The 102,298-nt window shown below is 30.9% G+C and overlaps 3 protein-coding genes across 4 annotated transcripts; 2 read left to right on the top strand and 1 right to left on the bottom strand.

Moving 5' to 3' along the window:
• The first annotated feature begins 24,749 nt into the window (after window positions 1-24,749).
• LOC130452624 (GTP cyclohydrolase 1) lies at window positions 24,750-76,140 on the top strand. The gene is made up of 4 exons (XM_056791973.1): window positions 24,750-25,019; window positions 39,514-39,723; window positions 63,788-64,070; window positions 69,424-76,140. Exons 1-4 carry the CDS (start codon window positions 24,872-24,874, stop codon window positions 69,551-69,553), a joined length of 771 nt encoding a protein of 256 aa, XP_056647951.1. The 5' UTR covers window positions 24,750-24,871; the 3' UTR covers window positions 69,554-76,140.
• A 185-nt stretch (window positions 76,141-76,325) lies between these two features.
• LOC130452623 (uncharacterized) lies at window positions 76,326-94,232 on the bottom strand. Of its 2 annotated transcripts, none has more exons than XR_008910986.1 (3): window positions 89,048-89,161; window positions 84,842-85,010; window positions 76,326-79,094 (listed from the first exon to the last, which is right to left on the bottom strand). XR_008910986.1 is itself a non-coding variant. In XM_056791972.1 (3 exons), the coding sequence occupies exons 1-2, from the start codon at window positions 93,752-93,754 to the stop codon at window positions 84,996-84,998; spliced, it is 810 nt and encodes a 269-aa protein (XP_056647950.1). In that variant the 5' UTR covers window positions 93,755-94,232; the 3' UTR covers window positions 76,326-79,094; window positions 84,842-84,995. The 2 variants fall into 2 exon arrangements, 1 of the variants encoding a protein (XP_056647950.1); XM_056791972.1 differs by lacking the exon at window positions 89,048-89,161 and adding an exon at window positions 92,960-94,232.
• Window positions 81,708-97,818, top strand: LOC130452621 (uncharacterized). Its single transcript, XM_056791971.1, has 4 exons — window positions 81,708-82,759; window positions 83,382-83,621; window positions 84,810-85,158; window positions 95,587-97,818. Exons 1-4 carry the CDS (start codon window positions 82,048-82,050, stop codon window positions 95,942-95,944), a joined length of 1,659 nt encoding a protein of 552 aa, XP_056647949.1. The 5' UTR covers window positions 81,708-82,047; the 3' UTR covers window positions 95,945-97,818.
• The last annotated feature ends 4,480 nt before the right edge of the window (window positions 97,819-102,298 follow it).

Raw genomic sequence — 102,298 nt, 5'->3', positions numbered from 1 at the left:
TTGTAGCAGTAATAATATGGAATACCAGTCGTTTATACCATTTTATAGTTCGCGGTCATTTGATCCGACAAATCTATAAATGCCTTTCCTTTGTTGTAATCTATCATAATGGCTGGTTTACGGATTTCTTTACCCTTAATATTTAAGTTTATCACAGAGTCATCGTGGTTTGTACTTAACATCAGAACATCCCTTATGTCTTTCCATTTTAATACTACACTATCTTTTCTATTAAAACGTAATGTTCCAACCAAGTGCGTGTCTGTTTATCAGTGTCTTTGCTAATGGTACGCTAGTGCATATCGAGCACTCAATTGAATGTATAGAGAAGAGACCTATGTTCTATCTCAAATCATTGAAGTAATATTCAGACTTGTCTCAGAATGGGTAGACCGATTGGCAAATGATTTCATCGAAGCTATTAACACTTATTCTGTAAAAGCTGAAAAATTTTCCAGGGTAATTCTTTACGTGTGGAATTTTACATTTAGTTATCTGGCTCTGAAAATAGGATTAACACAGTATCTTCGTTTCAATTTCCTCTTTTCATCCTCCAAATAAAGGAGAGCACTGGCCAGAGCTCTTCAATTAATCATTTTGTACTACTAATAAGGAATGATAGAGACCTCATTTAATTGTCTGTATGCGCACCTTACACAACTAAATTGTTAAGTCCAAGTGAAATCGTTGATGCCTCCATTGTTGAGTCGATGAAAAGTTGTATGTACGCGCCTAACCCAGGTAACAGTATTTAGAGTATAATACTTAATGTTCCGACATTTTGTTAATCCCCCATAGCTGAAGAATATAAGGAGGAGAAGGACGCGTAAGAACCATTTTTAATGCTTCATTAGTGACTATTAGCTTCGGACTTCAAACGATTTCTTTTTATTCACATTAACCATTATAATTTGAATTACTGAAAATTGGTCGTTGTAGGATCATTACATTTTATAAAACAATCCGTTGCCTGTCTGTTGGTGATAGATAAACTCAAAAAATACTTTGTTGCAAATAGCCAAGTTTAGAAACGTTACTATTCCATTTGAGATATAATAAAGTGGAATGTTTCATTTCTACAGTCACAAAAAGTCTGCAATGGCATATAACTACTATCTTTTAAAAATTGCTTACTATATCCTTTTTGTTTTCTAAAAATGTACACGTACATGTCGCTAATCGGAAAGGTAGTAAGGCAGATAATAACATTAATAATTCTCATCCACTTAAATATGGTGCTACCTTAAGTATTTTTGCAAATTTTCATAATTTTACATCATACAAATTAAATGAAAAATTTAGGGAGTTATCGCAAAATATTAACGTGCGAGAAAATAAAATTTACAAAGGATTACTGTAACGTTTTTAAAACTATATGTGAAGGTAGAGATCTGTTAATGGGTCACCAGATTACTTTTTTTTGATATTCTGCCTACTCTTCATTAAATAATATACTTTTTTTAGTTCAACAAGAGACCAAAGTATCTACTAGTTATTTGTAAAATAATCTGCTCTTACTATTAACAAATGACCAAAATGTATCATTCTAATACATAATAATTTAGTGTGAAAGTGATAAGAGTAGCAAACTAATCAATTGAAACCTTGTTAGTTGACATGGAAAGCTTACAATATTGACAAAACATAATTGATAAGAGTCCTTAATGAAAAATATTGACATTTAAAGAAATTAGATTATACAATGTGTTCTTAATAATCACCTAGAGTCATTAGATTTCGTATTTTCTATCTAATATTTGGCGCTTCCTTTAAAATTTACCCTGATGCTAATGTAGCCTCACCCTTATCTAACGCATTTCACTTATACAACAATAAGGTCTTGGCTACAGTAAGTAGCGGATCATGGTGAACAATTTTAGGTGTCCTGCAATGTTTCCAAAAAAACTTACCTTGTTGAAGTTTTGTCATCTTTGTCAAATTTCTATTGACTTTATCGACTTCCGTGCTAAAATGATGTATTGTTGGAACGGTTGCCACCGAGACCTTGATAATATATACTTTACGATTTCACGTTTATTGTCTTAAAAATATTTGCAACCTTCAAATTTTTGATAATATAATAAGCAGGGAGAAAGATTTAATATTTCCAGTAACTTAGCTATGTTGAGAGATTGTTCACTAAACTAAAGTATGCTTCGGTTTTACAGTTGCATCTAATTCAGCCGAAATGTGAAATGTCATGCAAGAATATGCCAAGATTTTCGGAAGTACCGCTTTCATAATGTCCAATGCCCCATAAAATCTAATACAATTTGACACATTTTTATTATGCCTCTGTATATTTATCTAGAAGCAGAATCTAATTTATAATGATCCTAATAACACATGTACCATGCAATTTTAAAGATAGCGTTTGGAGTTTTCGTGTCTTTCATCTTCAAACTTGCTCTAGTTCGCTGATCCCTATTTCCCAATTTTTATTGTTACCAGAAAGTACTGCACTATTTTAGTTACTTCCACAAATATAAACATAAATATCTTGAGATAATTTTATTAAGCAACTTTTTTTCTTACTTACTACAGCTTTTACTGTCATAATATTTGGTAGTGGCATATGCTTCGTTTTTAATTTCATCTTTGAGTTTAAATGTTTCGAAAATAACCAGACAATTCCATTATGTGGGTGATCGTAAACCATGGAAAGAACCTGCAGAACGCGTCGTTTTTACTGAATTATTACAAAGCGACTGCGGGGTATTGAAGAAGTTTGAAAAGTAATAGAAAATGTATTAATGTAGATTATTTAAATTATATAAATAACATTTTTTGAGTTTCATACATTTTTGAGAGCTCTGTAGCCATGCAACCAACCCCGATTACTGTTTGGATTACAAAGGTGCAATCTTTATGGATGCTAGAAGCTAGAACTGAAAGAAATGATTGACCCAAATAAAAATCTTAGTGTTTGATTTAAAAGTGTGAATATAAGTTTGTACTACACGTATAGTGTATTCCCATTACCCGTCACTTTTTGACGCATACATTTGTGTGCATAGATCGGCCCACTGTAATTTTTGGCTTTAATTATATTTTTAACTAAATTATTCATCGGATCAAAAAAAGAAATATGCTGTTTGAAAGGCAATTTAATATGCTTTAATTTGAGTATACATTTTTCAGCGAGGCTTATCGTTTACATGGATAGCAACCGGTAAACAAACGAAACGTGTTTATGTGGTGATTGTAACGAGAATAACAAATTTATCGAATATTAATATTGCGCTTACCACAGAAATTTACATATGATTTGTTTCTTATAATCTCAATAATGTTCAAGTGTGTTATGTAACGCATACTACACCACAAAAAACCGCCCAAGTTATTGCACTACTCGAAAATTGACTTTGTCAGCAGGCTGTTGCTAGACAATTGACACAAGAGTGTGCCAGCGTTTTGAGGAGACTGGATCCTTTTATAGGCTACTTTGAACAGACAGAAGGCGGTTTATAACCGCTCATGATGACCGCTTGATTGTGTCAACAACATTGAGAAATTGTCACTTTAATGCCGTTCATATGGAACCACATATCAGTGAGGTGCGAGGAGTGACTATGAGTCAGTTGACAGTACGAAGAAGACTACAGGAAATTAACCTGACCCCTAAAACACCTGAGATTGATCCAAAATTTATTCAAGCTCATCGGCAAGCACGCTTGCGTTTTGCACAGGATCATCTGAATTGAGCGTTGGAACAATGGGGATCTGTTCTGTTCTCAGAAGAGACCAGAATATGCTTCCATGGTAGCGACCGGAAAGGGAAAGTGTACCGAAGACCAAGAGAGCGATTTGTAGATTGCTGCTTTAAAGACCAGAGTGTTTATTGAGGTGGTTTCTTAGAAGCGACCGTGTCCACGGAAGAATAGATTTAACGGATGATAGATATATCGAGGAGACTTTATCAATTCATGTGGTACTTAACATCGACTACATTGGAGACGAATTCACCTTTAAGCATGACAATGCAAGGCCGTAGATCCCCATAATCGTGCAAGATTACATTGCAGAAGTCGGTTTTCAGGTTATGGAGTGGCCAGTCTAAATCCGATAGAACAAACTCGATCTCAGAGCTTATTGAAGTAGAAGAGTGACATCTCACAAAAAACAATAGCTAATCGTATGAGAAGTGTTATTAGGGCAGGAGGAGGTCATACCCATTATTAATAAATTAAGTTTTAGATTGTCAATAACTTTATTTATGTTAATAATAAAAAAGGTTAATTTGCTTAATGCATTAATTTCACTATGATAAACATAGGAAGTATAAATAAGTTAATAGGTAATAGGTTAATAGGTAATAACAACATTTTTTATAGATCTGATGAATAATTTTAAAAAAATATAAATAATGTTAAAAGCTTTCAGTGGGCCGATTTCTATGCACGCAAAATATTCTTGCCATTTTTCTTTAACGAAGGAAGCTACAATTGAAATGTAAATTATTAGTATAATAAAAATGAAAAAATGTATGACAAAGGAATTGATAACACTATGTCCAACATTATTGTTGACAAACTTAATTTTTTTTTGTTAATGTAACGTGAACCTTTTTATTAAATCGTTTCGTTACTTTTTGTACTCACTGTATAAACCACCTTGTATTATTTATTAATAATTTTTTTCTAAAATTAAGAGTGATTCCATCTATATTCAAGTAAACAAATATCTAAGAAATAAATTATTTATCAGGTTATTGTTCAGTGAACTAAAATCTGTATCAAAAGCGTACGAAGGAGAGTATATAAAAAGCAAGGATAATTATAAGAAATTGAAAAGGGAGGAGTAAACCAATGTCGTGACGTCAGTAAGAGTAAATAATATATTAAAGTGCACCGTTAAATCTGTAGCAGTAAGGGAGGCGATTTTTCGCTTTTCACAAAAAAAATTCGCCGCGAATTTTTGCGTTTTTAAGTGTTATTTGTCGTTCCGTTTCTTTTTTTGATACGTCAAAATGAAGGAGGTTAACGGAATACACATCGACGAAGATAAAAAGGATATTACTAAAAAAGGTACGTAAATTTGGAAGAAATTACCAATATTGTTTTATTTATGACCTATTTATTAATGAAAGACTTTTGAGAAGGTAAATTTATTATCATAAACAAAAATATTATTTCAAACTTAATTTTGTGATATATCTGATGCAAGCAGAATATCTAAATAAAATCTTATAATTACATGATGCCGAGTTGATTTTGATTTCAATGTATTCAACTGGATTCAGATCATAATTTCTGATAGTTTCTCCGCAAAATATCCGAATTAAAATTGAAGGATTAAGATAAAAAGGCACCATCTATGGTTGTGGAATATGAACTTATTTTTTTATTGAAATAATAATTCCATATAAAACTTTTGTTAAATATTTTTTAACGTATATGAAGTACAAACCTATTTACAATTAATATCTTAATCTTATATAATGCACCCTTTCAGGTCTGGGTTTTTTTGTGGACTTTGTTGCTATTCTTTTTCAACTTTCCCTTCACACATTTTTGTCCTACTTTAATTCTTTATCTCTTCTCAAGTTTCCCTTCCTCATCACCGCCTGCCTCAAATACCTGTTTTACTATACTGATAGAATCATCTCAGTTGTTTCCTATTGTCTGTGTACATCAAAATTTTTATTTCTCCTTGCCTTATTTTCTACTTTCCTTGGAAATTCTACTTCTCTGGTATTTAGCTTTTGTTGTAGTTTATCGTTGTTCACGTTTCTGCGCCATATGGGAGTATCGATTACTTCTTTTCTAAACCTGTGCTTCATTTTCTTTTGTTTCCCGAAGAATGTTTTCTGATGCTATATAGCAGTGTTTTTCTTGCTGCTAATCTAACTATAGTTTCAGCTATTCAGAGAGTTCTTCATAAGAATTAAATTTTATAATAGATAATTCAAATCTATACCTCAGCCAAATTCAATATTAAAAACTTATGAAATTCGAAAAATCTGAAATATTGTATGTATATTTGTCCTATATAAACAACATTACAATTATTATAGGAACCTCATATATAATATTACTTATTTTATCATTAATGCTTTGAAAGGAAAAATAATAAATATAATATACAAAATAAGAGAGTTTTGTTTTACTCCTATGTAACTAGTATGTCTTCTACACATTCTGTTTCTTCAAATTCTCTTCTAATATTTAGCTTCGTTACCTTACCTTGCTTACACTTGTTTATATTTCTATCTGGATTCCTATAGGGTAGGGAGGAAGGATACGCTTTTTAGTCGAATTTTTCAAGGACTATTACGGTAGGCATGACTAGAAGAAAAATGGGGGGCACATCATTTTTCCCATGTTTTGAGACCTCCTGAACACGATTATGATGGTTTTTAGAATGTCTGTAGTTTATATATATAACAAATGAATATTTCGAGGTGTCGCAGTGCAAAAAAAGTGGTTTTTGACCTTTGCTCATCTCTGCAGGTCAAACGAAAAGCGACTGAAAAATGAAATTTCACATGTAGGTTCAATTAGTTGCGAGATGATTTCCTGTCTGAGGTCGAAACTTTCCATCTCCACGCCACTCCATTTTATGATCATTTTTGTTATATTTTCTTATTGTTTGGCCAGAAAAAGTTTAACTAGAGGGTTCGAACTTCGCATGCAAGTAGGGGTGATGTTGAAGAATTGTCTTTCTCAAGTTCAAAGTTTTCTTTTGAGTTCTTCTAGCACAAAACGCCCGAAATCATTTTGATCGTTGTAATTGTTGAACTGGACCGCCTCCTATTTAATGAATAATACGAGTATGATCGTTGCTAGGGTGATTTTTTTTACTTCCAATTTTCGAAATTTCTTGTCATTATGACATTTTTTCTTTGTTGTCAATTGGAATTGAACAAGAGGGTTCCAGACCACCGGGTCTATTGAAATTATGAATTTTCATTCGAGAGAGAGAGAGTTAACTTGTGAAATGAGAAGTTATTGAGGAATAGCAAATTTTCCATATAAAGAAATAAGATTGAGAATTGATATCATTTCCAAGAAATTCATTTTATGGAAAGATTTGTTTGTGTATTAGTTAAATTCTTCATTCGACGAAAAATTCGACTTTCGTGATGGAGGTCTGCTGCTCACGGCTTTTTTAAAACAGACTTAACAAAAATATTACAACCTAACCTAACACCCATTGAATAAAATGGATCCAATCACAACTAAGTAATTTTGTGGAAGATTGCTCATTTTCCTTGGACTTCTGTTTTGAAGACGATGTTATGGTTTCATTTGTATTATTTGTAGGTACAAAATTTGAGGGGTGTGAAAATATTACATACATTGCAAATGTATCTTCTTCAGAAACTCTTAATATATAACTTTTATTAATAGTTTCTTACCCCTTCTTGAAAAAATTATAAGATATCGACGTAATTATTAATAATGTATGTTGAAATATGTAAATATCAAACGTGTCTACCCAATTAATTTGAGAAGGTCGACGCCCACTAAAAGATTTAGATGTTTAAAAACAATCTCCGCGAAATAGATGATGAAATTAATTAATAATTCTATTTTATATAGCCAACAGCAAAGTTATAATTCCATTGAGAGATATAGACTGGACCCAGAAAACAAATTAATTGGAAATAATTGACTGGCGAAATATAACTTTTTTTACTTTCAATCAATTATTGTTTTTTATTGTCTTGATAATTGTCGAAGTGAGATACAGAAAAAAATAACATTTAGTTCCCGAATGAACGATATTAGATACAAAAAACAAAATTATTAGAATACTAGCAACAGTAATATTTTTTCTATTTTCATCAAAAATGGCTCAATCTATTCTGTCAAATGTTTGAGTAATCCTGATGCAAATACAAAAACAATATATTTTTTCTCAAATACGATATATAATGTCTCAAACTGGTTCTCTGATTAAGGATTGTGATTGTTAATGACTTTTTGTAGTTGATCCCAAGCATGCTCTAAGGGTTTCAGATCAATCGGGTCTTTGCTGCTTCGGATGTAAAGAGGCGAATAAACTTGGGTATAGAAAAGTACCTATTTCGGTTCATAATAGCCTCTCTCATAAATAAGTCGCGATATTTGGACATTCTGTTCGGAGGAAACATTTTGTAATGGTGTTAGGAACTTCATTTAAGAAAGGTTCACAAAAACTTTCCAATCGTCCATGGTCAGGTTCTCACTAAAAGTTCGACCTCATCGGTATCCGCATATGTTTCACTATTGAATTAGTACAACTCTTACTTCTTACATTACTACTATCTGTAGTACAATCAAAATTCTTTTTTTCATCAAACTCAGGATTTGTTAAAATAAAACAGTTTACGTCGTAAAAAATGTATTGATACAAATGTTTAAAATGTATATTGTTCATTACAAATTGTTTTACGATAAAAGTTCCGTTAGTTTTTCATTGATTGAATACAATAGTCTACATGTGATGTAAGAACTAATTTAATTACATCATTACTCTGTCAGTAGGTATTTAAAATTCTTTATGTCCAATTACTATTTATAATAATTCTGATTACCTTGTTTTTGTCTAAGTTTAAAGTAAGATAATTTTGTATATATCTGAAAGCGTCAATTCTGCTTGCTTTCAGATATATTTGAATAAATTACTCATTATTAAAATAGTATGGTGCTTTGCAGCGACATCCAGCATAAAATTCTTCGTTGGTCAAATCATATTCGCGAAGTTTATGAACAAACTCTTGTATATAAATCTTATAGGTAAGAAAGGAATTCTAACTCACATGTTGCTGTAGTGACATGTCATCTAGTAAAATTTTGAGACAATATTTTTAGTTTACTCTTTGTAACTGTTCCTGCTGCACGATAAGATTTAATCTATAAATACTTTAAATTAGCTACCCTGATTTATGAATAAAAATTTCCCTAATAACATGAATTTCAAAATAGAATTTGTTTAAGCATTATGGTTATTGGTTACTTCTATAAAGTTTTAAAAAGTTATTAGCAATTTAAATTATTGAAATTAAATGCAGAATTCAAAGAACAGAATTACAAATTTTATTTAACTGATTATTGTGTACAAAATTTATACAGTATGCTTTATTTGAGGCACTTCCATACGTAATTTTGTAGTTTTTTTGTGTATACTTTCTATTTAGATTTTATTTTATCTGTGTCTTCATTAAGTTATTTGTATGATTGTTTCTTAGTTTTTTCCAAGATTTTGTCGACAAATTATGAACAATTTTTTGACAATAAAGCATTTCTCTCTCTCTCTCTCTCTCTTTCTATTTGAATTATTAGAGAGTGAATATACTTTTATTTATAAATATATATACAATGCTTTCATTACTAACGTCATGGAAGGTTAGAAAGTGTCATATTACCTTTACATCCCGTCTTCATTTCCCGCCTTCCCATCCCGCCCTCTAAAATATTATGATCGTTAAAATTTTTCTAATCTATTCTAGATGAATATTTTTTTATATTGAAAAATATAACACATTCACAAATATTATAATGCCTATTTAATAGCAAACAATAAAAACCAACAATGACCCAAAATACATCAAACTACTTATTGAAATGAAGCCCATATTTTGTTGTTTTAGAAAGGCCAACAGTTTCCCATGTTTCTAAATATCAATTTTTTCTTCAATTTATAGCATCGTTCGAATCGTACTGTACATTGCCTACAAAGGGGACGGCTTCTTTTGTCTGTTTGTTCTCTGAAAGAGTACACTTTCGGAACTGGTATTCTTCAGCTTTTTTTCTCGCACCACTTCCTATATAATCCAGTAGCTTTTAAGTAGCAATGCTTACTTTTTTCTAGCACCAACCCTTGTGCTTCTCCGTCAATATTCTGTCGTATTTCCAGAGGGGTACAATCCATCAATTCTTCATCGGAGGACATTTTTCTCAATTTATTATTTGTGAACTTAATATCCATCTGAATTTATATAACATTCAAATATATTGGTGACAGTTGTTTACCATTAAGATTATTCTGAGAAAAATGCCTGGTAATTTTTTGTTAAATGTAATATTTTAGAACGAAACAAAAATTTAATAATTTTGATCGAAATATGATGGTTGTAAATAAAATAGTATACAAACCTCGGTAGAAAGTTTCATCCCTGTCTCAATTCCTTAGCTATCCTTGACAGTAAAGAAATTCTTCCCACCTCGGTGTTTAATATACTATTACGAAATCCAATATCGCATCATATCTTAATCAAAGTCAGCATCTATAGCCACATCCAGTTTCAGTTCCAGACTCTCCACTAAGCTCTACGAGAGTATGGAAGATGTACTTGTGTCCTATCGCCTTCCTTTTCTCCTTCTCGCTGTCGCTTCTTGTCGGTTTTTCAGGTATGAGGCAAAGGATGCCTGGGGACGAGGCCAAAAAATCAACCACACTCTCGCGCTCGCTTACTTTTCTGTTGAATGCTGCATAGTAACGACGCCTATAAAGGTTGTTGTTGATAAATTTCATAAAGTGAACGAAAAAAAAAATTAATATCTGCTATTACTATAGCGAAATTCTTCTCTCAAGAAGAACGCATGCACTGTCCTTCGAAGTCTTTCTGTCAAATGATATATTAGTAATTTTGGTTTCACTAGAGCTTTATTAACTAGATAAACCGTAGATTTCCCAACAACAAGCGCACTATTAATTAATTCCACTGTGTTATCAACACTTTTACATAAATTTTCGTCTGTAAATTATATAAAACAGTTGGATATTAATGTTTTTTCATAAACTGTTGAACATTAAAATTCACAGACTGCACACTGCACCTTGCAAGTTGCAACTATACTAAACTGTTAAGAATACATAACTTGGACTTCCTTACTAAATGGAAAAACCTACAATCGTCTTTTCGGTGAAATTTGTTAGGAATATATTCTTGGAATTTAAATAAAACAAAATTTTTATGGGCTACACTGACAAAAATCTTATGATACAGCTACGTAATCTTTAATTTACAAGGATTTTGGCCTATCCAAACCTTTTTTCTATTGTTCTCAATATAAAAGATTATAAAAGACCGAAAACTTGAATCAGTTCAAGTACATTTGTACGAAATATTTAGATTATTCTGCACTAATGTTCAAATTGATCGAAGTTTTGCATTAGGAATTAGATTTTACTACTCTTCCGTACATAAAAATAGACGTTTAAGTATAACAGTAATAGCTTGTATTAATTTTCCATTTTCTTGAATCATTAATATTATTAATATTACGAGTACATTTAAGTGGAAATAAAACACTATATTTCGGATCGCATTTTATTAGTTGGTATTAAAATAATATTCCGCTTTTATCATAGAATGGACGTTAATTATTGTTGTATTTAGTTAACATAAAGTATATTCAGACGAAATAATGAAATAAGAATTAACCATGAGTTTACTTCTTCTATCGTTGAACAGAGAAAATATAACTAAATTTTTTTTTAATCTGACTCTTATCCATACTTAATACCATATTTTTTTATTAACATTTTAAACGCTTTATTAAATTAACTATCTGCAATTCAATTAGAAACTGAAGTTTCAAATAAATTACTGTGAACTGGTACTGTCCACAGATTAATAACAAAAGATGAAGGATGGTTCATCAATTTGGTTTTACATACCACTTATTTCATACTTATGCTTCGAACTTAGAAATTAATTCGTTGTTTTGGATAGTTTTTTTCATTGGGAACTTCGACTTAGATACTGTAGCAGGTACCGAATTTAAAATGTAAATGTAAAAAAAAACAGTACAGAAGTTGTGTAGAGATTTTTATTAATAAAAGCTGAAAAATATAAAAAAATATCAGGGTATGTTTATCTCTTGATGGATTAGAATGAATCATTGTTGAAACTCACTTAATATTATAGGAGTATATAGCACAGATCATATATAGATTAGTGGTTTGTGGTATATAGGCTCCCCAACAAAAATTTCGAGTAGTTTTATTGATGATGAAGAAACATTTCTAATGCTTTTCCTCTACGTTCCTTTTGTTTGCAAAGTAGTCATAACTGCTGGACTCCACCCAATAAATGGATACTTTATCCTTAAATATATAAGAGTCAAAATAAAAAAATGATTACTTTTTTCAAGGAAGGAGTAGTTGGTGTATGAATAGATAAATACATAACTGCAGTTCAATAAATCTATCTAAGTGTAGTTTGCTTTCATTATTATGAGATGAAATTGGGTCATATTTTTTTAACCGAATCCCCAAAAAAAACAGTGATGCAGTGGAAGAAACATCATATATTTCGTGACCTAATTATGAATTTTAAAACCCAAGCTTTTTCTGCTAGTAACAAAATTTGTTTCAAATTATTACTGCTTTTATTTTCGTTTTTATTGCGTCCTGACTCCATTTCGAATAAATAATATCCAAGGTTTTATTCATCAGAAGAAATGAAATTAAATTTGAAAGGGGCACTACAAAGTTAGAAACAACTTTTTCATCAGGGGATCCGAAGTTACCGAAAAAATTCTTGCAAAAAAATTGTCATATAATCAATTGGTTTAACTGTCGTTTTATTATATAGATGCCTAATGACCGGGTTTAGTACAGATAGACGCCATTCGACACTATGAATATGTCTGTGAGAATAAGGTTTTTTGATTCTTTTTAAATTTTGTTGGCAACAAAAGGTTGTGTCTATAAGGATAATCGATTTAACTAAATTGAAACGAATTTACATAAAAGCACTTTAGATACGTGTCCTGGGCTCCCCTTAAGCCGGGGACATTTATTAATGAAAAGAAAGAAAATATTGGTGCAGAAGAGCAATTGTAAAATATATGAATTTATCATTGAGATAAAAGAACTTATTGAAAATATGCAATATTGAATTATGAAAATAATTTTTCAATTGTTAATTGCTAAATAAACTGAAATAACAAAAAATGAAATATGACTCCTCCATTGAAAGGCCCGTTGAACCCGGCGTTGTGGACTCCTACTCTTTTGTGAAATGTTTGATTGCATTTGGAACATGGATGTGGTTCTATGTCACTTATACCACGTTGTATTTCGGACATTAGGAACTGATTCATTCAAATTGGTGTTTGAAATAATAATGACAACCTTCTTAAATATGCTTAGCTCAAGACCCGTGATGTGACTATAATAATTACAGGCTTGATGGGATTATTGGTGAAAAATTATTGTGAGTATAGTAAGAAAAACCATTGATTATGTTACTACACCAACTAAAGTCTTCTCTTTGATGATTTTTTATTATTTATTTCTTCTTCAATATTTTATCTAATGTTTAATATTTAAATTTAATTAAAAAAATAACCCTGTGATTAATTCATTCAGAATCATCTACATAATTCAAAGTCGATAAACGGTTCTAAGTAATATATTTTACCTTTCTTACCATGACCTTTAGACTAATAGTACATTGTTGATATACCTTTATATGGGATTATGCCATAAAAACCAAATAATTATGCAGATGGAAATTGAGCTCATAAAGATATATCCGCAAATTAACATAAGAAAATAATACAAATATACCTGCATATATGTAATTTAAATATGGTTTGAATTCTAAGAATGAAAATTATAGGCAAATGAACGTCCGGCCCATACTAATAGACAATAAGATAACTAAAACCAGTTGAATTCACCTAAAAGTGATATTAATCCTAATACACATATGATACATATTAAGTGTGAATTGTAAAAATCTCAATATCAAGCATTAAAAGTACGAGTATGTACTAGTGCAAAAAATATAATTTTCACTTTAAGTTAGTATTAGATATGGATATCATAAAAAACCGGCATGAAACTGGAAATTAAATGGATAAACGGCATACGGAAGACACTCAAAAACATAATAAAACAGGATATAATTGTGGACACACATACACATTATAATTTGAATGCAGTGAAATATGTGCTATGATTCGAAAAGGGGATAAGCATTGTAAGAATTATAAGATGCCATCTAGCTATTTGAAAATCAGAATTAACTTAACCTTGATCAGACTTGTCAAAAAATTTGGCTCAGACATCTTATCAGATACTTAGAATCTGAGCTCATAATAGATGATATAATTGGGTTATAACAAATTAGGAAGTAATAGACTACAAATAATTACGAAGATCAACTTTAGTCTTATCTCCCAAATTGTCTTAACTCCTGGTCATTACTAAACATGGACATGGATAAAATCCTTACTAGACTTAGCAGTGCTGAATGGCTAGACTACATAAATGATCTAGTAGTGGTAGCACGGGAAAAGCATGAAGGATAATCTCTGCTCGGATGCAAACGGCCCTAAACACAATCAACAACTGGAGAGATGAAGAAGTTCCATTTACAAGAAGATGGAAGGCAAATATAAGCACACCTCTCCTTAATAGAACTAAATCAATACTTTCAATGAAGCGGTCTAGGTATTACAGGGTCAATGTCAACTTGCCCCCTTAGATGCTCACCTCATAGTGAAGAAAGAGGTGTTTAGCGAGGCCCATAGGCTAATTGAATGGACCAAATGCATAGCATGTGGTTATTGACGACCGCCAAGCATGGGTCAACGAAAATCTTCAACAAGCTCAAAATGTATCTCTCTGGTATACAGATGGTTCGTAGCTAGCACTAAGAGCTTTATTGGGTACTTCTGGACCAAATCCATACCTCTAGCAACGTGACTCACCATTTTTCAGTTAGAGGAGCTAGCAATAATCAAATTTACTCTGGAGTTGTTGGATAGAAACCTCTCTAAAAAGCAATTTGGGAGTGAAAACAAACCCTACGAGCACTAGTTAACAAATACAAAGTAATCCTAATGTGACTATCATGCCACCAAGGTACTCGAGGAAATGAGCAAGCAAACATACTAGCCAAAAAAGAGGGAACAGCTCCATACCTTAGACCAGAGCCCTACGGTGGCCTCAAGAGATGCAACATTAATAACAAACTGAACGAATGATTGATGAATCAGATGAAGTCTTACGGAGAAATATTCCAGGCCTAAGATAATCCCAAAGATTCATCACTAAGCTAAAGAGTCTGAGCCTCGTGAAATACTACCTTAAGACGATGGGTCTGGCAGAGGACGATAACTGCAGATTCTGCGAGCAGGCCATGGAAACAGCAGAGTATCTATTTTGGAAGCAGAACAATAAAAAGTGGAGTCTTGTTTAAAATATCTTTCAAGTATAGGTGCAGAGAGGCTGTAAAACCAAAATGACTCCCCAAAACGATTTACAATCTACGCATAATTAATGAGAAGAGCGCCTCATCAAAGAATATGTGAAGAGAACACGACCAAGAAGAGGCTGTCGCGACAGGCATAATTGGTATGTAATATTAAATCATGATATCTGAGGTCATATTATTTGCTAATACATAAATTAGAACTAGAGACAATTAAAAAATAAATTTGCGTAACACTAGTATAGCAATGCCGAATAAGGTGGATATTTATGCCGTTTAAAGAAGGTTGCATTTTGCAAATCAATTTTAATCGATCAGGGTCAAGGAACCGTCACTTCAGTTTAATATAAGGTTAAATCTAAATTTGTATAAATTTGGTCATGAATAGTGAAACATTTTTTTATTTACATACGAAGAGTTGCAGTTCGTGATAAAAAAAATTAGGTTGCCAAAAATTATGGATTGTTACGGTTACAAGAAAAAAATTAATCACCAAGCACCACTTTACGTCTCTACAGAGGCTTTTACTATACTTTAATACTTTACATTCATTCCCTTTGCATAAAATTCGTGTTTCATTTCTAAAAAATGTCATGAACTTAACCATGTTGAGAAATTGCTTCGGGACTCACTTAAAGTTGCATTTAATCAGTCGAAAATTTTTCAAAGTCCAAGAAATATATCACGACAATCGGTAGTATTTCATTCATCATATCCGCGGAGAGCCAATTTAAATGCTCCACAATTAATATTTTTTTTGTCTTCAAATTAAATACTGTACATCGGTGACACCTATTTGCTAAGTGTTATCGCATCTAAAAAGAAAGCAGGAACAATCCAATCATTTTTGGTATAAATATCTAGTTTTTTGCCACGCTAGCTTTTTCTATATTTGGTAATGATTCATCTTTCGTTTTCAATCTGTTCGTATGAATATTTACAAAATTTCTTGGTTCAAAGTGAGAAACAACAACATATTATCTATGCGTTGCGTTGCGTTGGACTGAATGTAGCGAAGTTCTTCAGTTAAATCACGCCACTATCTATGGCCGGTGATGATTTTATGACACGATCTTTTCTACCTTGGTAGACCAGTGGGTAAATCCGATCAGCTACATTTGTCACGATTTTTTGAACTTTAAAAAATCTTTATAAATGTCTAATATTAATTCTCATGAGCGTAATTGAATGGTTACTGAAATTTGTGGATTTGGGCATGTTAATATAAAATAGCGTATTAGAATTAAACTTTAGTGTACAATTCGTATGAGTTGCTAAATCGTTGATAGCTGCTCTATAACCATTATTAAACATCTAGAATCCGTTTTACAACTGAATAAATACATGAAAGAATTAACGTCTAAAAAAGTAAAAAAAATCATAAGTTTTTATAGATAAGGTTTTAAATTTGAAATTTTCACAGAAAAGATGATTTGAAATCACCTTTCGAAAGACAATTGCAGACTTTCGACCATCATGTATGTTCGGATCCGGCTTTAAACTGAAAAGCACAACACAGTGAAAAAGCCAAAGGTTGCGTATATCCTTTTATGGACATATATTAAAAGATAATACTAATAAATTAACTACTAGATAGATAACCAGCATTTATATCGGAATCAGGTTAAATTCATTTGTTGATTCACTGTGTAAAATAGAAACAAACCTATTTATCAAATTTATTTAACGTATGTTGAATAGAAAACTACAAAAATAACAAGATCTTGAATGTTACATTGAATATTGATGGGAGGATGACATGAAATACAACTATTTTGTTTCATTCTACTAAATATATGTACTCAAAAGTAATTTAAATGTTTGTGGGCACTTCATCGTTTAGTTTTTATTAACGTGTTAACGTTTTGTCATTTATAAGGTACAAATTGTTTTCTTACTGATGCTATTAGTTTTTAAAACTGATATTATATACTAAGTATCTTGATGAATGATAGTATATTAATAATATAAATTAATTCAATGATAATATCCAAAAACTGAGCTGAATATGCACAATTGGTTTTTATTGCACCGAACGGTTCCTGATTATAAAAGTGTAAGATGACACTTGATATCTTTTGATGTTATTGCTTAAACAACAAAAAACTGAACAAGTTTTATTATTTTTTTATATTCTTTACAATATTTCGAATGAAAAAAGTCCTTACAGCTATTATCGTATTAATTGTTAATGAATTTTTAAAAATTCAAAATCCTAATTTTCCTGAATTAAATAATATACCTAAAACATTGAAATGTTATAATTTTTAATTTTTTATCAAATATTTCAACTAACTTAAACGAAATTGCGAAAAATTGCGAAAAAAATATACGAACTTGATTCCACGACGTCAGAAACAGTTACGAAGGATTATATGTAGAAAGTCATTTTTTTTGCATTTAAAGTCATGAAACTGTAAAAAATATTTATTTTTTTTAATTTTCGTATTTTTTTTATAAATCCGCCGTAAAATGGAACATTTTGAGACCAAGATCATTAAAATCCATCCATTTTCCGATTTTCTAGAGCCAAAAAACCAGGTGACCGCGAAAGTGTATAATTACCCAAATTAACCTTCATAGATTTGAAGAATTTTGTTTTTTCATATGTTTTATGTTTGTTCGTTTTGGTTTAAGAACACTCGCTGAATAGTTATATTAGAACCTGAGATATAGATCTTTGAATGTAGAAAAATTGCCAAAAGCCTTCAAAAATCCATAACTCCACATAGAATGTCCGCGCCTAGCTCCTCTCCAACTCAACCGATTTAAGTGTTCAAAAACTCAAAAGAAAGAAGGTGTTTCAGCGAGTGTTCTTAAATCAAAACGAAGTCTCTATCTTGAATAAAACCTGAGATATTGAGGATAGAACGTGTGTATGTGAAAAACTCCCATAAGTAATGTACAGGGGGAAATCGCATTTTAGTATAACTTGAGAATGGTGAAAATTAGATGAAATCCGATGGTTGATGGCTGATCTGTGCATCAATACCTTACATTGAAAAAAAATTAAGCAAATCGGTTGGGTAGAACGCGTGAACGGACTCGGAATGGAAATCATCATTTTTTTAATATATAAGAGGATACGTAGTTCTATTTAATTATCGGATTACAAGAAAAAAAGGAGAATAATGATATATATGTGCATGCAATAATTATACCCAGATTAATTAGCTATAGTACCTTTTTTCTCACTTTTAATTCTGCCAACTTGTTAATTAGTTTGTCATAATTGATAGATTCGTTTAATAACTCTTTTTCTATATAAAGTAATAATAAACTATTTAATTTTTGTTGGCCTAATGTGAATATTCAAATTTTTTTTATTCTGGCCATTACCGAGAATGAATAATTCTCTGAATTATGTTCAAATTAGGAAATGCTGCATATTAAATAATATTTATCATAGTTCTGGAATGTAATATTTCATTTTTTAATTCTGCTAGGTTTAAATCTTGTTCTTAACATTTTAATTCCTCTATTGAAGAATCACTAACATCACTTCCATGAAAAATTGTTTTGAATTTATTGTTAATAGTTAAATATACCTCAAACCTTTTTTAATGCTGTTTATCAAACAATTTCATCCAACAAAACAAATATATTTAAACTTTAAAATGTTCTTTGTTTCTGAATCTTATTTCTGGAATTTCATCATGAAATAGTGTTCGAATTATCTTCTGTTTTTTATCTTCAACTTTTTCTTCTTCTTCTTTTAAATTGTTAAAGTCATATATACAGTTTTGTATTAAATCTACCAATGAATCATGTATTAAATATGCTGTATTTAGGGATTTGTCTTTTTGTTGAAGAGTCTTGTGTGAAGCATCCTACTAAAATCTTTTCCCATATAGTAAGTAACAGTACATACTCAAATGTATCAAGTTTCTTATGTAAATCAGCACTTTCGGACCTTAATAATGGGTTTTTATTTTTGTTTGAGGAAAAATGACGTAAAAAATGTTAGTATCGGAACAAGCAGACCACCTGGTATCACAAATAGGTTTAATACTCAAGTGTTTGCTGTTTTCCTATGTGTAGAACTTTAAAAAATACGTACAATTCCTGAACAATATTGAACAAAGTGATCATTTCCATGCAACTTTCGGCAGCAGCGTTTCAAATTAAATTGAATGAATAATTTGCGCAAGGTATAACATGAGCAGAAAAAATATGTTGTTTTATTCTGGATTGGTATCCTTTATATTTACCTGGCATATTGAACATATTATCTTATTTGTCCTTGATCTATATTATTAAAAAATTCTATGAGAAAATTAGGTACAAATCCCAAAACCTTGTTTTTATACCACTTGGAAGAACATAGCGAATAATGACTGTTAGCTGAGGTGTTGAATGAATGATTAGTGAGTAAAATTTGGCTTTATTTATGATTATAGTATCGGAACCGCAGTTTCCATATTTTTTCATGTATTCTTGCAAAAATGTATCGAACTGGGATGAATATTCCAAAGCAAATATATAATTACCATTATTTTCACTAAAAAACACTTCAATTTCACTACAAAACTCTAAAGAGTATGAAGAAATAAATTTGATTGTGGCTACCACAAGTTTAATTACTTATTTTTTTTTATTTATAATTTTCCAGTTCAGTCTTAATGCGTCTTGTCATTTTAGATCTTGTTATAAAAATTAAAATCGAGTTAATATGGTCACTAGAGTTTTCATTTTCTGACAAATTTTTATGTGCATTTTTCCAATCATTCGTCCCTTTTGTCAATAACGTTGTTTGCTTGGAATGTAATTTACAGACGTAACTGTACAATAAGTTGTTGGTTTCAGTATAAGCCAACCAATCTGGCGTCTGTTAAGTATTCTGGTCATAATGCAATATCGTTTAAAAGTTGGTTTCATCATTACTTTGAGATGATTTTAAATTTATTTTTTTCATTTTCATAAACGGAATTGCTTGGTTTTTCCTGCTGGTCTTTTTGCAGAATTGTTTCGGACACAAATGATGTTTCTAGAGTTTTTGCAAAAATAACGGCGATTATTGTAATTTTTCTTCATTTACAATTAGAAAATTTTTCATCAATGTTTTCATTTGTTTTGCCACGTTATATCGATCTGTTTTTCGTTTTCTTTTTTCCATTTAAATGTTTATAGGTACTCATTTTAAACGCCACGTACTAAATAATGTGTTACTTTTATAAAAATGTACATTATATTTTTTTGGAATTTCAGAAAGTATTTATTATGAATCCAAAACAATCAAGTCTAGGTACGTGATTGCACAACATAAGATGCGATACGTTAAGGAGATACTGATTGTAAATAGCTACATTTAATTTTTCAAACGCGTGCATAGAAAAGGCTCGAAATATACAAGGCTCGATCGTATCTGCACACATTGACACTCGCGAGCGTAGATGCATAAGCACGGGAATTGTCAACTTTATTAATCAACGATTCGGCTTAATTTGGATACGTTTCAGAAATAATTATGAATTACACGTTTTTGTTAAAAAAATTGAAAATCTTACTTTCGGATCCCAAAAATTCAGTGCCTTAGTCATGTGTCTAACTTGCCTAGGCCATAGTTCGCCCCAGCCACCAAGATGTGTAAGTTAATTTCGAGAAATGAAAATCACAACGGACAATATCCGTATTTTAGGGTCTTTACAGTGTCGTTTGAATGCCTTTTTCGCGAAAAAAACTTACACAATAATTGTGGAATGGGCCTGTTCATGGTCATGTTTCAACATCTAGCCCGTCTTGGAGAGTTCGGGTCACAAACGAAAAACGCGTGCCTTCAGTTGCTCCAGGACGTTAACTTAGAACTGTTTGGCTGACAGGTGCATATTCTCGATTAACTATGTCGTGGATAACGAAAGTATGATCAACGTTGTCGTCAGTCGCGACTTGAACATCTTTGCTTCTATTAAACTTCGCGGACTTGTTTACGGATTTCAAATATATACTAGTACAACTAGTACCACTAGTAAGTACCTGACTCATCCAGCTTCTACTGCCGCTATGAATACGCCATAACATATCATTGTAGATTATTTCTGGCAATTTCGTTCATAAGTGACAAATTTTTGCACATAAATTTATTTCTTTATATTCACCTCAACAAACGATTGGTTAGACAGCGTTCAGATGTTATTAGTGACATTCTACCGTGGGTAGAAGTGGTAACGGGATTTTGATATAAACTTGTCTTTATATATCAACTGCAATTTGCGAAAAATATTCGATGATTTTTTTGGTAGATTTTATTAATATTGGAATCACATCACCTAGCTTGGGATATGAGTAATTAATTTTGACCACACAACTAGAATATTTTCTTTAGAAAAATACGTGCCATCGATATCGCATAAGCTTGAAGTTAAACTGCAATAGAGAGCCTCATTACTAGTCGTTAAATTTATGAATACATACTCATTGTACTGTTTTTTCTTTTGTCGAATTAGATTAGATGAAAAAGTGCCTACAAGTCATAAGAACATCACGAATGTGACAACGAATAATAGTAAAATTTTCATTAATAAGAAAACAGAGCACTGCAATGATATGAGCAAGTCCAAAGATGCCAGAATATTGGTGGTTAAAACGAATACTAGAATGAGAGCCCCTATGAAAAAAAAACTTGAAGTACGTCCAATTCTGAGGTGGGAAACATATATTGGATATACGATGATAGATAGAGAAGTAGGATGCTGAAATGCAAAAAAACTGTGGAGAACAAGAACAATGAATTCGTAAGGGAAACTTCGGAAGACATATTAGATATTTAAATAACATTTTGGTTATTACGTTCCATTAGCTATTCTCGATAGTAGAAAAACCAAAAAAGTCTATTTATTACAACACTCAGATTTCCACTATCCCACATTGTTTAAGTAGCAGTAAATAATGTGTTCACTACAAATGTAGGTACAATATACCAATACGTTTGTATTTAAGCAAATATTAAGATTTTAATGATTCTGAAATTGTTATACTTAGTTCAATGTATTTTAATAATATCTACAATATGATAATACATCCATATATTATACAGATAACAATACCATGAAACATTTACTGAGCTACATCTTAGAAACATGAATATTAATTGATTACAATGTAAAAATTTCTACTTGTATGAGTTAAATTAAATTTAATAAAAGTAGACGATAAACCAGTTCGTGGGAAAACCAGTAGCGTCATTTAAAAAAATGTCAATATGGAAATAATTTCATGCACTTCTCAGGTATTTAATAGCTTATAATTAGTGATTGCGGAATCATTCTTGCACACAGGGTTATCCCAGAGCATCGGAAGATTATAATTGTTGTCATATTTTCGGTTTGAAAATCGCATAAGTCTGGGTACTTAAGAATTGATTGCACCATTTTCAATTCTAACTTAAAATGCAATACGTTCAGGAGACACTGATTTTAAATAGCTACATTTGACTTTTTAAACGCGTGCATAGAAATGGCTCGAAAGATGCAAGGTTCGATTATATCTACACTCGCGAGCGTAGATGCATAAGCATGGGAATTGTGAAGATTTTATTGAATTGAATATTTGTTTTTCAACAACAATACACCTACGCAAATGAAAGATAAGCTAGACACTTTGTTCGGAAACTTGGCACCATCATTTACGACCACAAAATTTTGGACAGCACAATCGAATTAACAAAGTCTGAGACGGTTTCGTCTCATGGAAAAGTGGGTAACCTTTTTTGAAATAGCCATGGGATTAATTTCATTGACTATTTTCATAAAAGAAAACCAATAACAGGAGAGTATTAAGTAATAATTGATAAAGTGAAGGGAGAAATTGAAAAAAACGTGCTTCTTCATCAGGACGTACTTTCTCACATTTCGGTGATCGTCAAGACTGAAATATACGAAGAGCATTTTGAGTTGTTTCTTAATCTCAAAGTTTCACTTGCAGAAGAGACATTTTCATCACTCGACGACGTTATTGCATATATAAACGCCTATTTTGAGGAGAAATAAGGCAACTAACATTTGGAGGAGTCAAAATACTATGAAATCGCTAAACATAGTCTAGAGACTTAAAAAGATACTAGGTTTAAATATAATAATGATTATTAAAAAAAATGTATTGTTTAATCGAATTATGTTTTCACTTTTTAGAATTAAAATTCGGGAATCACTTAAACAAATAGAATTTTCAATACAAATTTGATAAAAGTTAGTAAATCGTTAGTTCATTATTCACCAAACTTAACAATAATATGAAGTAAATGTTATGTTCTACCAGTTGCATCGATCTTGTAATATTACGAAAAGTTGGTGGCTATTACAAATAATGTATTTTATGTCATATTTTTTGTGCAAATACACAAAAAGAAAATGGCAAATAATTTCTGCTATTAAATAAAGAGTTTATCTTAAAAATTTTGGCAGTATTATGAATTATGGTAAAGCTTGTGCTCCAAATTTCGTACGTAGACAGTTCACAATTGGAACAGAAATTGTTAGTACCATTGATTTGGGGAGAATCTTGAAACAAAAATATCGCTTAAGTTTAAATTTTTCAACATTTTCCTCAATCACTCTATAAAATCATATTTGATGGACTGGAACAACTTTTTATAAGTACTATTTTCTTCGAAAGGAAAATACTTTTTGTAAATTTACTATTCAATAATTATTTGCTTTCCTGTCCTAAATACAGATGCCTTGTCTTTATTCCTTATGCGCATTAGTTATATAAAATTTCGTCCAACAGAGTGAGTGGCCAATAAAAAAAGGAACCAAGGGAATAAGATTATATAATACAGTAAAGCTATATCTTAGAAAACAATTTTGTATACTACGAACGGAAAGAGGATCTATTAAATGGCCTACGAAATCCTCAATTTAACGCTTCTGGAGTTCTGTTTATGAGATTATGTGAAGAAAAACAACTTATTAAACTACAGCCGCTTCGTTACAAGAAGTAAGACGAATACTACATGAGCACCACTTGTTGTCCCCACCTTATTTGGTCTTTCTCAATATTTTGGATTTTTATTAATTTTACTGTTTTGTCCTTCCATTATTTCGTTAAGCTCATTATTCCCTAGCCACCCACATTCATTCTATTTACTTTAGCTCTAGTATTATTTCAATATTTTTTTTTTAAATATTTTCTTCGTAAGATACATGATTTCCTTTTAGTTTATTTCTATTCATCTTTCTTCCCTTCTCTTATTATCCTAATGTCGCTTCTTCCAGATCTCTTTTATTTCTTGCCATCAATGCTATATCGCTAGCACAATAAACTTCACAATGAAATAACAGTGATTCAAATCTAAATTTTAATAAAATAATTAAATTATAATAATTTGAATATTAGTCCATTTTCACAAACCTCACAAATTAATAAAAATGATAAAATAATAGAGTTTTACAAAATCCATACAATAAAATATGTCAAAAGAAGAACTATCAATTTGTACCACATTTATACAACAAATTAATATTAGAAAAACCGTTATTTTCGCTACCCGACAATTTTTCTGTGCGGTTTTTTCAAGGAAATCCCGTTGCCGGCTGGCGAAAATTTTCAAAGAGTAGCCGAATAACTGACGGTATAAAGTCATCGAATTTACGATTTACTGGCAGTCAGATTCTAGCTCGCGTCCGTGGAAGGTTTGAGAAACTTTTCCCCTACACTTAACACTACACGTGAACGAGTGAAAGTATAATTTGAAAAAAAATATATATATATATCATGGCTACGATAAATGGAGATCAGTGTAATAATACCAAGGCGAAAAAACCAAGACCTTTGTTAGCTAGAACTTGGTCAGATAATTATGAAATAAAGGATGTTGAGATACCCGGATCGCCTCAAACACCCAGAACTTCTACTACTCCAGGTAGGTCAATTTATCTATTATTTTGGTAAGTATAATTCGTTAATATGTATAACTAAACAGAAAATTTTGCTTTATGAAAGTTATTATTATAATATTTTCCAAAAATAATCTATTCAAAATAAAAATACATATTCGCAAAAAGTATAAGAACATACATTCAATTGTTACTTATTAGATTATCACGAGTATTGTTTTTAATGAATTGATAATAGCAAGAAGAAAAAATTATTTATATAATATATATAATTTTTTCAGAAATATTTTACATTTAAAAATATCCTAAGATCTACACTCTTTTACGAGTAGACTTATTTTTAAAGAACATCATGCAGTCAAAAGATAACTTGAAAATATATTTTTGAAGTACTCTGGTCTGTTCTGTTCCTTCGTGATTATAAAATCGGTGTCAACGCGATATTAGGGAGATCCATCAAATTCGTTCTTTCGTTTCTTGCGATGTGGGAAGCTTGTATGTCGTTTTGTATTGGATTCTTCCTATTTGTGAAATGTGTGAAATGAATCATCGCATAAAACGATTGCCCCATACAAAGTTTTCATGAAAAACACCATAATTTTTGTGGTTCGAAATAAAGAATCCCTGTATTATTGGTTTTTCATCATATTGAATTACCCAACATGTCAATTGGCCTCTTTGTCGCTCAGTTGCATGCATCATCTTACATGTTGTAACTACTCTCCTACGAAAATGGTATGTTATTCGTTATGTTACGAGGATAATTTTTCAAGTAAAGAACTATTTTATGATGTAATAGGAGAAAATTTGGTTATAAACGTAAATTGTATTTCATTTTTTCTTTATTAAATTTAGTCGCCACTAATATTCAAACATTCACTATTTTGTGGCTTCAGATTTTGGATGCCATTATTAAAGAACTACCACCGCTAAACGAGTTGGTAATAGTTTCTTTTTCATAATTTTTTAAATGCTTTCTCAGAAGATAGTTTTAGCGACCGAGTGTAATAGTTAAGGCTGTGTACGAATTTCCTCATCAACTTTTTGAGTCTTTATTAAAGGCATTAGACCATCCAAATCAGTATTTATCAAAAAGACTTTATTAAAAAGCTTACACTATTTATGCACAAGTTCCCAATAAACTTCAGCAGGATGAATTTTTTTGCATTTAAAGATCGAATAATTGAATGAACTTCACAGTCAATAATATTACTGATGACATGGTGATAAACCAAATTTCTCCATTCAACAACGACACAAACGTGAAACGTAATGGCGGTGTATTGAGAGACTGGCAACCTTGAATTGACGTCACTCGACAAGATAAGCGGACACGATGCATAATCGGTTCTTAGTTTAAAAATGACCCTCGTATGTCATTTAAGGACATTAATAAACACAAGCATGTATCAACAATTGTGGAATCTAGTGTTCCAACAAAATTTCTCTTATGCTGGTTATACTTATGTATCAGTATCGAATTTATGATTCCATGTAACATAAAATTCATCATTTAGTTTTTGCTAGTCTTCTAAGAAAACGATTGGAGACCATATTTTTGTAATTTACAAACTCCTTGGCAGGCAAGTTTGAATGATAAGGATATACACTCTTTTGATGTACTTCCAAAGTTAGGTATATATTTATTTATCTTATCTTTATTTCCACCTATTTTGATATTTTCGTCTTCACTGTTCCTCAATTTTGCTGTAGTTGGAGGTTAACTGTAATACAAGGTGGTAGGTTATCTCATTCAAGGAGAAATTGGGACTCAAACACTTCTTCCACTACCTCCCAATTCTTCTTAAATTCATTATCGTGTGTTTTAATGAATAATCTAAAATTTCTTATTATTGTCTTTGTGTCTACGATGGTTAACCAAGGTTTGTTCTAATGATATGATTTGTTATAGTCATCATAATCATTTTTGTATTGGCTATTGCTTTCAATAGATAGAATGATGTGCTTGTCTTGCCATTTGATCCATATTTTTGAAAATTTAAATTTAAAATAATACACAGCTCTACAGTAGATTGGTCGAGTGTAACTTTTTCAATGAGAATTAACTATAGTCTATTTTTATGCAAATAATAAAACCAAACCAATACGGTCATTTTAAATATTATTACAGAATAATCTTGATATTTTTATAAATGTACCTGTGCTACATTGTAAATGTTGGTGGCGATAGTTCATCTTTTGAGTCCGAATCTGATTTAGATTTGTGAGAAGTAACTCTAATTATACTGGAGTGTTTTAATATTAAAATTATTATTTATGAATGTAATGATGTTGTAAAGTCAAAGTTAAAGTTATATGGACAAAAACATTCTTAAAATCACTTATGGTAATCAAGTGTACAATATTAAAAGCTAACTTTGAAAAATTTAAAATTTTCACCATTAAAAAATGGTATCTTACTAGGGTTGACTGTTAGAGACTAAAAATGAATAAACAAGCATTCTTTAATATTCTATTTTCCAAAATGTTAGTTTTTTTTTTGTTTATATTAACAAACAAAATACATGAACTGCGTTCGATGCTTTATAAAAAACTTATGAACGATTTTATGCGAAGAAATGCGTTTATTATCACATTTAAAGTCATAAAACAATATGAAATCTCCAGGTGAGATATTTCCCATATTATTTTCATAAATCCGCCGTGAAAACGATTTTCTAGAACCAAAAAACGAGGGAACTGCGAAAGTATAAAATTATCCGTTCAAATGACGTATTGAAAGAAAAGAATGTTTAAAAACTGATATTTATATACGATAATAAACTTATACCCATATAATCAGTATGACACAATTTTCTTAACATACTTAGTGGAATAAAATTTTTTAGAAAAAATTGCACTTTTCACCTTGAGCTGTTTAGAAGTTATAAGTTAGGTTATAGTTAAGTGTACGATCAATATATACATTATATTAATTTTTACTGTATATCAAAAGTGATACGATTATCGATTACGAATGCTTCATTATTTTAATACTCTATCATTCATAAAAATAGACTATACCAAGGTGGTCAAATTTTGCATTTCGTAACAAATTTCTCTTTCATAATGTCAAGCGAAAGTCGAAACGGTGTCTAACAAACCAAAAATAATAGTTTCCGTTATTTGTTTACTTCACACAAGCGCATGTTTGTTGATGAGTGTGACAAGTTAAAGCTTGCAAGTATCAGCTAATTTGTTTATTAATCTTTAACTGTGAATGATTTATTCGATGTTTATGATCATAGTTTAGTCCCAGTTATCCCTGTGAGATGCAAGAACGTGATGTGATTTATACTTTTTGGCATATTTCTTCGTTCTCGTAATTTCCGATTAGTAAGCTTTGAAATGGGTGAAACCTAGTCTAGGCAAAGGTAACTGTACCATCATCGACATACCGTGGACGAGAACATGAAAAAAATTCGCAATAGAAACCGTTCAGGGCGGCCTCGGAAAACCATAATCGCTGAAGGCAAACGTATTAAGAAGCTGGTCTTTTTGGAAGAATGGCAGTAAAGAAATCTCTTTTAAGACGTCAAAATGAAATTAAAAGGTTGCAAATGGCTAAAGAATATAAAATGAATGCATGAAGAGTGAAGAGAGTTTTATGGAGTGATGAGTCAAAGTTTGAGGTTTTTGGGTATAAGAGAATAGTGTTTCTGTGAGGATCAAAGGAAGAACGGATGTTAGATCCATTTGTAATCCTGTCTGTAAAACACTCTGGAGGGTTGGGGATGTTTTGGGATTGTGTTGGACTGGACGACTGGAGACCTGACAAAAATTAGAGGGATTATACAGAAAGAAGGCTATGTAAATATTAAAGGAATGAGTAGGTACATTTTTTATTTTTCTCTTCAATAATTTCTGAAAATCATCCTTATTTTTATGTGAACACCATTGTACTTTTAGTATAATGCAAAACATTTCGTTCAGGACCTTAACTTGAAAATGAAATTTTTGGCCTAAATCTTATTGGTCTTGAAGAATGATCTAAATAAGACATTCTGATAATGAACATGAATCTAGAAGTTGCTCATATATGAACTACTACTTTCCAACAAATTTTTTATTCATTTATGAATGATTTATTTTATAACAAATATTTAGGAAATTTGTAAAATTTCAAATATGTGAAACTGCACTTTTTCTAGTCAAACTTGAGGCCGAGACTGTAACCAAATACTTATTTACGCGACCATCATCTCATAATAGTTAGCAACCGTTTAGCAACAAGATCATATAGAAAATCTTTTTAATTTGATTAATAATCTTAAACACTGAATGAAATTTCAAATCGAGCCAACACTATGATATAATTAGTGTTTTTCATCAAGTTCATTTATCAACAAGTAGAGTGGTAGTAACGCCATCTTCCTTGTTTCTTGAAGTACCATCTATAAGTGAAATTTTATAAATTGGTACAAAATCTCATATTAATATTAATGCGATATCATCAAATATTTCACTAATTTTTCATTGAATCATATATTATCATCAAAAGCCAGGAATTATGTGAAATTTTTAGTCAATAGGTTGATTAAAAGTTTGTGATTAGAAAATTCCATCTAAACAGAGTAACTAACAGAGTAAGATAAATGAAATTTATCAAAAATGAAACGAACCTGTGAATTAACAAAACAATTGACGTCAATAACATAATCTTGAAACTTTTCTTTAGGTATTGAACACTTGTTAGTTGATTCTCATTGTCGTTTTTGCTAAACCTTCACATTGGAGGTTTCGTCAGTTTGAAAAACGACACATTGTTACATTAAGACAGTGTGATCATCCAAAGAAATAAGTTTGATTAAGAGTACAGCTAGAGCAACACATCATGAGTTGATCCAATTTTTTGGAGAAATAAAAATTTAAATTCACTGTAATTAGATAAAACAGTACATGTTGTACATACTTGTACATACATACTTGTAACAACTTGTCACATTCACCATGTATTAAAAGCAAATTTACATATCTAATCTTCGTTATTAAATTTGAACCATTATCGAAAGTATCAACATTTGACTTTTTTATTTCTTTTAGTACTTGTATCAACGGCTTAAAATAAAATTAGATCACACCTGCATATATATTTTAGGATCATTTAAATACTTAATTTTAGTTTTTTGAGACAATCTGTATATGTATTAACTTAATAGATATTTCTGGTTTCTTATATATATAACAAATTCTTAAAAATTTTTTTGGAAGCAAAAATCTTGAGTAAATCATTTCTGTCTTGGAGAATGCATTGAAATCGAGAACTTTTTAAGCAAATTGTGTTATTGTAAAGTGAAAATTTAAATTTATTTTGTTAATAATGGATGTGCCTCAACGTTTAACAAGACATGTGACGAATGAAGAAGCCGCTAGAATAATCGCGCTCATACAAGATGGCCGTAGTCAAAGATACGTCGCCGGGTAATTGGAGTTTAACAAAGCACCATATCCAGAGTTGTTATTCACTACCAAGAAACAGGGCAACTAACCAGAAGACCCGGCAAGGTCGCGGAAGGGTAACTTCGGTAGTAGATGATCGTTATTTGAGGTTAACGGCGTTAAGACAAACAGATCGAAATAGACCGAGAAAAGCAGGTATACGAGCCAGAGTGCCAGCTAGAGGTCCACGTCTTACCAGAGAACATCGAGTAGCAAGATTGGAATTTGCTCGAGAACACGCAAATTGGAATATTCAAGATTGGTCCAATATTTTATTCACGGATGAATAGCTTTGGTGGTGGTTATTTCGAGGGTTGCACGGAGTTAGTACCAGTGAATGATGAAAGACTAAAGCCGACAGGTACATAACCAATATCCTAGAACACCATGTAGTGCCCTATATGCCTCATATCGGTGACAACTCTGTGCTAATGGTCGTCCACACGCTGCTAGAGTGGTTCGGCAGTACTTAGAAGAGGCACCAATAAGAACACTAGATGATCTTCAAAATGTTCTTTTTAACTTCTAGAAAAACATGCCGCAAGGATACGTCCAGAACCTGTTTAGAAGCTTCCCACGTCGAATGGAAGCTGTAATTAGAGCGAGGGGCGGTAACACTAGAAATTCATTGGCGGGTTTTAGTTTAAGCACCGTTCATTTTTTTGTATAGATGTTTTGTACAATTTTCTTGATATTTTCTATGTTTTGGTAAATCAAACTTTTTGTCCTCTGTAGATTAAACTGATATAAAATAAATGTTGCAAAAGGCGTATATATTGGTGTTTTAATTTGTAATAAAAATAAAATTCGAAAAACAGGCAACACATTTAAAATATTTGAAAAATAATGAGTGATGCGATAATTCTTGTGGGATGTATATATATACAAACTTTAATTTCTTATTTCTTAGACTGTTTATATATGTTTATTATTCTAAATGTTCTTGATTTTAAGTTTCTTCTGTTTTAAAATTTGTTTTTTAAAATAATTTTTGAAAGAAAGATGAAAATTGACTTAGTTAAGTCTGTTTCAAAATATGATACACTGACAATTTGCGTATTTCTATTAATCAATATTTCACCTTCAATATCAAAATAAGAATAAAATAAAAATAAAATTTGTTTTAATAAGAAAAATGAATTTTCATACGGTAGGTTGTTTAGTATAAATACGAAAATTGCCAGTGTCAATATTATATTTTGAAAAAGACTGTCGAAAGTAAGTCGAAACGTCAATTTTTACATAAGTTTTCGAAAGCTCGGAAAATATATTAAAGTTAGTCCACTTTAATGTTTCATTGCTACTTTCCCAATACGAAAACGCTTTATATATATATATATATATATATATATATATATATATATATATATATATATATCTACCCTGCTTTTCATAGCAAAGCCGAGTTCACCAAAACACTTAGCATTTAGATGTTAATAGAGAAGTTGAATTTTCAAACGATCCTTATCTATTTTTTTGCAGTTCTCAATTTATTGGCATCCTAAAATCGAAATTTTTTATATATTCTCATACAAAATTTTCTAATACCTCCATAAAATATAATTTGAAAATAAAACAAACTCTCGAAATATCTACAGTCTTTTTCTCTTTGAAGCACGATGACGATTGTCTTGTGAAAGTCTAAAAATGTATCCAAGAAGGGATGAACACAGATGCCCACTTCCTGATTTCCAAAAATTATGTTTTTCAATAGAAAATGTAAGAAAACGTATAATTTTCAAAACCTACTAATAAATTTTTAGAGTTCCTCACCCCCTCCACTTAAACGAAACACTGGTAACAACGATGGCCAAACAATATGTTATATATACTGCGACCGAAAGAATCTATTCTGTCTTCTGTTTTTTCTAAAGCCCCGAGGTATTTACAGCTAATCTATTAATCCCACTCATTTCAGAAAGTCTAGGATATGGGATTGCTCTCGCTGCAAAAAATCTATTTCATATTCTCTCAAGTGTACTACTTTGAGTTCTGTAGTCTCTCAAACTTTGAGCGAATGTGGATTCTGGTTTCATCCTCTGCGTAACAGAATCTGCAGTTGCATCCAATAGACAACACGAGATCAAAAATACAAAAATTAAACTTCATATTTTGGACCGAATATATATCTCACTCTGTATCATATCTGCATATTGATGTTTGTAATATCTGTTTATTTATAGAAAAGGTTGCTTTTACTTTTGGAAATAAGAATTATCCAATATTATATAGATATCCTCAATCTACTAAATATCTATAATTTCCATAGTTCTCACAATGGCTTATTGATAAATGAGTTTCCTAATAATATTGAAATTAAAATAATAAATAATTAAAATAATTAAAATATTGGTCTACTTAGAAAGCTGTGCGTAATCATGAAAATGCTCAATAATAACAGTGTTGTTGATAGTTTATACTTTTGATAAACTGCAGATTGTAACAGTTTCAAAACATCATAATGTATTACATTGAAAATACATCATAATTGTTTCACATACTAATTTGAGTATGGGATCATAAATACGGCGATGATGTGTTGATAACCTCTGTAATCAGTATTACAATTTTCGACTGTTATATTATTATATCTAAATGTAGTAAACATATATACAGGATGTCCCGTGAATTAGAATCTTAAATTAAAGGAATGAAACATTGCCGAGAAAATATTCAACATACAATTTTAAAATTATGTATAGGTCATAGTTTGCGTCGTACACAACATAAATATTAGTTTTTACAAATACTCTTGAGGCAGTGACGTGATACCAAGGGTTTATCATATCATATTTTAGTGATAATTCTTCATACATGTCCTTTATAAAAGGTAGATTGAATGTCTAGTTCTAATACATATTTTTCAAATAATTTAAACACACATGTTTTATTTTATGGAGGTTTGAAATTCATTATTCTGTAAATAAAAAAAATTCTAGTCAAGTAAAGCTACATATAAAATATTAACGGAAACCATACTAACTTATCAATATATATATTAAATTTTTTTACAAGAATACGATTCAAAACCAACGAAAATCTTAATTAATTATTTCCCAGATGATGAATACATAAGTATTCGAAAGCTCGGAAAATATATTAAAGTTAGTCCACTTTGGTGTTTCATTGTCACGTGACTTAAATGCAAAAGCTTCAGTTTTAGAGAAGAGTGAACACGATACAAAAATGGTATATGATATAAGTAAGTTATATGCCGTAAGTTATATACCTGCCTAACGACTTTAAAATTTCGAGAATTAAACGTGTTCCTATCACTGCCACAATTAACGATATCATCAAAAAACGAATACTTAAGTGATGTGGCACTGGTGAGTGGCGACATCAATTCAACACGAATCGATAAACTCCATTTATTGATAAAGTACTTAAGACTAAACTATTCAAAATTTCAAAGAAATGAAGTCATACGAAATAAAGTATTTTCACGTACTTCTTTGTTCTCATAAAGTATAGAGTACAATTACTTGAAATAACGTACAATATTTTATTATAAAGTATGGGTGGCAACCATAAGAACAATACATATTGTCATACGTCGTTTATTGTCAAGGCTGAAATTCACGAATTGCACTTTGAGTTGTCTAGCCTCTAGTACTTGTTAGCTAGACATTTGAGGTTTCTAAGCTAGGAAACCGAAAAATATTAGCAACTAATCAAGGAGCATTATTAATAATAATCACATACAAATAAAATTTACATTACCCCAGTTTCTAAAGACGGTAATTTGATTATGGTAACGCGAGTGGTATGGTGAAACTTGCTAGTGGTAGTAGGTATTCCATATTATTATAGTATTTCAACTATATGTCTTTACGTCTACATTGTCTTCATATTAATTATTTGCATTGGCGTAACTATTCGTCTAGCCGTAGGAGTTATATCTAAAAAAATCTCTTTCTGGGGACGGGCTTGGAAAGTACTGGGCTATCCTTGAAGTTACGTCAACGATTATACGAATATTTTAAAAAAGCATAATATGCCTTCTAGCGGTGAATTAATGGACTGGATTTCCTAGATTATAATTAAACTTGATATAATTATTATTTTGTAATATGTAATTATTGGTGACCGAGGTTACCTATTGGTGATAAAATGGTCTAGCTTCTTTTAGTCATTGACACAAGGTATCTTTTGGAAAATTAATCTCATAAAATCCTGGGAAGTAAAAAATTGAGTGAAATTAGAAATGTTACACCAACAAGTAATCATTTCTTGTTCTTTATTTAATAATCTCGACTGTTTTCTTCTAAAGAAACACACTACTACTTATTGGGAGCTCGTCTTTTTATGTTAAGACCAACAGGAGTTTCATGTTGGAAGACGTTAAACCAGGTCTGCGTGACCGTATTGCGTTAAATTTTTGTCTAATGGATTGGAGAGGAAGGTATATTTGTTGTATGTTTGTATGTATATAGATATTGGGGTATCATATACACAGTGACACAAATAATATATTTTTTAATGTAGATTTGTTACTTTACGAACACTATATTGTAATATTGGAGCCATTATTAACGTTTGAACTGATGGACAACAGCAGCACTTTGAGACAGAATGGCATAACATGTGATTGTGTTCCAAGTAGTTTTTTCTGTAAGTTAAAACACGTCGAACTACAAAGTTCCTCCTAGAAGCTTGCGTTAATACTTTGCAGTCACCAAACCTAAATTTCATTAAACATACTTGGGAATGATTGCACAAATTGCAATTGTTCCAAAAAGTTACTTGAAAGGAGATGCCACAAGCAGACATCTACTACCTTTACCATATTACAGGTGTATATTCAGCAAAATGTGGGTGTAAATATATTATTCTTTTTTCATTCTTGATTGAAGCCTATAACATTATTAAAGAAGAATTATTATATAGAAAGGGATTCGTTGTGTTAATGTAGCGATACATTTGGCGTAAATGAAGAATTTACCAACAACATAAACTAAGAGAAATCATTACTTCAATAAGATACTAAATTTTATGATGAAAATTGCCATAATTTGCTCCATTTGTTGACAAAAAATCATAAATTTATAAATTTCCAATCTCTGATGGTGTTTAAGTAACATGAGTTCGGAGACATCCAGCTTGGTTTGAAAAAATACTATTGCTGTACACTTCTAAATATAGCTTGTATCACAAACTTTTTTGTGGATATGGTTTGTACAGATTTCGATAATAATCTGACCATTACATTGATAGAAATAAAGCAGTGCTGGAGGAAATTTGATTGGTGAAAAAATGATTCAGTTCACTGAAAATAACCAACTGGAGAAAACTATGAGATGTGAATTTGATGAGTTTATCACTGAATGTTAATGGCGAAATGAAACTTTATCACAGTTATCTCAAAGTAATTTTTGTAGCTCAAAATTTAATGAAAAACTATTGATTGAATCCAACATGGTGGTCAATTGAAATTCTTGATTCATTGTAACTAGTCGAGATACTGTCGAAAAATTGAGCACAAAAAACTTTTGGGGAATGGTTCTTCGAAAAAGATCATAACAAATTATTTGTATCTTTTGAATGTTCACACATTCGAGCACAGTTTACTTTTACTTTCCAAAAGAACATTTGCCAAGGACAGTTTACTATGAATCTCCAAAAGAGCATTTTGAGTTTAGTTTTTATATTCAAAGGTGAACTTTCTCAAACTCGTATTGTGACTTTGGGCTTCACTTACAATGCTTGGATGGATGAATAAAAAAGAATCGACTTACACCAGACGTGGTAATCCATTACAGGATGGAATCATAACTGTTAATTAGACACATCAATTATAAGAAAATGACAGTCCATGAGGTGAGGCACACGAATACTCCAAAAAAGAAGAAGACTATATTTTGGATAGGAAGGTGCCATAAATACGAACTTCTTAATTCATTGTAAACTAATCCGCTTTTTAGTCCCGATAGCACCTAATGATTTGTGTCCAATTTTAGCCACTTTTTCAGTTTTTCTTGTACTTATGTTCTTTACTTCCAATATAGGCCCACCTTAATATTAAATATCTGTTCTGGGATAATTGACTAGTGTACACATTATAAAGTGGCCTAATATTATATGAAAAAAACAGACTTGGACGCCTATGGAATATGAAAGTTTGGACTGGCAAACTAGCAATGAATTTTTATCCAGTAACAAATCTAATACTACTTCAAGCACGTAGACACTACAACTATTAGAAGTTTGTTACCGTTTATGAGATAACAACATCTAAGTAACTACCATAATATTACTGCGATTCTTTCAATGATATAATTTCATATACATCGACGGATCCATTTAAATTGTGAGAATGCGTCTTGTGAAATAAATCATATGTACATTAAAATAAACAAACGTATGCAGATATGGCACACTTAATGGGAATAATTCATGCAAAATAACTGGTTCTTTTAAAAATAATATGAACATATAAAGCGTATTACTAAGTTAAAAATTTATATTATTAGCCCGTATATTATAATGTTTATTAATTATGTTTTTATTTTGTTAATGTATATAAATAATTATTTTCAATGTTTACAATGATATATCCTCGCTATATTCAATACGAAAAAAGCAAATGTAGAAGATTTAAAACTCAATTCAAAATGTCCATCTGTAAAGTTCATTTATGAAATAGAGAACAATGGGCAATTACCATTTTCTGCTAGTTTAATAATTGAGAATAATAATACATTTCCCGGTAGATCGTTTAATTCATTTTCCATATCGAAAGTTACAATATTGAAAGAACTTTTATTGACGATGTGGGGAAGGGAATTTGATAGATTAATTAACAGAGGTTTAAGAAATATCTGTCTCGTTTCCAAAATCAAAATGAAAAACAAAAAAAATTTGCTTTGATACCTTGTAAAAGTACTTTTTAAGTTATACATTGACATAATTGTTGGGCAATCGCAAGGATAAAATTCCATATTTGGAAAATCTATAACATTAGATGTGATGATGCTGCTGGTCATAATCATGAAATAAATATAAATAATGTAAAATTGTTAAAAAATGTATCCAATACTGAATTGCTGGATGCATTTGAAAGTATTGAGATTGTTATTTGTAAGAATAGTTTAAATAGGGACAAAGGGCCTATTTCTCACAGTCCACTTTATAGTTTAGTAGTCAAGGAATAAATGTGAGGTTTCCCGCCGAAGTGTTCTCGCTGGAATTATTATTCACGGGAGAAAGCTCATTGGTGGGAAAATTTAGTATATAGGTACGTTAAAGACTCCTTCAGTCTCTGAAGACGATAACTTGGTTATCGAAATGCACGTTAGACAGTGCAATTGTAAGTGTTGGTCTAGTAGTAGTGTGGACTGTGTGAGTAGAATGAACACACTGTTAACACAACGGTATCAAAGATTCCAACTTAGTTGTCAAAAATGTCACATCAATTCATTCTAATAGGCATCTATTAAAGCACTGAGCTTTCATATCAATGACTCAAAGCTAAGATAGGACAACCGAAAAAATCTGGAGAAAATAAGCAATAATAATACAGTCTTCTTGATATGGGCCCAATACTCTTATTAAAAAAAGGGGGCACAAACCTTCTGTTAATTTTTTTGTGACCTAAGAAAGAAATTGGGCGAAAGAAAGAGAAATACTCTGGTAGTAGCTTTCCGGGTTGGATCACTCCAAAATGTTCCTTCGGAACTGCGATACTGCTAGATTAAAATAGTATTTGAATATCAACAACACCAAACTGCACTTACTCACAGGGCACTGACGCCTCAAAAAGCACTCGATTAAGTTAAGACTAGTTTAAAATTTCTGGAGAAAGAAAAAACTAAAGTTCACCTAGCTCTAGAATGACTCTTCATTGCAAATATTGCAAGGCATGATGTGGGAGTGAGGGATTAAGCCTCCTTGAAGCCAGGAAATCGTTAAAACGCTGTTACTGGACGGCGAGATGTTAAAAACGGGCACAATAAACCTCAAGGATTCAGTGCAATGTAATATCTAGTCTATATTCGTATCTACATTATAAGCTGGAGGAAGGTGAGTATGGAAAAGGACTTTGGTCGCACGAATACTCACGATTAAGCTTGGAATGGAAGACCGTTGGTTTTAAATGTGATTGTTCAGAAGATCAACAGTGAGCTCTGAAATCGGAGGGTCATTTTTTATGATATTGTTGAATGCAGTCCTTAAGCTTCCCATGGCTTAATTTATACAACCTTAACATAAACGTTGGATTATCGCAAAGTGAGTGCACGTTTGGTTCCCTGGATGCTGACTGACGGATATAAGGAGCAACGCCTTGACTGTGGTCGCAAGTTTCTTCAATTTGAGGGGGTAGGCAACAAAGAAGATTGGTTAGACTCTATCGTCAGAGGAGATGAAACTTGGGTGTTTCTTTACGAAACAACAATCTCGTCAGTGGCCTCACTCTGGTTCAGTTTATCAAATAAATTAAAATAAATGTAGTCGGCAAGAAAGGTTTTGACGACTGAGTATCGGGATCAGAAGGAGATAGTCCTTATCGATTTAGGGCAACCCGGGATGAAAATAAACGATATTGTTGAACATTGACCAAACTCCGGCGAAAAATCGAGAGTTTTATAAATGTATAAATTAGTAATAATAATGTTTTCTACTAGCGAAAAATATAGAAACCTCACTTTTGGTACAGCAGGTAGAAGTTCAAGTCAAATGGAATCATTCATCAACTGCATTTCGGTAGATAGAAAATACGTGTAAGGTAATCTTTAGCAATTTGCCAAATTGTATTAACAAATATAATGAAAATTTTGTGATGAAGCTCTATTATTGAATTTATATAAATACATTTTTAAACTTTTGTTGGGCTACCTACAAAGTTAAAAATAATCGTAATATTTATTATCATCAATTACGCACGATAATTGAAAAAATTTATAACGATTATAGACACATGGCTTTCTTATGGCGAGTAAATATTTCACAGAAAAATAGCAAATTGTTTGGTTTTATGAAACTTTAGACTTCTCAAATGTAGTTTTTTGGCTCCTGCAACCTTTTTGAAAATATATTTTCATTTATTACGATATTCAAATAAATTAAGCAATATTGTTTAAGGTCATGAAAATTGCACATTCCACCACGATCTAGAGCTTGACCATCGACCTCCAACTAGAGAAGCTATGCTGCCAGAAATGTCTAGAGCTTACAAGCTGCTTCTGGGTTCACTTGGAGAAAATCCGGATCGACAAGGATTGTTGAAAACGCCTGAACGAGCTGCGAAAGCCATGCTATTTTTCACGAAAGGTTATGACCAAAGTCTCGAAGGTAAGCTTTTCAGTTATTCTGCACCAAATATTATTTTAATTTAATAATTTTTTGACTAACTTACTCTAACGAATCGAGTGACATGTTCAATTGCATTTTTTTATTTTTCAATTTGTTATTGTAGGTTTCCTATATTACTTTAAAGGTATTAACGGTTTTCTTCTGATGAGCGCCATTTACCTAGATTTAGGTATAAATTTTTTTTCCAAAAAATATCATCAAATCAATTTTATGATTAAATTTATATTCTCACTACAGTAGCATGTAAAAAACAATTTGTTGTGTGGGTAAGCGGTATCTCTTTGTAGAATACCCCCAACGTGTCTGGTGCGTGTCATAAAAAGCGACTAAACTGAGATTTTACTTTCCGATCCTTACTTTACTTCACTAGTCCCTTTGTTGCTTGTATTCGAAGGACCGATTTGTTAAAATGATAAGGTCTGTATTTAGATTATAATTTGTATTTTGATGTATACTTCTAACTCGTCACATACTCCCGTCTTTACGACTACCCTGTCTTAGTGCGATCCCCTCCTATATCTAAGGGTGGGAGATGCAATCCCTACTTGTTATATATTACAAGATGCCGCCCTCTACAAGTTTAAATACTTCAATTGAACAATAGGATAAAGCAAATAAAATATCAACAATCAACAAAAATTAAAATATGTGATAAACAAAATTCATAAATGAATCCGGATCTATCTATCTATAAATATATATCGATCCAATCGAAATTGCTAAATAATTATTAAATTTGATTGAAATTGTTCAAAATTGTAACGTAAATGTTGTGTCCTTTGTTTAATTTTCACTGGTGGTAGGTATAACACATACTTTTGGACAGCGCGTTTACAAACACTATTGATTGTTTTTATCGAAACTGCACATACTATACCTAAATGAGTGACGAAAACACGTCCCAATTTCCATTTTAAAGGTGGTAGATTTTCTTCGATTAAAACGATCATCGTTCCGACGGTTAAGTTGAGTTGTTGATGTTTGATGCCCTTTGGGTCTAGTTTGCAACTTGTTTATATATACCTTGTACTATTTTGCCCAAAAATGTTCCTGGATCTGTTGAATTTGCGGTTATATCATGCGATAAGGTATATCATGCAAATCGCTTCCACAGGAGATGTTAACGGTGCTCCGATTAGAAAGTGACTTGTGGTTAGTGGCTCCAGATCATTAAGAACCTGTGATAAGGTGGATATTGGTCTGGAATTAAGAAAAAGTTCAATGTATAAAACTCTTCGTTAGAGAAGCGTCTCCAACTACACGGCGAATATGATGTTTAACACTTCTAACCGCTCTTTCCCATACTCCACTGAAATGGGGTATTTTGATGGTATAAGATGAAAATTTGTGCTTTGATTTGAAAATTTACCTTTAATATTATCTTGAAAGTTTTGTGACCGAAAAAACTCCCGTTGGGCACGACCAAAGTTGGTTCCGTTATCCGATAAATCTCAGCAACATTACATCTTCGCGAAATAAAACGTTTCATTGAAGTTAAAAATGCCTCTGTTATTAATTTGCTTACTAGTTTTAGGCATGATGTAAAGACTACAAAATGTGTTCTTCCCGAGGGCTCGTTCTGTGCATCTCTTTGGAAGCGAATTCCCATTGGCTGCTTCCCAGCTGGTACGCTATAGCAAACCTTGTAGTCTTTACATCATGCTTCTAGATTATTGCTTTCGTTGAGAAACAAATAAAAAGAATAATATATCCCTTTACCTTGCGTGCATTCCGAGCAGGGCTTTCTTTGATTAAGATAAGGCCGGCGTAATCAACCCCTAAAATATAAAAGGGACGCAATGGCTGAACTCTTTGCTTTGGCAAATCACCCATTTTTTGGAATAAGTGTTTATGATTTGTTCGGGAATATTTAACACAAGAATGTATAATTTTCCTTACATCCTTGCAGCCAAGTGCCAAAACTGTTGCATTTCTCTTTAATGAATATGTTTCATTATTAGTTTTTCCGGCAAAAAATAGGAAATTTTTTATAACTTTTTCAATCGTCCACCTACACGAATAAGTCTATTATTAAAAATAAATGGATTTAATTTGGACAATATTTTGGATTTTGAACTTTTTACTGAATTTTTTTATTTCATTGTAAAATATCCTACTTTGAATGTGTCTAAGTATAGCCGTACTCGCATTTTCATACGTTGTTAATGATTTTTCTTGTTTTTTGTCTCCTACAGTTGTTTATGAACCTGAAGCAATAAGCTACAATACGTTTTAATTTGTAGAAGGATGAAAAATTAGAAATAATTGGTAATCCTGGTTCAATAGAAATCAAGTTGATTGAAAATATGAGTTTTCTTTCTGAAATCTATGAATCAATGAATTTTCGGTAGCTCTTTGCGTATTCAATTTAGGCCAATTGTATAAATTTTGGATGTTTTACTCTATTGCCCGCATATTGTTGCCAGTGATTGGGTGGTTCGGATAACCAAGAAAGTACTCTGGTGGAGTCAGTCCATTAATATTTTTTTTTGATTAACTCGATTTTTGAGCATACTAATTTAATTGAATGTTATAAATTATGAAATAACTACGCCGTACGCCTTTGCAGAGCTGTCCGCAAAACCATGAATTTCGATTGACTTATAAGGGTAGCAAGTAATTATATAAGTGTTGGTCAGTCCTATTTTAACTTTAGTATTCACATATTTTGTAACAATAATTTCACAACTGTAGGTGCGTTTAGTAATAGATTTATCATCTGAAATGTTTGGCAGATTGACCTTATATCTAAGATCGTCACTAGTGCAATTCGAAAAAAATCCAAGTACCTTGACTTCCTCGTTTTTATCGACACTAACTGTTATTACTTGCCCATTTACATAAATTAGATCCACCCGATAATAAAATAGAAGAAATTTGACTTATAATTTTGAGTATATAGTCCGATGAGTTGCTACCCGTAATTAAATCGTCCATATAAAAGTCTTGCTTTATGATTTTACTTGAGAGGATACTTTGATTCTGATTATATTGTGATTGATTTTAACATCTGACTGCTAAAAAAGGGGAACCGGTTAAAGCGTACATTACCGTTTTTAGACAAAAAATTTTGATAGGTTCATTTGGGTTGAATCGATATAAAAATGTCGTCTTGAATTGTTGGACCGGTCATTAAACAATCGTTTAAACTTATATTATTTGAAGTCTTCATAGAAGCGTTAAGTACTAACCGCAGAGGGGTCCGTTTATAGTTTGTTTGAATACAGGATGATGTGGTAGGTAATAACATCTAGTTCTTTGTCGGCAACAACTTCCATGTGGTCTAATTGTAAATATTCACTTAAGAATTCTTGAAAAGTCTCTTTTAATTTCGAATTGCTAACTAATGTTTTTTTAAGATTTATGAATTGTTTGATGTTCTTACAAAATGTTTCTCACATGCTATTTGTTCGTTTGATAAATTTGATACGGATGGCAATTCCTAGTTTTCCCAAGTACGAATCTGAATTGGATTCTGAATAAGTCTTTATTAAGTTTAATGATAAATTTCTCGATTTGTTTTCTATCGGACAGCCTACCAATAATTTCCAAAACAGGATGGCTCCAATTAAGTCCACAATTTGGTCACGAAAAATTGTTTCGATCCAAGATTTGTCAAAGATGATGGGGTTGTGATTTGATCGAAAACTATGAAACTTGTCGCCAAATCTGTGAAAAAGGATGTAATAGTTATGTTAACCTTCTTGGAAACTTGACTTTCGGTTAGATTGACGGCGGTAATTGTGCTGTTGATTTTGTTCCCTTATGGACCTAATTTATCACACAGTTCGGCTGTTATGATGTTTTGTTTCTGAACTTTGGTCTAATAATGCACAAGTGTGAAAGTTACCAAAACAGTCCATTATTAATACAATTGCGGTAGGTAACTTGATTTGGATAAGAGACACGTGAAGTATTTACAGATGGAACATAATGCGCAGCAGTATATGACAGTATATGACTCCTTACAAAACGAATTTGATCTATAGTGTAGTTGGACCTTAAACCAATTCTACACAATTTTTATTTCTGTTACCTCTAATTACAAAAATTCGTTACAGTGATAACTGATATGTGATTTTTTACAAAACACGCAATTGTTTTTTGTTTTAAATTTGTGAAAAATCTATTATGATTATTGTTGTTGTGGCTTTTAGATCTTTTGAGTTGATTGGAAGTTTGATTTGGAACTTTGACATTTGCGGGTTTTGAATTTTGAGGAGTATTTTTGATAGAGGTTAGTGACTCTAATATTTTATAACGTTTTTCTAGAAAATCATTAAACGAATTACCTAAATGCAGGTAAATTCTTTTGAAGAGTAAATTGCCATTTCCTTTTTTAGTATAGTCGAATTTTTATAATACAATTAGTGCAGCTGAATTATTATTAATTATATCCAATAAGTGGCGTAATTTAATGTATGAGGATTTACTTGAGGGTTGAATATTTAAAATGTTGAACACATGTTGGTGCATTATCAGTTTTATGTTCTTAAAACGTTTTTTTAACAAACTAATGGTTTTTTCGTTATTATCGTTAGAAACGGTTAATGATTCCATGGCGCGTGCCGTTTCGTCCTTTAAACGACCGTGAAGATAATGAAATTTACTTATTTCTGACAGATTTGTATCATCGTGGCCTTGACTTAGGCCTTGAAAGACTCATAAAAAGAAAACCAATCGCTATAATCATCACAGAAGGTTTATAAAGGTAAAGGTTTTAAGAATGTGCTGCTTTCTGGATCAGTATGTTTTTGTTCATATTTTTATGACGAATGAATTTTGATTAAAGGAAATTTCTGCGAATTAGTTCGAGAGAGTATCGACTTTATGTTTGAAACGATTGTTTAATATTGATTTTCAACCTATTGTTTTTCCTTATTGGCTTCTTCTTCCGAAGCAATGATTTCATCTTGTTTTTGTGGAGGTGTGAATATCAACCCTTCCATATCAAAAATTTGGTAAAGATCTAAATTTCGTGATTCTAACGAGAAGGTATTGTCGCCGTCCGTAAATTCATTAACAGCTTCTGTCGAGTAATAGAACCTTTAACAGCTCGTCTTTTGATTTTAAGTTCTTGCAAACTCATTTTTAGTTTAATTCGATATCAAAATAAAATTACGCGATAAATCTTGTCTTGGCAAAAAAGAATGAGAAAGGAACTGAGCCACTAACCTCAACTAGAATTGCCGACGTCTTCTTGGCCAAGAAGCTGCTTAATTCCGGGTGGAAAATCTCGACTTTTGATTTTTCAGAAGAGATGCTTAAATAAATTGTTGATAGTTTTGATTTTACTAATATGTTTTCACTTTTACTTGTAATTGATTCAATTCGGCTCGAAACGGATTAATGTTGTTTGTAATCGAAGGACCGATTTTTCAAAATGATGAGGATGTATTTAGTTTATAATTTGTTTATTGACGTATACTTTTAACGATCGAACTAAGACTCGTTACATACTCTCGTTTTTACGACTACCCAGACTTATTGAGATCACCTCCTACATCTAAGGGTGGGAGATGCAATCCCCACTTGTTATATATTACAAGAATTTTGTAAACTCTTCAATCAGCCTTTATGTAGAATAACACCTTCATTCTCTTTATTTGGCCTACATTGGCCACCTATTTAATATTCACATATTCCCTATCCCTCGCAGAAGGGATTTATAGTGTAAAATATTGATCAAGGACAACACCAATTCTTAACGCTTTTAATCGACTTTCCATTTGCTAAATTTTTCTAGAAATGCCTCAAATTATTTGGAAATATTTTTCATTGTAACAATAAAAATCGTCAATTATTACCGACATGGTCTCACTCGTACCAGTTGCTGCATATGATCCACACTCTCCCACTTTTATTGAGTCTGACAGGATGGTAGAACACACAACACTGTCTAGTGACTGAGGAAACACAGTTTAATCACTTTCTGAATAACATACTCTTATATAAAATTCAGTTTCCATAATATAAGGTAAGTATAATTACAGAACATCATAGTTTAGGGGTGTCCGGCGGAGGGTTGTAACCATAATATGTATCTGGAAAAGAGCATCGCGTGTTTTAATGCTATGACGAATAAAATACAAAAAATTGAGCTTGATAAATTAATAAATTCGAGAAAAGATTTTGTACCCCTTGTTTCCTGTTGTTACCTATCAAACGAACCATGATTCAAGTTTCATGAGTGGGGATCATTCTTACCGGTGTTGGGGACACACATGTTCTGGTCCTCAAGGGCTCTTATACTATAGGAGAATTTGTTAATTCGAAATTAGCATGAACGAGATGTGGAAGGAAACTACTGACAGTTATTTTGCAAGAGTTTCTCTCCCTAAAAAAATTTTAACATAAAATATAGAGTTGTGGGCACCATCAGATCCAACAAATGGAACCTGTCAAATGGCTAGAACAAGTCTCGAAGAAGGCCATTGCAATTACTTTGAAGCTGAAGTAAATGCATGGGTTTTAAAAAAGACACAGAGAAAAAAAAACAAGGCAAGAATTTTTTTCTAAATTAGAAGAACAGCTAAAAAACGATGAACGATCAAAATCTTTTTCATGTTATAATTTTGATTCCAAAAAATGTAATTTGTTTACCTTACGTATTTTTTATCAAAATTTTCATGGTAAGAATAGGTATAAATGTCTGTATAATGTCGGTAGAAACAATATAAGCCAGATTCAGATACCATAAAATTAACATAAATATTTTAATAAAAATGAAATAATATAATTGAATATCTTCTACACCAAAACGTATTTAGAAATACTATTTTATTATACCCTTTAATAAAATATACTTTTAATTAATCCCACATTCCATTCATATCCTCTCGACCCCAGTGATTTGCGTTAAGCGTAAGTACTTGAAAATCTCTTCCGACAAAATGTGATTTTCATGAAGTGGAAGTAATTCTGGAACATTTGGAATGTACGCTGGGCGGCGACGGAGTATATTTTATATTTGTTTTGGAGTTTTAGTTACTGATATACAAAAAAACAAAACAGATCAGAACTAATGTCGCTTTCTTAAGTTTATAGCAAGTGTTTATTTTTAATCAATAATTAATAACTTTCATTATCAAACGAACCATGATTCAAGTTTCATGAGTGGGGATCATTCTTACCGGTGTTGGGGACACACATGTTCTGGTCCTCAAGGGCTCTTATACTATAGGAGAATTTGTTAATTCGAAATTAGCATGAACGAGATGTGGAAGGAAACTACTGACAGTTATTTTGCAAGAGTTTCTCTCCCTAAAAAAATTTTAACATAAAATATAGAGTTGTGGGCACCATCAGATCCAACAAATGGAACCTGTCAAATGGCTAGAACAAGTCTCGAAGAAGGCCATTGCAATTACTTTGAAGCTGAAGTAAATGCATGGGTTTTAAAAAAGACACAGAGAAAAAAAAACAAGGCAAGAATTTTTTTCTAAATTAGAAGAACAGCTAAAAAACGATGAACGATCAAAATCTTTTTCATGTTATAATTTTGATTCCAAAAAATGTAATTTGTTTACCTTACGTATTTTTTATCAAAATTTTCATGGTAAGAATAGGTATAAATGTCTGTATAATGTCGGTAGAAACAATATAAGCCAGATTCAGATACCATAAAATTAACATAAATATTTTAATAAAAATGAAATAATATAATTGAATATCTTCTACACCAAAACGTATTTAGAAATACTATTTTATTATACCCTTTAATAAAATATACTTTTAATTAATCCCACATTCCATTCATATCCTCTCGACCCCAGTGATTTGCGTTAAGCGTAAGTACTTGAAAATCTCTTCCGACAAAATGTGATTTTCATGAAGTGGAAGTAATTCTGGAACATTTGGAATGTACGCTGGGCGGCGACGGAGTATATTTTATATTTGTTTTGGAGTTTTAGTTACTGATATACAAAAAAACAAAACAGATCAGAACTAATGTCGCTTTCTTAAGTTTATAGCAAGTGTTTATTTTTAATCAATAATTAATAACTTTCATTATCAACAACCCTTTGCCATTTTGTGCAAACGTTCAATGCTGTATCGATAAAAATCAATTGGTTTGGAAGCGAAATATCTGAAGCTTGTATTTTTAACATCATTCAAATGTGCAATTTTTAAGAATATGACGTATCGATCGGAATGGATTGACATCCCACGGGGCGATATTGAGCGAGTATGGTGGGTGAAGCACTAACCACCACCCCAGTTGAAAATGAACAATTTTACCAATAATCCACCATATAGGATCAATTTTATCCAGAGATCAAGCAAAAAAACGAGTCTTTATAGTGTCGTTGAAGCCATACGTTACATATGGTGTATCGGTTGTCTTTGTTCTCTTCGGATGTATTATGTGGAACCCAAATATCTCATCTGCTTTTTAAATCCACTTTTATTAGCTTGACGACCTGTATGTGGATTTGTTTGTTTGTGAGCTTGTTTATAACTCTCCCTTATAACTTATCAGTGTTAGTAAATCCCACCACTTTAATTGCGCTCTTTAGCTTAGCTGGTTAAGGTGTCAACCTTTGAATTTCCTGTTGGCGGGTAAAATCCTGTTCATGGTGAAAAAAAATTGTTTTTTAGAAATCATTAATTTCGAAGTACATGATGCTAAAAAGTTAAGTTAAAAATAAAATCAAAATAAGCTTGTAAACTTAATGAAAAATATGTCGCGCGCCCACGACACGTGCTTTAAAAGCGTGTTTTTTTAATTTTTTTAAACAACATATTGTTTTCCAATTTTCTAGTTTCATATGCTATGAAAGCGTGTGATTTGTTTTTTTAAACTATGTTTATTTTCAAATCTTGCAAATATTCTTGGGTTGGCCAAGTTTGATTAAAGATGATTTAGAGTTCCTTGATTATTTGAAATGGATTTGCTTCCATTTTGCAGTCGTTGTCTAATGCTGGTCTTCCTGGTCGAAAGGAACTCTTAGAAGTCAAAATTTCCAGATTTAAACTTTTAGCATCTTCGAACATCCATTACACATATTATGTTGCGTAACTCAAAAAACGGATATATTCTTCTGATATAAGGCCGGCCATTTTACACCAAATTGTCTTCGAAATGTCTTAGAAGTACACAATGAGCTGAAAAACGATATACATCAAATATCGATGTATGCAGAAACGACATTATTTTTTGGTCCCCCTAAAATTCAATAAGAAAACGTGTTGTTATATGTTATAATTTTTATAAATTTCATGACACAAGAATCTAGTTTTTAAAATTTGTTGTTTACGTAGTGTATAAAAACTGTTTTGTTTGTAGTAATACAAAACAGAGGCAAAAAAGCAAAACAAATTGTAATGATAAACAAATATTTACCTGTTCATAAGACAGGTAACACAGTGAACATTAACTGCAGTATTCTTACTGGCTTATTTGCTTTAGAATATATCTGAAAAGTCTAGTTTTAAAAACAGTTGTTTCGATATTTATTGAAAAAAAAAATTACTGAATATAGGAACTTGTTTAATCTAAAGTCTAAATTTCAATAGAAGGTCGAGATAAATAATGATAAACTTATTGTTTCACAGGAATCTCTCCTTTACTTTTATTATAATCGATTCAATATCAAAACAAGAGCAAGGAGGTGGTGTCGGAACCTGCTCGTAATAATTTGAAAGAAAATGGTCACATCACAATAAAGTTCCAATAACAATATCAAAGGAGAATATTCTGTAAAATTATGCCAAATTTTCCATCAATTCTAAACATGAGTCGTCTACTTTAAGATATTGGTCTCAAGAAAGTAAATACCTGATAACTTTTATTCGTCGTCAATCAACATTTATCAATTCCTCTTAACTTTGAGATTATTTTAAAAATACTTTCAATAATAAAATTATTTCTTCATGGATTATGAAGCGGCCAATCACCAAATAATATATATTTATATATTGTTTAGCCGAAAGAGGTGGATTATTTTAGCCCTTCTTGTGATAACATTTTGTTTATTTTTGTTTTTATCTTTAGTTGCATAAAATTTAATTTATCGTTAAGCTTATATTCGAAATTTCTTTCTTAATAATTTTTTAAAATCTGGCTTATTCGCATATTATATCAAAAAGTCGCAACAATTTTTTTGTTTAAAATGCCATACATTTTTAATATCATTCTAATAAAGTAATAGCGTGACGCAAGTGAAAGTTGCCGCCTGTGTTTTAATGTGGTAACATGTTTTATCAGCTCGTCATCATCGTTGAAGTGTTGACCAGCAAGGTAATATTTTAGGTATAAGAAGAGATAAAGATCGCTAGGAGCGAGGTCCAAGCTGTAAGGAGGATGGATCCAAGACGTTCCAGTCAAATTCCTGTAGTAATTTTTTTGTCACGTTCGCAGTTTGTGGTCAAGCATCATCATGTAAAAACAACTTCTGACAGTGATTCTTGGCGCTTGTTCTCTATTGTCCGGCAATACAAATACAGTCCAAATATTGGTGTGCAATGATTATTTGGCTTCCCTGTAGGAAATCAATCATTTCCTGATCTCAAAAGTAATGCGCATGAGTTTTTGAGATGACACGTTTTGCTTACGTTTAACTTTCGTTGGGGAAGAAATGTGCTTCTATTCCATTGATTGCCTTTTAGTTTCTGGGGTGTCATAAAATAAGTTTCATTTCCCGTAACTATCCTAGAAAGAAAATCATCACCGTTTTCATTGTAGCGTGTCAAAGTCTGAAAAATTTTGGGTAGTAATTGTAAACTTACAGTTTTACTTAAGGTTATCTTTAATTGCGTGAACCAGCTCATCAGTACCAAAGACAGGCATTCACATTGCTCTTCATTGTGCACTTGATCACGTTCTTCATTGAAATGTCTGTGGCGGTATTTTCAATTGTGATTGACATCATAAAGAAGCACTACAAACAAAACGTCGGCAGCAGCAATGGCGCATATTTTTTCCGCTTAAGTCTGATGGAAATAGAAACGGAATTTACATTGTAGATATACCCGTATATAGCTCGAAGTTAATATCGGGAAAATACTGACAACCCAAATATTTGGTTTGTCTGCATACTGTGAAGTTTTTATTGTTTCTCAGATATTAACAGTTAAAACATTCTTTCAACAATATTTAATTTTATTCCTTTGCAAAAACTTGCTTTGTATAATCAGGTAAGCTAAGAAACCCGTTTAATGATTGAGGAAAGGTAGAAAAGTTTACAATAGATTTTTTTCGGTGACATTGAATCAAATGAGCATTAAACAACAAAGGAAAATAATTTTTTAGAAGATCTGGTTTTATTACGATAGTAATGAGGAAGTAATAAGTGATATTCGATGTGTATGTTGTGTTAAACTGCACTTCGATAGAATGACATTAAAAGTATTTATGATTTGATTGAATAACACGTTTTTCCAGCAATGTTCTCTTCAAAAGTAACAATCCTGGAGATCAGTTTTTCGAATTTCTTTGGTGCATTCGTCGTATTGTCATTCGTCTCTTTGTCATCGAACCGGTATCCTTTGAACTGCATTTTTTATCAAACAAGAGCCAAAAGTCGCAGGGAAACACATCGGTATTTTACAGAGGCTAGTAACGGTGTTAAGGCTTGGTGGTTTGTTAAAAATCCCTGATGCATTGTGGTGGCGAATCAGCTGTTGCCGTAATCCTTTAGTCTTTATAGAATCTCGTGGGGTATATTCTCGTGGTGTTTTTACAAACCTCCATAATCAAAGAAAAAAGTTCTTTGGAATTATTAATTCAAAATGCTTCAGTTGTGAAGACTGTCGTTTTGTTTTCGAATCATACCCGTAAGCCAATGAGCCAATGAGCTAGTTTTTCCTATCAAAACTTGATACAAATTCGTTGATTCATCACTTATGACGCTCATTCCCTATACAGTTCCCTAAGAAGTTTTGTCGTGGGTTATAAAGGTAGACTAGAATATTTTAGGGGCAAACGTCGTAAAGTTTCCAACAGAATAAGATAATAATGTTTTGAGTCAGTGCCAAATGCCAGGCAACATAGGGTGAACAAATACATATATTGAGTGATTATTAGATGTTTTTCACAAAATTTAATAATTTCTATGGGGTAGCAACTTTTAGAAGACACTATTTTCGCTTTTAAACTCTATATATTCCCCTAACATTCCGCCAATGAAATATCAATTCGTTGACGTGACGCACGTGCCTTCGACCGTGTCGTGACCATAGCAACAACTTGACAACTAAATCGGCGCTATCATTATCAGACAATCATCTCGACATTATCTTTTATTTCTGTAATCGCAAAGTGGAACGTAGAGAAAATTGAATGGATTGCTTTTACTTCAGAAAGAGGGAAGTACGTAAATTATTGAAGAGCTATAAAATAGGAAAAATGGAGTCCCTAGATAAACCGTTTCTACTTATAAAAATCAGAAAACTATTGTTAAGCAGTAAGCTAATCGCTACATTCTAATGCTCAGTTTATCAAATGAAAGCAATGACGGTGATTAATTTAATGTTGAACTTGAATGAAACTTTAATACTGAAACAAATGCTATGAACTTGTGTCGCAACACAAGTGTTGTAATTACAATTTAACTTGTGGGCGCCGTCATTGAAGAATGGGAAAATATTTTGACACAACGTTTAAATACATTAATAAAGAGTTGAAAAATGGAGACATGGTATTAGTATCGACAAAAAAGCATTTTTTGAAAATTTTCGAGCTCCTATGTTTGCATGTTCAGCAAAAGAATATTTGAAGATATAAGATTAAAGAATTAAGTTTGAGTTAAGATCAAGTTTTAACTAATATATAATCTATAGAATGGGTGTGATAGGCCCTAACCATTCTTACGCAACAATCTCCATACTTTGAAAAGGCATCTAATAATTTATTGTTAGATACATTTTTTAAGAATTTTACATTATTTATATTTATCGCATGATTATGACTGACGACGTGTTTGACAATACTCAATGTTTTGGTCCAACCATGTTTTAAGCTATTTGCTCTTTATGCCGGATATTAACAGACCTCTCAGTCTGCCCAGAATACTTGACCCAGACATTACAGCTGATTTCATAAATACAACTCGTTTCCAAATCTGGTTATTTTATCATTGGGACAATCCAACAATTTCGGGACTTATAAAACATTTTCAAACTCACTCTGTTGAAAATGCCTAATATGTTGGTGTAGTGATAGTGTAAACAGTGTGTTCATTATGAATATCACCAACGTTTCCAGAAATTCCAATGCAATAATAAATTTATATAAAAGAAAATTTGTATAATTTTGTCGCGAGGGGACTACTACGTTCTATTTGGTTCAAATGAGTTTTTTAACATTCATATCAAATTCTTGTGCTCCGAATTTCTTAAGAATCTTCTCGTTACAAATTTGTCAAGAACATATCATTTAACGATATGAATCACCTGAAATTCTCTCAAGTATTATTGCGTTGTATTTCTCATTATGAAATGAGCAAAAAAAAATGTTTTAATGAGTTAATGCGGTTTCCTGATTTTCAAATTAGTAATTGGATACTAAAAAAGTACCTTGAAATTGTTTCCTTGGATGACCTAATATTTTTATTTTGACATATTATTTTAAAGTAAAGTTATTGTTGTCGATTTCGAATACAAGGTGGTTTTTTGGAACTCTGAATTTGACTTTTTACAATTAGAGAAAGTTTATTACGGACCAGAGTCCTATTTAACACCTTGTATATTTAGTAATAGTAAAAATGAGCATATACCTAAATATCAAGTTGTAGAAACTATTCATAACTACATGCAATACAATACATACATACATACAATACAAATACAATAGATCTCAAAGTATTCTCAATAGAACTTTTAGTTTTTCTTCTTAATTAATTTATATACTAGCTTTTACCCGCGGCTTCGCTCGCATCGAATCCATTAAATAAGTATCAGAAATCATTATAATAGAAAAGAACGAAATCATCAATTTTTTTAATATATAAGATTTGATACCGACCAATGACTATAAGTGATAACTGCCTGCTATAAACTCGTTTCCATTCATACATTTTATTCATTATATGTGCTTATATAAAGTTAAATAATTCTAGACCTGTGTTAGATTAAACATATGTACTCATTCTTTTTTTAAATATTCCAAGTAGTTACATTTTTTCTTAATTTTATGCTATTTTATTGCGAATTCCAACAACATGGTAATTGATGAAGTACTACCACTACTATTTACTATCACACAGTTCCTTTTCCAGTTATGCATTGTTTAATTTTTGCAGTAAATATAAAGACCTGGGAAATTTGTATTCCAAATATAATTATCGTAATGGGTTTCTTCAAAAATATTAAATGTTACCCCTACTTATAGTTATAATGAATGATCCTGTACTGTAGAAAAACCGATATTTTCAACGTACCACTTAACATGCCAACTATGATAAGTCATCATCTGTGTTTAATTAACTGTGGTCGTAAAGTTTCCCAAATATTCACTCCCTATGGTTGATTTCAAAAGAGACATTTCTTTGTGTCGATTATGTATAATGCAAAGGGGGAAGACCGATGTCTCATTGTCTATTCTTAGGATAAGAACGTTTCTCTAGGCTGTTCATCAAATCTCAACCAACAATAGTAATAATTGCATTGATGATATTAATAAAATTTTTATAAAATAATTTCTATCCGAGATATTTCGAGATATTTCATAACATTATTTTTACATTGATCATTCATACGATACACGGTATCCGCAAAACTGTATTTTTATATCTGTAATAATACACGGGTAGCTTTGATTTTATTATACATTGATTTGGAGAGACTCAACTTTTGATATTTAAAGAAAAAATGTCATTTTGTCTTTATTTTTTCATTAGTGACATAATAACTCCAGTTGCCCTGTCAGTATTTTATATATTAAGTACAACATGCGATACAGATACCGCGTTGGATTGCGGACTATCGATTTGTATTTGCTAAAGGAGACGAATTTATTCCAAACATGTTTAGCAAAAACGTTGCAGACGTAAATATTGGGTTTATTTTCTGCTGCACAAAGGGAATACCAATGGAACTTTTATTATATTTTAGAGGGATTTGAGGTACTACGAATAAGAGTTTCTTAAATATCAACGTCATCTTTTGACTACTTTCTGAATAACTGGAAAATTACCACAAACTCCATTATAGCCGCAAACCAATACTGTCAAAAATATTCGCAAAATCGCGTGAGTGGTCTCTTTGGCTAGTAAAGTTATTGATATTGACACTCAGCGTCGAAGTTCAACATCGACAATAACATCGATAATTGAGCAGCGATGTTTCCAGATTTTCAATGATCGAGAATTTATAATATTAATATGCTAGATTTACATATTCCTATGCTTCGTTTCTATCCCATGTATGTATCAAAACATATATTTATCATCACGACACGTTATGAATTGATAAAATTTCAACTGTTGAAGCTAAACACGCTTCAGTAAACGCACTAATTCGAGATTGTACAATCAGTGTCGCCACAATTTAAAAGTTGAATGTAAAAATTGAACTGGAAAATGTACTAGATTGTACCAACTTCAAACAAATTTAATAAAATTATAGAAAGATGTATATGTTATAGACTGTGTCAATTATTATTTTAAGGATGAAAAATTTATATAAAGTTTACCGATAAAATTAGCAATGCAGTACAAAAATCTCACGATCTAAATATAAATCAACTTGTCTCTGTTTTCTAATTATTGTTACAATCTAGTACAATTTCTAGTTTATTTTATTAAACAAAAATGTAAAATAACTTTATATTTGCGAACGCAGGGAAAATGTATTAGAAAAAATGAAAAATGTACTAGCCTATAAAATACACTAAAATGTACTAAAATTGTACAATTGTACTAGCTCTGGCAACACTGTGTACAATTGGATTGTTTCGAAAACGCGCGGCGTATGAATACGATAGGTGGTGTCATGATTTAGACAGACCAGCATGCACGTGGAGCAACTACAATCGCTACTACTTACGGAAGTATTGAATAAGACCATGATCTCGTGTTAGATGATCGACGTCTGACTATTAGGCAAATAGTTAAAGATCCATAGACCAAGATCCTAGGGCGATCAGACAAGAGGGTTTTTGTAATGGATGAAACCTTAGGTTCTTAGTAGTGTCTCATGTACTTAAAATACCTGTGTGTGTTTATGGAGTTTATCACACTGTGTAGTATATAGGATACTTACTGTCGAATTAACCAATAGTACCAAGAATATTGAAAGATCCAATTTTAACACAGTATAGACAAAATAAATAATATTTCCTGTAATATTAGTATGTATTATGGGATACTGTAGAAATAAGAAATAACAAGAAAGTTTAAGAAAGGATAAAATAAAAATATATTAAATCATAAAATGCAGAGAAAACACAAGTAAAAGTTATCGTACTAGATTGTAGAAATAACATTCTCCAAAGTCTTTAGTCTGTACTTTATTTGAGCGAACGATTACCTAGCTTAAGGTAATAAATGTGGACGTAGCCACAATAACGAGATATTTAGATACTTTTTTCTTGAGTGTAGGGTGGGTTCCACTATTTTGTTTCCACCATCTTAACAAGTGTGATATGAGAATATTTAAAAAAAAATATTATCATCTATTCGTGAACTTTGGAAAAGGTTGTTCGTCTAATATTTATTAATATATCATTATTATTTTGTTTGAAATATATTGTGATTTTTTGTTTTTAATTAATGGCAAAATGCTTGATTAAAAATAAAAACATATCTTCTGAAATGTTACTATCTATAATTCGAAAGATGTGCCAATTAAAAGAGTTGGTGGGGCTCGGATACAGTATAGTTTTGAGTTGTGCAATTTAAGTGTCGATTTTTTCAGAATTTGTAAATGTTGAAACAATCTGTTACAAGAAGCCACTAATATTGTATCACGCTGTTATTTTTGCTTGAGAAATTGATCATTTTAAATTTTAGCTATTCTCGTGATTCAATCAACTACCAGAATCATTTGTTACAAATAAGAAATAATCCAATAAATCAAATTTTGAGTGTATAAAGAAATTTTATATTTTATGGTGTAGTTCTCATATGGCTTTTCACTTTATTGGGTTTCTTTTCATGTCTTTAAATATGCAAAAAGTTATTTAAATAGATACGAAACGCGTTCAAAAGACCTAAAACGAATTAGGCGCTGGTAATTGATTCTTAAACCTAATTACCGCCTCTCGAGTGAACTCATTGGAGTGGGTATAGTTAAAGCGGAGAGTATCTGCCTCGCTGGAACTTCCGACTTGATTTTCATTCAACAGGTTCAACTTTGTTAACTCCGAACCAGAGAAAATTATCTTTTTAGGCCAAGCAACAGGAGGCGGCTTTTGCCGTCAATTCAGAGACGTACCTATAGGTAACCCTTATATACGGGGAACTGATTATGCCATAAAAGGAAAGAATCTTTTTTTGTGCTATGTTTTGGACCAACTAATACAGGTGTTATAAAAAAGAAGGTTTATAAATGTATATCCGGCAATTGAGCTGTCGGTTGCTAATATAACCGCATTAGTGAACGTTTGTCGTGTCTATCGTGAACTTTAACAACAAAATTTATTTATACTCCTATTAATTCATATCTTTTCTATTCAACTGTATTTGTGATCGTCAAGTGAGAACGAGGAACAATTGAAAATTGATCAAAGTCTTTTTCTTCGTGACGACAACGTACTAGCAGATCCATTCCTCTTGGTCAAATTCTTTTCGAATTGTTTGTTTTGGGGAAATACGCCTGCATCCATTACATTGACTGTTATTTGATCTCTCTTCTTCGGTGACTTGAAAATAGTCTTCAAGAAATTGTTTCTTATACCATGTGAGAAACATTAGTGCTGACATTACTCCATTCATTTTGTGATTTCAGATAAAAATACAAAAGTACAGGTTCTGACCTTTCGTGTCCAGAAATAATATCTGTTCAGATCGTAAAAGATTCACACAATGACACTAACTATTCACTAGATCCGATTATTCCTCCCACGGTCAGATTCACACAGGAGTCCTCTAGTGGAAGCAATCGTTACATTATTTAAGGACTGTAAATTAACAGTGTTTTTAATTAATATTCAGCAAATTATTAGTTATTAGCAGATATTACAGGGATAATTCAGCTCACGGCGGAACCCTAATTTCGTCCTCTCGTGAGGGCTTCTCGGCTGAAAATTATAGATTTATAGATAGATAATTTGTGTTTATAGACCTCCTCAATCAAATATTCATTATATTTTCGAGTACCTTCTAAATTCACTCGACGCTCTGCCTAAGAGAAAAAGATTTCTACGCGAAGATTTTAAGATTGACTTTACCAAATAATTGTGCCATTCGAAAGTCTCTGGTCAATATTAATTTCAGATAAATATTCACGTGGATTTACTAGCACGAATTACTAAAAGAAATTCCTCAATTCTAGATTATATAGTTTTCGACTTTCTACCCCATGATGTGAATCACTTAGTAATTAATTCAGTTTCTCTAACCATAAAGCAGTGGAACAGTTTTTGCCGTATTTGTAATATCTTGTAAATCTCTTGAGAAAAAAACTTACTCAGTTGGTGAAGATTTTCTCTAAACAAATCTTGGACCATTTCCATAAAACTATCAGGTGCTTCAGTACCTCTTCGCCCTCGTAAAACTAATTATCACAAATCATAGTCTACGAAAGGAACGCGTACTTAATCCAAGAATATGAGATCACTCTTGTATATTGAAAAGTTCACAGACTATCCTCAGATACTCAGATAACTATAAATTATTGAATCAGAAAACTATCAAAGCTATTAAACACTATTGATCTTGACCCAGACGAACTTAATAATTATTATTTTGTGAACGTTAGTAAGCATATTAGCTCTAAAATATCTTCAAGTGGTGATGCTCTTTTCTATTTAAAGAATCTAAAAGAATCACTGACAGTCTCTTCCTTAGGCCTGCAGATAGATTTGAGCTAGTGCAAACCATACTCAGTATTCAAAACAAGATTTCCTGCGGCATCAATGGGTTATCAGCTAATTTATTTTTATACTTTCTAGAAGTGATGATTAACGTTTTATGTTCTCTAATCAACGAATCCTTTGAAAAGGGGCTTTTCCCTAGCTGTCTAAAGTCAACTACAATAGTTCTGCTTCCCAAGGGTGGTGAAAAAATAACACTATCGTACTATTGCATTGTTACCAATCTTATCGTAGATAATTGAAAGAATAATGAAATTCTGATTAACAAACTAGAGTATTATGGCATTCGAAGTGTTCTTTTAAAATGGTTTGTATTCTACCTACCTGTAACCTGGTTAGTTCAGATATAGATTCTCTACATTCTACCATGGGTGAAGATCTGCCACGATAAATCGATCAGGTTTCTTGGTCTACATATTGATGGTGTCCTTTTCAATGGTCTGTACATGTAAAGACTTCCTCTGCCTGTGCTGCCATTAAATCTGTATCTAAACAGTTCGATTCTCGTTCTGTTTTAACAACCTACCACTTGTTCGAATCACATATTCGCCTTTCTAGGGGTCTTGTAGTTTGCACCTCTTCGAATTTATTTTCAAATTACAGAAAACAGTTATTCGTTACATTTATGACTTTAGTAGTAGAACGCATTGCGAATTCTATTTTAAAAAAATACAGAATTGCAACTCTCCCCGCTCTATTCATTTTCGAATCTGTTTGTTTGGTTCTCAAATACTTTCACTGAGAGACCCATTTATAGTTACCCTATTAGAAAAAAAAATGGACATTTACTTAACAATAAGCACCTATGAACTGTGACAAATGTGGAAAAGTGGCAAATGCATTTAATGAGTTCCGGAGATTGGCAAAGGATTTCTGCTTGAAAGACCTCATTATTCTTTGGCAGAATAAAAAATTTATGGAACTTAAATAGCACATAGTTTTCGTATTCTAGCTCAGCAGTCACATTTTTATACATGGAAATTCTAGGTATTTCTGTGAAAAGTTCACTAATCATAAACCTCCGTGTCTACCGGATCACTTGATAACTCGGTTAGCCAAGTCTGCAGAAGTCATAGCGACTTTCGGCATAAAGGAGCAGTGCTGCATTATTTGGTTTCAAGAAAACGATTCACACTTAGCGGGAGCATCGCGCATACCCACTTTCCACCAGCAATTTACATTTGGAAACAAATGGAATGTAAAAAAGCCCTTTTTTTATTTCCGTTATGTCATACATAATAGAACAAAATACAGTATTATACATTTCGTTTTGTCAATTTTTTATTTACGTTATATCATTTACAATGGAATGAAATACAATATTATACAGTTCGTAGCGTTGAGATATGGAAAAAATACTCTATCGTTCATTCTACATTATTTTCACTGCTTCTCACACTCGTAGAGTTAATTCCAGCTATAGCTAAAACGCATTTCATGTTATTTTAATGAAATCACATTCTCTCCTTTTCCATGACCCAACATTAATCTAGATGGCAACAGGTTCCTACATTTTATGGTTAGAGCGGCAATATAAATGGATTGTAGAATAGGAAGAGGCAGATGCGTAGTTGTAGAAAGAAGCGGCTTTTTAACGAAGAAGAATATGTGTAAATAATTTATTATTCAAATTTTCATTTGCCATCAACACAAACTTCATATCGTTTTATGAAATATTCACTCGAGATACTACACATCCTTACGAGTATTTACTAATTCGACAGATGTCATTCATTACATAAAGGTTATTTCTAAATTTATGCAACATTATTAGAAAAATTGCCCGTATAAAATGATAATAATATTTCCCTCCTCGAATATAACACCCCTAGAAGGTGATAAGTAGTATTAAAAAACGAATACTTGTTCATACAGTCCCAATTTTGGTTTTTGAGAAAACCTATAATAATAATTAGGTAGAAATTTTAACAAAACTTTCAGTATAAGACTTATTCAAACCATTATGCCATTATGAGATCTCATATTAGTTTTACTACTACTCCTTACAACGATGCACCGAACGAATTAAGAGGTCGAGGGGTTTACGAAACTGATATAAATTAGGGAGCATTACTTTGTATCGTTATTATATACACTATTCATTAAACAATACCTCGTTCTAAATATATTGATAAACAGAGCTCACAAAATTCAGTTCAGAAATTTATAGAATTATTTTTTTCACACCACAAACTACGTCTATGGTCTGAAATCTGAAGTAAATGCATGAATGTGAGAATAAAAGATGGAAAGGAAATAGGAAGAATAAGAGAATTGTAAATATAACTTACAGATGGATTTTAGGTTTTATTATGTGTTGGAAATAGGAATTCCATCTAATCAAAGTAACTTGGTAACATCTCTTATTTGATTCGATCTACAGATAAAACTATTGCTTTAAGGGTGTGTTCAGGTTCAAAACAAGGTAAAGAGGCAAGTATTCGAGTTGTGATATGTCAACCTAGAGAAGGAAAACCCCAAAATATGAGAAAATAATATACACATCTGCAACTAATACCATTTTTCTTGGATTCGAAGAAATCTGTTTCACAACTGCGAGAGTAAAAAGAAATCAGTCCAAACAAAGACTATACGGTGAAGTATGACCACGATTGAATTCGGAAAACCAACGAAATACTGTGGCTCGAGTTGGTACTTCATCACCAAAAGTCGAAGCGGGTTGATCAGTACACTGCTGTTGGTTTAATCCACGTCGAAAGTAATAGAAAATCATCATATGATTTAATTCCATTTTTTTACCAAGATGAATGTTTCAAGTCTCTGCAAACAACTCAAATTACACTCGTTTGACAACACGTTCTGAGTACGTTCACTCACTAAGTTCTCAAAACTTAAATAGCATCCCTCGTATCAAATTTCACTATAAAAATATATTACAAAAAACCCTACGAATTATTAATTCTGGAAATAAAATTGATTTATCCTCACCCTGTATGATTTGGGACGACTTTCTATTATTATAAAGCATTTAATCTTGCTCAGAGAACTTTCGACCTTATTTCTAAGCCCTGAAGACTTTAAAGGATTTTATCCTTTTAAGCAACGGAAAACGGAGATTTGAAGAGGACAGGAGGAGCCTTTGGAATTTCTCTTTGTATGATTTTGTTCATTTATTACTTGACAAGTATTTAAACTTGAATTTCAAAAAAGCGTAACGTTTGGGGAAATAAATCAATTGGAAAAGCTGGGTTCGTCTTTTATATTATGTTCAGAGAAAATGTTCATACATTCAAGGAATTATATTTAAATTAATGTCTATCATCAAATATATTGAAATATTTCTATTCTACTAACCATTTTATGATTGCACCAATTTCACGCATTTCTTCAAAATCGATAATAAAATATTTAATAAATTATATCATACAAATTATCTAAATCCAACCTATCAGTGAAAATCTTCAAGACACATTAATGTTTTGTTTAAAGTGATGAATAACTGTTCGGTCAATATAAAAATTTTTTTGTTTGTCCAAAATCGTCTGATATTGGAACATCACATTTATGTAGACATGGATTGAATTCTTACTGAAGGTTAATTCAGGTTTTGTGATTATTCACTAATCATTTCGTATTAATTACTCTCGCTGGATACAATTCATTTCTCTTACCTGTTAAAAATATGATAACCTTTCTATTTATTACTGTTTTTGAACAACCTTGCAATTTACATACGCAATGAATGCATAATAATTATTTATTGTAAAAATAGAATAATCCATACAAAGAATATCTATTAAACAGAAACAAACATAATTAAATTTTAATTCAATGTCCTACAACTTGGACATATCCACCTTTTCTTTGTAAACATTTAATTGTTCTTTTGTCAAACTCTTGTATTACTTTCCGTATCATATTTGGGGTAATTTTTTGGCTTTCTTCAGAAATAATCCTCTCCAGATGGTCTAAATCATCAAATGGTCTTCATTGATAAACCTGCTGTTTTAAGTAACCCCATAAAAAAGTCAAGGGGAGTCAAATCAGCAGACCTAGGAGGTCAAAAAATATCCGAATACCTGTGAATCACCTTCCCATTAAACATATTTTCAAGAAGTACTCTAGCGTTTAATATACTATGGATGGAAGCACCGTCTTATTGGAACCAAATTGTTATACATTCTTGTAACGGAAGGACGTGCAAAAAATCACTTACTTCATTTTTTAATAATTGTAAGTACTGTGCGGTATTTGAGAAATGTCTAAAAAGAAATCCAACTAATTTATTTTTCTACACACCACACCATACGTTCGTTTTAAAAAAATATTACTTCCGAGTTTTTATTACAAAGTTTGGATTAATGTTAGACCACCAGCGACAATTTTGTGATGAGACGGTTCCGTTTGAAGAAAATGTTGCTTCATCGAAAAATACTATTAGTTCTTGTAAAAAACGGGTCTCCATACAACATTCCTTGGATCAGAGCGCAGAATTCATAACGAATATCGTAATCCCTTGGTAGTAACGTGTGAACAAATTGCGGTTTGTATGCACGATATTTATTACCTTTCAAAATATTTGCCACTGTATCTTTACTTACTGAAGTAGTTTGAATTTTAGAGGCCCTTTTTGGGTCTTCTACGACAGAAAGCATCACTTCAAATTCAGTGTCTTCATTCGCAACCAGTTTTCAGCGTTTATTCTTAAATTTATCATCTATATTTCCACTAGTCTTAAATTTATTTAAAATTTTTGTAATGTTGAATGCCTAATGCTTCTATGGGGATGTCTATTATTAAAAATATTTGCGGCTTCTCTATGTATTTTGTAATTGTATCCAACAATTAAAACAAGTTCTATTTTTTCTTCACAATTTAGTAAATTTTTATTGTAATGTTATAAACAACATACTTTACTCTTGCACAAACTGTTCGAATTATTATTTATTTATCCTATTTACAATATATAATGATTCTTAACAACTAATACTTCACGACGAAAATTCAATTGAGAAATTGACATCAAGAACAATTCAACATGAAGAGTCCCGCGAGTTTATTTTGTCGTGATGTACCTCTTCCAATAATCATCCTATTTTTTTGCAGAGGTTCTTAACGACGCTATCTTTGACGAGGACCATGATGAAATGGTTGTAGTAAAAGACATCGAAATGTTTTCTATGTGCGAACACCACTTGGTGCCTTTCTATGGTAAGGTCTCCATTGGATACTTGCCTTGCGGAAAAATTCTGGGACTTAGTAAATTAGCTAGAATCGTTGAAATTTATTCCAGAAGGTTGCAAGTTCAAGAGAGATTAACTAAACAAATAGCTGTAGCTGTTACCAAAGCTGTTCAGCCTGCGGGTGTAGCTGTAATAGTGGAAGGAACGTAAGTATAAACAATAAGATCAGGAGCTTTTTCTCATTATAATTCGGAATAGTGAATATCTCTCAAAATTTAGTGTAACAAATACTATTTGTTGTATCACGTCAGATTTTTGAAATAATCAATAAAAAAAATTACAATTTAATCTGATATTGAGATTATATAAAAATACAAGAAAATTTTTCAATTATATCATTTGGAATTCCTTTTATTATATATATCACTGAACTTATAATTTTTATCCTCTTCAGAAAAATGACTTTAGAGGTAGTTTTCCAATTACGGAAGTATTGCGCGACTCAGTCCACAGATTAGTTTTTGATTCATCTGACAATAACACTTCGTATGAATCAAGAACTTATATTTTACGTTGTTATTGGCTCGACGGTGCGAGACGCTGTAGTTAAAATATGTACTTAATTCTGTACATTACGCCGAATTTTACGCTCGGGTGCTGTAAGTTTGTGAACTACCAGTTTCGCTACGGTGATTATATTGATAATTACCGTCATGTTTCTAATACCATCTGTTAAACTTTTATATAATTTTTTTAAAAGTTTATTGTCGCATCAACTATAAATATTATTAGGGACATGTCAGTTCACAATTTGTGATACAATTGAGTTTTTTAGATATTTCATTAAGTTTGCAGTATTAGAATTGTTGTAGAGAAATTATATTGTTTGGGAAGTCGTTACTTGGTTCTTCGTTTTCGTACTGTTTAGATTTTCAATTACAAGATTGTCACTTTAGTGTGCTCTAGTTTTCTAACTATCGATTTTTATTTGGTAAGATGTACAATCAAAACTGTTTTTCCTTGGTTGAACGGATGGTTTTATAAATTTTAATATCGACTGCGATTTGTTCCACTCATTTGTAACTTTTGTTTTGATTATCCCTTTATAGACATTTGCTATAATGTCAGTTCATACCCAGTTGAATTCTTCGGAGTTGGAGGGATGATTCTCCGGTGAGACAGTAAAGGTTTTCAATCGGTGTTGTTCGAAATGCATATATGTAATACTTCTTTATGGGAAAAAACGTATCTACGTTACGGTGCCGACTGCATTCATTTTCTCTCTCTTTCGAGACATTTTATCCATACTGCGCATGCTTAAAAAATCTCAAAATCTTCACTTAGTCGGAACACATTCCACTTATAGAAACTATATAGATTTATCAGACACGTAGAATCAGCGCCCCATTTATGGATGGCAATTGTTTTTAATAAATTAAGGCCGTTTCGGATTTTCTTGATGTGATTAATATGCTGTTTCTACATAAGTTTTTTATCGAAGATAATGCCCAGAAACTTGATACTTTCCACTATTTCCAAACTTTGACCTTTTAAGGTTAGTACGTGCTTTTCTTGTGTATATTTTCTGAAGAAGTTGATACACTTGGTTTTGGTTTCTGAAAATTTGAATCCATTGTTGTAAGACCAGTTGATTAATTTATCTAGTGCAGTTTGTACATACGTTTGAGTAGTAGTCATGTTTTTACCTTTTGCAAATGTATCAGATCATCAGCGTACACTCTTCTTTTGAATTCGGAGAGCATATATCGAGGATATCATAGATAATGTTAAGAATAGGGTGCAGCTTATTTGTAGACCGTTGTGGAATCCTATTCTTCTGTAATTTTACAACAAAATTTTTTTTATATTATTACTTGAAAGTATCTTTTATATAAATCTGACAGATAAATTACTGAATATATGCACTTCAAATTTAATAAGCTCGACGATAATGAAGAAGAAATTATCAACATTGTCGATACTAATGAAGTATTAACAGGTAAATAGAATTAATTTACTCTTCTGTCACATTCACCCTAGAATTTAAAATAACTATTTTAAATCTGTTACTAACTTTTCTGACGTCTTTAGTCTCTTGATCAAATGCAGTAATAACAGACGAGCAAGGTGGTTCTCCAGTAGTTTTATGAAAATTTTGGTTTTTAATTTTTACAATGTTTTTTTTTTCAATTTTCCCACTTATTTGTTGGAATTCTATCAAAGGCATTGCTAGTTTTTCATTCTGATAATTAAATTCCCGTGCCAACTCTTCCTCTTTAACTTTTTCCTCCCAAGTCACCGCATCGTTTTTGTATTTCTTAAAAAAATTAACCAACACTATTACCTCATCGTCGGAGAACTTTTATATGATCTTTCTTATGTTCTGTTCATTTTTGTTTAGAAAACTTTATTAAAAAATTAAAATTTGAAACCAATATAAGCGGATTGTTTTTTCCTTGGAAAAGTTTGGTTATATTTCTTGGCTTAAAATAGAGTTTAATCCATAGTTTAAACGTTAATTGGATCTCCAGTTTTACCTTTAGTTGCAAAATTGTGCTTGGCACCTGCTCCAGTTAACCAAATACAAGTTTTTTATCAAACTTCGATTTTCGTAGTTTCTTCGAGAGTGACACAATCAGTTCATAGCTTTTCTAACCTGTATATGCCAATTAAATCCAACTCTTCTATTTGATTTTTATAACACGCTCTTTCTTTTGCCTTCAAATAGAGTTCTATTTCAGCAATGACTTCCTCATTTGAGAAGATTTGGAGAAAACGGCGCTGGCGGTTGAGGAGGCAATTCCAAGTTAGATTAATTGATTTTAATCCTCTTTATCTCGTGAATCATTTATATTCAGCACAAAACTTACGACCGCAGTAAAAATCGATGTAATTTTTAATAAAGTTTTTGATTTTGATGCGTTTTAAAATGAAAAATAAAGACTGGCAATCTTTAAATTTGTTAATAGCAATCATCTGTAATTTATGTGTTTTATAAGCTATTATGGAATGTTATTGTTACAGCGTGATAAAAGTGGCATTTCAAAAGCAATTTAGATATTATATAAATGTTGTTTATTAATATTCTTTTTTACCGTCACTTACATACATATACCAGAGGCGAACAATGTGTTTTTATTCCAATAATTCTCTAAACAACTAATAATCAAAACTATAACAGTTTTAGTATATTGAGAAAATACTCATTTCTAAATCTATCAAATAGATTGTCACAGCGGATATAATTATTAGCGATGTAAAAATATTTACATTCGGTACCTTAAATTTAATAGGAGTAACTTTTAAAAATGCAACAACATAGCATTAGCACTTTTTAAGGGAAAATATGGTATTTGCATTTTTTAAAAAGTATGTATTTTTTGTTTATTTTATAAGTTCTTGATATGAAAAAATATTTAATTAAAAGTGATAAAATAAAATAAAATTTTTAATACATAAGAAAACGATTCTCATTGGTGTTCAGTTGTGACGTTATAGTTTTAATAAAAATATTGAGCAGTTGTCTGCTTGTTATCGTTGCCGGTGTACTGCTATAGTTTTCATTCATCAGTTATGTATAAATTTGTATAATAATATAATATAAGAATAAAGTGAATAAATCTTTTATAGGTTAAGTTCTTACATTTTTACGTAATCATGTTAAAAATTGAAAGCATTATCAACTTAATTATTATAAAGTATTAAAATGGATAAAATTTTGGCAACTAAAATAATTACATATCGCAGGATCGTCAATACGACAAACATTTTCAAACCATTTTTGTTGTATATTCCAATTTGTTGGCATCCTAAGAAAAAAACTTTAATAGGTATTTTAGTCGTGGTATTTCTACATTCTGGCACAAAACACGATTTATATACCATTTTTCAGATTAATAAATTAATTAAGTTATTTTAGAATAACCGAGAGATTAACTGTCGTATTTACTTTGTAGCACATGTTCAGTATTTATTTTATACCTATAACGTCACGCAATATGGTGGCCTTACTGAAATGTTTAAGCTACCTACAAAATTTTTGAATTTTTTTTGGGTGTCAGCATACAGATATGTACACGACAACTAAAAAGCGAACATACCGTGAAAAAGAGGACCTAGACTCATTTCACCTGACCAGAAACGTTCTGTTTCCTAGGGAAAAACTACTCGAACATAAATCTAGATCCGACCTTAGAGATCTGAGACTGTTCCATGGAAATTGTGACCGAATGGTCTAATAATAATATATTTTAAAATGCTACTATGAACGAGTTACAGGTAGCAACACTGAATTTTTGAAACCCATCATCTTTAACTAGTAAGCTCTGAGCGCAGATGAGTCGCTGCTATCTCAGAATATATAGTGGAACAAAAGATTTTCCATCGAAATATGAATTTTACAAGAGAATTTGTACGCTATAAGATCTACTATGGTTGTTTTCCAATTTATTAAACACTTTGTTTACGAAACATTAATTTTGCTGATTCCATAAGAATGTAAGAGTACTGTTTTAAGCAGCCCGGTTATGTCTCTATTTTAAAAATCTAAATAAATTCCTACATAACCTCAATTCCAATTTGTGTTGAAAGCGCAATTTTGGAACTCACGTTCAAACAGTTATCTGGTGTTTGAAGGACAAGGGGAACATACACAGCTCTCATTAGGACCATTTGAACATGCATGTGATCGATTTGGTACTCAAATTGTGCATTTGAAACCCAGTATCTGATTTCACGGTAGGTTTAACTGAAGAACAAAGTCTTAAGAGGTTACAATGCGCATTTGGTAATGAACATTCTTGGTGCTGGATCCGGAATAGTGAATTCAATTCAATATTTCTGCATGATAGGATAGCCGTATGTGGATTAACGAAGATTCATCAAAACCAACCAACAATGGCGAAAAAGCATTATTAGGAAAGTTTTGTCCCATTTTTATGTATTACTACACACTGAACAGCCGATAGTTGAACTTATAACTACATGAAAATAATATAATAGTCCTTGAACATTCACCATATCCGCCTAATTTGGTTATGATATTTTTGGTTATCATTTAATCTAAAGAAACATTTACGCGGTGGACATTACATTTTTTTCGGGCATTCAAGCATTCAAGTCGTGGAAGCTTCGGTTACAAATGTGTATTGATGATTATCACTTTGAATATAAATGAAATCATTCTAAAAAACTTTGTATGTTGTATCTCAAAATATTTAGTGTGACCCATGTAAATACATCGTCCTAGGTATTCTTACAAGGCTTCTAATAGAACATTGTCATTTAAATGAACACTTTGAAAGAATAAAAATGATCACCGGCGACTGTAGGTTTTATGGAGAAGCATCGTAACAGATAATTTCTGTATACACCAAGATAGCGGGGGTATTCATGCTCGAAAATGAAGAAGTAGGAATAATGAAATTGTCACAACTAATAGCATTTATCAATGATTTGCGATTATACAACGTTAGCATACATGTCCATATAAAAAGAAAATAAGATGTACGACTTTTAAATATATTACAATCATATACCTTATGTTTTATTTTTTTACAGACATATGTGCATGGTTATGCGAGGAGTCCAAAAGATAAACAGTAAAACTGTTACTTCTACAATGTTAGGCGTTTTTCGAGACGACCCTAAAACCAGAGAAGAATTTTTAAATTTAGTTCAGTCTAAGTAATTTTTATGAAGATATATATAATCGTTTTGACCACAGGGTATAATTAAAAAATTCAAAGTTAACAGTATTGGAGGTTGAAACTCCCCCAAAAAACAATTTTGATTAGGATATGAACCCACATTCTTTCTTTACGTTTTAATGTATCTCAAAATAACACTAAATAAATAAGGCAACAGAAAACCAGTATTGTATGTTTTTAAGGCGATACTATTAGTTGGAAAATATATTCCAACTAACTTTTTTAGAGAAAATAAGGTAGTTAGATATTAATTTATTCTAGAAAATCTGATTTATATTATTGATGTAAAGGGCAAGTCAAAATTCCCTGTTTTCTGGTTTCTACCACCGACAGTCCAACACTCATAATTACACTGTCTAATGTGCGTTTCGATCATCAAGCTATCGTCTTCAGAGATTGAAAATTTACCTTACCATTTTACCTTCAGACGATAACTTGGTTATCGAAACGCGCGTCAAACAGTGTAATTGTGAGTGTTGTGTGGTGTAAACAGTGCATTCAGTATAAATATCGCCAATGGTTCCAGAAATTCCAACTTACCACTTGTTATTTTGAAAACTGAATATTGAAGATTGTGAAGAACATTGCCACGAATAATTCTAAATAGTATATTAAATAAATCCTGATACAAATTTTGTCATTGTTTATTAATACTCAATTTTAATGTTTAAATTGAGGATCTACTGTCATAATTGCTAAAAGTGCACCCCATTTACTTACCTGACAGTGAAATAACCCCAATACCTATAATCTATAAGATGTTATCTTTCGTAATTGTTCAAATGTGTCTGCGGAAATAGCCCTTCATTCTAAAGCAATAAGTTGTGCTGAAACGTAAATATTTTAAGTTCACTGACGTAAACCGCAGATTTAAGGAAAAACTAAAGGTTTGAGGTTCGACTATCGAGTTGACCATTCCATTAAACTTACTATAATATTCCTCATCCGTCTTACTTTATCATACACATGTATGTGAGGATATGCGTCACTTCATTTCTCACTTTCTGTATTCACATTTTCATTCATATAGAAAAGCTTTCGCCACTAAAAGAAATTGATTCGACAATGTCTGGTTGTTGGTTAATTTCATATTATTACAAAATATTATTACTCATTCATTCTAAATTTGTATAGGTAAAATTTTTTTTTGTTAGAAAAACTATACTGTGACTGACTTCACAAGCAAATGTAACTTGAATTGTTGAAGAAGTAGTATTTACTATTACTTTACAATCAATAATAATCAGTTTCCAACTTTTACTAAGTTATGTATAATCGTTCAGAGATAAGAAGGGGTCTTTTAAATAACACTATATAGGGTGTTTCAGAAGTAATATCTAGTATAAGGGATTCTTCAAGTTATCTATTGCGTTATGGATATACAGAATATTGATATTTTTGCATGACAAATTATTCGTATCACCATTGATTATTTCAGGCAGACAGTCTGTTTAAATCCGATATGCAGATCTAATTTGTGTCCTCAACTTTTATTTTCCATAATTTCTATGAAAAACAATGTGGTTCATGGATGCAACATCCCCCTCCCATACAAATAAACTTCAAATTTTTTCAATTTATTTCTTATTAATTCAACCTTTTTTTCTGTAATTACAGCACATCGCCTTTTCTGTAAAGCGAATTTTACATATTTTTTAAACTGTGACTAATTTATTTTCTGTGGACTTTTTCTCTCAAAACTGTTCATAAATTAGGAATCATAAATAAAATACATAATAAAAAATATTGACAGGAATTTTTTGATCTTAATCAAGACGATGAACATTTTTGAAAAACATATTTTCGATATTTTAGGAAATAATTTTTATTGTCTACTTATATCTGTTTTGTTTATTGCAAAATTATTTTTATACATATTCTGTAAATATACGTTTATTTGTTTATATTGTATGAAATTTTTTCGAATAAATACTTTATTTAGTTTTTTCACGTTCTTTTCTTCACTTTGCTTCGTTATATTATTTGCGAGTGAATCTATAATAATCTCGAGACACAATTTTGCTGAGTAAATACTCAAATACCGCAAATATTTCTCAAGCTTTGGACACTAATTAAAATGGATGTATTTTTTATTCCTAATATTCTGTCTTAGAATGAGAACTATAATTTCCACGTGAAAAAAGGGTAGTTTTATTCACTAACACATATTTTGAGATTTGATATTAAACTTTAAATATACTTAGATAACTTTCTTCTCCATTGAATTTAATTAATTTTTTCTTGAGTACGAATTCACAATAATATCATAAAATAAACAGGATGTCAGTTTTTGGTGTCAATTCAAATATTCTCGATTCACTCCTGGTAAGCAACAATTGGTGCTGACCATGCTATCATTGCGGAGCTCATTGATAAGGTACTTTACCTAAATTCTTCGGCAGGTGTCAATAACGAAGCAGATTGATAATTTTTATTTAAAATATGCAATTAAGTTATATGTAACTGCATACTTATTACCTGATATTTCAGTTGGGATAGAAGATTGATCATTTGAACAGTAATTCTGTTTGTACTATAACCAGAATTATTATGTATAATAATTCAGATTCATCAGTGTAGAAGGCGAATTGTATTTGTTCAACTGGGATATTGAGAGAAGATTAAATGTTTAAATATTTATTTTTATATGGTGTTATTTATTGTATACTAATATGAATATAAAAGTCGTTCGTTATATTATGTGTGCATTTAGAGAATCCAATAAAGATATAACTTTGCTTATTACATATTTCTATATAAATAATATTTTTCTAATTTCACATTCTTTTACTGAATTATAATTTGATTTTTAATTACATAATCTGAAACAGCTCGTAAATATTTTTTTGTGTCGAGACATAACAAAATATAACACAACATTTATTTATTTGAAGGTTCAAGGCTATTGTTACATAGTTTTTGCAACATACAAGTAAAAAATTCTCTTTGTTAAAAAATAAATATTATTCAAAGTCAACTAACTTTCGATCATTTTCTGAAGGTTTCGTTTAAAAATGACCGATTTCGGTGTTATGATACCTCCACAGTGCTACAATTTAACATGTTAGCAGCACTAAAAGTGCTCCTAGTAAATGTGAGACTCTCATAATTATAATTTTTTCGAAATTTAATTTTTCAATCAATCAATTCAATTCGCTCGATCTTCGGTCTCTGATTGATCAGTTTAAATGTTAGTGAAGAGGTAGTGAGATAGTTTTGTTGAGTGAAGTGATATGAACATGAGAATGGATTTGATAAATTTAGAGCGGACTTATCACAGGCCTTTAAATGAAATCGATCATAAAAAACAATAATGTCGTGTAATGAGCTTAAATATGAGGGTCAGGAAATAAGTTGTAGCAACCATTTCCATTCTTGTCATTCTTGTAGATATGTGAAAAGGTCACAAACGTAATGGGTCGGTCAGTTGATGATGAGTGTTGTGCAAATGGAAGTAACCCATGTTGATGGCTTTATTCCCAACAAATTCCACTAAGCCACTGTAAACTTTTAACGCGTTTCTTTCTCGGAGAATGGCTATTTTGATTTAAGCACACTGCTCACCTCAGGTAACTTCCATCTTGCATGATACTTACTTATCGATCTTTGTGCAAAATTAGATGTAATTATGATTTATCTACCGATTTGAAGATGTGGATCTTTGCGAACAAACTGTCATTATTGATGACCTTCACTATCCAAATTTTGATTTTATGAACCGGTCAGTGTCAAGAAACATTCACATTCTTCTACTAGCTCCAGTTGCTCAATAAACATTTTATTCGTGCTGTTATTTAACTGATACTGACGTGATCGATATACATTCATATCATCTCAGTATCTTTTTTTAATAACTGCAAATCCATATCTATATGAATTTCCAGAAAGCATTGTATGTACACTCAACTAATTTATTGAGTCAAAACGATTACTAAATGTATATAAAAAACTTGGTATTGAAAAAAGTAATACTATTTTAAATATAAAATGTACTTAAGATATATTAGAGGACCACAAAATATATTATTATTATGTATAACTGACACTCTAAGGTTATTAACGGATTTTCAAACGATATTCTTTGATGGGACGATTGGCTATGGGGAGGGCAGTTATAACTTTGCTCGATACGAGGTGTAGCTATGCAATAACTGATGATATGTCTTCCTGCATCAGCTGCTTTAGGACTTTTCAAATCTTGTTCCTTTTAATATAGATAGAAATCGTCGAAAGTTCCAGCTAATAAACCTAGAAACCGCTAGTCGAATGATGAGACTTGAGTATCAATTCGACAAACAATTTTGCATATTAAATTTTTCATATTTTCATCTGTATAAGTTCATACAAACTTTTTTTGTAACACCGCCAGTCTCTCATTTTATAGCTATACCCCGTATAGAAGGTGATATTTTAGTATAACTACGCTCAGCCGTTATAAAGTTTATTCGAAAAAGTTAACAAAAATTCAGGGAGAGATAATGAAAATTCTGTTTCAAAATTAGTTTTTTTTTAATAATTTTTAAAAGATAGATGAAAATTGACGTTTCGGCTAATTTTAAGTCTTTATCGAAATTTTGAAACAGAAGAGACCTAAGTACAGAGTAACTAGGTCGAATTAATCTGAAGGAAACTTAGCAATGATTATTTTAATAAAGAAAAAATATGTGAGGATAGTAAAAAATATTCAGTAATAAAAATTATATATCCAAGGCACTTAACGACATTGTGTAAGGTATTTAGAAAGATGTTCATTTTTATAGCAAAATCGCTATAAAATAAACCATTAGTATATGAATAATAAATAAATAAATGATTATCTATTTTGCGTTGCAAGTTGACGAATATTAAATAAAAGTAATTTTAAGCTAACAACCTATACATAAAACATGTTCCTATACAAATCCTTATTCGATATTCAAATGAATTTACTAGATTTCTCAATGAATTATGTCAATAATATTAATCTCATACTATTTTAAATTTCATTTAGTAGAGTTCATATTAAAGACAGAAAGATCGAGGTATGGGAGCTTGTTCAAATAGGCCCGAACTGCTGATAGAAAGAAAAAGAACATCGATATACCACTCTTCATCTCTCTCCACTCTATTCTTATTGTCATGACGTCGAAGTTTAGATTAGAAAATAAGAAGTTTTAATTTTAAAAGTGCATAGAAAGAGATAGAGAGTGGTAAACGAATGCTCTTCCTGTCTTTTACAATTATAAAATCCCACTTACATGCCGCTCTCTTTAATATCAATATTAACTCAATGTTTCATTAGACGATGTTGCAGATTCTTGATACGCAGTTTCCCAAATGAAGAAATCAATTATTATTCATGTGGTTGTGATAATGGCAAATTATTCTTAAGCGTGTTAAAAGTCAGACCTTATCTAAAAAAGCCAGTGAGCACATCTTAAAATAAATTATTAAGCCCATTCACAAACAACTAGCCTACGAGGAGAATCATTGTTTGTCTCTTGATGTAATTATCAGGATTTTATATTTATAGGGATTCTTGGCAACGGCTCGTACTACATATTCCTCGTTAGTAACAATTTTCATTCTTTGTGTTTTGCTATTCACTGATTCAATACCAACAAAGTGATCCATTCATATTTTAAATCCTCATGTACTTGAATGTATTCATCCAAGGTACCACTTTTAATTTATAATTTCTTATTCTTTCTTCCAATACCGGTTTGCTTATCCATGGAAAAATTAATATTTAAAAACACAGTTTTTCAACACGGAAATCATTTAAATGATTATTGTTATGATCATTTATCTACAGCCTACCTGCAGTTTTGCTTGATCATTATAACGTGTAATGGAAATATTTTTCATATCATTTTATCATAGGTTCCTACAATTCAAAACAATACAAATGAAAGAATGATCCAGTTGTCATATTATTTACTAACATTATATTTAGTTATTAGTACAAATTGAAAATATTTATAATATTTGAAGAAAATTAAAAATATATCGGAAAACGAACAATTTAGATTTGAGCTCACAAAGATAAAATTTTCGTTCGAATTCGTCGAGAACTAGACATTATTGTTAACTTACTACGCAAAATAATCATTTATTTAGTAATTATGAAAATAGTGTTGATTTTGTTGCTATTTCGATATAAGAATGGTGATATCTCATTATATACCTCATATAATTTGGTAAAACTGCATATTATAGGAACAAGCATTATACAATTTTAGAAAACCGTATGATTGCTGTTTCCAGACAAAAAACATTTTGACTAAAATTTCTGTTATCACACTATAAACTAAACCTTTAGATACTTGTCAAAATAATCCCCCAAATATTTTGAATAATAACTCGTTGCTCTATCAAAAAGTGGCACGATCTCTATGTCCCAATTTATATGTCGTTTGAAGTTTTCTTTTTGTAATGTTCGTTCTTCAACTGAGAAAAAGTTTTACGAATACTACTCTACAAAACAATTTAATCTACAATTTATCACACTTATAAAAATATGAAAATAGGTTACCCCAAAAGAAGATCAAAATACAAGAAAAAAATCTACCACCAAATATTTAATATTTGAAATTGTGTCTGTTGTACATTTACATTATATTCTATTGTTGTGACACTGTTATAACATAAGATATATACATGAATAAATTCTTTATTACGTATTACTGTGATAATATATAAAAATATATTTCCTGTTAACGATTTTGTTAGGTATATAATAGGTTTATTGCCTTAAAATGAAAAATAGATACAAATTGTTAAAAGCTATTATTTTGTATATTATACATTGATTCTAAAGCTAGTATTGTACATTAATAAAATAATGAGATTTTATGTTCACTACAAAAATATTGTCTATTTTAAATTAAGAGTTATATCTTATACCTGTGAAAATCATTTGAATATAGAAATGATAAATTCTACAAATATTCTAATTTAATATTAGTTTCAAATTCGATTTTCTATTAACATAAACCCTACCCATGATGTAAAGACTACAAGGTGTGTCTTCCCGAGGGCCCATTTTCGACTCGTTCTGCGCATCTCTTTGGGAGCAAATTTTCATTGGCTGCTTCCCAGCTGGTGCGCAATAGCACACCTTGTAGTCTTTACATCATGTATTCAATTCAAATGTTTCAAATTGGCGCGTCGTTTTGGGAGCGAATTCTCATTGGCTGCTTCCCAGCTGGTGCGCTTATAGCACACTACCAAACCACTACCTATAGGTAATTTGGTACTTTGATAATGGATATATCTGTGGATGAACAATACAAGTATGAAGGCTAACGAAAAGGTTGGAAAATTATTAGTATTTTTACTAGAAGTATGGAGAGTACAGAGAAAGAGAACAACCTGTGTATATGAAAAGTGTTCATTGAAATGCGTTAAATAAGCGTGGCGACGCCACATTAGCATCAAGGTAAATTTCATTTAGGTTATATTTACTCCATTATTCTGTATACAGCATATCGTTGAAATTTTTAAGAATCAACTACATGACTAAAAATAATATTAAATTTTTTGCCGCTTCATACTTCAATTTATCTACAATGGCTGAATTCATACCATGCCCTTCGTCTACACCAGCGCCATTCTGGAAGGTTTCGGAACTATCATATATCGTATTCAGCTTGACACTGTTTCAACTTTTCTCCCATAATAGACTCTTCCTTCTTTCTATCACCCATAACTAGGAGGAGCATTTTTAGAAACCCCATTAGAAATTGCTAAAAAAGTAACTGAATTGGGCGCAATGACATAAAATACTATTATTATTAATAAAATTTAATTTTGAGTGCAAATTACATTCAGTACTATGAGTAGAATCCGAGTCGATGTTTAAATTAGTGCTAAAACGGTTCAAATATTTTAATAAAACTATAACAAGAAATCACGAGCACACAAGAAATAAAACAGACTCTTTTTGTTTGCAATCATATGTCAAAAATAAGTGAAATTGTCTTTGATCCAATTATAGAGGGTAGAAAGAAGTAGCATTCTCTCTTATACTTAAAAAAATGCGCTGTACGAAAGTGTGACGAGTTGTCTTCAGGGTAAATAGCATTTGGTACTACCTTTAAAATTTACCCAGATGCTAAAGTGACGTCACTTTCATTTAACGCATTTTGACGGACATTTTTAATATATACAGATTGTTCGTCTTCCTCGGCCGTCTATAGATCTAACCAATCAGTAATCTAAAGGTTTGCCATCTGAAATTCAAATAACTCCTCTCGGTTTTTTAAAAACCATAGAGTTAATATTAAAAATAGCGAGCTATGGCAGCGAGTTTAAAATGGCTCGAATTGCTGATATAGATAAAGAACGGTATACGATATATCACTCTTTATCTCTTTCTACTCTATTCTAAATAGATCCAGATGACTTCGAAGTTTCGAGTGGTGGTAACTGTAGAGGGGAAAAATAACAAGCTTTGATTTAAAAAGCGCGTAGAGTAAGATAGAGAGTGGTAAAGCGATACATTTTCTTCCTTTTACAATAGTACAATTCTCTTACATGACGCTCTCTACATCTATATTGCTAACTCTGTGTTAAACACAACGGGTAAATGCGATCAAGTGGTTGCTTTGTTTGTTTGTGTTACTGACCTTCAAAAAATTTTAGTAAAAATTTCATTTTATATGAAGAATCCCTAGGGTATTTATAGTGGTGTAGATTACGCAAATCATGCTAATCATAGAAATAAACATAGCACCAACAAACATTTCATTGGATAGAAAAATAGCTAAAACAATAGATCAAACAGATATAGAAACTTTTAGTATTCCACATAATGATTTTGACTACATTCAAATGATTTAGTTAAAAAATATTACTTATATAAATAAAACCCAATGTGCTTATTTTAGTCTTTTTAATTAATAACGTTGTGATATTGAATTGATGACGCTATTGTGCGACAAAATATTCGGATATGATTTGTTTTTTTAAGTACATTACAAATACGTACCCCTAATACTTAGAAGTTGAAGACAATCGCCATGTATACTTTTCAGGATAATAAGTGTAAAGTATATTCGAAAATATAATACAATTTAAATATGTGTTTTTATTCATAACCTGTTCCTGAAAATTGTGATAACAACACCATCAAGGAGTAATTTTCGACGCTGCACACTGGAGGAAACATCAAATTATTGTACATTGTAGTTTTAAGGCCAGGCCGTTGAACGTACGAAAATAAAAATGTAAGCCACCATTATTTTTTAATGAGGAATCTATTTCTCAATTCAAATTTTAATTTTGATGTTGGCACAGAAGACACTTTTTTTTAATTGGAATCCTATTTCCAGCAACTTTTACTTAAGTCACTTTTTTTCTTGAAACAACTGTATAAAAAGGTTCCGGGATTTTTCGGCAAACCAAAACCCCCTTTCCATATAGGTACCATTCAATTTACAATAAATTGTTTGTGCATACAGAACTCCTTTTTCGTAGCAGTCCAACATCGTGAATCCATTGTCCATATGCCCGGTCATAATATTTGAAACTTTGTGTTTGCTGAAAAAATTAAAAATGTCGCGATTTTTGATAATATTGCTATTAATACTATTTTTATTATTCATATTAATATAATTTTATTTTTTTAATGGCTTTCTTGTTTTAAAAATTCATGATGATTAAAGACAAAACTATGTATATAAAGTATAAACAAAGATAAACTAAAATTTATAGGGACAACATTTGAAAAAAAGCAAGAGCTAAAGGAAAAAAATTCAAAACATTTGTTTCCTCGTAAACAGGCACGAACCCACAGGTAATTATTAATGGAAAATAAACTATAAACCTTACAGTTAATTTTTGTGGAGGTACATTTTTGAGCAATTTTCTTTATGAATGTCTTAAATTTTTTTAGGCTTAAGTTGCATTAACTTAAATTATTATAATAAAGATGATTCATTAATTTTGATTCACCAAAATAGTTGTGGTACTTTTTCTAAAAAAAAAACTTTTTCCATGGAATACGATATCTTAGGTGGAAATTTTTAATTAAAAAAAAAACTAACGATTGACAATGATAAGAGAAACTAAGAAGAACAGCTTAACCAAAAAACTATGGTGAAATTCTAAATATTGATCTTATGTCCACCAAATACATAGATTTGCCCCACTGTGAGTGACGTGACGTGAGAGGTCACGTGGAAGACTTTGACATTGCTCAAAATAATTCACCTATTTAAACTAAAGATTAAATTTAGCAATTATTGAATAAATTATATATTGATAGAGTTAGTGAATTTTAATTTTTTTCCAACGTTTTAATGCTTGACGCTCTTATATTTGACTTTGCATTAATTTAAGATGGCGCTCTAGTCGAAATTTTACCCCGTGACCTCATTTGACGCTCTATGCCAGTGTCTGGCGTCAACATGAAAATGCACCTTCACTATTTATTCTGTTTCTCCCTATGAAGACTTATTTTTCGTCTCAAAACAATTTTTCTCAAGTCAAATCTGTTAGGACAAAAATGATTTTCCAAATTCATAGAAATTATTAACCATTTTTCATTGTGTTCTTGAAACCTGAATAATGTGCAAAAGAATTACTTATCAATTCCTTAATACAAATAGACTGTTTAAAAAAAAATAACGAATAATTTGAATTAATGTGTAGATGAACTACTTTCCATGAATCTCTCAAAACAAAGTGTTTCCAAGACTAAAAATTATTCTAACTTCCTCTTAATACTAAAGTTTTTTTCAAATGACGAGGAATGCACTAAATAAATGATTTAAGCATTTCGAGGTTATGTTGTCGACGTCACAGAGTGCCCTACTTGTTTCGTTGATGTCAAAGTTTGCTGTTCTTTATTGTGATGGTTTTTCTTGTACTCTATGTTAGTTTTTTGTACTTACAAAGCCTGTGGCTATAATTTGGAATTTTCTACACTGTCTTATGTATTGATGAGCGTATGATGATGCTTCATTGTGCTAAAAATATAATTTTGTTGCTGCTTCTTGTTTAGTCTACACTATTGTTAAAATTTTTACACAATAGTCATATTATGTCACAATATATCACATCAAATTTTTAATAATTATTATTCATACTATAATTGATGTAAGCAACATAATAGTCAAATGCATACAAAAGAATTAGTAAATATTGCTTGAAGTCTAACTTTTCATAGAGGAAAACATAGAAATTTTAAAGTATCCCAAACTTCCTTAATTATTTTGGTTTTTATATTGTTATTATATCCTTGAAAACAGTGTCAACATATGTTGTTCATAATATAAGGAGGTGAAAAATGTTATTTGCAACTGTGTATGTATATTATCAAGTTCCTCCAACATACTAACGTGTAATCAAATATTAGGTTCAAAAGGATGATGACTGTCTGATGTCTATTTAGATTCCAGATGAGGCAAAAATATTGAAAATTGACTGCACATAAAATTTATAAAACAATTGTGATACACGTTACCATAGATGTATTAACATTACAAAATGTAATAATGGAAAAGTAAAACTAAAAACGATAAAATTTATGGAAAATACACTTTTATTTATAAAGATCTTTAAATACTATAGTTATTTATTAGTTTATCAATTTTTACTTCCCAATTTTTTGTTTCTTAACATTGAATTTCAATTAATTGTTTCAACAATAAATTAAAATATAATTTTCGTCTAATTATCCTATACGGATTTCCTATTTTTTAATAATAATAATCACATAAAATAGCAATAACATAAACAGAATATTTATATTTGTGCTTGGTAATAATTTTAAGCAGGTGTTTTCATGTAAATACAAACAATATTAAAATAGATTTTTTCAAGTTATAATATACAATAATTTTTTATTTCCTGTCCTTTAAACATGTTTCCAAAAATAATATCACCAAGTTTTTCATAATTTTTATAATTTAAATTGCAAATACTTTCCATGGAAAATTAAACTTCTTTGGACGTCAAATTTAAACTGATGAAGTCTTACAATTCTAGTTGCGACGCTTTAACAGTGTAATCAAAACAATTCAACAAAATTTTTTTATTGATTCATTGGAATTTTGACATATACGTCAACAACTATAACGGTAAACTGGTTGTGAACTTGAAAGGACGTTTAAGTCGAGTCAACCCAGAAATTAACAATGAGACAAACGTGCTAAGTTACATATTCTGGTGAATTTCGGTTTAAACTTATTTACATCAGTCTGTGGAAGTGTTATATTGGGTAAATACAACCAGTTCTTAAAGACTCCTGTATACAAGGCCGTTGAAATATAACAATAAGAAGAATTGATGTGTCATGAATTTGTCATTTTTATTTACATACAGGAAATTCTCTCGCTCACACTTGGAATGTACATACATATTTTGTTCTTTTCTAAAATGGAATTTCAGTAGCAACGAAGAATAACGACTATAATTTAATTACCTGTAATTATTTTTATTACCGGTGACCTTCTTTTGAAACGAATGTCTTGTGTACTGATTTATAAATATGTCCAATACGAAAGTGCCTGAACCAGAAACTTTTCCAAAATCTGGAAGAGTAAACGAAGTATGTCAAGAATGGATGGTAAGAGAAGACAGTGCTTTAGCCTATCGTTTACAAAATCAAGAATTTGATGAGCATTTATCAGGTAATAAATATAGAAATGCGTTAGTACGCGAAGATTTTCCAAAAGCTAAAGATGAACAAATTAGAGAACAAAGACTTGCCGAACAAGCTGCCGCTATCTACCAAAAAATGTTATCAGAACAAGAAGAATTTGATACGAAAGTCGCTAAAGAGTTGGCGGATAAAATGGAAAGGGAAGAGTGGCTTAAACGTAAAGCCTTGGAACTCCATGATCAAGAAATTGCAAAACAGTTGATAGAAAAAGAACGAAAACGAGTTGAAAAGCACCACCAGATACCATCTCCAAATCTTGCTCATTTTCCTCAAAAAATACCCAGCCAAGTACCAAGTTTACCTCCTAAGTATGATATTCAATCTTCACCACATCGTCCTGACACCTTAAATTACCAAGCAAATTTACCTAGAAGACAAGCTTTACCAATGCCTTTGCCACATAATAATCCAGATCAGTACAAGACTCAGCATAACAATCAAGTTGATGAAATAAACAGTTCAGAGTTATATAATGAACCGTACTTGTCAAGTCAGAATTTATCATATCGAATGAATGCATTGGAATTATCAGACATAGGTAAATAAAAAATTCTTACTTTATTAAATTGAAATATTTAGTTTAATAAAAAATTTAAATCTAATCCCCATTAATCTGATTTTGCCTGATTTTATTTTATTGGTATTTCTTAATTAAATTAAATTTCGTTAGGCTAAATATTATGTTCCAGAAATTTAAATCTAAGTTATTGAAAATGTCTTTTAATATAGCTAATTTCCTAATAAATTAATTCAATAAGAGGCACATTAGAAATTGAGTTTTTTTAATGACTGTGATTGATTTAGCAGATACTATAAATATACTATAGATGTATTTACTTAATGAAAAAAATAATAATTTGTTTTCATATTAACTGCTCTATTTACAATATATCTAGATAGAAGAAATAATTGCATTTCTAACATTTCTTCAGTACTTGTAAAATTAGAGTTAGTGATTTTATAAATCAGGTCTCAAAGACAGACCTCTGTTTTACTTCAATGTTTGATTTCATACTCTGTGTGTGATTCAGTTCATTTATTTCTTTCGGTACATACATAATTATGTCGAGAATTACAAGTGGATGAAAGTATTAAGGAATCTATATAATACATATAAATTTTTGATAAATGTCTATTAGAATATCATATTATGTATTTAGGTATACCATTAGATGAAGTTGTTGAGCGCCAAATACAAGAACAAAGAGATGCAGAACTCGCTAGAAAACTACAAGACCAAGAAAGTGCTCTTGAAGATAGAGATAGACTGCTTGCCATAGAAGCTCAAGATAAAGAGTTGGCCAAATTGTTACAAGAGAGGGAAAGAGCTAAAGCAAAACGAGCCAGAGAAAGAGCAAAGCAAAAAGCTTTAGCTAGAAAGCAACAGGTTGAACAAGAAGGTAATCTATCTTTCCACTTTCTATGCTATAACAAATATAGCCACAGTGTAGCTAAATTTACAAACAGTATAAGTTTATTGAGAAAAAAATAAAATGCAATAGGAGAAATTAGTATCTTTTGCAATTAACCAATAGGAAATGGTGATTTAATGTATATTTATACCAAATTGGTTAATATTAAAAGTAAATTGTTTATTATAAAATAATTTAATTTTATGAATAATTTTCTTTGTTACTATTATTGAAATATTTTGTTGTCTTATATTACTACTTAACTATTAGTAAGTACTAGTTTCTTGGATATTTTTGTTTATCAGGCAAAAAATATGTAATGTGTATATTTTCTATGATTTCTAATCATTGGTTGTGATTTTTTTAAATAAATCTCGTTAGTTTAATACTTTGACTTTAATTTATGCAGTACAATAGGTACTTGTGTGCACTAATAACGAATTTCTTGGTTTATAGTTTTTAAATATCAATGAAGGAACATAGAAAAGAAAAACACAGTCTATTACTCATAAAAAATAATGATTATCAATATTTTTATAAAATAAATTCAATATAAATAGGCGTGACTGCGAACACCAATCAGAAAGTATAATTTTTTGGGGATAATATAGATCTTAAAGAATATAATTAACCAAGTTTTCAAATTTAGTCAACTAGTCTATTCTCGACAAAATATTATTTCCTTAGCTTAATCGGTGTATTAGGAAAAAATGATACAATAACAAAATGTTTTATTTATTGTAACTTACACATATAAAATCTATTGATTCTAAGTATATGTTTATAGGTTTAATTTTCTAAAAATCTTTGTAGTCATTTTGATGAATTTTTTCTTATAAATCCAAAATTCTCAAGATTACTGCTGTTCGATTATTATATTTACTTTGTACTATTGACAACATTGTTGTTAACAGAAAACTATGTATCTCTACCTTTTGCTTCCCACTAATATCATCACTTTAATATATGTACCCAAAAGCTTGCAAGTAATGTAAATATTCAGGTTTAAACTTTAACCATCATCATAGATTAATCAAGCTTCCAGATTTACAAAGTAGATAGATTTGTTAAAAGCTCGAATGCACTCAGCTGCAGAAACACCTGATTAGAAGAAGTTAGCAATTGTCTCATTTTCTCATGTTACTGGTTAAAATTTAAAAAATATGTTTCTTGTAGATTTGCGTTCACTACAAGATCGAGATACTCACCAAATTCTGCCAGATGATTCATACGCTTTTCCTGCCGACATTGTGCCTCATCAAAACATGTCTGTACCTAGAACAATTGCTGCTCATCCAGATTTATATGCCATACCAAATCCTGACGAAGATGTTAGTTACAGTCTTCCTGCTGACGTATTGCCTAGTGGAAGTACAGCTGTAAATAATTGTAAATCGAATTATAGTCCAAATAAGTTTGATTATAGGACTGAATTCAAAGAAGTTAATAATATCGGTGCTACTTCATCTTTAGATAAAGGTTTAGGCTTGCCACCAGCCACCAGACCTACCCATTTAGATTTAAGGTAAGTTTTTAGTGCAAAAATTATGAGATATATTTTCGATACTAGTTAAAACATTTATTCTACTTTTGTCTATGAAACATGAGAATTGACCACTTTATTGAATTGTATTGTTTTCCTTTCCTTTGATGAAAGTTTCATTAGCATGGAAAATTATCTGGCAGTATCTACATAAATATGTTGAAATATCATTTGCATTCATTTCTCTCATTTTAAGCCAGTCTGTAAATTGGAACGGATGATTTAAAAATTTGATCATCTCTGCAGTATTATTTAAAATACAAATTGATTTTTTATTACTTAAATATTTTAAGACAGTGAAAATTATTGAGTAAGAAATGCATCTGTAAAATTAAACAGCATTGTTATTGAGACATCAATAATCAAATTATATCAAAATAATATACAATGCAACAAGTATGAAATGGAAAATATTTTATAAGTCATACAAAAGCTATTTTGGGTGAGTTGCATACAATACTTTTTCTATGACTGTTTTCTAATACACAAAGTATTCACTTGACTTTTGCACGAGGAATGTTTTTTTTTATTGTAAATATTTGGTATTGTCTATATTATTATTAAAGTTGATAGTCATTATGAAAATTTCACATGTGCTGCTTGGCAGCCTGGGCAATATAAAATATTCTGTATAATGTGTTCCAATACCAGAATCAAAATAATATATAATAGCAGTTGCAGAAAAAATAATACCTATAGATAGAGCAGCCTTACTCTTAACTTATTTTGTTGTATGTTATCTCTGTATTAAAGAAAAGTATGATTTATTGACACTTTCAAAGTAAAAAAATGTACTGAAATAATTGAAATAAGCAATAGTAATATTATTACTTACACTCTTTTGCAAACAAATAATAAAACAGATAACATATCTTTATTGGGTGTTATATTATTTTGATAAGAAGATTACTAAACACAATTTAAATTTGGTTTTAGTTGTTTTATCTCATTTAATTTTACAAGATCTTTATTGATGAGTGTTGGTTTTGGCAACAGAAAGAAATAGTTACAAGAAGGCTCCTATTTGTTTATTGATACATATACTGACAGAATTTCTCACATATGTGTACGGCTTTTGGGCTGTTTGCCCGTCGTCGGTTGTGTCTTTCTCTTTACGTTTTGGGAGATGATCAGTTCGACTACTGGATCCTGACATGAGAGAAAGAAGCAGAAAGAGGTTCTTTGCTTTGTTTGTGAATTAAAAGCGGACATTATTTATGTGGAGGGAGAATTTATTAGGTTTAGCCCTGATATAGGAAAGATTTCTCTTTAGGACTAAAATTGGAATGGATTTAGGATGGTAGTGATGTGCACTGCAATAGAATGAAAGAGCAAAAGAAAAAACATAGGTCTGACAAACATTCTCTGATTGCGGGCATAGCTGCGGCTGTATTATCCTTATTGACAGCCATTTGACTGATGAATCAGTTCACTAGGTTACAAGAAAACAGACGATTGACGAGGTGAGATTTGTAAATGAATCTGGGCGTGGGAGAGAGAGTGAGAGAGATTCGTTGGGTATATTTTGGGTGGGATGAAGAAATTTTTTTATGGTGAGGGGGGTTCATTGGAATTGGCCTTTTGCTCATCTGCAAGGCTGGTGTTGTGGTTATTTGCTTGTGATTGTACTGTAAGTAAAGAAAAAAGAGGAAAGCTTCATCCTAAAAAAACATTTATTTCCAGGCGTAATTATATTTGTTTTATTTTTTTGCTTTTCATTTTTTTTATTATTTAATAAAAAAATGGGTAATTGGGGAGGGGTTGCATTACTTCCCGTCGTCGGCCATCTGGCTGGAGAACCGGTTCACCAGGTTACAGAGAAACCGCAGAGAACCTGCAACACCAACTATGGATCATGACGTTGTCTAAAGTCGTATTTATGGGTGGCTCAGGTGGGCGGGGCCGGTTATTACGATTGTTTCTCTTCGGTCATGACGATCGTGGTCGAGTCTTTGTGGAATGGCGGATTTTAGCGTTTTTCACTATTAGAATCCATGTTTGATGCTATGAGTCGAGTCAGATAAGATGTGGTCAATGCGATAACTTGATTTTTTCAAATTTAATAAGATGGTCTGTCTGTTCCGCTATGACGGATTTGTCATTAAGTCCCAAGCTACAGTTAATAAAACTTAAAAAGTGAAGAATATTCTCGGCTTTAGACAAAAAAAGGACAGCATTAGAAGAAGATATAAAAATGATGAAGTATACAGAAAAATACTAAAAATTTCATATTAAGATATCCTTAAGGAGACTAAACAAATTAGTTTCATTATTATGAAGTAGACTTACAGTTTTGCGGAGCAATTATGAATGGAATTGATGTGAATAATATATTTATGCAAAACATTGTGTTTTCCAATGAAGTAAAATTTCACCCCAACGGATTTTTGAAATAACAAAATTGCCCGTATTAGTCAGATAATCCACATTGGATGGAAGAAAGTCAAACACGATATCTATAGAAGCTCAAATAGAAAATCGAATTCGAGTCACAGTACAAAATATAGATGGTGTCTCATTAATAATGTCGGTTTCCAATATTCACTATGGTTTTAATCCAACTTTCAGCAAGGTATTTGAGACCTTGGTAAAACCATTCTTTGAAATTAGATGCAAAAAAATGTCCCACTGCATTTTCTTCATCTTCCACTCAAGAATTTCGCCAAGGATCTGAATAAATAGTAATCTGGCGATAAGTGACTTAGCATTGTCCTATAAGCAAAACCGCATTCGATTAACTAAACCTGGCTATTCGATTCAATCTCATACATTCGCTTCAGCTGTCTTCTACATACCTCGGCATTGATAGCTCGACCATCTTGAGTGATGTCGAATCTACCCCTATTGGTCAACTTTTCCTGATCTTACCTAATGATTTTAAATGTGAAGGTTGGCTCTGTTTTCCTTGTAAACACAATATCCCATACAGGTAAAAGATCTGAGCGCGAAAGATTTGTTAGCGTCAAATCTCCACTATTAAAACGATTAAACTAACGCTCATTAAGGGTCAATTTTACAACCTAGATTAAACCTGGAGGACATTTTTCTGTCAGTTATCACAAATATATCAAAAATTTATCCGATATGTTTTTAAAGTCGAAATTTTTAAGAAAGTTGTATAAACAAAAATGAACAAAGAACAAAAAAATCGTTAAATCCCATGAAATAGTGCTTTTGGTTAACCTTATGAAGAAATACAATGAAACAGTCAAATCTAAAAAAGTGATAACGGTAACTTGGAAGGAAAAATATTGGGAGGAGTTGGCAAAGAAATTTAATGATGAGACTAACAGAAATGGTCATGATTTCAATTTAAAGATTAGTTATAGAACGAATAACTTTTTGTTTTTCATGGCGTAACGAGAATCTTAATTATTGTTAATAAAACAATATAAAACGTGAAAAAAAACGTTATCTGTAGTTAAAACCGACATTTGGGGTTTAAACTCCACTTGTAAAAATGGGCCTAATACACGAATTTCAAATTTATCTCATTCATTCATACATAAAAGCATACTGCGTAAAGCAATTGTACTCTTCATATAAATGTGTTTAAATTGAGGTGTAGGAATTTTCACATATGAAAACCAACATTACTTATGAGACACTCTCTCTATAAGTTTAAAATGATTCAAAATTCGCTAAGGTCATTTGTTGACGGATGAGGATACTGCTAAGCTGTCGAAGGTTAACAACTATTGTAAATAGATGTTAAATTAACTATTGTTCATGTTGCATTAAATAAGTAGTTATTTAACGCTGACATTGAGTTTGATGTTGTTAAACCGTAATCTGTAAGTCAGAGACCCACCGAACCTAGCATCAATAAATTCAAAGATATCATAACTACTTAACAAAAAATTATACATACATTTGAAATATTATCCGATAAGGTCAAAAATAGAAACTCTGCAAACACCATTACATAGTATATGAAATGTACCAAAAATATGGAAGCAATTTTCTAAAAAATTCATATTTATGCTACACGGTGTTCTGTCAAATTTGCCTAACTCTGTAAATGGTGTCTTTAATCTTTCCTTTGACCTTGACATTAATTCACTGGTAAGTTTTAATTTGATGATAAGTAATCTTTTACGACTCATATGGAATAAATAAACATCTTTTTGTAATTTTATATTTAAATTACAGTCACACATCCAATGTCGAAGCAAGATATAGAGAACTAAGTACTAAGACAATACAATACAATTCAATCTACTACACTTTTTTATTTTAAAAACAACATTATCCTGTTATTCACCATCTTGCATGTTATTTTTTTACTGAAGTTTTTCTTGCATCGACTCTCCCAGATTTTTTCAACAAGCTCTTTCTAGCATCCGTAGATCTTCTGTTTGACATATCTTCTTCAAATTCTTCAATTGATTCAGATTCCTCTGTGCCCTCCAGCTGTTTCCCAAAATTTTTTGGATCCATAAGTCCTTTTTCGATTAAGTATTTTGGTGGTTTAATGGCGGGATGATGTCTGTAAAGAAATTCACAAAATACACGAGTTGATCGTAGGTTTGTTATTCCTTGCCATACTGTTGCCATACTTTCCAATTTAGGAGGAATGTACTCACATTGTAACCATTTTTTATATAAATCCTTGGGAGGCGGCTTCACCTAAAAATACAATTTAGTTTTATAGTGATCGGCGGTAAGCGGGTGTAGTCCTATAAGATTATATGGCCCTTTATAAACTACTTGTCGATAATAATGATCATTTAGTTTGCAGTTTTTTCACCTGTTAGATTTTCATTAAAATAATTATATTTTAATAATTTTTACTTCGAGTAGACAACTCAAACAACAAGCTTTTGTAGTCGTGGTTGCTTTTATACTCGTGTTTATTATAGATTTATTCTACATTCGAACGAGTACCAGTAATTTTTCGAAACTGAATTCAGATGGCACAATTCGTAGGTACAATTTTCCCCGCGCTTATTGAGTTATAAAAAAAAACTGCTAATCATGGTAATTGAAGCTGTATTGAAGCATTTCTATTAGCGGCATAAAATATGAGGTAATATTGTATTCTAGTTAATTTGGCATCTTATTGATTAAAATCCAATTGTACAGTCCGAAAGCTTAATTATCTTCGTAGAAGCTTCAAAAGTAATGACCCATAACACCGGATCATACACCACCATAACCAGATGCCGATTCCCAAATATCCCGACACTTTAAAAAATGCAAGACCGTCTTTACGAACGTTTTGCACTACATTTTGTACTGTTAAATATGGTACCTTGTTAATTCACTCGTTTTCATTTGATTTGAACATCGTTCTACGAATCCTTAGTACATACTGTTCACTATTTATTTAGTATCAGGTGACAAAAGATAACTTTGACTTAAAGATCCCGGATTTGGACCTTTTCATCTAGTTTAAAATTTAAAATTGAATACATGCATCATATCATAATTGTAGAAAATATGTTATTTAATGGTGACTCAAAAAGGTGTTTTTGTAAATATTATACTTAGAATCTACGACTGAATACTTTGTTCAACATCTATTATAATAATGATATTCCATTGAATAATGTCATTTATATGCGAGTAATAATCCGAAATACTTAGTACTCTGCGTTTTATTAGTAAGTCTATAAGAAATTTTGTCAATGATTTTGAAACCTATCTGAAATATGAAAAGTGATTTACCACTGGTAGTTCTGTAGGTATTGTCAGTTTTCACAAAAAATACGCTATATAGCTTTATACCATGACGTTTACTATAATTAAATGATTTACATAGTATTACATATATAGTGTGGAAGAAAATTGTTTTTGTCATTATTGTTACGAACTCGCCCACAGATATAAACTTGTTCCATAATTTTGATCTAATCTTAACTTTGGCGGATGCACCGGATACTTTTTTGTTTGATTTGTTTGCCTATTTTTTGTCACCTGGTTACATTATGTTGTGACTGTTTTATAGAGACAATTTTTAAAGAGGGCTTTTTATTTATTTGCCGCAAACTAGATTTCCAGTAAACAAAATTTCTAGAATGGGATAATACTATTTGAAGATGCCCTAACAGACAGCCGTAGCGTGCAGTAAATAGTTTGATGTCATAGTGAACACAATGGGATAGTAAAAATTGAACCAAACGGTGAATTTAAATAAATGAGATAAGTGTTTGGTAATAAGTGTTAGGTTATGTATAAATGTATAAATAAATTCTGCAAGTATGATACACTATGTGTATAAATTCATGCCAACGTTAAAAAACTGTTTATATAAATAAGAACATTACATTATTATATAAAAAAATCGTCAACTTTTCAACTAAATCTTGATCGAATATCTATGCAATAAAGAAGGCTGCCACACTGATAAGAGAAAGCAGTGAATAAAATGGCAATAAACACAATAATTTATTCAGATAGTCAGACAGCATTCAAATCAATCTCTCTCCTGGATTCGTGACACCGGAGCAAGCCTTGGTTAAATACCCGAAGACTATGAAGTGGACGAAAACTCCAAAGGCAGATAGGCTGAAGGTGAAACGAATGGAGAGAATGACAGTAACAGTACTACTACTGATAGAATTTTTAAATAACATCTATTGATACAGGAGTAAAACCTCAGGATATGTGATTGCGTGATAATCGAGAGAGATTTGGTCAAGGATAAATGAAGAGAACATACAAAAAAATGAGATTCACGAAACACCCAATCCAGATGACCATTGGAGCGATCACTGGATATTGTACTGTTGGCACAAGATTCTAGATTTGGGGAGTGATAACGGACAAATATTACTACCTTGACGTTGAAACGATGTCAAATGCTAAGGGCACAATAGATTACCTCGAAAAAATAGCAGAATTAGAAATAAAACAAAAATTCGTTTTAGATTGAAAATGCTTAAAAATAAGTTATAAAAGGGAAAAGATAGGAGATAGCTAGTAATTAACTAAAAGGTAACACAATGAGCCTCAGGACTGGGGGAATCACGACCAATCTAGGGAGAGGTCCCGGTATTAACCCAACCTAATCTGACCTGGATCGATTATTAAAAGAAAGATTTTGAAGTGAGGTTTCTGGATTTATAAGATAAATGTTTAGGGTGGAATGGTTTCGCAATTATGATGTCCATTTTAGAATATGACTGCTATTACTCGTATATTATACATCGACTATTTGACTGATAAACTAGTTAGTCAGGTTGCGGGGAAACCCTAGAAAAACTGTATCTGTAACTTATCGGTAATTTGGTGAAAAAACAACTTCATCGTTAATCAACATCAAAGTCCACTTGTCCTTCATTCCAAAGCACATTCACTTTGTATTTTGTGCGTATTTTTTTGAAGAAAGTATTAGCACTAAAAAGATTAAAGTTCAGCTTTCAATAAAAACTCGTCAATCTACTTAAAATTTATACATGTGCTTCTTTGAATGATCAAAATTGATCACGACATTTTGCGTGATCAGCTTGATCTCACACCATCCCATTGTCGTTATTACATGTTTTCTGCGATTTCCCTGTAATTTGATGAGCTCGTTAATGGGCTATAATCGGGAATAATTTAACCGCACTATATCCGCCTTTTTTCTTTCCGGTACCTTGAACTATACCCCGGAATATCACCCAAACCCAGCCATCCCGAGAAAAATATTCATATATCAGTACCATCTACAGCTAATCCTGTATTAAATATCTCTTATCCCATTTGAAATTAATCTAACGAACAACACACACCTTCCCACTGTGCAAATGTTATTGACAAATCTCTAAACATCGTACTAATAAAAAAAACTAATTACTTGCATGTACACTGGTAGTCGTTTCCCAAAAGCACATAATCGCTGTTTCTTTCTAGAAGCTATCCTATCTTGCTCTATTTGTTCTTGCAAAACATTCATCCTAGATTTATGCGGTAATCCTAAAGCATCCGCTGTTTTTTGATTTACTGATGCGATTTCTTTCAATTCTACAAACACCGCTGTAGAAGTATTGGTTTGGGATCCTATTTCGAACATTTCTTTTATACTTTGTACGTTCAACGTCGTTTCTTCACTACCTCCCATAGTTTTTAACCATTCCACATAATCGGTTGCTATGGCTTCGGTTATAGCTTCGGCCATTTGACCTAAATCCATTTCTTCCCATTTCAGTGGAGGTAGTTCTTTCCATATTGCTGCTCTGTTCGGTTTACGTTTGAAGAATTCCATGTAGGGACTCTTTTTCTCAAGAATGATGCCCAAGTTTTTGCGAAATTCCGAAATTGTCGCAGACTTTTTTCTTTCTTCCGAATCAATTAGACTCTCCTCAGTACTGTGCTTTTTAGGAAATATAACTTCTTCTGTTTCTTCATCGACATTGTCGTCGGGTAATTGAAATTGTTCTTTCTTAACTGATATTATTTCTAGTAATCTATAGAAGAGATCTACAGGTAAAATTTCTTTTAAAGTCGAATATCGCACATCTTCTTGTATAGCAAAATCGGATTCCAGCATATTGAATAGCTGTATCCACCATTCGTACATATCTCTTGAGTTTCGTTCATATTTATTTCTCAGAACTGTTCGTTCACATTTCTGTTTAGTTGCTTCATCCATTTTTAGCGAACTTTTAGACAAATACCTTGAAATTTGAAAATGTAATGTCCTGTTGACGTATTAAGTCTTCCAAACTTCATATAAATTGCTGTCAAGAAATTTTATTAGGGACTGATTTTACTGTTTACTACGTATGTAAGAGCGATATGTTTGTTCAATAAAATGTAGGTCATTGGAAATGCCATAAAAATCGTTTCAGATAGCCATATTGATCTTAAACAATTAATGTAATATTTATTTATAATAATATTTCAAAATTAATATCTATTCAAAATACGATCTGTTCAATTCACCTAGAACAATTGATTAATTTGACCATAAACTTCTAAAATTTTTTGTTGGGATGTGTAACTGGTATGGCTGGGAATATATTACATCTTTCACTTATGGGAAATTAATCATACATGTGTTTCATCTTAAATCTACTGTCATATAATAAACCTCAAGTAAAGGCAATTAGTGAACAAAATAGATGAATACTCCGCAATGAAACTGAAGAAGCACAATCTGAACATCCCTATCATGAAATAAACAAGGTGACTGGACCAGAGAGGCACTAAAAAAGTGACCCCTATTTCTATCCAAGAGAAAGAAGAAGAATAACATTCCAAAGGAACCAAATCTAGAAGAAAACTGTCGCAAAAATTTTTGAGCATTGCAGTAAAATAGTTACAGCAGACATAGTGCACCATAGCATGCACAAACATGTGCATTTCTGAAAGATGCCACATTCTATTACAAAAACACTCCTTTAGAGAACGAAACATACAGCCTATACTGGGACATTTTCGTCGTCATTGACATATTCAAAAAACATGAAACTATACATCACCTACGTTAATATGATGAAAAAGGAAGCCTATCAGATCGACATCTACCATTTGAATCAGCACATCATAGAGAAAGCTGAAATAACAAAGCTTGCCAATTCCATGTTCTATTTGAAAAGTATAAGGTGATACTCTAACTATCAAAAGTAACTGGGATACTGATTATAATTACAACCAACGGAATCATAGTGACCTACACCGCAGAGAAACGGCCAGAAACGACGGAAACCAAAAGAATGATAAAACAGAAGAGATGAAAGTGCTACGCAGGATAGCCGGAAAAATCCTACTGGACAGGGAAAGAAGTGAGAACATCAGAAGATTGTGCAAAATAGATGAGGTGAATGATGGGTTCTATCAAGAAAGAAAGAATACGAAGAAGAAGAAAGAATCATAGTAAAACTCTAAAATATAACCTGAAGAAACTGATCATTAACATGCGGATTAATGTTATGTAAACCTGTTGAAGTAGGAGGAAATATGTCAACATCACGTAATAACCAAACCATAGGACTATGAAGAATAACAGCTATTAGCCATCAACCCCACTGACTAATGAAACGATATGAGAATCTACCGTACTATATCTCTACAGCATAATTAAATAACGATATGTAACTTGCGAATGAAATATCAATTAATATATTTTGATAACAGCCGAAGTAGATACTGGAAATACTTGATAAATTATATATGTATATATATATATATATATATATATATATATATATATATATATATATATATATATATATATATATATATATATATATAATTAATGCATTTAAATGTTCTTGATTTTATATCTCTTCTGTTTCAAAATTAGTCGAAATGTCAAAATTTATCTTTCTTTCAAAAACTATCAAAAAAACTAATTTTAAAACAGAAGAGACCTAAAATCAAGAACATTTAGATGCATTAATATATCAAAAGGTAATTGAAGAAATTTATATATGTATATATAAATAAACTAAACTAAACTATTTTTGTACGAATATTTAGGTCCCCATTATCTCGAATCAACAAACCTCGATACCCAGATCCAGAAACATGTGATAACGTGAGTAGTTGCCCTTCAAGCAATTCACCTGTACAGCAACACACTAACATAGCCATGGCCATAGACCCTACGTATCCTCGAAGAGCTCAACGAGGGTCTTCCAGTTACGATACTGCCTCCAGTACAGTAACCACCAGTACTTCAAGCAGTAGTCCCGGCGTATTACCTCCTCCCGATATGACAGATCATGATGACGATAGTCCTGCTCCACCTTACATGCCCATCCAAGGGCAAAGAAGAACTGCTAGTCTAGAGAAAAAACAGAAGAAGAAAAGTAAGGATGGATGTAAGCAGCAATAAGTTTTAGGTTTTAATCATTAGGACATTACCTTTGCCCTATTTTTGAGTTTTACTTTGTTTTTGAAATTTTTACATGTTTACTTGATAAATTTTTATTGAAATTTTGAATAAATGTAACAACCCCTCATTGTTTAGAATAAATACAAAGAAAATCATTGTGGAGCATATTCACTACCATCCAAAAGCTTAGAATTGGTAAAGTATACCAAAAAATTCAATAAATTATTCAATTATAAACAAATTTCCTTCTAAACTTAACAACAATATAACAATATTGTATCACGTTAAATTTTGGAGGATATTTGCCGCAGAATAATTAAAAAGGTAAAGTTTAATATAGTAACTTTGTATTTATTCGAGCTATAAATAGTTAATTTTATTGATTAGATTACTCTGTTTTATCGATTTTCTTCTCAAAAATAGTTGTGATAGTGCCTAATTTGAATATCGTACTTATAAATTACAGAATGTCTACTAAGCTATATATGTATATATGTACAAGAATGCATCCTTTGAAAAATTAGGAAACCCTGTTCGAAAATACAAATCTCATTTGTAAAAGTTAGTAGATGCTCTGTATATACCTTATAATGAAACAGCTATTTAGAATTATTGTTACTTTGTTCCTTGCGTATCTAATTTATTTTAAGGTTTTATGAGATAATTGCATTATAGGTCTGATTGGAATTTGTTATAAATTCCGGTGATAAGTAGAGACAATAGTTAGATGTATTTGCATTTATTATGACATATCGATAAACAATAACAAATATATCAATAATTAATTCATTTAATCATTCTTCTATTTCTGTAGAACTGTTTTATCATTTAAATCATAAAAAAATTATCCTCATTATTGATTTGATACCTTATAGTTTATAACATACAAATGACTGCTGTATGGTTGTAATTTCCGTTCCTTTATTATAATCTTGTCTATTAAAAATATCCATTTAGTTAAAAATCTTGTTGGTAATCGAATACATAACTAATTTTGGTCGTTTAAAGTTTTTTTGGATTTATTTTTCCTGATAGTACCATTAGTAATCTTTATTCAAATGTTTACTCAAATCTGTTCAAAAATCATTATTTATATGTTCCCAAGACTCCTTATAAATAATTATTTAGCAGCTTTTTCAATCCAACGTCTCTCATCCATTACAAAAATGATTATGATAAAATAATTAATATTTTTTAGATGTTATTCTCATTTTATTATACAAATCATAAATCTCTATATTGAACTTTATTTATGTTACTGGGAGTACCAATTCTAATATGAATAGTTTTGTTAATGATTTTATAAAATTCTTAATTCAAGGATATTGTCATTTTATCATTCCAACCATATATATACTCTATCATCCAAAAGTTTTGAAGCAATAACGAAAGTAACGAAAGAAAGAAAAAGTCCTCACACATTTTTGATCGGTTTATAAATATACACCAATTTTTTTCACTGGTCTAATTTAATCATTTTTTAGTAAATATTAAAAAAATATTTTATCAATTCGCTATTTTTCCTGGTATGAAGTAAAGACTTGTTTAAAAACAGATGATGGGCTTCGAAACTTCTAGACAGTAGTGTGTAGTAGCTGTGCTGAGGTTGGTTTCAAGCTAAGAAACTTCTATTATTTATTTGTGAAATCAATTTTTCATGTCCCGTTTTATCGATAGAAGTGTAATTAAATTCTTACAGGAACTTATAGCTCAAATATTTTTCAATAGTGTAATTTTCTAATTTCAATTTTATTTTCTGATAGCTAATATGTTTATATAATTATGTATATAACCAAAGAAATATATATTTTCACAAATTATTTGATAATGGATGTTTTCATATCACCAAAGTCCATACATATCAAATAACAAATTGCGAATTTGAAAAATGTAACATATATATATATATATATATATATATATATATATATATATATATATATATATATATATATATATATATATATAGAAAAATCTGTATCTCTGTATGTTTTTGTGGATGCTAAAATTTACTTATGTTTTAAAACATATCAGCCAAGCTCTACAATCAAACATTCTTTTATATTTTTAATTATATTTATTTATCCACATCTGATGCTTACAAGTTATGATATGTAATTTGAATTACTTTGATATTTATTTTTACTGATATGGTTATGACAAGGGTGAAAAATGTATTTATTTTTTTTTCATAGCTTCATACATCCCTGCTATTGGGAACGAATATACATACTTTCGACTGGCTATGAAGAAAAATAATATACACTACTAAAGTTGAAATCTGTCCTGCACAGGACCGAAAATTCAACTTTCGGCCCTTGTAGTGTAATATACTATTAATCAATATGTATTCAGTCAAACATACTAGTTATTTTAACAATAACACCAAAAAAATATGCTCAAATAATTTAGATTTTTTATTATAGTGATCTTTATTTTATTATCTTATAAATATTTATAAATGTGAATTTTTTCAACTATTTGTATAATTAATGGATTCTTCTAACAAGTTAAATCTATATATTTGGATTCTCGGTGAGACTTGCAACCAATATCACTGGAAGCACCTATAACTTTATATAAAAAATTGCCATGATGGTAGACCTTCAACATATTTTGTTATAGATTGAATATACAATTTTGACTTTATATATAAAATTTGTAGTAGCGTGTCCATATCTTCATTAATGAAAGGTTTGCTGTGCAAACTCACCCGATCTTTCCCAAACCATATAACAACGTAAATAAAATGCTATATAAGGAGTTAAACGTATACCAGTAACGTGATTTAAGAAGTGTATTGTTATAAGTCGGGCTTGTGTAAGTTGAATACAATTTTCTTAAAGGGTCATAGTATAGAAGTTGGAATGAAAACTTACCTCCATGGCATTGAAGATTTCAATAGCCGTATCACATTTACTTTCTGCTTTAACTCCTTATTCAGGTAACACTACTTTAAGAAAAAATTAATCCATTATCTAGAGATTCAGCTTAAATATTAAATTTCAGCCTACTTCGTATGAAGTTACGTAATTTTGTTACCTCTTTCAATTAGTTCGTTTTGTCCAAGCAAATCTTGTTACACACTATATCAAAATCACTAGATTTTTTTGTATCTTAACTAAATATAAGAAAAGCCACTGGAATATCTAAACTTGAGAAGTTTCTAGGAACCTCATTGATTGTTTTCTCAGTCGATGTATTCAAGTCCACTGGATTTTTTTTTAGATTAACTTGATTAATTAAATGAGATGAAAATTCAGATCTATATAATAAAATTTGCGTTCCACAGACTTTGTTTTCTATTATAAGTTGCCTATCCCATGAATTTTATACCCAGAGAGACAAATCTAGAATTAAGTTGTATGTAACATGTTGTCCACTTTATATTATATTTGATTTAGAAATTTTGTTCAAAATATCTAATTTCTACTTTTAACAAAGTTTTAGTCGAAAGTGAAAAATCTTATAGAACGACAAGAAATTATGATTATTGCACTTTTTAGACATCATGATAGTTTTTTTATAGTTAATTAGATAATAGCTAATTTGTTATATCATTTTATTCCAAATAAATTAGCATTCAATTTTATGTAGAAATATATGTTTATTTTATTTAATTAAATAATCAGTGGAGGATGTTTGTCAACTGAAATATATATTTTTACTTACATCATTTGGTACTGGTAGTACCTTATTTATTCTTGTATTATAAAAGAGAGGGGGCTAGTGTAAACACCCAATATATTTTGTGAATTTTGCTAACAAATGTGTTGTAAATAATAAAATAAAGATCAGCTATCTATGTATTTACATCTGTTTTGGTTTGTACCTCTTTGGTGGCAGGTTTTATATTTTTGTATATTATCTTTTTAAATATTGTGAACATTTTATAAATATATATCTAAAGTTAATACTTGCTTTTTTGTTAACTTGAATCTTACATATTTTAGTCCATTTCATAGATTTGAGAAACAATTATTGGAAAAGCTTTGGCATTGTCACATCGTCACATTTTCTTTAAATTTGTATGTTGACCAATTCGTCTAGCTACATCCTATTAAAGTATGTATTTCTTTCTTGTTGAAATAACGATTTTAAAGAGTATTCAGACACTAGTGCCCTACCAGTTGGCGGCAAACTGTATAGGCCTTTTCAAATAGCTGTCACTTGAAAACAAATATACCTAATAGCCGACACACATATCTAGCTTCTTTTTAACTTGCCTATCTCATTTGAATCAAAACATTCTATAATATGCCTACATTTTGCGCAGTCATAATGTGGAAGTAGATCTGAAAGGATACTGTCAGTTTTTTTCGAATTCCGACTATTACATCGTTCAACAGCATCTTAGCCAGCTACCCAAGGAACATAGAAATGATGACTAGTAAAGTGCTTTACAGCAGCCTAAAGTAAAGTATTCTCTTAAGTATATGGTAGCTAGGTACAGCAGTACCTTTTTTATTTAAGGGAAACCGGCACATCTGGAGAATAAATTAAACCCTGATTGGGTCCCCAGTTTAAAGATGGGCTATAAAACTGGTGAAGCCTTCATCTTTGAAAAATAAAAAAGATTCTCAAGAGAAAAAAACGTCAAAAGGTACTGTTTTGTGACAGGTTACTAGAAAAGATGCTTGATGTAGCCTACTTCTTTTCTGTCCGCAGTCTCAGTTCAAATTGGGTAGAATTTAATCAAATATTATCCTTTTATAAAAGAATATCTAGGTTTTAAAAGAAGATACTGAAAGTACAGAAAATGTTCCAGGAAAATTTCCTTATGAATGTACACAAGAAGTGCGGATAGATTTATCATCAGAAGACACATTTGATGATTTTACTAAGTTAGCTCCTATTAGTACATTATTAAAACCCACCCTTCTAGAGAAGCTTTAAGAAATGAAAAGAAAAGTAAATATCATACAGGTTTAAATAACTACACAGTTTTTGAAATTATTGTAGGTTTACTGGACTCATACAGGCAAAGAACAGATATTACTAACAATGGATTAACATTTAAAAATAAAATAAACACAAAAAGTCACAACCCTATTTTAAGTAAGGTTAAATTAAGGCAATATGTAGCATTTACAAATTGTTGTCGTGTTTTTGAAGATGTGTTTTCAATAACTACTTTTTGTTTCATTATTAATTTATAAGTAGGAAACATGAAAATGTATTTTTAAATCATATAAGTAATTAACATATCCGTATAACTCAATAAAATTTTCATATGGAGATACACATTTTTCATTATTCACTTTGAATGAGAATTTACACAATTTTTATTTTTCTTTTCTTATGCATAAAGTTTGAGAAATATGTGACTAATATTTTGAGTTTTAATTTTTAAGATACACCTCGTGTCCCCTTCATTAAATGGTAAATACTTCAGTTATGAGAAATGATACTAAGCAAATAAATAATAATCCAAAGCTACTAGGGTCAACTAAAAATTGTGATGAAAAATAAGACAATTTATTAATGAAAGCTCTGAAATATGATTTTCCAGTAATTTTTAGATATTTCCTAGATGAAGAATAAATGCCAGAATAAATTTGTATATTGCACTCTGCTTTCAACTCATTAAAGACATACAAATCGAAGAAAGTCAGTTTAGTGAAGATTACAAGAGCCACAATAATAATGAAGCTTCAGAAAGAAAATTTAAAAGGGATAAGAGGAATAACATTAATGAAGGAGGTGTGTTGGATTTGGATATCACAGAGACACAACAAATCTGTGGTGATAAAAATATAGGAATATACAGAAGAGAAAATTCAATTGTGTGAGAATAGATGATTCCTATGAAGAAAATAGAAAGTAAAGAGATCTGGGATTATCTTGTGCAAGCAAAAAGAAAAAAGATAGAAATTGAGACTATCTGGTAAGGAGATCAGAAAAACATTGGGTAGTAGTTGTACATCTAAATTGTCACAAAAGCAAACCATCCTTGAATACCACAAGCTTAGTAAAAATATTATTAAATAGAATTGATATTTTTGAAAACTCCACAAAATAATTTAATTTTTTTATGAGAAATATGTGCAAATCCATTATAATCAAACAAAGTAACATTATGAGTAAGTTTTTTGCAGTGTGTGAATAAGTTCTTCTGCATTATGTCAAAAAATGTGACATGAATGACTTATTGCTAGCATTTTTGAAAATAACAGTTTTAGAGCTGTCCCTAAAAATCTCTTTTATGATTTCATCGACAATATGCAAAATGGCTTGTTCTGGTAGTATCTAGTTAAGGAAAGTATGATAAACAAAATAAATTCAAGAATGGTGTCTTACAGAACTGCAGATTTGATGCATTAGAACTATGAAATTCAATATATCTGAACAAGA

The sequence above is a fragment of the Diorhabda sublineata genome, chromosome 2 (genome assembly GCF_026230105.1).
Source record: "Diorhabda sublineata isolate icDioSubl1.1 chromosome 2, icDioSubl1.1, whole genome shotgun sequence".
Lineage (NCBI taxonomy): Eukaryota > Metazoa > Arthropoda > Insecta > Coleoptera > Chrysomelidae > Diorhabda > Diorhabda sublineata.
The sequence above is the reverse complement of the archived record's forward strand: the minus strand, read 5'-3'. Positions and strand labels throughout refer to the sequence as shown.

What these genes read in the sequence shown, in the direction of transcription:
- LOC130452623 (XM_056791972.1), bottom strand. Translation starts at nt 93,754, where the DNA reads ATGGATGAAGCAACTAAACAGAAATGTGAACGAACAGTTCTGAGAAAT.
- LOC130452624 (XM_056791973.1), top strand. Translation starts at nt 24,872, where the DNA reads ATGGCTACGATAAATGGAGATCAGTGTAATAATACCAAGGCGAAAAAA. An exon ending in TTATGACCAAAGTCTCGAAG is followed by an intron (nt 39,724 to 63,787) that starts GTAAGCTTTTCA and finishes ATTTTTTTGCAG; the next exon opens with AGGTTCTTAACGACGCTATC. An exon ending in GCTGTAATAGTGGAAGGAAC is followed by an intron (nt 64,071 to 69,423) that starts GTAAGTATAAAC and finishes ATTTTTTTACAG; the next exon opens with ACATATGTGCATGGTTATGC.
- LOC130452621 (XM_056791971.1), top strand. Translation starts at nt 82,048, where the DNA reads ATGTCCAATACGAAAGTGCCTGAACCAGAAACTTTTCCAAAATCTGGA. An exon ending in ATTGGAATTATCAGACATAG is followed by an intron (nt 82,760 to 83,381) that starts GTAAATAAAAAA and finishes TTATGTATTTAG; the next exon opens with GTATACCATTAGATGAAGTT. An exon ending in CCTACCCATTTAGATTTAAG is followed by an intron (nt 85,159 to 95,586) that starts GTAAGTTTTTAG and finishes ACGAATATTTAG; the next exon opens with GTCCCCATTATCTCGAATCA.